Raw genomic sequence first — 144,179 nt, forward strand, 5'->3', positions numbered from 1 at the left:
AAAGATGCTCTAGCAATGATGGGTTAAAGAAAGTTGAACCCAAGTACAAGTCCCTAAAGCCCAACAATGGAAGAAGGGGACTTGGGTTCAACTCATCCAAGGAAAACCCTAGCATAGTGCATAAGGGGTGGAGATCCCCCAAGTTCATAGAGGGAACCACCCTATATGATGCCTTTGGGAGGATTCACTCCTCAAATGACAAGTCAACTCAAGTAAAGGTAAACTTGAGTTCCACAAAGAGTAAGATGAACGAAATGGGATCCTCAAGTGGAGAAAAATTTAATGCTCCCATTTCTCACTCTTATCTTTGTGATTATATGTTGACTTGGGATTTAGGGAAATTGGTTGTTAAATATGTGGGTGCCTACACTAAAAGAAAAGTCATGAAAAGAAGTGTGTGGGTACCCAAGGCTATAACTAACACTGTAGGACCCAATTCAATTTGGGTACCTAAAAGCATAGCCTAAATTTGTTTTGCAGGTCTACTCCTCTGGTGGGTCAAGTTGGGTGCTTGACAGTGGATGTACAAATCACATGACCGGGGAGGAAGACATGTTTCATTCCTTGCAACTAACTCAAGAAGCACAAGAAATTGTGTTTGGAGATAGTGGCAAGAGTAAGGTGATTGGTATTGGTAAAATTCCTATCTCTGACCAACAATCACTTTCAAATGTTTTATTGGTAGATTCTTTAAGCTACAATTTGATGTCTGTTTCACAACTTTGTGGAATGGGTTATAATTGCTTATTTTCTGTTGTGGATGTGAAAATCCTTAGAAGGGAGGATTCCTCAGTTGCCTTTACGGGTCGCTTGAAGGGCAAACTTTATCTTGTTGATTTCACAACAAGTAAAGTGACGCCTGAGACTTGTTTAGTGGCAAAGTCCGACAAGGGTTGGCTATGGCATCGCCGGCTAGCTCATGTCGGTATGAGGAATTTGGCCAAACTTCAAAAGGATAGTCACATCATTGGACTAACAAATGTTGTATTTGAGAAAGATAGGGTTTGTGGCGTATGTCAAGCAGGAAAGCAACATGGAGTCCCACATCAATCAAAGAATGTGGTCACAACAAAGAGGCCATTGGAGCTTCTTCACATGGACCTCTTCGGACCTGTGGCTTACATCAGTATTGGTGGTAGTAAGTATGGTCTAGTTATTGTTGATGATTTTTCTCGCTTCACCTGGGTTTTCTTTTTGAGTGATAAAGGTGAAACTCAAGAAACATTGAAGAAATTCATGAGAAGAGCTCAAAATGAGTTTGAGCTCAAAATCAAGAAAGTGAGGAGTGATAATGGGACGGAATTCAAGAACACAGGTGTCAAAGAGTTCTTAGACGAAGAAGGAATCAAACATGAGTTCTCGGTTCCCTACACTCCACAACAAAATGGTGTTGTGGAAAGAAAGAACCGAACTCTAATTGAAGCAGCTAGAACCATGTTGGATGAGTACAAGACATCTGACAACTTTTGGGCAGAGGCGGTCAACACCGCCTGTCATGCAATCAACCGCCTCCATCTTCACAAGATCTACAAGAAGACTGCCTATGAGCTTCTCACTGGTAACAAACCTAAAATTGATTATTTTAGAGTATTTGGTTGTAAGTGCTTTATTCTTAACAAGAAAGTCAAGAGCTCAAAGTTTGCTCCTAGAGTGGACGAGGGTTTCTTGCTTGGTTATGCATCAGATGCGCATGGATATCGTGTTTTCAATAATACCACCGGTCTTGTTGAAATAGCGATAGACGTGACATTTGATGAGTCTAATGGCTCGCAAGGGCATGTTTCTAATGGCACTGCAGGAAATGAAGAACCACCTTGTGAGGCCATAAAGAAACTTGCAATAGGTGAAGTGAGACCTCAAGAAAAAGATGATGAGGAAGGAACTTTGTGGATGACCAATGAGGTTTTTGATGTGGGTGCAAAGGTGGTGGGTGACAAATCCTCCACCCAAGCAAACCCATCAACCTCAAGTCATCCAAGTCTTGAAGAAAATCATCAACCCCAAAGGATGCCAACTGTGGTAGAAGATGAACACGAAAATGTTAATGGTGAAGTGCCTCTTGATCAAGTGAATGATGAGGAGGAGCAAATACAAAGACAACCATCAGTGCCTCATCCTAAAGTCCATCACACCATTCAAAGGGATCATCCGGTGGACAACATCCTGGGTAGCATCAGGAGAGGGGTAACAACTCGATCCCGTTTAGCTAATTTTTGTGAATTTACTCGTTTGTTTCCTCTCTTGAGCCACTTAAGGTTGAAGAAGCATTGGGTGGTCCGGATTGGATAATTGCCATGCAAGAGGAGTTGAACAACTTCACCCGGAATGAAGTTTGGTCCTTAGTCCAAAGACCCAAACAAAATGTGATTGGGACAAAATGGGTCTTTAGGAACAAACAAGATGAACATGGCGTGGTTACAAGAAACAAAGCACGGCTGGTTGCCCAAGGCTACACTCAAGTGGAAGGACTTGATTTTGGTGAAACATATGCGCCGGTAGCAAGGTTAGAGTCAATTAGAATATTAATTGCCTATGCTACTAACCATGATTTCAAGTTATATCAAATGGATGTCAAGAGCGCATTTCTAAATGGGCCACTACAAGAGAGGGTCTATGTGGAGCAACCACCAGGCTTTGAAGATCCAAAGAAGCCAAACCATGTCTATCTACTTCACAAGGCACTCTACGGGCTTAAACAAGCCCCTAGAGCTTGGTATGATTGCCTTAAAGATTTTTTAATTAAGAATGGATTTACAATAGGAAAAACTGACTCTACATTATTTACTCATAAAGTTGACAATGAATTATTTGTGTGCCAAATATATGTCGATGACATTATATTTGGTAGTACTAATGAAAAGTTTTGTGAAGAGTTTAGCAAAGTAATGACGAACAGGTTTGAGATGTCTATGATGGGCGAGCTCAAATACTTCCTGGGATTTCAAGTCAAACAACTCAAGGAAGGTACCTTTCTATGCCAAACCAAATATACACAAGATATGCTTAAGAAGTTTGGCATGGAAAAGGCAAAGCACGCCAAGACTCCAATGTCATCAAATGGACATCTCGACCTAAATGAAGAAGGTAAACTTGTAGATCAAAAGTTATATAGATCAATGATAGGGTCACTGCTTTACTTATGTGCATCTAGACCTGATATCATGTTAAGTGTTTGCATGTGTGCACGCTTTCAAGCGAACCCTAAAGATTGCCATCTTGTTGCCGTTAAGAGAATCCTAAGATACTTAGTCCACACCCAAAACCTAAGATTATGGTATCCTAAAGGCTCCCTTTTCGATTTACTTGGCTACTCTGACTCAGATTATACCGGTTGCAAAGTAGATCGAAAAAGCACTACTGGGACTTGCCAATTCCTTGGGCGGTCCTTAGTGTCATGGAGTTCCAAGAAACAAAATTGTGTTGCACTTTCCACTGCAGAAGCTGAGTACATAGCAGCTGGGGCATGTTGTGCACAATTGTTATGGATGAAGCAAACCCTGAGAGATTTTGATTGTGAGTTTAACAAGATTCCACTATTGTGTGACAATGAGAGTGCCATAAAACTTGCAAACAATCCGGTGCAACACTCTAGAACCAAACATATTGACATTAGACATCATTTCTTGAGAGACCACGAAGCCAAAGGAGATATCAAATTGTTTCATGTGAGCACCGAAAATCAACTAGCCGATATCTTCACAAAACCCCTTGATGAGACTAGGTTTTGCTTTCTTAGGAGTGAGCTAAATATCTTGGATTCTCGAAACATGTCTTAAAACTAAAATTTTGATCACAAGTTTGATGGATATAAAATGATTGTATGCACAATATGTCATGAGAAATACTGTTTTTATCATTAAAATTACTCATATCATATTTGCTAAGTGTTTTTATAGCCTTTCCGGGCAATATCTAAAAATAGGTTGAGTGAATCGGCTGAGTAGGCCACTCAACCGGTTTTCCCCTGGTGGAAACCGGTTGAACCGGTATAAAAACCGGTTGAACCGGTTTTGACCGCCTCCGCGTCCGTGCCGTCAGTCAGCGCCGCAGTCTACGCCGTCAGTCTCGCAGACTGCGCTGTCAGTCTGGCAGAAAATCCGTGCAGTCAGTCACTTTTTCTGCGCGCTTTTACTGCGCAGTCTGACGCAAAACCGGTGAAGTTGACCAGCCGACGCCTCCCCTATTTCTCTCCCTTCCTCCTTTCTCTTCTTACCAGTTCCTTTTTCCTAGCCGACGCTGCCTACACATTTTTCTCTCTCTCCTTCACACTCTCACCACTCCAAAACCCATTTGTGCCATCCACTCTTTGGAAGTTTTGTTGGAGATTCGTTCATCTCGGCTTCCTCCATCATCTCCTTCACTCTAGTTGGGATTTCTGTGGTTCAAACTTCGGATCGAGGTATTACCCTATTTCATCTCTTTTTACTCGATCTCACCCGTTCTTGGTTATCTAGTGTATCGTTTCTAGGATACATTTTAGTTTAGGTGCTTGCAACACTTAAACTATCTTCGTTTGTCTCGAACATTGTTTAAGTTTAGCGGTTTGGTATTGTTAGTTGTAGTTGAACCGCTCGCATGAACGGTTGAAGTGCATGCTCAATACCATACGCGTCTCTACTCAAACGTGTTTGTTAAGATCCTTGCTCATCATAGGTTCTATCTTTTATTTTTAAGGATGGTGCATCGGAGGAATCCATCTGTTGTTGAATTCGACTCTTCCGACGAACAAGAGATTCATGAAGAAACTCCCACGCGTTCCAGATCCAAACGTGGGCGAGGATCTGGGAACGTCACGCAAGGTGGTGAGGCCTCCGGGTCTCATGGAGCTCACGGTCGGACGGCCCGGAATCCCTCCAGTCGGTCCCAACCCGCGACAAATCCACAAGCATGGGAAGCAACAAGTGATGATGATGGTGGAAAAGATGATGAGATTGATCTTCCCCCTGCCCACGCTCCTATTATTCGAGGGTTGATCCTCCACCAGGCGGAGGCCCGTCATTCTGGCAATGAGCCAGTTACTGATTTTACTGCCAGCGGGGGTTCTGCACTTCTTCAGGACATCCGCTTTCAGAATCCTGCATTGCGCATTCGTGATGCTAGGATTGATGGGAACCGTTTCTGGACTCTCCAGCATGTGGATTTTTAGAACTCAGTAATTCTTCCCAAGAAACATCAACCCATACTACATCAGCGGTACATCAACTGGGAAGGATGCGAGGCTATTGGAGACCCGGAGATGACACAGGCGTTGAGGGCCTGTGAAAGAAAGAAGATGAAGAATATAATGACATTCCAATATGATTGGAATGATGAGGTCATTGCTTAGTTTTATTCAACTCTTTGGATCAAGCTGGCCGATGAGGAAAGTCCCTACAACTTTCCTTATCTTAATTTCTACATCGAAGGCAGCTGGTACAAGGTGAGCTACCGTCGGTTCGCTCACATTCTTGGATTCACTGACAATGACATTTCTGGTGATAAGATCAAAATCCATGATTTCCGCCAACCCACCAAAGATGAAGCCAGAGATCTTCATCTCTTTGAGTCTGGAAAATATTGGGAGTCCACAAACATGCACAAATATTACAGATATACCAACTCCCTTAGCAGAATGACCCTCATTCCCAAAGGGGGTAACCAGATGAATATTCTTGGAGAGAGCAAGGTTTTGCTCTCATTCATGAAGCCCAACAGCTCAGAGAGCATCAACGTTTTTGATATGATCTGACAGGAGATTATCCATGCTGCCTGCTTTCCACTTAAGGGATGTCTACATGCACCTTTCATCATGAAGATGATTGAAGTTGTGACGCAGTTCCGCTATGAGAAAGGTACTAGACATCAATCTTATACCCCCTTCTGGATTGATCCCAACAATCCAGCAGGGCGCTTGAGGAAAGCCCCTTCCAGCTCCCGTGCACATACTTCTGCTGGTCCTTCTGCTGCTGCCGGTGCCTCGCGTCCCTCCCTTGGCCACGGATCTCCCACGCCACGTGGTCGAGGTCGTGGCCGAGGGATGGGTGCCCGCTTGGCCCATGGGATTGCGGCATTTTTTTCTATGTGCCGGAATATTTCTGCAGATGTGCATGAGCTGGCAAGGCGTCAGCGGGAGACTGACGACAATCTTCGTCGTCAAGCTTCCACTATGGGTATGCCCTTTGCCCCTCGTTCGCCTGACGTGCCTCTCCATCCGCCTCCCCCGGAGATCAATGAGTGGCACCAGCAAGCCTACGGGGTGCATTTTATGTTCGCTGACGATGAAGAAGAAGAAGAAGCATACTTTGATGATCGCGAGCAGTTTGCTCCACCTCCCTACCAAGGGGATCCGGGTCAATCCTCCTCTCACCCTCCGCCCCAGGATCCTTCTGGAAGTGCTCCTCCCCCAGACCAGTCTGGGGAAGAACACTTTGCATCTCACCTGGCGCATCATTTCTTTGCTCCGCATCAGCCTCCTCCTAACTGGTGATCTTTAGATTGGTGGCTCTCTCCTTTTTTGGTTCTTGTTGCCAAAAAGGGGAGAAGGTTTCTTCTCTTAGCAGTTCCTTTTATTTATGTAATGAACACCGGTTTGTAATAATTATTATTAGTCTATCTCGTGATGCATGTGATGATGGCTTAGAGGCCATAAACTTCTTAAATGATGTGATGTGATATCATTATTGTAATAGCCAGTAGTAACTTTTCATATCTTATGCTATGCAATAATGAGCTTATCTTTGTAACACTACTCTTATTATCATCACATCCTATATAATTGTGTTGCATCCCTCAATTTTTGTGTATTGTGTTGTTTGTTCACTCACTCTAAATATGTTGCAAATTGACATATCAAGTCAATATTAATATCACAAAACTCATGCACATATTTAGGGGGAGCTACACATATGCAAATACTTTTATCTCGCAAGTGTTCATAATTTTTAATTTTTATCTCTACTCTAGTTTGTTTTGGCATCAATCACATAAAAGGGGGAGATTGTAAGTGCAATCAACCCTAATTGAGGGTTTTGGTGATTAAATGACAAAACAAACAGAGATTCTAACAAGTTTGCTCCTAGCATGTACACAGTAATTCTACAGACACGAGAAGCACAGATTTTACGAGCATAAAAATAGAAAGCACAGCGGATTTAAAATTTTACATCAAATGGCGTGCTCCAAGTGCTTGGAAACAACGGCAGTGCTCATTTTATAATTCTTGAGTTATAGGAATCGCGTGCAATTAAGAGGGATCCGCAATGGTTAAGTAAGTTATGCAATGAGCTAAGTTCAAAATCCTTTGAAATCATCTTCGAGAACATTTTTCCAGATCATGAATGCCCTTGAGAAAAACCATTTTTACTTCCCACAAGAGTTCCACCTTTGTTCTATTCAAAATATTCAAAAGTTGTTTTGCAGCCCTGGAAACCGGTTCGACCAGTTTCGGGACTGTTCCTCTGCCATCCCTGCTCTGACCTGTCTGACAGTCAGAGCTGTCAGAAAAGTCGTTGCAGATATTTCTGGGAAACCGGTTCAACCGGAATTTTTCTCGGCTCAACCGGTTTTGGATCCGGTCGAGTCTCCGGCTGAGTAGGTTTGTGAACCGGGATCTTCCTGGTGGAAACTGGTTCAACCGGTCTGAAAATCGGCTCAACCGGTTTTTACCTCTTTTCTCCCAACGGCTGCCAGCTTTTGGGGATCCTTTATATACCCCTTCACACTCTCTCTCTTATTTACTTCTGCCTCTCCCACGAAATCTTGGCTGACCAAACTCTCAACAAGTGCATTCATTTCACCTCTCACACCCGCAATCGCATCTCCTTCAATCGTTTGAAGGATCCTTGGTGTGAGGTGAACTCGATCTAACACGCTGTTAATTTCATCTCGATTCTCCTATTCTCTTTGTTCTTGAGCTTGTTGCAAACTTAACCTTGTGCGGATTTGTTACTCTTGGAACCTTGTGTTCCTTGACGGTTAGAGGTTGCTTGGGAGTCTCCAAATTTGTGGACGACCCTAAGAAGTTTGTATCACCCGCTCTTTGAGCTTATTTGAGAAGAGATTGCCTTGACCTCTGTGGTCGGCTTGTGAAGGATTAGGGTTGGAAAAGATCCGGCCCTTTGTGGGCTCCTCAACGAGGAGTAGGACACCTTTGTGGTGGTTGCCGAACCTCGGGTTATATTGCGTGTTCTTGTGTGTTCTTGTTAAGCGCTTTAAATTTGTTGGTTGGTTCATATTATCTATTCGAGTAGATTTTGTGTAGGGAAAGTCATTAGCAAAATTCTTCACCACTTCATATTTGTTTAACAGATTATCTAATCTAAGTTGAGCAGGTTCAAACTTGTTCAGTTGTAAATAAAATCAACTGAACCGGTTTGCACCAGTGCAACTTTTATTTAACCTATTTCGAAGTTTTTAGTGAAAAATTTCAGGTGTAGCCTATTCACCCCCCCTCTAGGCTACTTTCACCCACCTACACCCTCTGCCCTGAGACAGCCTTGTCGTGCACGCCGAGCTGCTATATTAAAGTGTCAGGTTGCAGACCTTGAAGTGATACCTTAGTACAGAAAGCAACTCCAGCAAGACCTCGTGCACCCGCCTGAGCACATGCCAATCACTTGTCACAATCACAACTAAATGAATGTCCCACCATGAGCCAAGTTACGCTGCCAACCTCGGGATGTTGCGACTGCACTGTGGTAACGTCACCACTCACAGTATGCCGGTCAAGACTCCCTCCATTATAAACTGTCATTCCTCCGCCTATAAATATTGATGCCCTTGCCGCGGAACCTCAGAGTCCAGCCACCATCTCATTGTCACCCCCACATCCGAACAACGCGTGTCTTACTCTTCAAACCAGAGAACAAGCCATCACCATCGATTTGAGCTGTAGGTGAGCATGCCATGATCTTCGACCTCTTCCTCCATCGAAGTCATTCTTAAACTATAGAAGTTATGACCTTAGCATCGATTAAGACAGCTTTCCCCATGGCCATCACTTGCCCATTGAAAATATGCAAGGAAAACTTCGCTTAAACAATTGTCATATAATAAGCATAACCAAGTTTCTAGAAGCTTCTATAATATTCATGATTAATCATAATCATAAGCAAGACAACTTTCTAGGAACAACTATGGATAACCATGATGTACATAGCCTTCTAGAACTCCCTACACTAATCATGATAAGTCATGGAGCCTAGATATTTTTAGACCTCTCTAGAACTATTGATGTGTCATGGTGAGGTGTCCCCACATGTAAGGTGAAGGTGACACATGCATGGTGAGGTGTCACTCATCCATGGCTCCTAGGTGCCTATATAAGGATGTGTCCCCTCTTGCCATGACATACCATCCCACTTCCATCCACACACATTCATTTTTGAAACCTTTCATAAGAAAATCTTTTTCGTCATTATTCTTAAATACGGTTCACATCGTTACTTGTACTATAAACATGTAGCATCAAACTCAGAAAACACCACGACATCAACCATTTATTTTGACAGTGGTACCTTATTATAAAAAAACTAGATAAGAATTGTTATGTTATTGAATCGAATACATATTGTTCATATGTAACCCTGCATGACTCAATATATTATAGGAAACACAACGATATACACAACTATTTTTTTAAAAAAAAAAGACAATTATTACATAACAAAGATATATCATTAGTTTTATAAACCAATATAATCCACTATAATACAGCCAATGAAGGGATATAACTTAAATAAAGTTTTTAAAACATAAACATAAAAATTATATACACTTTTGAAATATCTCCTGCCAGTAAATAACTCCAACCCATCATTTTACAGTTAATTTAAATTTGCTTATTAATTATATCATTATTTTTGATAGACTTCTATTGTGTTCCAGTTGTCTTTTTTTGTTTGTAAACTTATTTTGACTTTAGATGACAGTCCATCAGTAAGAACATCGAATAACAAACGATTATTTACAAAATTTGGGAGTTATTTATCCATATCGGTTAATTTCCTAATTAAAATCTTCATGTAACTCATCAATCATATGTTGCCTTTTATACTCAATCATCCAAGCGAAAAAAATTCAACAATATGATAACTACCAATAGATCAAAGATTAAGAGATCATATGTGCATTGCAGATCAGCGAGAATCAACATACTGCTAACAATCGATATAATAATAGCATAAATTCCTCAAATTGTTTATGACTTATTATGTTGAATACCGCAGTAACTTGACATCAACTATTAACACACGAATTATTTTTAAAAAAATGTTGTTCTTATTGAAATCACTTAAACAATCATATTTGTGTTTTATTTAACACAAACAATAAGACCTTTAACAAAAATCTTCAAAAAACATCGATATAATCATAGTAAACAATATTATGTACGGCTATTGAACTGACAGTTTTTAATGTAGAATCAGGACCTATAACGGGAACATATGTTTTCATGTACGCATGATAGCGTTCAAAGAACTCTTGACAACTGGTATTAAATCCAAGCCACTAAAAAATTTAGTTTGGAAACGGAAGCATCACACTAACAACATGATAAATAACATGTGGAACCATATATAGCTATAAATCATAATAGAACATATTACATGTCACTTAATTAAGACCATTTTTCATCTGCAAAGAAAAATGACAGTTCTTAGATATAAAAAAATACAAAACTAAACTAAATATTTTTAACAGAATGACACATATTTTTAAAAAATGTTAAAAAGAAAATATAAGACCATACATCAAACATGAACATATGAAATGCTCAATTTATACATCTTATGTCAAATTGTCATCTTAGTAATGTATCTCTAATGACTTGATAATAAATGTTGGAGAAATCTCTTCCAGCCTCATACATTCTATATTTAGAGCGGTTTGGGTGTGAAATTGCATAAAAGCTATTAGATTATATGCATTCTGTAGAAGAACTACAGGAGTTGTAGTGAAAAAATTAATACTTGGCTTAAAAACAAAAACTACAGAAACTTGTACAAAAGTCATGATGAAAACTTAGACTTAATTTAAAATAACAGTTGAATAAAATCAGGTTAGTCACTAAACTACTCATTTGTGTTGTTATGTTCTAAATTGGTACAAATAATTTGTGTTTTCATAATGGATTCTATATAAGTTTCTACCTTAGCTCTTGTAGTTTTTTGTTGTCTTGCTACAGAATGCATATAATTTAATTATTTTTATATATTTTCACACCTAACCCGCTCAAGATATGAAAAATGAGGCTAGAAGAGGTTTCTCCAACATTTATTTTCAAACCATTAGAGATACTTTATCAAGATGACAACTTGACAGAAGATGTATCAATTGAACATTTCATCGATGAAGAAATGTTGATATCTGATGTATGACATCGCACCTTTTTATCACTTTTTCTTTTAAAATTTGTGTTATTCTATTAAAATATTTAGGTTTGTATTACTTTTCATAACTAAGAATAGTCATTTTCTTTGCAGATGAATGCACCAAATTCTTCCATGCAGTGGCAACTAACAGATATAAGCACAATAATATTATTCTTCTCTTGAATGAACAGGGTACTATTGCTGGACATGATGAAAAAGCAACTCTTCTCTTTAATGACTTCAAACAGAGAACGGGGGTTTCCAATGACCCTCACATGCTTTTTTATTTAGCATCCCTTATCTAGATTGCTTAAAATTTGGATCATCTCATTGAACCATTCTCTAAGGAGGAAATTGATAATGTTATCAGATGTATGCCGCCTAATAAAGCACATGGACCTGATGGCTTTAATGGCAACTTTATCAAGACCTGCTGACATATTATCAAACATGATTTCTATAAGCTTTCCCGTGACTTTCATGAGGGTAACATTACTCTTGATGGAATCAACAATTCATTCATTACTCTGAACCCAAAGGTCAATACCCCCATCAAGATCTCTGATTTTAGGCTCATCTCTTTATTGAACACATCTATCAAGTTGATAACTAAATTAATGGTAGACTTCAACCGGTTATTCAACATATTGTGCATAGAGATCAATATGAGTTCATCAAAAACAAATCCATCCAAGACTATCTAGCGTGGTTGTTTGAATGCATGCATTAGTGTCATCATTTAAAGAAAGAAGTTGTGGTTCTGAAGCTTGACTTTGAGAAAGCTTTTGACACAGTGGAACACCAAGGAATTATTTCTATGCTTGTTCAGCTCAGCTTCCCTGTCAAATGAATTACGTGAGCAGTCTCATCCTTAATTCTGGCTCCTTTGCAATTCTGTTAAATGGGGCCCCTTGGAAAAAGTTTTCTGTAAAAAGGGTGTTAGACAGGGGGTCCTCTTTCTCACCTGCTTTTTGTGCTGGCAGCTAAACTTTTGCAATACGTCATCAACAAAGCCGCCCAGAGTGGAGTTATCTCTTTTTTTCTGAACCATAATTGGTGAATACAGTTTTCATTTGTCCAATATGCTGATGGCACTCCTGATTATGACAGTGTTGCAACAAGATTTGTTCTGTCTTAGGAATTCTTCATTCTTTAACTAGTTCCATTGGACTTAGGGTGAATTATACAAAATCTTGTCTTATCCCCCATTAACTTGGATGCTACTAAAACAGCTCAGCTTGCTGGGGGGTTTTGGCTGTCCAATGGTTTCTTTTCCCTTCAGTTACCTGGGCATTCCTACGGGTATCTCCAACTCCAAACCTAAAAATAGGGATTTTCTACCATTGCTGTAAAAAATTGAAAAGATGTTGAATATGTTAGGTGTTGACTTTCAATGACTAGAAGGTTGACCTTAGTGAATTCTAGGGATGGCAACGAGCACATTTTAACTCAATTGATCGGGCAAAAGAGGATTGTTTGTGGGAGGGCAGTGATACCATCGCAAGTCGTAAACCTTTGATCTCTTGGGATAAAGTCATTCACCCAAGGACACGAGTGGTCTTGGGTTATTAATCTCAAAAAAGTCAAACATTGCTTAAGAAACATCTGCACAAGTTTTATGGGAGAATTGAAACTCCTTGGGTGGACTTAATTTGGAAGACCCACTACATCTCGGGAAGGGTTCCTCACTACTCTCCCGATAAAGGGTCCTTTTGGTGGAAGGATATCCTTATGCTATCTGCCCATTTCAAGGTTATTGCTTCGCCTAATGCTAGGGATGGTCTTTCTTTTGCCATCTTGCAAGATGTGTGGAATAACATGATTCTCAAAATGGAGTTTCCATGCCTTTACTCTTTTGCCAGAAGGAAGAACTGCATGGGGGAAGAAGACTGTGGGCGCGCGTTGAGGAGCTGGGACCGAGCCAAGCAACGACGTGGAAGCAATTTCTCGTCGCACGTGAGCTAGTCACCGAGCAGGCTGTGAGATCCACAGAGGCATGTTGAGGACATCCGACCAGGTCGGTCTCCACGCCGCCATGTGAGCCGGCTGCACCACGCAGATGACGAGCACGTTTTTGAGGGCGTCGGTAGCAGCATCGACGCGATGAAGATGATGGTCTGGCGGAGGGCGGTTGACAACGCTACCCACGAGGACGCGGGGAATAAGACGGCAGGGTGGGAGGCGATCTACCTCCGTGTCACCATGGAGGCGAGGAGGGGGGCACAAGCGACGTCGCGCGGGGAGAAAGAGGGTGTGTCAGGGGGCCAGCGTTAGCCTCAACGACACGAGGAGAAAGAGGACGGGGTTGGGGCGGCTCCAACAGTTGTCGTAAGGGGAGGACGAGATCAAAGTGGTGCGGCGACACGGGAAGGAAGAAGGAATAAATATCCCATTCAATTTTGTGAGGAGGACTTGCTAGAGGTGGAGAATCTACTGCCATATGAGATATCAACCTATTTGTGTCAGTATTTGGGGATTCCTCTATCCTTGCACAAAGTAACTAGGCAGGAGTTTCAGCCATTTTTGGAACGGATTTGGTATCTCTAGTTTTCCAGAGCTATGTTGGGCTCTCCGCATGAGATGGCTATGGCTTCAAAAGGCTGACTCAAGGCGCCCCTGGTCAGGTCTCCCCATCCAGGTTCCAGGCAAGGCTCGAGATCTCTTTGTTGCGGTCTTGGTAAGCGAAATAGGGGATGAATCAAATACCATGTTTTGGATAGATAAGTGGCTCCGTGGAAAAAAGGATCCCTGACATTGGTTCTACATTATTTGAATCAATCCTGAAGAGGATTGTTGACAGAAGGACTATTCAGGAGGCCTTAACTAATAGGAGATGGATTTCAGACATCACAGGAGCTTTATCAGTCGGAGCTTTAGTAGACTATCTCCATCTTTGGGAATTAATATCCAGTTTTCGGCACCATCCTGGCATAGAAGACAAACATATTTTCAGCTTGGCATCAAATAGTAAATATTCGGCAAAAGCTGCTTATGAGGGGGTTTCATAGGATGAAGCTCTTTTGAACATTACAAAAGGGTGTGGAAATCTTGGGCACCTCTAAAGTGTCGTTTCTTCCTTTGGCTTGCAGCTCAGAACAGATGTTGGACGACTGATAGATTAGCAAAAAGAGGGTTGAATCATCCAAATAGATGCTCCTTGTGTGACCAAGAATCTGAGATAATAGATAATTTGCTAGTGTCTTGTGTCTTCACCAGAGAATTATGGTTCTTCCTTTTAAGGCAATTTGGGTTGCAGAGTTTAGCCCCACAACTAGGGTCTTCATCATTCATGATTTGGTGGCAAGAGGCTTCAGAAGCAGTGAATAATCTTATCAAGAAGGGCCTCAACTCTCTCATCATTTTAGGAGCTTGGATAATTTGGAACCACCGAAAAATGTGTTTTTGAAGGAAGGACACCCAGCTTAGCAGCAGCTCTTACACTAGCGAGGGAGGAAAGAGGCTTGTGGGAGATGGCAGGAGCCAAAGGCCTCTCCTACCTAGCAGCATCCCGGCTGGTTCTTTAGTGGTAGTGGTTAGAGAGCTTAGACTGTAGATGGGCCCTTTCATATGTGCTTGTTGGTGGCCCCCGTAAGGAGGCCTCTATATTTGTATCTGTTTTGGTCTATTTTAGACCTTTTCTCCTATCTTATTATAATGAGGCACAACTCTTCTGCGCGTTCGAGAAAAAAAAATTATGTCCATCACAGTGTGGCAAATCTGGAAGCAAACGAAGAGTGCGATCGTTAGAAATGAGAGTCCCTTCCTTTCTTCTTGCAAAATTTGCTTCAGTGGCACGCTAAAGCTGCACCTTACTAGATTGAGTCTGATTCTCAAGTCCCTTATTTCTTGCTGGCTACTAGAGTTGTAATTAGGGAGTCTTAGAGATATCTTTCCTCCTTGATTTTCGTCCCTTTCTTTTTTTATAGTTCTTACTGGTTTTCTTTCAATTTTTATTCAACATATCTAACTGTAGGGGATTTCTCTACAGTTTTCTCCTAAAATAAAGTGGTTTGAACTTTGAATTAAGTGACATGTAAACTTTTCAGAACTGTAGGGGATTTCTCTACAGTTTTCTCCTAAAAGACAACATATGGTTGACGAGTTACATGAAAACTTTTCAGAAATTGAACTAGATGTGCAAGTCAATATGACAAGGATATTGCTTGATATGAACAAATTGGTCCCAAATTTGCAAATAATTGTTTGTTGTTTAATGTCCTTACTGATAAGATGTCAGCCAAAACCAAAACAAGTTTAGAAGCACTACAACAGTGTTTAAAAAAGAGCCAAAACGCAGTGGAAAGCTATTAAAACAACGATCTACTAGATAAATTAGTATAAAATAACTATGAAGATGATGTGTTTCACCTATTTACCGACAGAAGATGTTTCTACACAATTCCAATGTTCATGTATCATAAACTCATTTAAGTTATATCCTTTCATTTGTTGTAGTATAGTAGATTATATAGGTTTATATGTGAACGATACGTCTTTGTTAAGTTATGTAACAATTGTCTCATTAGATTTTTATAAATAGTTGTATATATCGTTGTGTTTACTATAATATACTAAGTTTAATTATGTAACAATTCTTTTTATTTTATTTAGATAAATAAGCTACCGCTGCTGAAAAATGGTTGATGTCGTGGTGTCTTCTAAGTTTGCTGCTACATGTTCATCGGTAGTAACATTGCCAACCACATTTAAAAAACTGATGTAAAAAGATATTATAATGAAAGGTTCAAAATATTTTTAGCAGTGTTGAAGACAATAAATTTGAGAAAACTTATGATAATTAATTGTGTATAGGTAATTATCATACCATCTACGAAGTATATCCCATACATCTGCATATTCTTGAATTTGTAAATCTTATATCGAGTGAAATATTAGGTGGAACGCTTGTTCAAAAGTTTGGATAGAAGTGGATCTCGTCAGTCGTCACTAGGCTTCTATCTTGGCCGACATCGTCTCTTTCAACCTTGATCATAATCCTACATCCTCTATCCTTCCATTAACCAGCCATTCAATTCATTAACCAGAACTTCAATGAATAAAACAGTCGATTATTATTTTGTATTATCTGATTTTCTGCTCCTAATCATATCATTTGACACGTGAAAAAACGGTCAACGCGTTGTGGCCAATGGCGTGACCGAGGCATCCTAGCTCCGACAGCTGCTTCAGAAGCTTCACACCCGTCTCACATGTGTCAGCCCAGTCTACTGAGACAACATCAGCGCGATCTACCTCTCCACCAATCCCGTGCAGCACCAGTGCACGAAGTGCATGGAGATAGACCTCCACTTCGTCTGTGAGCGTGTTGATGTCGGCGATATCCGCGTGCTCCGCGTCCTGACCACATCCCAATTCACTGGCATCTTCACCAATAGCCTCTCTTCAACGGTGTTCTTGGAGTTTTGGTCCATTCCCAATATCTACAGTGGCTAGAGTTACGATTGTGGGGGTATTAGATATGTGTGTGTATGTGTATCCTATAATGGGTCTAGGCCCAACCAATGTACTCTTATATTACATTAATACAACAACCCACCCAATTAGGGATAGGGTTTTCAATCCAACATAGTTGTAACAAACAACGCATGGAAGGTGCCTACAAAAAGCAGAAAGTCCGATCTATTCAACTTCCTTACCAGCATCTCGTCCCGAATGCGGACAAAATCATCCATAATTGACTTTTCATAATGAACTTACAAAAAAATCATCCATTGATTAACTTGCAAAATTGTCATAGAACTGGCACTAACATGGATATGCTAAAATAGGTAGACTTACTAGTTATATTTCAATATTGATCTTCTCCCACGTGAACTAAAATGTTTAGGCAAATGCCATCCATGAAGGGCAAGAAGTACATGATATGCTCAATCAGTTATTTCTTGGCCCTGATAAATTATATTTAATCTCATAATCAATAGAACAAATGCAATAAGAAAAATGAAAGCACATGTAAACTTTCCAATTGTTTTACAAGGTCAGACCTTGTATATCCTTTTGATGTGTTCACCCTATGAAGAAAAGTATATAAAATCATCCAACAAGGCACAGAGGCATTGCCGTACATAATAACATTGGCTAAAACATTAGACAAATGGGGATCACTGTTATTCCAACTAATCAATCTTAGAGCTTCATCTTTTCCATGGAATAGTATCCATTTTCTCAGCATCCACTGCAGAGCAGAACACATATTATAGTCTAAAAATCCTAACTGCTCATGATCTTCTATGTGTTGCTTTCCTGCAAAGACTTTTAACCTAAAGGAACAAAACTGATACGCTAAACACCCCGTAGCTACAGTACTCCAAGTAACAAAGAAATTGGTTGATGTAAAGAATTTGTTCAGGTGGTAAATGTATATTGATTCTGGCTAGGAAGAACACAGAAAAATAGATATAAAAGAAGATAACTATTTCGTAGAAGTAGAGCAAACTTACAAAATGATAAGAATACATTATGAAAAGAGCACGAGATTGGGCACGATCATCACCTTCTATCTTTGGAAGAGGAAGAGAGTTTGTCTCCTGAAATATGAAGAGAAACAATGATACGACCACGCCATTAAGCAACACATTACAACCCCTAAGGCATACTACATCAACTCAAGTACAACCAACATCATCACCAACCCAAGTCTTTGATGGACCAATTACACGTAGCCGAGCTAAGAAGCTACAGCAAGAGGTGCACGCGCTACTTTATGAATTTCAATTAAACACTAATTAGAACTTTATGCTACCTAAGTCGTGTATGTTGATATTACTTAGGTTCACCAAAGAGGAAGGACAAAACATATCAAAGGCGAATCAGCAAGAAGAGCTATGTCCGAGTCAGTCCAGCGCTACAAAAACGTCCAGAAGAAACAGTCATATCTTTTGATTCCCAAAAGCTATGAGGGCCCATAAGTACTTTTTGGAAAGCTCTTGAAGTCTAGTTTCCAATGCTTCTAAGGCCGACTTAATCAAATCTACCAGAAAGGCAGCCGACCTACTTTAGTGCTGACTGGTTAGAAGGTCAACAGTCTGTTTGATGACCAAGTTTTCGTATTAAACTGCATCATTCTACGAAGTTTCATTAAGCATGCTATACATGGTGAGAAAGCTTATCATGTCAGCTTTCCAACGCATCTAGCCCCACGTCATTTGAAGATTCCTAGAAGAAGTTATTGTCAAAATACTGAAGGCTGTGCAGAAGTCAAACATCCACACGGAAATCAGCTCTGCAGATCTCCCGAAGAGGCTCCTTCACATTAGCACGTGAAAATACTTTTGTTTCGTGTTTATACCTCGCTAAGGCTGGTTGTTACTAGTATAAATACCCCCCTATGTCTTGTTGGATCTTTTATGGGCTTGGCCCATTTATTGAATAAACTCTATGGTGTGTAATGGTGGAGAATACCAATAGTACCACATTGGAAGTCCAAGGGTCTTTTGGCTTGACTTATATGGTGGGATTTATTCCACTTAACTTGAGAAGTCAAGAAATGGACAAGGGTGTGCCACACGCGCGCGCGCGCTGCCGCCGCCGCCGCCGGCCGGGCCGGGCGTGGCGTGGCGTGGCGTGGTGAGGCAGGCAGGCAGGCAGGCAGGCAGGCAGGCAGGCAGGCGAGCGGGCGTGGTGTGGTTGTGTTAATTTTTAGCACTCACTAACCGCGTTAACCTTTCAGTTGCATGTCTCTTCGTCAGCCGAGTGACCCTTCTCCTTCAGCTGACCGACTCATGGCGTGACTCGGCAAGAGTTGGCCGACTCATGGCATGACTCGGCGAGAGCTGACCGACTCTTGGCCTGACTCGGCGAGACCTTTCTCCTTCAGCTTCCCTCTGCGAGAGGTTAAATAGAGGAGCACCCCTGTCACTCGGAACACGCGAGAAAACACTTTCAGAATCACAGTCCAGCCGCCGAGTGAGGGTATTTCCATCTCGTGACTATGCGCGCACAGAGAAGCGAGAGGGCAGGTGCCTCCGGACCCTTGTCGTTCGAGACCTTGTACGAGGGATCGGCAATTAGGTTTTTGGGGAGCGTCTACGCGACTGCCCAAAACATCTTCTTCCTAGTGACATGACAAGGGAAGCTGGACAAGGATCTGGATCATCAGAGCGTATGGGAGGGTATGATCAGTTTATTTCCTTACTGTTTTGCGTTCTACAAATTACATATGTTTCATATATTCACCTCTGCTGTTTTATATGTAGTCATGTATTTATCTCTTCTGTTCTGTCATTTTATAATATGTTATATCTGTTTGTTTTAGTTTTATAGTCATGCTGTTTATATTGCTATCTACTTATTTTTAGTTGTTCCGTAATAATTCATGAACCATGTTTATACACTTATTATATTTATATGATTCACATGCTCTATGTTCTCTTGATTCATATTGGTATGGATCAATTTAAGACCACGATTTCTATGTTTAATTATTTGTTATATGTCATCATCATAATGTTAATTTATGGAATTAAAATAATACGGAAAATGCCTATATTTCTAACATGTCTATGATGTAAGGCAGCTTATGATAATCTAAAACCGAACCCTTTTGTTCAGCTGTGTGCTAACAAATATTGAGAGTGATCTCTACCCCTTTGCTCTTATGAATTCCTTCGTGTGATTGCAGAAGCGGCGGCTTCATCCGCTCCCAATTGGTGCTCCTACTCCCTTCGAGGTCTCCTCGATTGATTGTAGGCTGTGTTGGTTGGTTCTTTGAGAGTGTGGTTGGGCGAATCCTCGATTCAGGCTACCGGTTAAAGACGGTGGTTGGCTTCGAGTTTTATTTGTCAGGTTGCACTAGTTATCGCTGCTTGCAGCAAGTTATCTTGGCTTCTTTGAAGCTAGTTATCTGAAGATTGATCCTACGTCGTGAAGATCAGACATCGTGACGCATCATCTGGTATCAAAGCCTCAGTTGCCACGGTAGGATTCTTTACCCTTAGCTACATATATTTTGTGTTCGTCCTATCCACTAAAAAGCCATAAAATATTTTTGCCATAGCTCTTTGTTTCAATCTGTTGTTCCAGTCAGTTTTGTTAAGTTTCAGTCCTTAGAATCTTTGTTTAGTTGTTGGTCACTCTATCCTTTGTGTTTCCTTTGAGCCTCTTATATATATCTGAAAATATCCACAAAAAGAAAATTCTGAAAAAAAAACCCTCATCATTTCCTTCGCGTTAACTTTGATCCTATTTAAGTTATAGCTACTGGTTGAGTTCTTTGTTAATTATTATAAAGTGTGCAATATCATATCAGATCTCTGTGTTTAGTTCTATAAAAAAAGAGTATAAAAAAGTGCCACAAAGTGTTGAACAAGATTGTGAAAGAAAAGTAGAACAATCAATTTGTTTATGTGCACAAGTGCTGAAAGTTTTATCAAGTTGTTCAACCAGTTTGCTATTGTCATTTGGTGCAAAATTTTGGTTGGATCTGATTGCAACACTTGCATTCCAATCATACTCCTTGTCTGCATCAAATCTGAAATTTCTTGCGCGTGTGTTTGATCTATTTACATCACTCGTATCTTGTGGTCAGCACTAAGCAGGAAACTTCTAGTTGGATGGTTATTTAACTTTACAACAACTAGGATTCAGATTGCATCCCTTGTTAATTATTCCCCACCAAGCTCCACATATAAGCCATCGTAATCGGTACTCTGGTCTTGTATTCGCTTAACCACCACTTTCTTGTTAACACCACACATTTTCTTGCAACCCGCAGGGAACTCATAAGAGCCTTGGTTGGTAAGAGTGGTTAGGTTGTGAGATTCTATATAGCTTCATATTCCACCTATATTTGTTGCCTTGTTGCCACTAATTTCGCGGGAAGATGGATCCCAACATTGAGATTGAAGAATGTGTCACAATGATACAATTCAATGAGCTCAAACAAAGCATAGAAGCCAAGCAAGATCTGTTGGCACAAGATCTTCAGACACTTATGGCTGAAATCAGAGGTCATCGTCGACTCCCTGACGGTGTAAGAAACCATGATGAAGATGGGGAAGAAGGTGAAGGAAATTATTCTAGAAGGGCAAGTGAACATGGGAGGAGAAATCAAGGTGCTGCACGTGGTAGAGGAAGAGGCCGGAATCGAAGAAATGATGACAATGAGGAATCTGAATTTGGGAATGATGATGATCAGTCCCAACATCACTATGGTCGTCGTCATCATAGAGGCGTCAACCAAGAAGAGATATTTGGGAAACTTAAGTTTACCATGCCAAAATTTGATGGTAGATCTGATCCTAAAGATTATTTCACATGGGAATTGAAGGTGGAGAAAATCTTCCGCCTACATAATTATTCAGAGGAGAAGAAACTTGCAATTGCATCTCTTGAGTTTGAAGGATATGCCCTGAATTGGTGGGAGCAACTTCTTCGTGATCGTGAAGAAGATGGAGAGGACCCTATTATTACTTGGCAAGAGATGAAGCGAGAAATGAGAATTCATTTTGTGCCGAAGCATTATCGGCGTGATCTTTTTGATAAATTGCAGAATCTGAGGCAAGGAAGTTTCTCTGTTGAGGAATATTATAAGGAGATGGAGAAGGCCATGATTAGAGCCAATGTGTATGAAGACGAAGAGCAAACCATTGCACGTTTCATGGCTGGGTTACACCGCAACATTCAGCGTATTGTTGAGTTTCAGTCGTACCAAAGTCTTATTGATTTGGTACATCAAGCCACCAAGGCTGAACGCCAGCTGCAACAAGATGCTAAGAGCAGCAAGCCCTTGTCATATGGTGCACGAACCATGACTGGAGGAAGCAAATCGATCTCAAGGTTTACTGCTGCATCCTCAGCGACAAAAGGTTCAACTGGAGGCTTGCGATCCAATATTCAAGGCAATTCTAGTGGAAAGAACGGTGCTGCTCCAAACACGAGTTATAAACCAGCAGCATCCACTTCAACATCAGTGCGTTCAACAGCCAAGAGTAGTGGTATTCAGTGCTTCAAGTGTTGAGGTCGTGGTCATGTCATAAAGGAGTGTCCAAATAATCGTGTGATCCTTGTGACTGATGATGGAGAATATACATCAGCTAGTGAAGGGGAAGCTGAAGCAGGAAATGAAGATGACATTGATAAATCTGAAGAACATATGGAATGTGAATTTGAGCATGGTACTACTCTTGTGGTTACACAAATCTTGAGTGTTCAAATGAAAGAAGCTGAAATTGGACAACGACGTAATCTTTTTCAAACGCGAGCCAAAGTGCAAGACAAAGTAGTAAATGTGATCATTGATGGAGGGAGCTGCCATAATCTTGCAAGTCGTGAGATGGTTGAAAAGCTTGGTTTGAAGTTGCAGCGACACCCTCATCCATATCATGTCCAATGGTTGAATGAATCGGGAAATATCAAGATTGGTTATAAGGTGAAAGTTCCGTTCAAGATTGGAGAGTATGTTGACACAGTGGAGTGCGATGTTGCACCCATGTCTGTGTGTCACATGCTGCTAGGAAGACCTTGGCAATATGACCGATATTCTCAACATTGTGGAAGAACAAATCAATACACGCTAGATCTGAAAGGGAGAAAGTTTGTACTCAAGCCTATGACCCCTCAACAAATCATGGCTGAACATTTACAAAAGAAAACTGAAATTAGTGCAGCAAGTAGAGGAGGAGAAGAGCAAAAGAAATTGAGTGCCATCCACAATTCGGTGAGCGAGTGCTACAAGCCAAATTCAAGAGATAAAAGGAAGGAAGAGGGAGAACATCTAGTTATGCTAGCCACAAAATCTGAGCTGAGAGAAGTGAGGAACAACCCATATCAAGTACTCTTTGTACTTGTGCACAAAGATGTTTTGATTTCTCCTAACGACATAACATCTCTTCCTAGTATTGTGGCTGATCTTTTGCAGGACTTTGAAGACGTGTTTCCACAAGAAACACCGGCTGGACTACCTCCAATTCGAGGGATTGAGCATCAAATCGATCTTATTCCAGGGGCTGCACTTCCTAACCGTCCACCATATCGAACCAATCCTGAAGAAACTAAGGAAATACAAAGGCAAGTGCAAGAACTTCTTGATAAAGGTTTTGTTCGTGAAAGCTTAAGCCCTTGTGTTGTTCCTGTGATTTTAGTACCTAAGAAAGATGGATCTTGGAGGATGTGTGTTGATTGTAGAGCTATAAATAACATTACCGTTCGCTATCGTCATCCTATTCCACGGCTAGATGATATGCTTGATGAATTAAGTGGTTCCACAATTTTTACTAAAATTGATTTGAGAAGTGGATACCATCAAATAAGAATGAAAACTGGAGATGAATGGAAGACTGCATTTAAAACAAAATTTGGGTTGTATGAATGGTTAGTGATGCCCTTTGGGTTGACTAATGCTCCTAGTACTTTTATGAGATTAATGAACCATGTCTTAAGAACTTTCATTAGAAAATTTGTTGTTGTCTACTTCGATGAGATTCTAATTTACAACAAGTCTTTTGATGAACATGTAAAACACATTCGACAAGTTTTAGATGAGCTTAGAAAGGAGAAATTATTTGCTAATCTTGAGAAGTGCAGTTTTTGCACAGACCATGTTGTGTTTCTTGGCTTTGTTGTTTCAGCAAAAGGAATAGAGGTGGATGAATCCAAGGTGAAAGCCATCAAGGATTGGCCAGCTCCAACGAATGTAAGTCAAGTAAGAAGTTTTCATGGTCTTGCTGGTTTTTATAGAAGATTTGTGCGAGATTTCAGTACCATCGCTTCCCCTTTAAATGAATTGACAAAGAAAGGTGTTGAATTTAAATGGGGAAACTCACAAGAAGATGCTTTTCAAGAATTGAAGAAACGTTTGACTGAAGCACCTGTACTTATTCTTCCTGATTTCACTAAAACTTTTGAAGTAGAATGTGATGCTAGTGGGATTGGGATAGGAGGAGTTTTAATGCAACAAGGAAAACCTATAGCATATTTTAGTGAAAAATTGGGAGGTGCTCAATTAAATTATTCTGTGTATGACAAAGAATTGTATGCTTTGGTCCGAGCGCTTGAAACATGGCAGCACTACTTATAGCCAAAAAAGTTTGTTATTCATTCTGATCATGAAGCTTTGAAGTATTTGAAAGGGCAAGCCAAACTGAAATGTCGCCATGCCAAATGGGTTGAGTTTATCGAAACGTTTCCATACATTGTGAAATATAAGAAAGGTAAGGACAATGTGGTCGCTGATGCCTTGTCTCGAAGGAATGTGTTGTTAAATCAACTAGAGGTAAAAGTTTTGGGTCTTGAAAATTTGAAAGAAATATATAATGATGATCCTGAATTTTCAGAACCATACAATCATTGTAAAGATGGAAAAGGTTGGGAAAATATCATATACATGATGGATTTTTGTTTAGAGCTAACAAACTTTGTGTACCAAATTCTTCGGTTAGATTGCTTTTATTGCAGGAGTCACATGGAGGAGGTCTAACAGGTCATTTTGGACAAAAGAAGACTTATGAAATGCTTAGTGATCATTTATATTGGCCCAAGATGAGGAGAGACGTCATCAGATTTGTGGAGCGTTGTGTCACCTGTCACAAAGCTAAGTCAAAATTGAACCCTCATGGTTTATATACTCCTTTACCCGCTCCTAAAATTCCTTGGGAAGACATAAGCATGGATTTTGTTTTAGGACTGCCAATGACACGAAAAAAGAGAGATTCTATTTTTGTTGTGGTTGATAGATTTTCAAAAATGGCTCATTTTATCCCATGCAACAAGAGCGACGATGCTTCACATGTTGCCAATTTGTTTTTCAGATAAATCTTGAGGCTACATGGAGTGCCCAAGACCATCGTATCTGACCGTGATGTGAAGTTTGTGAGCTATTTTGGGAAAACATTGTGGGCAAAGCTTGGGACTAAACTTTTGTTCTCCACAACATGCCACCCCCAAACTGATGGACAAACTGAAGTGGTGAATCGTACATTGTCAATGCTGCTGCGAACAATGGTAAAGAAGAACTTGAAGGATTGGGAGGAATGTTTGCCAAACGTGAAGTTTGCTTATAACAGGGCAGCACATTCTACAACTAATTTATGCCCCTTCGAAATTGTATATGAGTTCAAACCTATTGCTCCGATAGATTTGTTGCCCCTTCCATTGCAGGAAAGAACTAATATGGAAGCTTCTAAGCGTGATGCATACATAAAAAAGATACATGAGAAGACTAAGGAAGCAATTGAGCTCAAAGCAGTGCGCAAGGCTACAAGCATGAACAAGCATAGGAAGAAAGTGTTATTTGAACCGGGGGACTTGGTTTGGATTCACTTGCGCAAGGAGCGTTTTCCTGAGCAGCGCAAATCCAAATTGATGCCACGAGGGAATGGTCCAGTTCGTGTTCTTGCCAAGATCAATGATAATGCATACAAGATAGATCTTCCACCAAGCTATGGCGTGAGCAACACATTCAATGTTGCTGACCTCTTACCATACACAAGTGAAAACACTTCAGAGTTGAGGACAACTTCTTTTTAAGGGGAGGAGGATGATACGACCACGCCATTAAGCAACACGTTACAACCCCTAAGGCATACTACATCAACTCAAGTACAACCAACATCATCACCAACCCAAGTCTTTGATGGACCAATTACACGTAGCCGAGCTAAGAAGCTACAGCAAGAGGTGCACGCGCTACTTTATGAATTTCAATTAAACACTAATGAGAACTTTATGCTACCTAAGTCGTGTATGTTGATATTACTTAGGTTCACCAAAGAGGAAGGATAAAACATATCAAAGGCGAATCAGCAAGAAGAGCTATGTCCGAATCAGTCTAGCGCTACAAAAACGTCCAGAAGAAACAGTCATATCTTTTGATTCCCAAAAGCTATGAGGGCCCATAAGTACTTTTTGGAAAGCTCTTGAAGTCTAGTTTCCAATGCTTCTAAGGCCGACTTAATCAAATCTACCAGAAAGGCAGCCGACCTACTTTAGTGCTGACTGGTCAGAAGATCAACAGTCTGTTTGATGACCAAGTTTTCGTATTAAACTGCATCATTCTACGAAGTTTCATTAAGCATGCTATACATGGTGAGAAAGCTTATCAAGTCAGCTTTCCAACGCATCCAGCCCCACATCATTTGAAGATTTCTAGAATAAGTTATTGTCAAAATACTGAAGGCTGCGCAGAAGTCAAACACCCACACGGAAATCAGCTCTGCAGATCTCCCGAAGAGGCTCCTTCACATTAGCACGTGAAAATACTTTTGTTTCGTGTTTATACCTCGCTAAGGCTGGTTGTTACTAGTATAAATACCCCCCTATGTCTATGATGTAAGGCAGCTTATGATAATCTAAAACAGAACCCTTTTGTTCAGTTGTGTGCTAACAAATATTGAGAGTGATCTCTACCCCTTTGCTCTTGTGAATTCCTTCGCGGGATTGCAGAAGCGGCGGCTTCATCCGCTCCCAATTGGTGCTCCTACTCCCTTCGAGGTCTCATCGATTGATTGTAGGCTGTGTTGGTTGGTTCTTTGAGAGTGTGGTTGGGCGAATCCTCGATTCAGGCTGCCGGTTAAAGACGGTGGTTGGCTTCGAGTTTTATTTGTCAGGTTGCACTAGTTATCACTGCTTGCAGCTAGTTATCTTGGCTTCTTCGAAGCTAGTTATCTGAAGATTGATCCTACGTCGTGAAGATCGGGCATTGTGACGCATCAAACAAACAATATGCCGCAAAACCGTCCTATTAATCATGCTCATTAGATCAAGTCTATTGTACATACCTTTAACAATACAAGTTCACGCAGAATTGCATTCACCACCATGTTCCCACCACCAAGCCTTAAAACTACTTTAGCAAGATTTACATTCTAAAAGGATTTCATCATAGATTGTCAAATTGATGTTTTAAAACATTGATAAACATGTATACAATGGTCTTCTTAACATTACTATTATTAGTATAGTGGCAAGTATACAATATGTATCCAAAAGGAAAGACACACAAAGTTTGAAAACCAATTGACAAGGATTGGTCGAAAATGTTAATTGATTTTAGAATACTGAAACAGGAACACCACAATCCTTTTTTTTCTTATGTTGCACATACTACGTGTGACCATAACATAAACAAATGTAAGCAATGCAAAAAAGAACCACAAACAACTTCAATATATTTCTTATATCAATGTTATCCATGAAAACACTATAGATATTTCTTACTAGGAAAAGTGAATCAACTAAAGTTGGCATTTGAGGTTTGAGTGGGCACACAAAAGGGTGTGGACAGTCGGTCAATCACATGTAGCTATTTTGTTCTGGAATACGCAAGAGAGTTGCGCATCTTTGAATTAATAAGAGAAGAAAGGGGGGCGAGAACCCCATTACACCACACACCCACAATAGAAACTAACTAATGATCACCGGCTAACACAGAAAAACATGACCAACGGAGCTGTTTTAAGCCAGCAACTCTTCTACCTGGAAGAAAGACAGGGCCTTGGCTCCAGTCAAGGACCAAAGCATTGCCTCTTCCTTAGCCACCCTAAGGGTTGTGACCAACCTAGGATTACATTCATCAAAGACAAATCTATTTTTATGTTTCCATATGGTCCAAGCACCTAGCATTACTAAAGAATTGAAGCCCTTCCTCATTTGATCAGTTGTCCGAGAGCTGCTAGTCCTCCACCATGACTCGAAGGAATCCTCGTGAGTGGGACACAGCTCCTGCATCCACACTGTCCTAAGAAAATCAAACCAGAACTTCTTGGCAAACACACATTTGACCAACAAGTGATTTATGGATTCCACCTCCTGATCGCACAAGGGACAGTGCTCTGGCCAGTCTAGCCCTCATTTTCTGAGCCTGTCAGCTGTCCAGCACCTATTATGCTCCACAAGCCAAATAAAGAACTTGCACTTCCTAGGAGCCCAAGATTTCCACACTCCTCTGCTGGTTCGAACTGAACTCGACCATGGAAGAGAGCCTTATAAGCAGAATTAGCCGTATAATACCCTGACGCACTGAATTTCCATATATATCAATCCTGCACTCCAGGCTGAAACACAACTACCTCAAGCACTTCACAGAGTTCCAAGAATTCAGCAATGACTCTGACTGAAATTGTCCCTTTCATATCGGAGATCCAATGGAGATTCAGGAGAGCATCTTTGACCAGTCTTTTGTTGGCTAGACACTTAGGCACCATTTTAAACATTGTAGGAGCTATGTCCTTAATACATCTCCCAACCGGCCACCTGTCCTTCCAAAAAAGGGTATTGGCTCCATCACCGAGTTCAGTGATAACGGCTACAACAACCAGATTTTGCACCACCTTACAGACATGAGTGGGAAGTCCGCCCAAGGCCTACTAGGGTCTGTTTTCTGCAGCCATGGTCATTGAGCTCTCAAAGCCCAACAAAGATTCTTTGTCATTGATCCCAAGACCACCCAGCTCCTTAGGACGAATGACCTTAGAGGCTTAGACTAAGCAAGAAGGCAATGACCACCATGGATCTCTTTCCTGCGTTGGCATATTATTAAATCTGATCTTACGTTAGCTCTTACTTCTCTTCAGCAAGGAAATGCCCAGAAGCTATGGTTGCTCAATTCCGCTTATTTGACGCTTATCCCCAAGAAATTGGATGCTTCTTCCTCTGGTGTTTATAGGCCCATAAGCTTGATTCATAGTTTTGCTAAGTTAGTCACCAAGGTTTTGGCCAACAAGCTTGCTCCTCACGTGACCAAGCTTATCTCGGCCAATCAATGTGCTTTTATAAAGGGACGTTTAATTCATGACAACTATATGTTGGTACACAATTCTATCATGGCCCTCAAAAAAAGATGGACAACATTTTCCTCAAGTTAGATATCTCAAAAGCTTTTTGATTCAATTTCTGGCCTTTTTACTTGAGGTTCTTGTTCATTTGGGTTTCGGCTTGGATGGTGCAATTTGATCTCAAATCTTCTAGCATCCTCCTCCACTCAGGTGCTCCTTAACGGTTCCCCAGGCCATTTAATCACACACTGTAAGGGGCTGCGTCAGGGCGACTATCGGTGTTTTGGGTCCGACTGCGCACCCGGGGTTGCCCCTCAAGGTGCTTTTTGGAGTAGGACGGTGTTACCGACTGTAGCTTGATGGTTCGTGCTAGATGCATGAGAGACAGTGGACAGTTGTGTACAGGTTCGGGCCGCTTTGAGATGCGTAACACCCTACGTCCTGGTGTGAGTACTTTATGTGGTGGATTACAAGGAGGTTCTCTAGTATTGGAAACGTAGAGAGTCGGTGTGGATGGCTAAGTAAAAATGAGGTCGATCTCTTTAAAGGGGTGCCCCCTAGGCCTTATATACTCGACCGTGGGGCATTACATGTGGATATGATAACAACGCGTGCCTAAGTAATAGTGAACTGACTGAGTCTATCTTCCTATAATTCAGCCGACCCATCTGTTGGGTCCATGCTTCGTTGCGCCGAAGGTCTTGCGTGAAGAAGCAGCTTCGGCTGAAATCGTCCCCAGGAAATGGCCGAAGGTTCCTTTTTATAGAGCTTCGGCGTTGCAAACCGACATAAAGATAGAATGACCTTTTTATCCATAGAGGTCTAAGATAATGTTGTAAACTTTTGTAAAGGGCATAATTGTAATTCGTCACAGGCTGCGTCCTGTGTCTATAAATAGATGAACAGTACCCCCGTACTGGACACACGCTGACTTGGCATTTGCTTTTGCGTCACGCTTGTACTTTTTACCTTCTCTCAGGACCGAAGGTACATTTGTAATTTGAAATCATTTCTATTTTTCCATGTTAAAAAAAATAGAAATGATTCTATGATGATGCTTATATTATATTTCATGCTTTATATGAGTCCTTCGTCATTACTTGTTATGTTTACGAAGGTATGTCTCTTATGACCTTCGTCCGAAACTCATTATTTCCCGAAGGGACATAATGCTTCGAAGGACGAAGGACTTTAACACTTAACACTTTTTATGTTGCCTTGTTCTTAACTCTTAGCATTTGAGAACAAGTCCCCAACATTGGCGCCCACCTCCGGTGAACTCACTTCCACTTTTCTGAGCTGATGGCTTCGTTCAACAATCAAGCTGGAGTTGCTTCGGACCCGAAGCTGGTGCTCCCGATCACAGGTGGCTCGTCCTCAGAGCCAGCTAACAAGAAGCAGAAGAAGGAAGCGCAGAGAAGAGTACAGCATGTTGGGGTGCAAGGACCCTTCATCAAATCAAGATGGTCTCACATTCCTATTACCTTCTCTCAAGAGGACCTTCAGCTCAAAGATTACCCACACAACGATGCCATGGTTATCTCTTGTGTTATCAAAGGATTTCTGGTTCACAATGTCTTGGTTGATACAGGCAGTGCAGCTGACATCATATTTGCTAAAGCCTTCAGACAAATGCAAGAGCCAGAAGATAAGATTCATGATGCTACACATCCTCTTTGTGGCTTCGGAGGAAGACAGATTGTAGCACTGGGCAAGATCACCATGTCAGTAACCTTCGGATTCATCAACAACACTAGAACTGAGCAAGTTGTGTTTGACATTGTTGACATGGAATATCCTTACAATGCAATTATTGGTCGTGGTACTCTTAATGCCTTCGAAGCAATCCTTCATCCTGCCTATCTTTGCATGAAGATACCTTCGGACCAAGGGCCTATTGCTATCCATGGAAGCCAGGAAGCTGCTAGAAGGGCCGAAGGAAGCTGGACCGACTCCAAGGCAATCCATAATATAGATGGAACTGAAGCTTGTGAACAGTGCAAATTCAGAAGGGAGAAGGCAGCTTCAGCAGATCAGCCGAAGCCCATGCTATTGTGTGAGGACATAGCAGAGCAGAAGGTGCTGTTGGGCTCGCAATTATCTGAAGACCAGGAGAAAACCTTGATAAGGTTTTTATTCAACAACAAAGATGTTTTTGCATGGTCGGCTAATGATCTCTGTGGAGTAAATCGGGATGTTATTGAACATTCGCTCAATGTTGACCCATCCTTCAGACCCCGAAAGCAGAGGCTTCGGAAAATGTCTGATGACAAGGCCGAAGGGGCTCGCAATGAAGTAAAAAGACTCCTCAGTGCAGGAGTTATCAGAGAAGTGAAGTATCCAGAGTGGCTAGCTAACACTGTTATGGTGAAGAAGGCCAATGGCAAGTGGAGAATGTGTATCGATTTCACAGATCTCAACAAGGCTTGTCCGAAGGACGAATTCCCGTTGCCAAGGATAGACTCTCTAGTCGATGCAGCAGCTTCTTCAGAGCTCATGAGTCTCTTGGACTGTTACTCAGGATATCATCAAATCTGGATGAAAAAGGAAGATGAGCCGAAAACTAGCTTCATAACTCCAAGTGGCACGTATTGCTATCTTCGGATGCCTGAGGGGCTCAAAAACGCTGGAGGAAGTTTCAGCAGAATGACTGCGAAGGTTCTTCAGTCTCAAATAGGCAGAAATGTGTTGACCTATGTTGATGATATTATCGTCAAAAGCACGAAGCAGGAAAATCATATTGTTGATCTGCAGGAGACCTTCGCCAGCTTCAGACAAGCTGGTTTGAAGCTGAATCCAGAGAAATGTGTCTTCGGAGTAAAGAAGGGTAAATTTCTTGGATGCTTGGTTTCAACAAAGGGAATCGAAGCTAATCCAAATAAAATCGAAGCTATACTTCGAATGGAGCCACCAACTACAAGAAAAGGGGCCCAAAGATTGACAGGAAGGCTGGCATCTCTCAACAGATTTATATCCAGATCAGCAGAAAGAAACTTACCATTTTTCGAGGTGCTGAAGTCAGCCGAAGTCTTTCAATGGGGCCCAAGTCAACAAAAAGCCTTCGAAGAGTTGAAGCAATACTTGATAGACCTCACAACATTAACTCCGCCAACGCCAGGGGCTCCTCTGTTGTTATATGTGGCAGCTTCGCACTCAGCAGTAAGTGCGGCGCTTGTCCAGGAGAAGCTTTATGGCCAGCTCAAGAAGCAAGTTCCAGTGTATTTTTGTATCTGAGGTCCTTAGTGTCTCAAAGAAAAATTATACAGAGCTGGAGAAGGTATTATATGCCGTTTTAATGGCATCCAGGAAGCTTCGGCATTATTTTCAGGCATACAATATCATTGTTCCTTCTTCGCAGCCGTTGAAGGATATAATGAGAAATAGAGAAGCTACTGGACGGATTGGGAAATGGGCTGCAGAGCTCAACGAATTTTACATTGATTATGTGCATAGATCTTCGATCCAGTCTCAAGCATTGGCAGATTTCATTGCCGACTGGACGCCAGGGGCTCAGGATGAAGAAGCAAATAAAGATGCCGAAGTGTGGACAGTGTTTTGTGATGGCTCTTGGGGAATCTTTGGAGCAGGTGCAGCTGCTGTGTTGGTTTCACCATCCAAGGTCAAAACTTGTTATGCAGCAAGACTTGATTTCAGCTGCACGAACAATATTGCTGAGTACGAAGCCCTGCTTCTGGGCCTTCGGAAATTAAAGGCAATGGGAATCAGAAGGGCAATTCTTAAAACTGATTCCCAGGTGGTTTCGGGTCATGTTGACAAAAGTTGCAAGGCTAAAGATCCGAAGCTTGAAAAATATCTAGATACGGTCCGAAGGATCGAAGCATCCTTCGAAGGATTCTCTGTCAAGAATATTCCTCGAGGACAAAATGAGCATGCTGATTTGCTAGCTAAGTCTGCGGCACAGGGGCTGCCGTTACCTTCGGATGTGTTCTTCGAAACAATAAAGGCACCTTCAGTGGAGCTCCTTGAAAGAGCAGTCCTCAACATATCTCCTGTTTACAGCGAAGATTGGAGAACTGAAATAATCTCTTACCTTCAGGGTAAGTTCCTTTCAGATGACGAAGCTTACAATAAAAGAATAGAGGCAAGAGCTCGTCCGTATGTCATGATAGAAGGGGAATTATACAAACATGGAGTTTGCGCTCCGCTGCTCAAGTGCTTATCTAGAGCCGAAGGTATAGAGTTGATGAAAGAGATACATGCAGGCCTGTGTGGATCCCACATCGGATCCAGGCCATTACTTGGGAAAGTCTTCCGCCAAGGGTTTTATTGGCCGAAGGCAGCTTCGGATGCGGCGGAGTTAGTGCAAAAGTGCGAAGGTTGTCAGAAATGTGCAAGAGATCAAAAACAACCTTCGTCTTTGACACAGCTGATACAACCCATCTGGCCATTGCAAAGGTGGGGCCTTGACTTGTTGGGTCCATTACCACCGGCTCAAGGGAATCTAAAATATGTTATAGTGGCTGTGGAGTATTTTTCCAAGTGGATTGAGGCGAAGCCATTGGCCACAATAACTTCGGCCACTGTCCAAAAGTTTTTCTGGCAGAATATTGTCTGTCGCTTCGGGGTACCGAAGGCAATCACTGTAGATAATGGAACGCAGTTTGACTCCGAAGCTTTCAGAAATTTCTGTGATCAAATTGGAACGAAGATCCATTTCGCATCAGTCAGGCATCCGGAGTCAAATGGGCTCGTTGAAAGGGCCAACGGCATTATAATGACAGGAATAATGAAGTTAATCTTCAATCAACCCAGGGGAAAGTGGCCAGATCAGTTAATCAAAGTGGTGTGGAGCCACAATACAACAACATCAAGGTCTACAGGCTTTACCCCATTCAAATTATTATTCGGTGACGAAGCAATAACTCCGGAGGAAGCAAAAGCTGGATCAATAAGAGTAGTAGCTTCGGCAGAATCAGGTCCCGAAGATGCTTGCCTTGTGGAAAAGGATGCTTTAGAAGGGATCAGGCTTCAGGCCGTGGAGAATATCAATAAATATCAGGCTGAAACAGTTAAATGGCGAGATAGAAAAGTCCGGCTAAAAAATATTGAGCCGGGACACTTGGTGCTTCGGAGAGTGGCTAACCCAGATACAGTGGGTAAGCTACAGTTGAAATGGGAAGGACCATTCTTAGTAGTATCTTCGTCAAGGCCTGGATCATACAGATTGAAGGACATGGATGGCAACGAAATTCCAAGGTCTTGGAATGCGGATGAGCTTCGGCGATACTATGTATAACATGATGTAATTTTTTATGTTTTTTCTTTTCTTTTTCATGGCACCCTTTTCCTTTCCGAAGGGGGAGAAAGGTTTTTAATGGGGCCATCATGTGTAATTTCCTTTTTTAGTCTTATAAGAGCAAAATCCCCCAAAAAATGTAAATGTAACAGCTGAGAACGCACCATCGAGTGCAGAAACTGAAAAAGAAAAAAGAGAAGAAGCTCCAAAGACGTTCCTAAGGGAATGCAGAGCTTATACCGCCTAAGTAAAAGGCGAAGAAACTCCAAAGACGTTCCTAAGGGAATGCAGAGTTTATACCGTCTAAGTAAAAGACGAAGAAGCTCCAAAGACGTTCCTAAGGGAATGCAGAGCTTATACCGCCTAAGTAAAAGGCGAAGAAACTCCAAAGACGTTCCTAAGGGAATGCAGAGTTTATACCGTCTAAGTAAAAGACGAGGAAGCTCCAAAGTCGTTCCTAAGGGAATGCAGAGCTGATGTGTGGTTGATTCCAAGGAAATAATGGTTGAGTGTGGCTTCGGTTATATGCTTTGGACATTCATTCGCACATTACATCATAGCATTTGCATTCATAAGCATTCATTCATAGCATTTGTGTTCCTAAGTGGTTGCTTCGGCAAAAGGAAGAAGTGGTCTTTTATGTTCCGTTATGTACAAAAAAGAAAAAGCTTCGGCAAGAGGAAGAAGCGGTCTTTTATGTTTCGTCATGTACAAAAAAGAAAAAGCTTCGGCAAGAGGAAGAAGCGGTCTTTTATGTTTCGTCATGTACAAAAAAGAAAAGCTTTGGCAAAAAGAAGAAATGGTCTTTTATGCTTCGTTGTGTCCGAAAAGAAGGGAAGGTGTTTTTTCGCCTTCGGCTCAAAATACTGATTTCGTCCACATCAAAGCGTCTCAATAAAAGGGTAAGAATATATTACAAGGTATGAACAAAGTTCCTTGAGAATAGATTAATTGTATTTACAAAAAGTTGTTACAAATTCTCTTGAGTTTTTTCTAGTCTACTCCTAATAATCTTCGTCAGGTTTCTGCTTCGGCGGCATATCCTTTAAGTATCACCTTCAGCTTCGTCATCCTACATGAATCAAGGTATCCCGAGTAAAAATCAAGTGTGAAGGAGGAGGTAAGTACAAAGTATGATTTCTTACTGGTTCAAGATGACTTCGAGCTTCGTCCCCAGCCTTCTCTCGCCCGCCTTTTGTCCATATCATTTTTATGAATCTATTTGAGATGCTCCGGGCGAGGTCAGGAATGTCGTCGAGAATTGATGGAGACAGGGCGAAGTTGGGCCTGTTGACAATCTTTCCATGCTCGCAGCCAGCCTTCAGGAATGCTGCAGCAGTACCCCGAGAAGCTACCCAGGCACAGAAGTCACCGTGCCCAGCTATAACTTCGTCAAGTTCTTCAATTTCAGCTTCGATATGATCGAAGGCTTTTGGTAAATCTTCATCCGAAGGGGTAAATTTCCCGCTGCTGGCTCCAACTGAGTAAAAGATCTTCTTTAGTTGTTGGATACAATTGTTGCTAAAATTCAAACATTTATCCTGAAGGCTTGTTAATGATTTCTTCAAATTTGAGTTGGCTTGGACTTCGGCTTCAAGTTTCGAGTCAAGTTTTAGCTTCTCTTGTTCAAATTGTTTTGATTGGCAGAGAAGCTTCGAATTCAATTCTGCTACTTTGGCTTCAGTCTCTGCCAGCAAGCCTTCGGTTGATTGAAGTTCGAAGTCTTTCTTTTCAATAATAGCTGATTGTTCTTTTATCTTGCTCTCTAAATTTTCAATTATAGCTTCGTGCTTCTTATCTTCTAGATCTTGCTGCATCCTCAAAGCTTTGCTTAGAAGCATGCTCTGCAAATAAACAACCTTCGTTAAAGAATATTGCCATTATTAAAAAACAATAGAAGTTAGAGAGAAGGATGTTTACCCTGAAATTTGAATAAAATAAGCTGCCGACGATATGTTGTCGTCGGTAGCGGCTGATGTCTGTCTCTAGTTTCGGAAAACCGATACTCTTTGATAGAGTACCGATGACCTTAGCCCCAGCTGAGTCCCGGATGCAGCCCAGTTTTTCATCATCAATGCCTCCAAATAGAAGAGCTCCTGGCTTGTATCCGCAAGATTTGGCGTATTCCTTAAGCTCTTCTTTTTCGGCCTTCGACAGTTTTTGCCCGACTAAATTTTGAAATGAGTAGGCTTCGTCGTCCGAAGTGTCTTCGGCTATTTCTTTCCCTTTCCCAGGCACTGTGGCCATGGTTTCTTCAGCAGTGGTGGCAGTTTCTTCTGCAGCCATGTCTGTTAAAATTTTGTTGATGTCTTCAATAGTAGATTCTAAGTTTACATCTTCGGCTGTAGCGGCTTCGGTAGCCGCGACCTCCGAAGGTGCGACTTCGACATTTTCTGTGCCCTCAACAGCTGGTGTTTTCTGAATTGACGCCCTCGGTGGCGTCTTGTCAATAACTTCTGTTACGGCAATAATTCTTTGCCTTTTCGCTTTGGCTATCTTCGTTTTTTCCGGCTCCGCCACCTTTTGAAAAAGCTTCGTCAGTCGAGGCCCTAATGGACTTAGCTTCGTGGGCATGGGTTCAGTCATTACCTTTAGAATTTCCTCCACGTCGCTAGTAGAAGGTGGTGTGGGGGTCCCCTCTTCTTCGGATAGTTTTCGCTTTGGAGTTGATATTTTTCTCTTGACAATTTTCTTCTTTTTTGGTGGTTGTTCTTCATCCTTGTTTAAAGCTTCGGCCGCTCTTTTTCTTCTCTGGCCCTCAGCACCCTTGTTCAGCTGCGCATAATCAGGATATTCGAAACCCAGTGCATCAAGCACTCGGTTCAGCCTTCGCTTCGGACGGGTGCCGAAGGCTGCTGTCATCAGTTGATCTTCTTTTTTCGAATAATTTCCAAGAATTTCGTTACACATCACCTCAACTGTATCCAGCCACTCTTGGCAGGGCTTCTTAAAATATTTCTTGAATTTGAAGTGGTAAGGAAGCCGGACAAGATCCCCTTCCTTCTTCTCCCCCTTTAACTGTGGCATTTCCCATTTTTTCAGAGTAGGGAAGACTTTGAATGCTAAGAATTCTTGAACCAGATCCCTGGTACCAATATGCTCTGCAATGATTCTGAATTCATCCATTGCCCGTTGAGTTTGACCCTCTGGTGTCATGTTGCAGTGGGGTCGGGTTTCTCCGAAAGTTAGCTCGAGTGGACTTTGCACAAGCTTCTCCTTGTCCTCATCAACCTTGACATAGAACCATTCTGATTTCCAGCCTGCCGGCCATTTGCTTCGGTAGCTGATTACAGGAAACTTTGCGGTTTTCCGGTAGGCAAAATTGTAGCAACCAAAGTTTTCATGAAGCCCATCTTTTCTGGCCTTTGTTTGATAATGCAATTCATGAACTCGACAGAAACTGTCAGCAAAAGGCTCCACTGCTTGGCTTCGGAGGGCCCAAATATAAACGCTAAGCCTAACGATAGCGTTAGGAGTTAACTGGTGAAGGTAGATGCCAAACCTCTTCAATATCTCCGCAACAATCTCGTGAACAGGGAATCTTAGCCCAGCCTTTAAAAAGCTTTTGAAGATGACAACCTCGTCCTTCTCTGGCTTCGGGGTGGTCTCTTCTCCCCCGAAGCGAAGTAGCTTCTTCTGATCTTCACTGAAAAAACCTGCTTTCACCATCTTGGCGAGATCAACCTTTGAAACAGTCGATTTTCCGAAGTCTAGGTGGCTGGGTTTGCTGGGCATGGCAATACGGTAGTCATCTTCGGAGTCGGTTTCTTCAATGTTCCCTTCTCCTTCGGCAGCTGTCGGGTTTGCTTCGGCAGCAGGCATTTCTTCCGCAGTCACCAGTCCGGAGCGCTGCATCGCTTCGGAGATGGGCACAGTCTCCGAAGCTTCAGTTTCGTCCCCCTCACGCTCAACCCTAGCTGTAGAGCGAACTCTGGCCATTTAATTATGAACTTGTGAAACTTTGATACTTTTTTCTCCGAAGCAGGCTTCAAGATAGAGCTTCGTTCAAATCTGACAAACAAGCTTCGGTGATGGTTAAAAATTTTGGCAGCAAAACAGTGCAAATAGCAGTAAATGCTGTGGTAACTTCACACCTACTCGTCTGTTTATATAGTGCTGCAGGTAAGAAGGCGAAGCGGCAGGGTTTTTACACCAGGCGGGCAGTAACTTGTACTCGCTGCGCAGTGGACCGCAAAGACCAAACAGTGACTCTGCAAGGTGGGACCGACACGATCTCGGGAAATGGATCGTTTCTCGGCAACGAGCTCAGGGAAGGTGTTTTTTGGACCTTCGGCTTCCCGAAGCTTGAGAGGATTTTTTCACGGTTCAAGCTCGTTACGAAAAACGATCTAGCGCCGCGAAAGGGGCTACTGTTGGGTCCATGCTTCGTTGCGCCGAAGGTCTTGCGTGAAGAAGCAGCTTCGGCTGAAATCGTCCCCAGGAAATGGCCGAAGGTTCCTTTTTATAGAGCTTCGGCGTTGCAAACCGACATAAAGATAGAATGACCTTTTTATCCATAGAGGTCTAAGATAATGTTGTAAACTTTTGTAAAGGGCATAATTGTAATTCGTCACAGGCTGCGTCCTGTGTCTATAAATAGATGAACAGTACCCCCGTACTGGACACACGCTGACTTGGCATTTGCTTTTGCGTCACGCTTGTACTTTTTACCTTCTCTCAGGACCGAAGGTACATTTGTAATTTGAAATCATTTCTATTTTTCCATGTTAAAAAAAATAGAAATGATTCTATGATGATGCTTATATTATATTTCATGCTTTATATGAGTCCTTCGTCATTACTTGTTATGTTTACGAAGGTATGTCTCTTATGACCTTCGTCCGAAACTCATTATTTCCCGAAGGGACATAATGCTTCGAAGGACGAAGGACTTTAACACTTAACACTTTTTATGTTGCCTTGTTCTTAACTCTTAGCATTTGAGAACAAGTCCCCAACACCATCCTCGCTCAGTTCTGATGTACGGGGCTCTTGTGCGGGAAGGTCGGGTCACTGTTGTGATCACTGCTCAAATTCGTCGGGCCGTCTGGGCTTGCGCCGATCTGTTCTTGTTTCGATCCACTTCACTAGGCGTTCTTTCCCAGGCCCACGAAGGGATGACATCGCGAATTTATTGGGCCCACGGGCCTTTCGTGAGGTCTTTTATCCTTCTGGTGGACCCGGGGGATATCCGCCCCCCACAAGCCCCCGATCTTTGGGTTGATTTTGAAATAACCGGCCCAAAGATCCAAGGTCCAGCTTGCAGTTTTTTAATTTTGATAAGGAATAATTCGAAAGTAAGTCCGTTGGGTCATTGCTCCTGAACTCTGAGTGACCCAGTAAAAACGATCTTTTACTGTCTTCTTCCGTTATTACTCTTCAAAACTTGGTGTTCTGCCTTGAGTTTATGCTTTAAAGGTCAGCATTTTGATTTTTTAGGACTCGAATTTCATTGGGTGCACCAAAGGTGCACCCAATGGGTGTAGCCCCCGAGCTTCGAGTGGATTTTTGTAAATAATCCACTCGAAGGTCTTCATTTTTAGTCTTCAAAAATCACTTTTATCTTCCCTTTGTGCTTTTTCAGAAGTCAGCTTTGTCTTAGTTTCACCATATGCTTTAGATGTTAGCATTCTGCCTCTCGGGGTAGATGATTCATTGGGTGCACCTAAGGTGCACCCAATGGGTGTAGCCCCTGAGCTTTGAGTGGTTTTTTGAAAATAATCCGCTCAAAGGTCTTCACTGTCACATTGGAATCCACATAATGCTTTAGAGATCAGCATTATATTATCGACATTATGCTTTAGAGGTCAGCATTCGTTTTTGTCTTCAGAATCGAGCACGAGATCTGTCCATATATTGCTAGGTCTTGCAATATATTTGGTCTGCGACTGATTGGACGTTCGATAGATGGCCTTTGGCTAGTCTTCATATCACTTCGTGCTTCAATGCTTCTGTTGATTAGACTTGTACCTCATCAGCTATATTTGGCCTTCCTTTGATCCATGTTGATATCTTCCTTCTGTCTTGCGGTATTCATTGTGTATAGTGTATGGATGTGACTGCTTGGGAAAATCTATTGAAAATTCCTGGACGTCCTCCCCAATGGGTGTAGGCAAGGGACGGCTTGGTGCGTTGAGCGTTTAGCAAACTGCTTCTGAGTAGTAACTTGATGTGACCGTGGGTGTAATCATATCGCCCAAGAAGTTGACTGAAGTCCCAATGGGTGTCTTGTTACATGGAACGACGTCAGCCGCCTGACGTGTCTCCAGATGGTTTGAATTGCATATTGAATTTTTGCGACTGTTCGGTGGTCGTGGTAGGAGGTGAGCAGTTCCCTTCTTCTTCTATAAATAGTGTTCTTGCTTCTCTGGCATTTTCACATCTCTTACCGCTGCTCGCTGTTTACTTTCTTCTCTTTCCTTCTACTCCACCATGGGCAAGAGCAAGAAGGGTGGTAGTTCTTCGCATCACTCCAGTGATAAGCGGAAGCGTGAGCCGACTCCTCCCTCGAAGGACTTCGGCGACTCGAAGTACTTGGAGGAGGAGTTCTCCTCTGAGTCCGAGGGCTCACCGGTCCATTCCTCTCCCCCGGCGTCGTCTGATGACTCAGACGACTCCCAGGGGATCACCGCAGAGGTGTGGACCTACATCCGGGCTGTCGAGCACGCCGGGCTCGAGGGCTCGGATGAGTCGGAGTACTCCTCGGACGAGGAGAACTCCTCGGACTCGTCCGAGGAGGGCGGCGGCGGCGATGGCGGTGATGGAGACGATGACGGAGGCGATGGTGACGGTGGCAAAGGCGATGGCAAGGGCGGTGGCGGCGACGGCAAAGGTGGCAGCGGCGACGGCGGCGCTGGCAGCAAGGGCAGCAGCAGGGGCAGCAACAAGGGCAGCAGCAAGGCCAGTGGCTAGACGCCACTGGTTTTAAATGTTAGTATGGATTAGTAGTAGAAGTAGTATTAGTGAAATAATGTAGTAGTAGTTAGTAGTATAGTGTAGTGAAATATGATGTAGTAGTGGGGAGGACATCAGCTCATAATGAGTTGATTTGTAAGTTCGGTAATGCTTCCCTCTATAATGAAGAAGAATTTCGCCCCATTCTGTGTGCACCATTTTGCCTTTCTGTCAATCGTCGCTCGTATTTATGCTTATTGCAGATGTTGTTTTTGGATGTAACGCTTGAGTAGCAACTTAGAACCGTCGAGTTGCATTTCAGACTGCCTTCTTCGCGATGTCAGCGCTTTAGTGGTAGCGGCCGAGTCCTTTGGAGTCACGTTACTGCTTTAGGAATAATAGTCGAGTGACTACTGGCGAGGTCGGCGTTTTAGAAGTAACAGCCGAGTGATAACGGGCCACGTCGGTGTTTTAGAAGTAACAGCCGAGTGATAACGGGCCACGTCGGTGTTTTAGAAATAACGACCGAGCGGTTACTGGTGATGTCGGCGTTTTAGAGGTAACAACCAAGTCCTTTGGAGCCACGTCACCGCTTTAGAAATAACAGCCGAGTGACTACTAGCGAGGTCGGCGTTTTAGAAGTAACAGCCGAGTGATAACGAGCCACGTCGGCCGCTTTGGAAATAGTGGCCGAGTGAAGTCTGGTAACGCCAACGTTTTTAGAAATAACAGCTGAGTTAAATTGGGCCGCATCGGCCGTTTTGGAAATAATGGTCGAGTGATGACATGGCACTCCAGCGTTTTAGAAATAACAGATGGGTGATGACTGGGCGCTTTTTAGAAATGGTGTCTGGCCCAGGAAAACCCCATATGTATTGCACTGTCGCACGCCTCTGCATTCTGTGCCCTAGTTTTGCTTTTCTGCATCCAGGCCTTCTCTGCTTTTTTGCAATACTGCCTCTGCTCCGCTCACCAGCAAGGTTGAGATGGCGCCCAAGTGGAAAGCCCAGAGTTCGTCCGTCGCAATCATTCCTCCTATCGATCCCAACAGTCAGTTGCCTTTTGCAGGTAACCACATGTCTGTTGTCTCTGAATCCGACCTTCTCCATCTCGTATCCATCAGAGTTCTTCCTCCGAAGGAACTCTGTTCTTGGCGGATCTGCCGTGGGGTCACTATTCCGATAGAGGACACCCATGAATCCGTCAAGTACATTCCTTTTCTCATCCACGGCCTTGCTCTTCCCATTTCTCCTTTCTTCCGCGGTCTCCTTGATTTCTATCACTTGAATCTAACCCATCTGAATCCCAACTCCATTCTACAAGTCTCCGTTTTTGTTCATTTGTGTGAAGCCTTCCTCGGTATTCTGCCACACTTTGGCCTGTGGAAGTATTTGTACCACTGTCGGCCTGGGATGGCCGGGGGCAGCACCAGCTTGTGTGGGGCGCGAGTTTGGAGATGTGCCGTGGGAGGAAGACCGGCTACCTCGAGATCCCACTCAAGGAGAGCATCAAAGGATGGCGCCTGGAATGGTTTATCATGGAGAATCACGGGAATTCTCTCCCCCCACGGTCAGGGAGACAGTCAGATGTTCGCACTCCAATTTGGACCGAATCCCCCACAGACCTAGAGGTGGCTGAGGCAGGGGCTCTGCTTGCTAAGATTGGGTTATTGAAAGAGAGGGGTCTGACTGCAAAAGCTATGGTCGCCGATTTCATTTTCAAGAACATTCAGCCACTAAAAGACAGAGCATACCCGGCTTATCTGTATCGAGGCCTCGCTGATTCAACCCGGGTTACCAACAGAAGGATTCCTGATGTGGATTTGGTGAGCCGGCTCGAGATGATACTCAGAGGCAAGGTGTCGAACATCGGCGCTCCTGTTGCATACTCAGCCTGGAATCTGCCTCCTTCCAAGGCCTTTACCAGTTTTGTGTCAAATCCTCCTGCTGGTGATAGCGGTTTGGGCCTTAGAGTGCGACCCTCTCCCGAAGAGGTTAGTGCTTTGGTTGCCTCACTTGGAGAAATCCCTAACGACGAGATGCAGGTTCATTTCGAGGTACCTTTGAATCCAAGTGATGCAGAGATAAGTGCCATGCTGGATATGTTGGCTGAAGATTCCTCTGATGCAGCCCCTACCGAAACACTGGTTGTAGCACCCATCCCAGAGACTGGCAAAGCTTTGGATACTCAGAGGTCTGATAGTGCTCACCCGAAGAGTCCTCGCCGAGCCAATCATCCAACTTCTCCTGCTGAGGGGAAGAAAAAGAAAAAAGAGACGTCTTCACCGAGTGTCATGCTTGGATCAGGATGTCGGTCCTTCTGCTCCTGCTGTTGAGGAAGTGCCAGTGCCAGTTTTTGCTGAAGTTGATCCCAATGGGTGTGACCCGACTGATGCTGATCCCAATGGGTGTGACCTTGATGATGCTGAACCCAATGGGTGTAATCTGGCCACAGCTGATCCCAATGGGTGTACCGTCCGCATTGTTGATGAAGATGAGGAAGAGGAGGATGAAATCCCTCTAATTCAGAAGAACAGCCGGCGCTACATAGCCAGAGGGGAAAGTAGTGGTGTTCCTTCTCCAGCTTTGTCTGTCCTCATTGGTCTGCAAGAATTGTTTCTGGCAAACTTTGATCATACTCTTGAAGACATGGTTCCAGAGGATCTATTGTCAGAGCCGGCAGATGGTGGAATGATGGAAGTTTGCGCTGATGTGCCTGATGCTGGGTTGGAGCTATCCCGAGTGGCGTCCCGTGCCTCATCGACCTTGGAGCGTGGTCTTAAGGGTCAGGAGGCTGGTTTGGATTGCTCTGCTCCCATGGAAGTGGTTGAAGGTCCTTCAGCCTTAGAGGTGGCTGTTACAGAGAGCTCGGCCTTCAAGGATGGCGCTAGCGCTTACCCAGCCTCCAAGGGTGTTGCCGGAGATGATCCGGCTCGGATGGGTAGCGCGAGCTATGACCCAGCCCCCGAGGGTGTCCAAGTTGGTTCTCCCTCTCATACTTCCATGGATGTTCACGTAGGGTCTTCTCCTCCGCATTCTGGTTGCGTGGCAACAGCTCAAGCTTCGGGTCAGGGAGTCGCTTTAGAGGCCAGCGCTCCTGATGACAGAGTTTTGATTTCTGCTGATGACACTGACTTGGTCCCCACTGATGTATTGCGGGTTGTTCCGGTTGGTGATCCTTCATCGAGCCATCAATTGACTTCACATGACTTGGGAGTTCCTTCATTTTTCTCCAACCTCCAGGTAATTTGGTTTTTCCTGATCTGGCTATACCCCGGGTGTGATATCGTTCTTACACTCATTTGTTTTTAATGTTAGGCATTGGTTGATGAAATGGCTGGTCAGCTGAGGTCGCAGGGTGCTTCTGTCCCGGAAAGAGCTCTATCTCTGACGCATTGGAATCTAGTGTTGCTTCAGCGGCGGGTATCTGATTTGGAGATGGCAAATGCTGGTTAGTGCCCTTTGTTTCTTTTTTGGCTGCTTGGCTAATCTGCTTCTTAGCTGAACACCCTTGCTTGACTGTTTCTTGATAGATATGGCTCGGCGGTATTCTGATCTTGAAGAAAAATATTCTCAAGGTCAGACTGAATTGGCCCGGGTTTCTGCTTCTCTGAATGATGCCAACACGCTGAACTCCACTCTCCATGCTTAGCTCGACTCTGAAAAGGTGACCAATAAATTAAGCTTTACTTGGCTTTATCTGTTGTGTTCTTAATGTTTGCTTAGCGTCGGAGAACTGATTCTTGTCTGCAGGAGGAGAGACGTGCCCTTGTAACTTCTCGCGACAACCTTGACAAGCTATACCACGACGCCAGCAACTCGTTGACCATCTTGGAGACGAGCCATCGCTTCACCATGGAAGATTTGGATAATCATCGTTATAAGCTGCAAGAGTCCTTGGATGATATGATTCGCCTCAGGCAATTGGTGTCGAACAAGGATACTATCATCTAGGATTTGCGTGCTTCCAAGAAATCAGTCGTCCAGGAGCTAGAAACTGCTCGGTTGGCTGTCAAGGCTGCTGAAGAGACTTCTGCTACTCTGAGGGCCCAGCGCGACAAAGCTATGGACAAAGCTATTCGCGCGGGGCGGATCCGGATGAGGAGACCCTACGTGGTTGTTCCTGACGACATAGTGGCTGACGTGAATGCCGCTCCAGATTCTTCGAGTCGCCCTTCTTCGTCGGTCGCTCCTGAGAAGAACATTACCAAATAGAAACACTGAATGTTTTGTATGCGTGGTTAGTGTGCTCGGATATTCCGTTAGAAAACATTTTTCAGTACTGAATGTCGTTATTGTTTTTCCGTTGTTAGAATCCAACGGTATCTACAATTGCAGAAGTAAATTCAGTGTGATGGTTTTGAAGTCTCTTCGTATTTTTGCGAGGCTTAGAGGTCGCCCTAGGATGAGTGATTGCAAACATGTTTGTGTTGGATCGAGTAGGCACGAGTGTACTGTGCCAATTCAAGTCATTGCCAACTTAAACCGACTGCTCTGTTAGTAGGTATAGTGGTCACCCCGAGTTAAGTAAGCGTGAGCATGTCACACCGCCTTAAGCCGTTGCCGACTTAAGTCGATTGCTCCATTAGTAGGGTATAGTGGTCACCCCGAGTTAAGTAAGCAAGCAGGTTGACAGTGAACAATTTGAGTGCCTTTGAAGTCTTTTTATTGATGATATATCTCCCAGTTTACAGAATACATTGTCGTCCCAATAGCTTTTGAGGTATAGCTAGGGGTAAAACTTCCTGAGATGTTCTATGTTCCATGAGTTCCCAATTTCTGTGCCGTCCATTTGATTGAGACGATACGATCCAGGCCGAGTGACTTCTGCTACTATGAATGGTCCTTCCCATAGTGGTGACAGTTTGTGCCGCCCTTCCCCCGTAAGAATTCACCGGAGGACGAGGTCTCCCACCGTGAAGGATCGATGTCGTATGGCCTTATCGTGATAGCGCCTCAGAGTTTGCTGGTACCGTGCTGACTGAATCACCGTGTTCAATCGTTCTTCTTCTAGTATATCAACATCCTCCAGTCTGGTAGCCTCAGCTTCTGCTATGTTTTCGAAGATCAACCTCGGTGCCCCAAACTTGAGATCAGCAGGTAGCACTGCCTTCGAGCCGTAGACCATGAAGAAAGGAGTATTTCTATGCAGAGCTCGGCTAGGTTGAGTTCTCAGGCTCCAAACTGAAAGGGAAATGTGCCCTTGGGCCATTTCTAAGTATTTTGGTGATTGAGTGCCAACACAAGTGGTCATGTGTTAATCTATGCCAAATGATGGACAAAGTGCAAATCAAGAGTAAAGGTATGTTTCTAAGACTTAGTACAATGTTTTGGAGACTAATGTATTGTGTCTAAGTGCTAGAAACAGGAAAAGACCAATTTGGAAAAGACTTGGCTGAGCAGCCAAGACTCTACGTAGTCTGGGTGCACCGGACTGTCCGGTGGTGCACCGGACAGTGTCCGGTGCGCCAGGCTGGCTCTAGCGAACTGGCTGCTCTCAGGTTTCGTCGGCGGTGTACGGCTATAAATCACCGGACTGTCCGGTGGTGCACCGGACTATCCGGTGAGCCAATAGTCTGCTGGGCCAACGGTCGGCCGCGTAATCCGCGCGCGACGCGTGGCAGAGCCAACGGTCAGAAGGGGGCACCGGACTGTCCGGTGTGCACCGGACAGTGTCCGGTGCGACTGTCCGGTGCGCCAACGGCTCTGAATCTCCAACGGTCGGCTTTGCCAAAGAAGGAAAGAAATCCGCACCGGACAGTGTCCGGTGGTGCACCAGACTGTCCGGTGCGCCAGGCGACAGAAGGCAAGAATTGCCTTCCTGGAATGCTCTCAACGGCTCCTAGCTGCCTTAGGGCTATAAAAGGGACCCCTAGGCGCATGGAGGAGTATACCAAGCATTTCTCTAAGCATTCCTAAGCACCAAGACTCCAATTCCGCGCATTCGATTCTTTGTGATAGCAACTAGAGCTCCATTTGAGTAGAGATCTCTTTGGGTTGTGTTGTGAGCTCGAGTTGTGACTTGTGTGCGTGTTGTGCTCTGATTTTGTGTCTTGTGTGTGTTGCTCATCCCATCCTTACTTCCGTGCTTCTTTGTGAACATCAAATTGTAAGGGCGAGAGGCTTCAAGTTGTGGAGATTCCTCGCAAGCGGGATATAGTAAAGTAAAGCAAAACATCGTGGTATTCAAGTGGGTCTTTGGACCGCTTGAGAGGGGTTGACTGCAACCCTCATCCGTTGGGACGCCACAACATAGAGTAGGCAAGTGTTGGACTTGGCCGAACCACGGGATAAACCACTGTGTCTATCTGTGTTGATCTTCTTTGTGGTTATCGTGTCTTGCAATAACTTCTCTCTAGCCACTTGGCTTTATTGTGCTAACTCCTAATCAAGCTTTGTGGCATTAAGTTTCAAGTTTTTATAGGATCACCTATTCACCCCCCCCCCCTCTAGGTGCTCTCAATTGGTATCAGAGCCGTTCTCTTCACGTAAGGGACTAATCGCCCGAAGAGATGGATCCTAAAGGCAAGGGGATGGTGGTCAATGATAAGGAGAAGGAGTCCTTTGTCAATGATCCAAAAGATGACAAGCCTACTGACTCGGGCTCGAGCCACAAAAGAAAAGACGGGAAGAAGAAGAAAACAAGGCGCATCAAGGAGATCATCTACTACGACGACAGCGACGAGTCCTCTTCTTCCCAAAAGGACGACGACAACTACGAGAAAAAGAAAACGGTCAATTCAAACTTTTCTTTTGATTATTCTCGTATTCCGCAAAGTACAAATGCTCATTTACTCTCCATTCCACTTGGTAAACCTCCTCACTTTGATGGAGAGGACTACGGATTTTGGAGTCACAAAATGCGTAGTCACTTGTTCTCTCTCCATCCAAGCATATGGGAGATAGTAGAGAGTGGAATGCAATTTGATAGTACTGATAGTCCCATATTTATCAAAGAGCAAATTCACAAAAATGCACAAGCTACTACTGTTCTTCTAGCATCATTGTGCAGGGATGAATACCATAAGGTGAGCGGCTTGGATAACGCTAAGCAGATCTGGGACACCCTCAAGATCTCGCATGAGGGGAACAACATCACCATGCTCACCAAGATGGAGTTGGTGGAGGGCGAACTTGGAGATTCGCAATGATCAGGGGCGAGGAGCCAACCCAAACATACAACCGGCTCAAAACCCTCGTCAACAAAATAAGGAGCTATGGAAGCACACGATGGACGGACCACGACGTCGTCCGCCTAATGTTAAGGTCCTTCACTGTCCTTGATCCACATCTTGTAAACAATATTCGTGAAAATCCTAGGTATACCAAGATGTCGCCCGAAGAAATACTTGGCAAGTTCGTAAGCGGGCGGATGATGATCAAGGAGGCAAGATACGTTGATGATGCGTTGAATGGTCCAATCCACGAGCCTCAAACCGTTGCTCTCAAAGCAACGAGGAGCAAGGAAGTGCTACCGAGCAAGGTGGCACAAGTTGAGGCGGCGGGGCTCAATGAGGAAGAGATGGCCCTCATCATCAAGCGTTTCAAGACGGCGCTAAGGGGTCGCAAGGAGCATCCCAACAAGAACAAGACAAAGGGGAAGCGCTCATGCTTCAAATGTGGTAAGTTTGGTCATTTTATCGCTAATTGTCCCGATAATGGTAGTGACCAGGAACAAGAGAAGAAGAGGGAAAAGAAGAAGGCTTACAAGAAGGCTAAGGGCGAGGCACACCTTGGCAAGGAGTGGGACTCGGATTGTTCGTTGTCCGACTCCGACAACGAAGGACTCGCCACCTCGGCCTTCAACAAATCGTCCCTTTTCCCCAACAAGCATCACACTTGCCTCATGGCAAAAGAGAAGAAGGTAAACACTCGAAAGACTACTTATGCTTCTTCTAGTGATGATGAATCTAGCGATGATGAAATAGATTATTCTAGTTTGTTCAAGGGCTTAGAAAGAACTAAGATTGATAAGATTAATGAATTAATCGATGCCTTTAATGATAAGAATAGATTGTTAGAAAAGCAAGAGGATCTTTTGTATGAAGAACATGATAAATTTGTAGAAGCACAAAAATCTCTTGCTTTAGAAGTTAAAAGAAATGAAATGCTTTCTTGTGAACTATCTACTTGCCATGAGACCATTTCTAGTTTAAAAGGTGTTAATGATGATTTAAATGCTAAACTAGAAGTAGCAAATAGATCTAACTCTTGTGTAGAAAATGTTGTGATTTGCAATAGGTGTAAAGACTTTAATGTTGATGCTTGTAGTGAACACCTAGTTTCTATTGCAAAGTTAAATGATGAAGTGGCTAGTCTTAATGCTCAACTTAAGACTAGCAAAAATGATTTTGATAAACTAAAATTTGCAAGGGATGCCTACACGGTTGGTAGACACCCCTCAAATAAGGATGGGCTTGGCTTCAAGAGGGAAGCCAAGAACTTGACAAGTCATAAGGCTCCCATCTCCGCCAAGGAGAAAGGGAAGGCCCCTATGATAGTTAAAAGAATCATGCTTTCATTTATGGCGATAAGAGATATTCTAGAAATGTTCATAGGAATTGTAATGATTCAAATGCCATGTTTGCTTCAAGTTCTTCCTATGTGCATGGTAGAGATATACCTAGGAGAAATGTCATTCATCATGTGCCTAGGAGAAATGTTCATGTTCCTAGGAAAATTAATGAACCTTCTACTATTTATCATGCTTGCAATGCTTCCTTTGCTATTTGTAGAAAAGATAAGAAGGTGATTGCTAGGAAATTAGGGGCAAAATGCAAGGGAGATAAAACTTGCATTTGGGTCCCTAAGGATATTGTCACTAACCTTGTAGGACCCAACAAGAGTTGGGTACCTAAGACCCAAGCCTAAATTTGCCTTGGAGGTTTATGCATTCGGGGGATCAAGCTGGATTATCGACAGCGGATGCACAAACCACATGACGGGGGAGAAAAAGATGTTCACCTCCTACGTCAAGAACAAAGATTCCCAAGACTCAATCATATTCGGTGACGGGAATCAAGGCAAGGTTAAAGGACTAGGGAAGATTGCCATTTCATCCGAGCACTCTATCTCTAATGTGTTTTTAGTTGAGTCGCTTGGATATAACCTATTGTCTGTGAGTCAGCTTTGTAATATGGGATATAATTGCTTATTCACAAATGTAGATGTGTCTGTCTTTAGAAGGAGTGATGGTTCATTAGCTTTTAAGGGTGTATTAGACAGCAAACTCTATTTAGTTGATTTTGCAAAAGAGGAGGCCGGTCTAGATGCATGCTTAATTGCTAAGACTAGCATGGGCTGGCTGTGGCATCGCCGTTTAGCACATGTGGGGATGAAGAACCTTCACAAACTTCTAAAGGGAGAACACGTGATAGGTCTAACAAATGTAACCTTCAAAAAAGATAGACCTTGTGCAGCTTGTCAAGCAGGTAAACAGGTGGGAAGCTCTCATCATACCAAAAATGTAATGACCACATCAAGACCTTTGGAGTTGCTTCATATGGACCTCTTCGGACCCGTCGCCTATTTAAGCATAGGAGAAAGTAAGTATGGTCTTGTTATAGTTGATGATTTTTCCCGCTTCACTTGGGTATTCTTTTTGCAGGATAAATCTGAAACCCAAGGGACCCTCAAGCGCTTCCTAAGGAGAGCTCAAAATGAGTTTGAGCTCAAGGTGAAGAAGATAAGGAGCGACAACGGGTCCGAGTTCAAGAACCTTCAAGTGGAGGAGTACCTTGAGGAGGAAGGAATCAAGCACGAGTTCTCCGCTCCCTACACACCACAACAAAATGGTGTGGTAGAGAGGAAGAACAGGACGCTCATTGACATGGCAAGGACGATGCTTGGAGAGTTCAAGACACCCGAGCGGTTTTGGTCGGAAGCCGTGAACACGGCTTGCCACGCCATAAACCGGGAGTACCTTCATCGCCTCCTCAAGAAGACTTCGTATGAGCTTCTAACCGGTAACAAACCCAATGTGTCTTACTTTCGTGTATTTGGGAGCAAATGTTATATTCTAGTGAAGAAAGGTAGAAATTCTAAGTTTGCTCCCAAAGCTGTAGAAGGGTTTTTGTTAGGGACTCAAATACAAAGGCGTATAGGGTCTTCAACAAATCATCGGGTTTGGTTGAAGTCTCTAGCGACGTTGTATTTGATGAGACTAATGGCTCTCCAAGAGAGCAAGTTGTTGATATTGATGATATAGATGAAGAAGACGTTCCAACGGCCGCAATACGCACCATGGCGATTGGAGATGTGCGGCCACAGGAACAAAAGGAGCAAGATCAACCTTCTTCCTCAACAATGGTGCATCCCCCAACTCAAGACGATGAACAGGTTCATCAAGAGGAGGCATGTGATCAAGGGGGAGCACAAGATGATCATGTAATGGAGGAAGAAGCACAACCGGCACCTCCAACTCTAGTTCGAGCGACGATTCAAAGGAATCATCCCGTCGACCAAATTTTGGGTGATATTAGCAAGGGAGTAACTACTCACTCTAGATTAGTTAATTTTTGTGAGCATTACTCTTTTGTCTCTTCTATTGAGCCTTTCAGGGTAGAAGAGGCCTTGCTAGATCCGGACTGGGTGTTGGCCATGCAGGAAGAGCTCAACAACTTCAAGAGAAATGAAGTTTGGACACTGGTGCCTCGTCCCAAGCAAAACATTGTGGGAACCAAGTGGGTGTTCCACAACAAACAAGACGAGCACGGGGTGGTGACAAGGAACAAAGCTAGACTTGTGGCAAAAGGTTATGCCCAAGTCGCAGGTTTGGACTTTGAGGAGACCTTTGCTCCTGTGGCTAGGCTAGAGTCAATTCGCATATTGTTAGCCTATGCTGCTCACCATTCTTTTAGGTTGTTCCAAATGGATGTGAAGAGCGCTTTCCTCAACGGACCAATCAAGGAGGAGGTGTACGTAGAGCAACCCCCTGGCTTCGAAGATGAACGGTACCCCGACCACGTGTGTAAGCTCTCTAAGGCGCTCTATGGACTTAAGCAAGCCCCAAGAGCATGGTATGAATGCCTTAGAGACTTTTTAATTGCTAATGCTTTCAAGGTTGGGAAAGCCGATCCAACTTTATTCAATAAGACTTGTGATGGTGATCTCTTTGTGTGCCAAATTTATGTCGATGACATAATATTTGGTTCTACTAACCAAAAGTATTGTGAAGAATTTAGCAGGGTGATGACTCAGAAATTCGAAATGTCGATGATGGGCGAGTTGAACTACTTCCTTGGGTTCCAAGTGAAGCAACTCAAGGATGGCACCTTCATCTCACAAATGAAGTATACACAAGACTTGCTCAAGAGGTTTGGGATGAAGGATGCCAAGACCGCAAAGACTCCAATGGGAACCGACGGACACGTCGACCTCAACAAAGGAGGTAAGCCCGTTGATCAAAAGGCATACCGGTCTATGATAGGGTCTTTACTTTATTTATGTGCTAGCAGACCGGATATTATGCTTAGTGTATGCATGTGTGCTAGACCGAATTTTTTGCATTTTGGTCCTTTCTCAGAAAAAAATTCACGTTTAGACCCTAAAAAATTTTAATGTCATTTTTGAACCCTTTGCTCGGCGCCGTAGCCTATGGCGCCGAGGTAACACAGCTCGGCGCCATAGGCTATGGCGCCGAGGTACGTGCTGCGCTGGCACAAACGGACGTCGTGGTGCCGACGTGGCACCGAGCTCGGTGCCATAGATCTTGGCGCCGAGCTCAATTGTGTACACGAAACTTGTCTAGCTCAGTTGGTAAAGCACAAGGCTCTTAACCTTGTGGTTGTGGGTTCGAGCTACATGATGGGTGTTTTTTTAATACTTTTTGTCTTTGCCACTAATTTGTTTTTTTTTTGTTGTCAAGATTTTTCGTTTATGTCGCTGATTTGTCCGTCCAGATTTATTTCTCATCCAGATTTTTTTTGTTTTTGTGACTGATTTGTTTATTCGTCCAGATATTTTTTTGTTTATCCGGCGAGCACATCGGCTGTGTGCCACAGTGACCGCGAGCCGTCAACTTTCCCCCCTGTTTGCTCAGCCAACCTACACCTAGAAAAATCAAACTGAACCGCAAATAGACTATAATGTTTAAAACTTCTTTTGGAAATGCAATTTGAAGATTAGCATAAGAATAACAATTATGTTTCTCTTTATCAATCAAAAAGTGACCTACAAAATAATAGCATGGTTAGATCTATGCATCGTTCCCTTGATGGGAACTCAGCATTGAATGGAAAGGTTAATTAAATCCGTGGATTAACTATACTATTTAGTTTAGTAGTATGTAAATTAAATATAAAAGTGAGGGACTGTACAGTCCCCCTACACACAGACACAAGCTCACAAAGTATTTTTTCCACTTGAAAAACTTAAATTTGTTTGAAAAACGTCATGGTAAATGGAGGGAATGGAATTAGGTATCACCTAGTGGAGTAATTTATGCAGTAAATTCTAAAATATATCATCCATGAGACAAGTATATAATGGAGTATACTTTTATTTAGTGCAGAGGAAAAAAAGATGAATATGTGTGCTTCTTTTACTAGGAATATGTTATTATGTATTTAGAATTTATGTTCAAAAGAACTCAATGAAAATATAATATTTTTATTTGGTCACGATTAAAGTAAGAGTGTTCTCATTTGATTTTTATTGTGGTTAGCTGAGCAAACAAGGGGAAAAGTTGACGGCTTGTGAGCACTGTGGCACACAGCCGTTGTGCTCGCCGGATAAAAAAAATCTGGACAGATAAACAAATCAGTCACAAAAAAACTGGATGAGAAATAAATCTGGACGGACAAATCAGCGACATAAACGAAAAATCTGGACAACAAAAAAAAACAAATAAGTGACAAAAACAAAAAGTATTTAAAAACACCCATCGTGGGGCTCCAACCCTCGACCACAAGGTTAAGAGCCTTGTATTTTACCAACTGAGCTAGACAAGCTTTCTATACAAAATAGAGCTCGGCGCTAAAATCTATGGCGCCGAGTTCGGTACCACGTCAGCGCCACGACGTCCGTTTATGCCAGCGCAGCACGTACCTCGGCGCCATAGCCTATGGCGCCGAGCTGTGTTACCTCGGCGCCACAGGCTACGGCGCCGAGTAAAGAGTCCAAAAATGACATTAAAATTTTCTATGGTCCAAACATGAATTTTTTTCCGATGAAGAACCAAAATGCAAAAAATTCGGTGTGCTAGATTTCAATCCGATCCAAAGGAGTGTCACTTAGTGGCTGTGAAGCGAATTCTTAGATATTTAGTCGCTACGCCTTGCTTCGGGATCTGGTATCCAAAGGGGTCTACCTTTGACTTGATTGGATATTCAAACTCTGATTATGCTGGATGTAAGGTCGATAGGAAAAGTACATCGGGGACGTGCCAATTCTTAGGATGGTCCCTGGTGTCATGGAGCTCTAAGAAACAAACTTCTGTCGCCCTATCCACCGCTGAGGCCGAGTACGTTGCCGCAGGACAGTGTTGCGCGCAACTACTTTGGATGAGGCAAACCCTCAGGGACTTTGGCTACAATCTAAGCAAAGTCCTACTCCTATGTGATAATGAGAGTGCTATCCGCATGGCGGATAATCCTGTTGAACACAGCCGCACAAAGCACATAGACATCCGGCATCACTTTTTGAGAGACCACCAGCAAAAGGGAGATATCGAAGTGTTTTAAGTTAGCACTGAGAACCAGCTAGCCGATATCTTTACCAAGCCTCTAGATGAGAAGACCTTTTGCAGGCTGCGTAGTGAGCTAAATGTCTTAGATTCGCGGAACTTGGATTGATTTATAGCATACATGTGTTTTATGCCTTGATCATGTTCCTTATGCATATTGTTGTTTATGTATGGTGCTCAAGTTGTACAAGCACTCCCCGGACCTCACAAGTCCATTTGCAAGTGATGCACATATTTCGGGGGAGTTGTGCTACAACTTGACCCTTTGAGACTAACCATGTGCTTGAGTTTTCTTAATTTAGTCTCAAAGGAGGGAAAAGGTGGACTTGGACCATGAAAGACTTCCACTGCACTCCGATGAGAGGGTAACTTATTCCAAGTTCATCTCCATACTCTTATTGCCTTTTTACTCTTAATTGAAGATTTTGGTGAGGCAATGGGGTTCTAGGGCCAAGATTGATCCCGTTTTGGTGCTTGATGCCAAAGGAGGAGAAAATAAGGCCAAAGCAACAAATGGATCAGCTATCACTTGAGAATTTTGAAAATAGTAGAATAGCACTTGGGAATTTTGAAAATAGTAAAATAGAGCTTTTGGTTTGTCAAAAATCTCTTGTCTCTTTTGTCAAAAGTTGGCCTCTTGTGGGGAGAATGGTTGATTATGGGAAAAATGGGGAGTTTTTTGAAATCTTTGGTCAATTTCTCTTGGAACAACTCTCTTGATGTCTCAACAAGTGTGTTTGACTTACAGATAGGAAATTGAGGTTGATTTGCAAAATCAAAACCAAGTAGTGGCAAAGAATGATCCAAATATGCCAAATTTCAATCAAAAAATTTGTGTTCTCATTTGCATTGATGTTGCACTTCTTTTAGTTGCTTTTTGTTGTGTTGGCATAAATCACCAAAAAGGGGGAGATTGAAAGGGAAATGTGCCCTTGGGCCATTTCTAAGTATTTTGGTGATTGAGTGCCAACACAAGTGGTCATGTGTTAATCTATGCCAAATGATGGACAAAGTGCAAATCAAGAGTAAAGGTATGTTTCTAAGACTTAGTACAATGTTTTGGAGACTAATGTATTGTGTCTAAGTGCTAGAAACAGGAAAAGACCAATTTGGAAAAGACTTGGCTGAGCAGCCAAGACTCTGGGCAGTCTGGGTGCACCGGACTGTCCGGTGGTGCACTGGACAGTGTCCGGTGCGCCAGGCTAGCTCTGGTGAACTGGCTGCTCTTGGGTTTCGTCGGCGGCGTACGGCTATAAATCACCGGACTGTCCGGTGGTGCACCAGACTGTCCGGTGAGCCAAAAGTCTGTCGGGCCAACGGTCGGCCACGTAATCCGCGCGCGACGCGTGGCAGAGCCAACGGTCAGAAGGGGCACCGGACTGTCTGGTATGCACCGGACAGTGTCCGGTGCACCAACGGCTCTGAATCTCCAACGGTCGGCTTCGCCAAAGAAGGAAAGAAATCCGCACCAGACAGTGTTCGGTGGTGCACCGGACTGTCCGGTGCGCCAGGCGACAGAAGGCAAGAATTGCCTTCCTGGAATGCTCTCAACGGCTCCTAGCTGCCTTGGGGCTATAAAAGGGACACCTAGGCGCATGGAGGAGTATACCAAGCATTCTCTAAGCATTCCTAAGCACCAAGACTCCAATTCCGCGCATTCGATTCTTTGTGATAGCAACTAGAGCTCCATTTGAGTAGAGATCTCTTTGGGTTGTGTTGTGAGCTCGAGTTGTGACTTGTGTGCGTGTTGTGCTCTGATTTTGTGTCTTGTGTGTGTTGCTCATCCCAGCCTTACTTCCGTGCTTCTTTGTGAACATCAAATTGTAAGGGCGAGAGGCTCCAAGTTGTGGAGATTCATCGCAAGCGGGATATAGTAAAGTAAAGCAAAACACCGTGGTATTCAAGTGGGTCTTTGGACCGCTTGAGAGGGGTTGACTGCAACCCTCATTCGTTGGGACGCCACAACGTGGAGTAGGCAAGTGTTGGACTTGGCCGAACTACGGGATAAACCACCGTGCCTATCTGTGTTGATCTTCTTGTGGTTATCGTGTCTTGCAAGAACTTCTCTCTAGCCACTTGGCTTTATTGTGCTAACTCCTAATCAAGCTTTGTGGCATTAAGTTTCAAGTTTTTACAGGATCACCTATTCACCCCCCCCCCTCTAGGTGCTCTCACAAACAACATAAGGCAATTCTCTAATCCACTTTCCTATGAACTTCTCATTCTTGTCGAAAACTTTCTTTCTGAGTGCTTCCAATATCATCCCGTTGGCTCTTTCTACCTGCCCGTTGGCTCTTGGATGCGCCACCGAGGCATATTTGATCTAAATGCTTTTTTGTTCGCAGAATTCGAGGAACTCTGAACTTGTGAAATTGGATCCCAGGTCGGTTATGATGCTATTCGGTATTCCGAACCTGAATATTATGTCTTGTATGAATTCCACTGCCTTAGCCAAAGTTAGAGAAGCAATGGGTTTGAACTCTATCCATTTAGTGAATTTGTCAATAGCAACCAGTACATGAGTGTATCCTCCTTGAGCTTTCTTGAAAGGTCCAATCATATCCAGTCCCCAGCATGCGAACGGCTAGGTTACAGGTATGGTTTGCAGTTGCTGCGCTGGTAGATGTTGCTGTTTTAACAAGTACTGGCAGGCTTCGCACCTCTGGACTAACTCGGCTGCATCATTCTTTGCTGTTGGCCAGTAGAAACCCGACCGGAAGACCTTCCCAACCAGGGTTCTGGATGCTGCGTATATCCCACATTGTCCGGCATGGACCTCTTCTAGTAGCTGCTTCTCTGTATCTGAGAGAATGCATTTCATGAGGACTCCTGATGCGCCCCTTCTATATAGCGTTTCATCGATGAGAGTATAATGAGCTGACTGCCTTGCAATTCATTCTGCTACATTTTTGTCATCTGGTTCCTCCTCATTTTTTATGTACCTGATGATCGGCTCCCTCCAGTCATCAGAATTTGACTCTGGTTGGCTCAGAGTATTGCATTCCTCTACCCGATCCAGTGAAATGCTCGGGTGCGGTATTTCTTGAACAAAAACTCCAGGCGGGACCTAAGTCCGACTGGATCCTAGCTTGGATAATATATCAGCTGCCATGTTTCGATCTCTCTCCACATGATGAAATTCCAGACCTTCAAATTTGTCTTCTAGTTTCCGGACAGCAGTGCAGTATTTTCCCATGGAATCATTCGAGCAATCCCATTCTTTGTTTATCTGACTTATGACCACCAATGAATCTCCATATACCATCAGTCTCTTGATGCCCAGTGATATGGCAATGTTTAGTCCATGAATCAGAGCTTCGTATTCTGCTGCATTGTTGGATGCCGGAAATAACAATTGAAGAGCATATTTGAGTTGTTCACCTCCAGGCACAATAAAGAGGATCACTGCGCCTGCTCCTCGCAGCTTTAACGAGCCATCAAAATACATTTGCCATACTTCTGCGGTTTCCGGGTTATCTGACACCTGTTGCTCGGTCCACTCTGATACGAAGTCCACCAGTGCTTGAGTTTTGATGGCACTGCGAGGTCGAAATTCAATGTCATGATATCCCAGTTCACAGGCCCACTTGGCTATTCTTCCGATGGCTTCTTTATTGTGGAGAATATCCCCTATCGGAAATCCAGTGACTACTATGATTTTGTGGTCGTCGAAGTAGTGACGGAGCTTGCGTGCAGTTAGAAATACTGCATATAATAGCTTCTGAACTTGAGGGTATTTCTTCTTCGAGGGACCCAGAACTTCACTGATGAAATAGACGGGATGTTGTACTGGGTATGCATGTCCCTCTTCTGCTCGCTCGACTACCAACGTGGTGCTTACCACGTGAGTCGTGCAAGAGATGTATAATAGCAGATCTTCAGCCGGTTGAGTCGGCGTGGCTCGGCAAAGTGGTTTTAGCACTGGTGGTGTTGTCAAGAATTTCTTCAATGCATCTAGAGCTTCCTGTGCTTCTGAAGTCCACTGGAATTTGTCTACCTTCTTGAGCAACTTATAGAACGGTAAGCCTTTTTCTCCTAGCCTTGATATGAATCTTCTTAGAGCTGCCATGCATCCGGTAAGTCTTTGTACTTTCTTCTGTGATCGTGGTGCTTCCATTCTCATGATAGCCTCGATATTTTCCGGATTGGCCTCAAATCCCCGGTGGCTGACAATAAACCCGAGCAACTTTCCTATCGGTACTCGGAAGACACATTTTTCGGGATTAAGCTTCCACCGAAATCGCCGTAGAGTGTTGAAGACTAGCTGTAAATCTTCAATGAAGTTTTCTGAATTCTCTATCTTGATCACCACATCATCCACATAAGCTTCCACATGTTTGCCCCAGTGGTCGGCTAAGCATGTCTAAATAGCTCTCTGATAAGTCGCTCCAGCGTTTTTGAGGCCGAACGGCATGGAGGTATAGCAGAAAGCTCCGAACGGGGTGATGAATGCTGTTTTTTCCTCGTCTTCTTTTGCCAAGCTAATCTGATGGTACCCGGAGTAGCAATCCAAGAAAGACAGCATAGAACACCTGGTGGTCGAGTCCACCACCTGGTCTATCCTAGGAAGTCCGAAGGGATCCTTCGGACAGTATTTGTTGAGATCCGTATAGTCGACGCACATGCGCCAATCCACTTTATTCTTTTTGAGTACAAGAACAGGATTAGCTAACCACTCAGGATGTAACACCTCTCTAATGAATCCGGCCGTGACCAAGCGAGCCAGCTCAGCATGGATGGCTTCTCTCTTGTCGGGCGTGAAGCGACGTAATTTTTGTCGGATCAGCCTCGCCTGGGGGTAGACCTTCAATTTGTGCTCGGCCAGTTCTCTCGGGACTCCCGACATATCCACAAGTTGCCATGCGAATACGTCTCGGTTATCTTGCAAAAACTGGACGAGTGTGCCTTCCTATTTGTCATCCAGACTGGAACTGATGATAGCAGTTTTGCGCTCGTCGGCGAACCCAAGATTGATTCTCTTGGTTTCTTCAGTCGGCCGTATAGAGGTCACGGCTTAAGCTTCATTCGCGGGTACCGCGAGGTTTTCCTCAGGCTTTGAGTTCGCCTGCGTAGAGGAAGTCGCCGATGGTTTGGCAGTAAGGGCCGCCTGAATGGCCACTCGGAAACATTCTGCGGCGCCTTGGAAGTCAGCGCGCACAGTTATGATTCCTTGTGGTCCTGGCATCTTCAATATCATATATGTATAATGCGGAATGGCCATGAACTTTGCCAATCCAGGCCTCCCGATGATGGTGTTGTATCCGCAGTCGAAGTTTGCCACCTCGAACCTCAGGAACTCGGTTCTGTAGTTCTCCGGAGTTCCGAAGGTGACCGGCATGTAGATGTGGCCCAGCGGATATTCTCCTTCAGTCGGCACGATGCCAAAGAAGGGTGTGTCCGACTCGTGGAGCTCTTTGAGGGGAACTCCCAAGCCTTAGAGCGTTCGGGGGAAGGTGACGTTGATGCTACTTCCCCCGTCCACTAATACCTTCTTTACCCTACTCTCTCGGATCACCGGATCGACGAGGAGCGGGTACTTGCCTGGGTGGTCGAAGTTGAGCCACTGATCTGCCCGGGTGAAGGTGATCGGGTGCTTAGACCATCGGTACGGGGCGGGAGGACCGGTAGCCGCCACCAGTATCTGACGATCGTTGAGCTTTTGTTGTCTCTTGCTTTCTTGTGACCCGTGTCCCCTGAAGATGACGTTGACTTCTCTGTCAACGCGCGGGAAGGCTCCACCTCCTCCCTCCTCCTCCTGCTGGGGTTGTCGCGGTTCTCCTGGTCCTCCTCGCTGCGGGGGAGGAGGTAGAGGTTGGAAGGGTCGGTCGTTCCCCATGGAATGCTTGAAGTCTCTGCAGTTCCAGAGGGTGTGGCGCATGTCTTTGTGGTACGGGCACTGGGCGTCGAGGATGTCGTCTAGCGTGCGTTCGCCTCCATGAGGTCCTCCTCGGGCGCGAGAGGCGGGCGGTCTGGCGGCATGGACCTCTTCACGAGGCCTCTTCTCCCAGTGTTTGTCGGGTTGCTGGTTCGTGTCGCGTCGCGGTGCTGTCGGTGCAGGCTTTGCTCCTCCGATGAGGTCTAGAGCTCGTTCATCGGCGGTGATGTAGAGGTCGGCTTCCCGGAATAACTGCTCCGAAGTGGTCGGCGCCTTTTGTAGTATGGCTCGGACGAAGGCCGAGTCATTGGATCCCCGGTAGAAGTCCTCGATCACTGCTGCTTCCGCGACCTCAGGGATACGATTTCTCATGGTCTGGAATATTTTGAGGTATGACTGGAGAGTTTTGTCCCCCCGGCGCTTGATGGATTTGAGGTCCCATGGTTGCGTCGGTTTGTCGGAGAGAGATTGGAAGTTGGCGGTGAAGCGTCGACTGAAGTCACTCCAGTCGATGCAGTGTCGGGGTAGGTGTCGCAGCCATTGCAGCGCGTCTTGCCCAAGGACGATAGGCAAGTACGCGGTCATCACGTCCTCGGTTGCCCCAGCGGCTCGGGCAGCAGTGGTGTAGACGGTCAGCCAGCCTCCTGGATTCTGCTTAGGTTCATATTTGTCGACGTTGGAGACCTTGAAGTTAGGGGGGCCATTGAATGGCCCTGAGACGTGGAGTAAGTGCCGATACTCCACAGATGTCTTCTTGTCATCGGTGATGATGTCTTTCCCGGGGAGGGGAGTAGTTGTCATGGTGCCTCGATCGTCCCCGGGTGGTGCCACTAGTTGAAGCCGTGGCGGACTCGGTCCTGGTGGCCTGACTCCGTGCTGGGATGTCGTGATCCCGGCCGTACTCTTCCCGACGACGGATCTTGTTCTCGTGTCATCGTTCGCGCTAAGCATTGATGGAGCTTCGTGCGTCCCGCCGACTGTTAATGGCGTGTCGTAGATCGTTCGGCGGATGGGCGAGGGGTAGAAGGTGGTTGGCTGCTTGAGTGAACAGCCGCCGATAGCCCTCGGTGTCGGGAGTCCGTAGGAGGCCATCAGCTATCCGAGCTAACACTCCACCGACTTCACTCGACGTGTTCATGGCTCGGGTGAAGTCGGGGTTCAAGTTGCGTCCGAAGAGTGGATTTTCTCGACGTTGCCTCGTTTCCTGCTCGACCTGTTCTTGAGCCTGCCGACGGTCATGTCGTCGAGAGTTCCTTCTTTCTCTGAGGACCCGTTCTTCCGGAGTTTCTCCCACTTTTGAGACCTTGTCTCGCGATACGAGCTGCGCCGGATCCCGCTCTCCGGCCTCGTGATGTCGCCGAATATTTCGGCGTCGGTTCCTCCGCCGGCGAGACTCCCGATGAAAAGGTTCTTCTCCTGGTGCAGTTGGTTCATCGTTGGAGATAGGATTCAATTCCACTCTTCCCCCGATGAAGAGGACGTCAGGGTAGAATGGAGCAGTTGTCGCGACGATCTTCTTTCTGTCCTCCTTTGAGGATGGAGGTATAGAAAGAGCAGCTTGACGACCCTTGGCTTCATTCGCTTCTTTCCTCCTTGTGATCTGTGTCCATTTTTCCGTCGGGGAGGTGGACAGCGGGGTTCTCCGGGTAGATGGACCCTCGGCTCCTAGCTTGCTGAAGGTGATCTTTTCTCGGAGCGCTGGAGGTTGCGCTTTTCCCTGCTTTGCTCTGATTTTCTCGGAGATCTTTTAGGAAGACTTATTCTCCGGTGGATCCACGATGCGATGCAGAGTTCCCTCCTCATCCGCTACAGATGAGATAGTTCCAAAGCAGAACACGGACCCGGGACGGAGGATGATCTTGTGCTGGAAGGTGACGGCCATTGAGCTAGCTTGGATCGATGACACACCCCCTACCTGGCGCGCCAGCTGTCGGTGTTTTGGGTCCGACTGTGCACCCGAGGTTGCCCCTCAAGGTGCTTTTTGGAGTAGGACGGTGTTACCGACTGTAGCTCGATGGTTCGTGCTAGATGCACGAGAGACAGTGGACAGTTGTGTACAGGTTCGGGCCGCTTTGAGATGTGTAACACCCTACGTCCTGGTGTGAGTACTTTATGTGGTGGATTACAAGGAGGTTCTCTAGTATTGGACACGAAGAGAGTCGGTGTGGATGGCTAAGTAAAAATGAGGTCGATCTCTTTGAAGGGGTGCCCCCTAGGCCTTATATACTCGACCGTGGGGCATTACATGTGGATATGATAACAACGCATGCCTAAGTAATAGTGAACTGACTGAGTCTATCTTCCTATAATTCAGCCGACCCATCCTCGCTCAGTTCCGATGTACGGGGCTCTTGCGCGGGAAGGTCGGGTCACTGTTGTGATCACTGCTCGAATTCGTCGGGCCGTCTGGGCTTGCGCCGATCTATTCTTGTTTCGATCCACTTCACTAGGTGTTCTTTCCCAGGCCCACGAAGGGATGACCTCGCGAATTTATTAGGCCCACGGGCCTTTCATGAGGTCTTTTATCCTTCTGGTGGACCCGGGGGATATTCGTCCCCCACAACGACCCCCTCTCGCCTTTGCTTTTCATCTTAGTTATTGATGTTCTAAGAAGTCTCTTTGGTAAGGCTGAAAGTATGGGTTTCCTACATGCTCTGGATAGCAGCAATGTTAAGAATAGAATCTCTATTGATGTCGATGATGTGGTGCTATTTATTAAACCTGAGGTGGAATATTTGAGTTGTACCATGACCATTTTAGATTGTTTTGGTGAAGCTTCGGAATTAAGGGTCAATATGCAAAAGAGTTCTGCTATTCCTATAAGTTGTAATGCTGATGTGCAGCAAGTCATCTCTCATTCCCTTCAGTGCACAATTGGGTCATTCCCTTGCAAATATCTTGGACTCCCCATCTCCAACCGAAAGCTGAGAAGATCTGACCTCTTGGACTGGGTGGAAAAGATTGCTGATAGGCTTCCCAACTGGAAGGCTAATCTCCTTAACCTTGCTAGAAGAACAACCCTGGTCAAATTTGTTTTATCTGCCATTCCGGTTTACCTGTTAATTGCTCTGAATGTTCTAAATTGGGTGATTAAAGTCGTTGATAAAGTCCGGAGGGCTTTCCTTTGGAAAGGGAGGAAGGAGGTTAATGGAGGTAGATGTTTGGTGGCTTGGGATAAGGTGACTAGGCCTCTCAGCCTTGGAGGCCTTGGTGTCCTGAATCTTCGCTATATGGGATGGGCTTTACAGCTTAGATGGCTTTGGTTTCAAAAAAACAGACCCCTCTAGACCCTGGAACGGATTGAAGTTTCGATGCAAGTTTGTGGCTTCTTTTCAATCTCAGTGGTGACCTTGGTTGATAATTGAAGCGTCCCGATCCTTTGGGACTCAAATGTGATACAATTACTAGTCCCAGGAGGCTAGTAACCACATTCATTACTTCAAATAGTTACAGAGTCTGAATAATGTTATTACAATACTGGGGGATACAAGCTCGAGAGTGAGCCGAAAATCATAAAGCGCAGTGGAAGGTAAAATAGCCCAGGCCACAGGCAGAACTGGGTGAAGACATAGCCCCATCAATCAAGCATAGCAGAAAAGAAGTCTTCAGCTGCTGAAAAACATAAATAAATCTGGGTGAATACACTAGGTATTCCGCAAGCCCACCCGGCTCCCGTAAAGAGAAAGTGACCAATATTATACATGCTTTGTATGGTGGAGTTGAAGTCACTCATACCTTTTTCTGAGAAAGGAAGTACTCGTTGTTTAAGGTTTTCCCAAGACAATAGAAATAACACTTGCTTGACCACCACTGAGCTTCCTGCTCCCGTGGCACCACTTTCTTTCCAGAACATACACACACATTTCCCTGTTCCCGGTTGTAGTAGAAACACTAATTGTCATACCATACCAGACTCGTCCATACCAGTGGACACAGACTATTCGAATAGGTTTAGACTCTGCGCAGAGGGGTACACTTTACCCACTAGTCCGGCTCTGCGATCTCATGGCCAATGAGATCCGAATCTGAAACTCTTTCCTTCCTTGCACGTCCTAACCTTAACGGTTATACCGGAAGGAGTCAGGCCGCCGCCATGTCCAAACCGGACAAAACATTCCCCCTCCTTATCCTCCCGGTGCTCCCCAGCCTTCATAACCTTGGGGCTGGATCGTACGAGTTCAGATCGAGTGGCTGCCCACATAGCCTCGAGTGGTTGTACTTTTTATGAGTACAGGTAATGAAAGATGACAAACCGGTCCTTATACGAGAGGACAATCCTTCTGGTCACGCCTAAACCAGCTGAGCCAACACCTTAGGCCCTCCCCTAAACCAGGGAGTCCCTGATCATCCTACTCACCAGGTGATGAGGGTGAATACCCTTCATCGCACACTTTTGGAAAACATGTTACTTGCACCCTTGTATTTATCCCATATATTGTAATCAAGGGTAATAGTTAATGCGGGCTCTCTCATGCTCACCATGCAATTCGATTCCCATCCCACATTCCAGGCTTAGGCAGTGGTAGAGAGAAATAGGTAAATAATGCATCAACAGAAGGATGGACTTGCCTTCGTCGAAGCTTTCCTGGCACAAGAGGTTTATCTCGGAGGGGTCGGGTTCTTGCCCTTCTTCCGGAGCTATAAGTTCCGGAGGATTGGATCCCTCTTCCGCTAATCAAACACAGGTAATAACAATACATCAAACATGGTGACTTTAGGGGGGTGTCATTTCTTACATCTCATTATTTTGGTGCCCTATAATTTATTTAGACTATTTTTGGTGCATAAAATATCAGCATCTAAATATATATATGAAAATGGGAAAAAGAAAAGGGAAAAGAAAAAGAAGAAGGGATTTCCAGCTAGCTGGGCCGGGGGGATTTCGGCCCACCAGGCGCGAGCGCGCGCGCGCGTGGGCGTGCTTGCGGCCCAGTTGGCCCAGCCGCGAGGGAGCGATGGCGGGGGACGGCGCCGTGGCGCGAGGCCCACACGCCAGGGAGAGGGGGTGGTTAACGGCGTTGATGGCAACGGAAGGAGGGGGTTCGACCGGAGCCCGGCCGGCAGCAAAATCCCGCGGCGGTTCTCCGCCGCTGGTCCGGTTCTACGGCGGGGAGGTGGTGGCGAGGCACGGGTGGGTGCAGGGGATCACGGGAGTGGGGTTAATTTAGCCTGCGGGGGCCTATGGCGGCCGGTCCGCGGCACGGTGGCGGGTGCCCGCGGCGGTGATGCCGCCGGTGCGGTTGCCGGCCACAATAGAGGGGGAAAAGTGGCGCCCTGTGACCGTGAGAGTGTGGCGGAGCTTCGAGCATAGTTTAATTGGACAGAGGATCGCTAGAGAGGGGGAAGGGAGCTCACCAGAGCGACGAAGGGAGCACGGCGGCGCTAGCTCGAATGGCTCGGGGGAAAACAGTGGAGATGGCCGGAGCTGGTGTGGTGAGGACGGGGTCCGGGCGGGTGCTTTTATAGGCACTTGGGGGAGGGAGAGGGGATGGAGGAGACGGCGAGCACCGGCGAGCTCGCCATGATGGCGGGAATGGCGCTAACGCCGATTGAGATGGCTCGGGTAGGCGGGGGTGAGGGGACAGCTCAAGTACAGTGGCGGGGTTGTCGCGGAGGTTGGGCGAGCCTTAATGGCGAGGCGACGGGGCGAGGGGGGCTCGGCGGCGGATGCGCCGGTGAGGGATGGGCGAGAAAGACGAAGCTGACAGGCGGGCCTTGTTGCCAGAGAGAGGGAGCGGTGCGAGAGGGAGGGAGGCGGGTCGCTGACGGGCGGGGCCAGGCTATCAGCGAGAGGGAGCGGCACGCGGAGCTGGGCCGCCTAGGCCGGGGAGAGGGGAAGGGGAGCGCAGGCGCGCGGGGCTGGTTGGGCCGGATTCAGCCCAGCCGAGGGAGGGGAGAGAGTTTCTCTTTTTTCTTTTCTTTTTCTAATTCTTTTCTTTTCCTTTTTCTATTTTTGTTTCTTTTTCCTTTGAATCAAAAATTATCTAAATGATCTTGAGTGATAAATATAGTCTAGGTGAGGTGCTCTTGTCATTTCAAGTGTATGCACATGATGGGGTGATCTAGGGGTAGAGTTAAAGGAGAGAATAAATTAAAGAGGGGGGTTTAGGAGGTTAGGGTTTCAAACCTTGGTTGGGATTTTTGGGATGTTACAAACCTACCCCACTTAAAGGAATCTCGCCCTCGAGATTTAGGCTGGATTTGAGAAAAGATAAGGGTATTCCCTCCTCATGGAGTCCTCACTCTCCCAGGTAGCTTCCTCTTCTCCTTCTCTGCTCCACTGAACTTTACAGAGCTTCACCTCTGAGGTGCGGGTCTTTCTGACTGCTGAATCAAGAATCTTCACTAGCTTCTCACGGTACTGAAGGTATTTCTGAATCTGCACTGTCTCTTCTTCGATGTGACTTTCTGGTGCTTGCAGGCATTTGCGGAGCTGGGATACGTGAAACACATTATGGATGTGGGACATGGATTCCGGTAATTCCAGACGGTATGCTGCGGGTCCTACCCTGCCAATGATGGGATAGGGACCTATGAATCGCGGTGCTAGCTTTCCTTTTACTTGGAACCTCCTGACACCACGCATTGGAGAAACCTTGAGGTAGACGAAGTCTCCTTCCTCAAATCTGAGTTCCCTCCGCCTGTTGTCTGCATAACTCTTCTGCCGACTCTGAGCTTCGAGTAACCTTCTGCGGATCAGTGCAACTTTCTCTTCCACCTCTTTGACAAAGGCAGGTCCTTCTAGTGCTTTTTCCCCTACGTTGTACCACATGAGAGGGGTCCGGCATTTCCGTCCATACAGTGCTTCGAATGGCGACATCTTGATGCTGGCCTGATAGCTATTGTTGTATGAGAACTCTGCGTAGGGTAGACTGGATTCCCAACTTCTATCAAATGCTAGCACACATGCTCTTAATAGATCTTTGAGGACTTTGTTGACTCTTTCTGTCTGCCCATCTGTCTGAGGCTGATAAGCGGTGCTGAAATCTAGCTTGGTGCCCATAGCCTTCTGAAGGCTTGTCCAAAATTTGGAGGTGAACTGGGTTCCCCTGTCTGACACTATCTTTCTTGGGATGCCATGGAGTCTGACTATCTCCTTGAGATAAATCCGGGCAAGGGTGGCTCCTCCAAAGGTAGTTTTCACTGGAATGAAATGGGCTACCTTGGTGAGGCGATCTATTATTACCCAGATGGAATCATTCCCTTTTTGCGTCCGGGGCAGTCCGGTTACGAAGTCCATGCCTATTTCTTCCCACTTCCATTCAGGTATCGGGAGGGGTTGCAATAGGCCTGCAGGTTTTTGGTGCTCGGCCTTCGTTCGTTGGCAGATGTCACATCGAGCCACATACTGAGCTATTTCTTTCTTCATCCCTCTCCACCAGTATCTGATTTTGAGGTCTACGTACATCTTGGTAGTTCCTGGGTGGATGGAGTAGGCTGAGTTGTGAGCTTCCTTGAGCAGGACTTCTCGGGCCTCCCCTTTTGGTACACACAGACGATTTTTGAACCAAAGGACTCCTTGTTCATCTGTCCTGAAGTCCGGAAGTTGTTTCTTGCGGGCTTTCTCCACAAGTCTTGCTGTCTCTGAGTCTAGACGTTGAGCTTTGCAAATGAGGTCTTCTAGCATTGGTTCGACTTCTAGATTGTCGCTGTTTCCCAGACATGTATTCAGTTGAGCTGATTCTTAATTCCAATCTTCTAAAAAGTTGGTCCCCTTTATGCCGAATGGTTTTCGACTGAGGGCGTCTGCTACCACGTTGGCCTTCCCGGGTGATAATGAATTTCCAGGTCATAATCCTTGATCAGCTCTAACCATCTTCGCTGACGGAGGTTGAGATCTAGTTGAGTGAATATATACCTCAGACTCTTGTGATCGGTGAAAATGTGGCATTTGTTCCCAATTAGGTAATGCCTCCATATCTTCAAAGCATGCACTATGGCTGCCAATTCCAAATCATGGGTGGGGTAATTCTGTTCGTGCGGCTTGAGTAGGCGCGATGCGTAAGCAATGACTTTCTCGTTTTGCATCAGCACACATCCTAAGCCTTGCCTCGAGGCATCACAGAAGACGACAAAATCTTGATGAATATCTGGTAGTGATAGAACGGGTGTTGTTGTGAGTTTCTCCTTTATGATCTGGAAACTTCCTTCACATTTTGGGGTCCACACAAATTTATGGTCTTTCTTGAGAAGTTCTGTCATCGGTCTTGCTATGCTGGAGAATCCTTTGATGAAGCGGCGGTAATACCCTGCCATTCCCAGGAAGCTCCGAACTTCGCTTACGTTGGTCGGCCGCCTCCATTTTGATACTGCTTCCACCTTGGAAGGGTCCACTTCTATTCCTTCTGCGGTTAAGATATGCCCAAGGAAGGCTATCTTTTCCAACCAGAATTCACATTTACTGAGTTTGGCATAAAGTTGGTGTGCTCTCTGTTTTCCGAGGACGATCCGAAGGTGACGCTTATGGTCTTCGCGGTTCCTGGAGTAGATAAGGATGTCGTCAATGAAGACTACGACAAACTTATCTAGCTCTTCCATAAATACTTTGTTCATGAGGTTCATGAAAAAGGCGGGTGCGTTTGTCAGTCCGAATGGCATCACTGTGAATTCATATTGCCCGTACCGGGTGACAAATGCAGTCTTCTGGATGTCTGCTTCCTTGATCCTCAATTGGTGGTAACCAGACCTTAGGTCTAACTTTGAGAAGTACTTGGCTCCTTGAAGCTGATCGAAGAGGTCGTCAATCCGAGGAAGTGGATACTTGTTCTTGATGGTGACTTCATTTAACGATCGGTAATCAATACACATTCTCATGCTTCCATCTTTCTTAGAGACGAACAGGACTGGTGCTCCCCAAGGGAATGAGCTGGGACGAATGTATCCCTTTTGCTGAAGATCTGCAATTTGAAGCTTTAGTTCTGCTAACTCGGTCGGAGCCATGCGGTATGGTTTCTTCGTGATGGGTGCCGTTCCAGGGATCAGATCTATGTAGAACTCCACTTCTCTTTCTGGTGGCATTCCTGGTAACTCTTCTGGAAACACATCCATGAATTCTTCTACCACTGATATACTTTCTGTTGCTAGATTGAACATCATTGGGTCACTGGCGGGTGGCTGTGCCTGACAAGAGACTGACTTTCCCTGCTGGTCGGTGAGGAGGACTGTCTTGTCTACGCAACTGATGATGCCTTTGTGTTTGGTTAACCAATCCATCCCTAAGATCACATCAATTCCTTTGGATGGCAAGACGGTTAAGTCTGCCAGGAATACTACCCCGCTTAAAAGGATTCTGACTTGGGAGCATTTGAGCTGGCATAGAAGGTCGGACCCTAGGGTTCGGGTGACCAAGGGAATCTCTAGAGGAGTAGAGGGAATGCCATGCTTTTCCACAAAACTTGTGGCTATGATGGAGTGGGATGCTCCAGAATCGAAAAGTGCGGTAGCGGGAGTAAATTCAACAAGGAACTCACCGAGCACTACTCCCGGAGCTTGCTGAGCCTCCTGGGCATCGACGTGATTCACTCGTGCCCTTCCTTGGTACGGGCCTTGTTCTGCTGGCTGACGGAAGAGGGAGCCTTGGGGGCGGATGCCAAGGTATTCTTGGGGCCATTCATCGAGTTGGAGTAGGCGGGTCCTGGTGGCTTCAGCTGCGGACAGTTGTTCTTGAAGTGACTAGGATCACCGCAGTGCCAACATGCATTCGCCAGGGGTTGGTTGCTTGCGACTGAGGGGGCATGGAAACAGCTCTGACTCTGCTGGCTGAACCGTGACGGGGTGGGTCCAGCTGGTCTACTGAAGTTTGGCCCCTTGGGTGGAAATCCAAATGATCGAGTCTTCTGGTGCCGGTCCTGCTGTTGTGCCCGGAGAACCTAGAACTTTCTTTTGAGATGCCCTTTTTCTTCCTCCTTTGCCCTTTCAACTTGCATGGCTTTGTTGGAAAGGTGAGAGAAACTGAGGAAGTCTTGGCTAGCCAGAATTGTCTTGAGTTCTGGCCTGAGTCCCTTTAGGAAACAGGCCATCTTCCTGCCCTCGGTACTGACGTCATCTGGCGCGTAGCGGGCTAACTCTGTGAACTTGTGCACATACTCGCTGACAGATCTTCCGTCTTGAGTCAGTTCTCGGAACTCGTCCTCCTTAAGCTGAACGAGCCCTTGAGGCACATGGTGCTCCCGGAAAGCTGCCTCAAATTCCGCCCAGGTAGCATCTCTGATGGTGACGTTGAAGGTGTCCCACCAGGCTAAGGCCATCCTAGAAAGTTGGTGGGCAGCCAGTTGAACACGCTGATTTTCTGGGCAACCAATGGCTTCCAGCTTTCTTTTGATCGTGTGCATCCAATCGTCTGCATCGAGGGGGTTGCTTGATCCGGCGAACGTGGGAGGTTTGAGTCTCAGGAAATCCCCCATTCTGTCTTGCGGTCTTCCACCATTTGGCCGTTGATTTTCCAGACTTCGAGTGAGGACCTCGATGAGTCGGGTTTGATTGGCTAGAACTTGGGCTAGGTCTAAGGGTAGTTGTGGAGGTGCGGGGAGGTGGGTTTCACTTTCCTCTCTAATGGCTTACCCTTCAGCTCTCAGGGGAAACCCTGCTCCAATCCCGGAGGCGGTAGGCGTGGTTTTATCCGAAGCCATCTGCCAGGGAAGAGAGTCACTATTATGCACATGCAAATTGTTTTCAACCAAGTTATTTTATTCATTACACCAGCATATTACAAGCATATGACTACTACAGGTGGAACTACACGAGAGCGTTCGTTGAGGTACTACCGAACTCTTTCTCTAAGGTATCCCCAAATTCCTTGAGAAGATCATCAAGGCTTGCTAGGGATATATCCTCGACGTCGGACCAATCATCTATTCTGGGGGGGAGGTGGGGCTGGAGGGGTCTTCTTCTTCTTCTCTGTTTGGCATCCTTGGTTGGTGGTCTTCTTCTGGATTTTCTTCTTGGGGGCGAGCTTCCTTAGCTTCTTGTCATAGTCCATCTTTAAGGTTCGATAGGCCTCACGGGTGTTGGCTTCCTCGCCTTCTGCTATGTCGAGACACTCCTGGAGAGATGCCTTCTCTTGCTTAAGCTCTTTGACTTGCTGCTCTAGGCTTTCCACTCGGGAGTTTAGGTGGGTGCAGTGGGAGGAGAGATCATCGTAGTGGTTGTCGAGGGTGTGGAGGTATCCGACCATGAAGACGATGGTGGGGTCATCTTCTGTGGGGTCTCTTCCTGACAGAGCCTGGAGTCTTTTCCTCCAGGTGGGGGTATTTTTGTTGCTGGGTGGAAAATATCGAAGGGGGGTCTCAGAGATCTCTCGGCTGTAGTTTTGGCACAGTTGTTTAAGGGCTTTTCGGGCAACACTCTGTCAAGTGTCTGGGAAGCGGTGCCCGATGAAGGTGACTTGAAAGGGAGGGTGGTTTGGGTAGTTTCGGCTTTCTCCCAGGTAGACTGCCATAGAGCACTTTTCTATTCCATTTTCGCGGTATTCCTTACAGACATATTCGGGCTTCTTGCGGATCCCCATGCGTAGCGTGCAACTTCGTAGAAGGTGAGGAAAGCCTTCCTCCTCTGAGCAATAGGATGTCCTAATAACCCAGGGGCCTTCCATCTGGTAGAAGAAAACAAGGGTCTGTTAATATCGGGGAAGGAGGGAGCGTGTTTCTTGGGGGTAAGAGGTGTTTTCTTGTTAAGGCAACTTTTAAGGTCAGGGCTGCGGTCTACGGCCAGTCCTATAGGCTTTGATACCACCTGAAGTGTCCCGATCCTTTGGGACTCAAATGTGATACAATTACTAGTCCCAGGAGGCTAGTAACCACATTCATTACTTCAAATAGTTACAGAGTCTGAATAATGTTATTACAATACCAGGGGATACAAGCTCGAGAGTGAGCCGAAAATCATAAAGCGCAGTGGAAGGTAAAATAGCCCAGGCCACAGGCAGAACTGGGTGAAGACACAGCCCCATCAATCAAGCATAGCAGAAAAGAAGACTTCAGCTGCTGAAAAACATAAATAAATCTGGGTGAATACACTAGGTATTCCGCAAGCCCACCCGGCTCCCGTAAAGAGAAAGTGACCTATATTATACATGCTTTGTATGGTGGAGTTGAAGTCACTCATACCTTTTTCTGAGAAAGGCAGTACTCGTTGTTTAAGGTTTTCCCAAGACAATAGAAATAACACTTGCTTGACCACCACTGAGCTTCCTGCTCCCGTGGCACCACTTTCTTTCCAGAACATACACACACATTTCCCTATTCCCGGTTTTAGTAGAAACACTAATTGTCATACCATACCAGACTCGTCCATACCAGTGGACACGGACTATTCGAATAGGTTTAGACTCTGCGCAAAGGGGTACACTTTACCCACTAGTCCGGCTCTGCGATCTCATGGCCAATGAGATCCGAATCCGAAACTCTTTCCTTCCTTGCACGTCCTAACCTTAACGGTTATACCGGAAGGAGTCAGGCCGTCGCCATGTCCAAACCGGACAAAACATTCCCCCTCCTTATCCTCTCGGTGCTCCCCAGCCTTCATAACCCTGGGGTTGGATCGTACGAGTTCAGAACGAGTGGCTGCCCACACAGCCTCGAGTGGTTGTACTTTTTATGAGTACAGGTAATGAAAGATGACAAACCGGTCCTTATACGAGAGGACAATCCTTCTGCTCACGCCTAAACCAGCTGAGCCAACACCTTAGGCCCTCCCCTAAACCAGGGAGTCCCTGATCATCCTACTCACTAGGTGATGAGGGTGAATGCCCTTCATCGCACACTTTTGGAAAACATGTTACTTGCACCCTTGTATTTATCCCATATCTTGTAATCAAGGGTAATAGTTAATGCGGGCTCTCTCATGCTCACCATGCAATTCGATTCCCATCCCACATTCCAGGCTTAGGCAGTGGTAGAGAGAAATAGGTAAATAATGCATCAAGGGAAGGATGGACTTGCATTCGTCGAAGCTTTCCTGGCACAAGAGGTTTATCTTGGAGGGGTCGGGTTCTTGCCCTTCTTCCGGAGCTATAAGTTCCGGAGGATCGGATCCCTCTTTCGCTAATCAAACACAGGTAATAACAATACATCAAACATGGTGACTTTAGGGGGGTGTGTCATTTCTTACATCTCATTATTTTGGTGCCCTATAATTTATTTAGACTATTTTTGGTGCATAAAATATCAGCATCAAAATATATATATGAAAATGGGAAAAAGAAAAGGGAAAAGAAAAAGAAGAAGGGATTTCCAGCTAGCTGGGCCGGGGGGGATTTCGGCCCACCAGGCGTGGGCGTGCTTGCGGCCCAGTTGGCCCAGCCGCGAGGGAGCGACGGCGAGGGACGGCGCCGTGGCGCGGGGCCCACACGCCAGGGAGAGGGGGTGGTTAACGGCGTTGATGGCAATAGAAGGAGGGGGGTTCGACCGGAGCCCGGCCGGCGGCGAAATCCCGCGGCGGTTCTCCGCCGCTGGTCCGGTTCTACAGCGGGGAGGTGGTGGCGAGGCACGGGTGGGTGCAGGGGATCACGAGAGTGGGGTTAATTTGACCTACGGGGGCCTATGGCGGCCGGTCCGCGGCACGGTGGCGGGTGCCCGCAGCGGTGATGCCGCCGGTGCGGTTGCTGGCCACAATAAAGGGGGAAGTGGCGCCCTGTGACCGTGAGAGTGTGGCGGAGCTTCGAGCATAGTTTAATTGGACAGAGGATCGCTAGAGAGGGACCGGAGCGACGAAGGGAGCACGGCGGCGCTAGCTCGAATGGCTCGGGGGAAAGCAGTGGATATGGTCGGAGCTGGTGTGGTGAGGACGGGGTCCGGACAGGTGCTTTTATAGGCGCTCGGGGGAGGGAGGGGGATGGAGGAGACGGCGAGCACCGGCGAGCTCGCCATGATGGTGGGAATGGCACTAACACCGATTGAGATGGCTCGGGCAGGCGGGGGGTGAGGGGACGGCTCAAGTACAGTGGCGGGGTTGTCGCGGAGGTTGGGCGAGCCTTAATGGCGAGGCGACGGAGCGAGGGGGGGCTCGGCGGTGGATGCGACGGTGAGGGATGGGCGAGAAAGACGAAGCTGACAGGCGGGCCCTGTTGCCAGAGAGAGGGAGCGGTGCGAGAGGGAGGGAGGCGGGTCGCTGACGGGCGGGGCCAGGCTGTCAGCGAGAGGGAGCGGCGCACGGAGCTGGGCCGCCTGGGCCGGGGAGAGGGGAAGGGGAGCGCGGGCGCGCGGGGCTGGTTGGGCCGGATTCGGCCCAGCTGAGAGAGGGGAGAGAGTTTCTCTTTTTTCTTTTCTTTTTCTAATTCTTTTCTTTTCCTTTTTCTATTTTTGTTTCTTTTTCCTTTGAATCAAAAATTCTCTAAATGATCTTGAGTGATAAATATAGTCTAGGTGAGGTGCTCTTGTCATTTCAAGTGTATGCACATGATGGGGTGATCTAGGGGTAGAGTTAAAGGAGAGAATAAATTAAAGAGGGGGGTTTAGGAGGTTAGGGTTTCAAACCTTGGTTGGGATTTTTGGGATGTTATAGTAATGGGCAGAACACGATTTTCTAGATGGATCGATGGCTCAATGGGGGCACTATTGCTGATATGGCTTTGGAGGTGGTTGATGTGGTTGCTCCTAAGGTGGCGTGCAATAAAACAGTTGATGAATGCCTCCCTAACAGAGGCTGGGTCAGTGACATCAAGCCTGTGCTTTCCATATCTGGTATCCAACAGTATCTTTTTTGGGATTTTTTGAGAATGTGTTCCTCATTGATGAAGACGATCAGCATCTTTGGAGGCATACTTGAAATGGGACTTTTTCTTCCAATTCTTGTTATCGGGCCTTTTTCAGGGGGGCTATCACTTTTGAACCCTGGAAAAGACTATGGAAGTCTTGGGCTCCCCAGAAATGCAACTTTTTTCCTTTTGTTAGCATTGAGAAACAAATGCTGGACTGCTGATAATCTGCGGAAAAGGGGACTGCCGCACCCGAGTAGTTGTCCCTTGTGCGACCAGGAAAGTGAAACAGTGCAGCACATCCTCAGTAGCTATGTCTTCGCCCAGCAATTCTGGTTTCATCTCTTTTCTTCTCTTGGGATGGGTCACCTCTCCCCTAGGGCTGATGATGATTTGTTTGAAGCATGGTTTTAAAGGTGGCTAGGCGGAACTAGGCGCCTAGCCACCGCCTGAACGCCTAGGCTACTTAGGCGGGCGCCTAGGCGATGCCTTACTAGCCTCATTTTTGGATGTTGACACCTGAGAGAAAGCAGGGGAGTAGGACCTACCAGTCTACCACTCTACAAGTGAGGGGCACCCAGGGAGGGGGAGCAGCCGACCAGCCGCGCGCCTAGCGAGCAGCAGCCGCGAGCGACGAGCAGCAGCCGCGAGCGGCGAGGAGCTTTGGCGTGTGGCGAGCAGCAGCCGCGTGCAGGGCACACGCAGGGAGGAGCAGCCGCGTGCAGGGCATGCGCAGGGAGGAAGAGTAACGCACACAGGAAGAGCCGCGAACGCAAGGGGAGAGAATCAGAGAACAGCCGCCAGCCACGCGCGCAAGGGGAGGAGCAGTCGCGCGCGCAAGGGGAACGCGCGCCAATTTACAGGGGAAACGCCCGCCAAGCTAGTGCATCGGGCGCCAAAATCCAGCGCCAACAAACCCTAGGTTAGGCGTCGCACGGGGGGAGAAAGGCATTGCCCAGACACCTACCGCGCCTATGCGGACGCCATACTCAATTTTACCTGGGCGGCGCGGACGCCTAGCAAAAAATGTCGCCTGGACGCCTAGGCGACGCCTTTTAAACAATGGTTTGAGGATTGGTGGAGGAGGACCAGCAATCGCATAAGGAAAGAAAAGCGAAAAGGGATCAATAGTGCCATCATTTTGGGTGTCTGGTGCCTATGACTGCAGAGGAATAGAACTGTTGTAACAAAAATATAGAATTTCATCCGCAAGTGATGACATATTTATGATTCTATTTCTTACTCCCGTCGTTCCAAATTACAGTTCACTTCAGTTTTCCCTATATCAAACCTATGTAACTCTTACCATGTTTTTTATTTGTAGTAAAATATACAAAAGTCTACATGTTTAGTTACAATTAAATTAATTTGATGTTGTATGTTGATGCCTTTTTCTATAAACTTGGTCAAAGTTTTTGACTCAGGAATTAGGACAAAGCTGAAGTGTATGGAAATGAGAGAGCAAGTATTAACTTCAACAAATTTAATATGCTTTTACTGATTTGTTGAGATAGCTAGAGATAAAATCAATAAGAGTAAGAGTCACATATAGAGGATAAAAGTTCTTTTTTTCTCTTGCCACCATTAGTTGTTATAACACCTACCAGAATTTCTGTACATACCCTTTTCATGAGGCTCATAATTCCAAACAAATTACAAATAACTGTCACACCCGGTTTTAGAAGGCAAACCGAATGCGAACCATGTACGTGCCAGGATCAGTTATTCACGTACACAGCAGTTACATAATATGGACATCATCACACAGTGCTCAAAATAGTATTAATAAGGGAAATAGTCGATTACATCATACGTCTGAGACGTCCATATAGTTCTTACAATAAATCAAAGTGCGGAAAAGAAACGTAGATAACACGGCCTTCACAGGCAGCCGACTGGGGGTTGCCGCTAACCCACACCTAGAACTCGTCGTAATCTTGGAACTCCTGGAAGTCTCCTTCCACAGCTTCATCTTCGCCTGAGCAGTGGTTGCAATGCTGACAACCTGGGGGGGGGTTTGGTGTGTAGAGCAAGGGTGAGTACACATCAACATACTCAGCAAGTATCCTGTTTGGCTGTAGTGGACTAGCTTTATGTGGGGATAAGTCAAGCAGTTGCTTTTAGTTGGTCAGATTATTATTTACTAGTAGAAAGCCAAGTTTTAGCATTAACCCAAGTTATTAACCCGATGTACCCTTTCCAAACGGAAAGAATACCACTTACCAGCACCATAATCATAACCAGAACCATCAATCTCATAACCACCTGTACCACAATGTCTCTGATCAAGTACCACTAATCACTGGAGCTCCCTTGGCCGCTCATAACCGCGAGCACGGCTGATATATCAGTTTCATAACACTCTGCAGAGGTTGTGCACTTTACCCACAAGCCGTGATTCCCTCTTGCCTCGGGCCGATCAAACCCTTAAACACTACCAAGGTGAATAGGCAGGGTTTCACTACGTAGCCTTTACAAAGATTCCCCGGGGCTGTAGCCACCCGTTAGGTTTCCTAAATGCACCGCACTCCTCCCCAAGGGGCGAACCCAAACTTGGCAGAGCGAGCCGCATACACCGAGCCCCATTGACGGCACGACGGCTAAGTGAACTACATCCCGGATCCTCTAATTATTCAGCTAAGGGCACCCCATTCCACCCTCATGGTTGCACTGTTTTCCCGGGCGGTCATCCATAGAACAGGTCCTTACGGAGAGGCACTCGAGAAACCGCTCGAGTCCCCTTGAAAACCACAAGTACAACATCATAATAAGAGAAGGGAAAACAGCGTATCATAGATAATCACATCATGTTCATTGATTAGAGTTGAGCAATAGCATCAGACTAAGTAGTAATAATCCGACCCAAATAGGTAAACAAGGACATGGATAACAAAAGCTAGTCAATCCTTAGGTATAAACGTGTAATGCGGGAGGTGAATTAAAGAATGAATAGGACATAGATAGGTCAAAGGACACTTGCCTCCACCAAACGACTGCTGCTCAGGGGCTTCTCCTGCGAATTCCTCGGGCTCTTCGACCGGATCGTTCTCTATGCGAGCGCAAACATACATACATACATCCACATATTTAATACAAAAGAACAGTACACCATACAAGATAACAAATAAAGCGAATATGCATCAAGTATGACATTCGATATCGCATTTGTTATGGTTAGAGAGAAACGGGGAAAGGTCTCGCAGGGGGTTAAATCTTATGCACTAATGACACAATTGGTTTTTAACAAAATAATTCTGTTATATATATTTATATATACTGATGGAAACCTAATCACTTTTAGTTGATCAACATTGCACAGGGTAAACAATTAACTACGTGAATCAATAACATAACGGAATTTTAAATTAAACTTCCTACTTTCCCATAGCATGAACAGTGATTAGCCTACTTAAAATACAGTAATTATGATCACAGAAAGTAAATAAAATAAAATAAAAAAAATAAAAAAAACAGAAGGGGGAGGGGCGGTTGAACCGGCCCTAGGGGCGGTTGAACCGGCCCTAGGCGGGGCGCGCAGGGGCGGCCGAGCCGAGGCGGCTGAGCCGGCGGCGGGCGGCCGGGCTGGCGAGGGCGGGCGGCGCAGGGGGCGGTCGAGCCGGCCGAGCAGGGGGGGGGGCGGGGCGGCCGAACCGGCCATGGGCGCGCAGGAGCGCGGGGCAGGGCGCGGGGCGGCCGAGCGGCCGAGCCGGCGGGGTGGGGCGGGCGGCCGAACCGGCCATGGGGCCGAGCGGCGAGGGGAAGGGGAGGGAGGAGAGGGGGAGGGGGAGGGGGCTCACCGGCGACGGGGACGGGGCGGGGCGGCCGATCGGCGACGGGGAGGGGCGGCGCTAGGGCAGGGGCGGGTAGGGGCGGCGCTAGGGGAGAGAGAGGGAAAATGAGGGAGAGGGAGTGGGATTGGGGGGGTTTTGGGAAAAATAAAGGGAGGGGGGGCGGCATGGGCCAATTGGGCCCAAGGGGGGGCGCCAGGGGCGGCTGGGCCGGCCGGGGTCGGCCCACGGCGCGGGAGAGAGAGAAAAAGAGGAGAGAGAAAGAGAGAGAAAAAGAAAGAAAAGATCTTCTCCTCATTTTCGAAATCCGATCTTTCTACATGAATGCATTTGCAATTTCAAAGCAATCAAAAGAAATGCAAGGTTCGGCATGGTGCATCAAACAACATAAAGTATTTAGGGTTTTTCTTACACGGGAAATCCAAACCGAATCCCGCTAGAACTTTGGAAAAGGTCAAGGTGTAGCGAGGGCAAAAAGAAAAAGAAAAGGTAACGCCCGAATTTTGGCGAGTAAAGAAAAGAAAAAATTCAACTGCAAAATTCGGGGCGTTACAAACCTATCCCCCTTAAAAGAATCTCGCCCTCGAGATTCAGGGCTGGCTAGCAAAGAGCTCCGGGTACTTAGCCATCAGATCATCTTCACGCTCCCAGGTTGCTTCTTCCTCAGAGTGGTGACTCCATCTGACTTTGCACATTCTGACGGTCTTCCTTCGGGTGACTCTATCTGCAACCTCAAGGATCTGAGCTGGCTTCTCAACATAGGTCAAGTCCTCCTGGACTTCCAGACCTTCCACTGGCAACTGCTCTTCCGGCACACGCAAGCACTTCTTCAACTGAGACACATGAAAGACATTATGCACAGCAGACAAATTCTCTGGCAAACTGAGCTGATAAGCCACTTCTCCTCGTCTTGCAAGAATCTGATACGGACCAATGTAGCGGGGTGCTAGCTTGCTTTTCACTCCGAATCTTCTGACTCCTCTGATCGGTGACACTTTCAGATAAACAAAGTCTCCGACTTCGAAACTCAGCTCTCTTCTTCTTGTGTCTGCATAGCTTCGCTGCCTTGATTGCGCTATCTTCAGATTCTCTCGGACCATCTTGATGTTCTCTTCGGCTTCAAGCAAAATGTCTGGCCCAAACACTTGCTTTTCTCCAGGCTGATCCCATTGCAACGGAGTTCTGCAACTCCTTCCATACAGCGCTTGAAACGGTGACATCTTCAAACTGGCCTGATAACTGTTGTTATAGGAAAACTCTGCATAAGGCAATCGCTTGTCCCATCCGGACTGATCTTGCAACGCACAGGCTCTCAACATATCTTCAAGAATTTGATTGGTTCTTTCAGTCTGACCATCTGTCTGCGGGTGATAAGCTGAACTGAAATTCAGATGCGTGCCCAAGGCTTCATGCAACTGCTGCCAGAAATGAGAGGTGAACTGCGTTCCTCTGTCTGACACTATCTTCTTTGGCACACCATGAAGACAAACGATCCGAGACATATACAATTCTGCCAATACTGCACTGTTGTAGTTGGTCTTGACAGGTATGAAGTGGGCTGACTTGGTCAAGCGGTCCACTACTACCCAAATGGAATCGTAGCCGGCTCGAGTGCGAGGCAATCCGACTATGAAATCCATACCAATTTCGTCCCATTTCCACTGAGGGATCTGCAACGGTTGCAACAATCCAGCAGGTCTCTGGTGTTCTGCCTTAATTCTTCGACAACTATCGCACATGGCCACATGCTCTGCGATTTCTCTTTTCATTCCGTACCACCAGAATTTCTTCTTCAGATCCTGATACATCTTCTCACTACCAGGGTGAATCGAATAAGCTGTCTCATGAGCTTCCTTAAGAATCAACTCCCGAATAGACTGGACATTGGGAACACACAAGCGGTCTTTGAACCATATCACGCCTTCTGCATCTTCTCGAAAATCTTTGCCTCTGCCATCTAGAATCAGTCGCCGAATCTCACTGATCTTTTCATCATTCTTCTGCGCTTCTTTGATTTCGCGCTCCAAGGTAGGTTCCAATTCAACTGTGACTCCTCGCGAATTGTTCAGAAACCCGAGACTCAACCTGTCAAACTCCTTGGCCAACTCATAAGGCATCGGACGAGCGACCATCAGATTGACTTGACTCTTTCTGCTCAGAGCATCTGCCACTACGTTTGCTTTGCCTGGATGGTAATGAATCTCCAACTCATAGTCTTTGATCAATTCTAACCATCTTCGTTGCCTCATGTTCAATTCTGACTGAGTGAATATGTACTTCAGACTCTTATGGTCTGTGTAAACATCACATTTCTGTCCATACAGATAGTGCCTCCATGTCTTCAGTGCGTGAACCACTGCTGCCAACTCTAGATCATGGATTGGGTAGTTCTTCTCATGAACCTTCAGCTGTCGGGACGAGTAAGCCACAACTCTTCCCTCTTGCATCAACACACATCCCAAACCTGTGTAACAAGCATCGCAATACACCGAGAAGGGCTTGTGCACATCAGGCAAGACTAGGACAGGCGCTGTTGTCAACTTCTCTTTCAGCGCTTCAAAGGCCTCTTGGCATTTCTGGGTCCACTTGAACTCAACCTTGTTGCCTAGCAACGCTGTCATTGGTTTCGCAATCTTCGAAAACCCTTCAATGAATCGCCGATAGTATCCGGCCATTCCAATGAAGCTCTTGATCCCTCTAGCATCTGTTGGCGCTTTCCAGTTCAGAATGTCTGCCACTTTCTTCGGATCCACAGTCAATCCTTCTTTGTTGATTATGTGACCCAAGAACAGGACTTCACTGATCCAGAACTCACACTTGCTCAGCTTTGCATACAACTGGTGCTCTCGCAATCTCTGCAACACCATCTTCAAATGATCTGCATGCTCTTCTTCGCTTTGAGAATAAACCAGAATGTCATCAATGAATACCACCACAAACTTATCAAGGTAATCCATGAATACACTGTTCATCAAGTTCATGAAGAACGCTGGCGCATTGGTCAAACCAAAAGACATCACTGTGAACTCATATAAACCATACTTGGTAATGAATGCCGTCTTCGGAATGTCCGAAGGTCGGATCCTGAGCTGATGATAACCTGACCTCAGATCGATCTTGGAGAACACACTGGCTCCTCTCAACTGGTCGAACAGATCTTCTATTCTGGGCAAAGGATACTTGTTCTTGATCGTGACCTCATTCAAAGCTCGGTAATCGATGCACATCCTCTTAGTACCATCTTTCTTTTCTACGAACAAGACAGGGGCGGCCCAAGGCGAGGTGCTTGGCCGGATGTAACCTTTCTCTGACAGCTCATCAATTTGCTTCTTAAGTTCATCCAACTCTGGTCCAGATATTCTGTAAGCTCTCTTAAAGATGGGGGCGGTTCCAGGAAGAAGCTCTATAGCAAATTCAACTTTCTGCTCTGGTGGCATACCCGGTAAATCCTTTGGAAACACATCTGGGAATTCAGACACAACCTTGATACTCTCAATTGGGTCTGCTTCACTGCTATCGACAGCCATCTGATAACAACTTCCTTTCTTTGGCTCAGGCGGGACTAACCCGGTCACCACTTCCTCTCCTAGTGGGGACACCAACTTGATTGTCCTTTTATCACAACTGATAACTGCCTGATACTTATCTAGCCAATTCATCCCTAGGATGACATCTATTCCCTGAGTACCCATTACTATAAGGTTGGCGGGAAACGCTATCCCCCTTATTTCCACACTTACATTTAAACAAATGCTATCAGCTCGAATTCTACCACCGGCTGAGTCAATTTGAATGGGGGTTGACATGGTAGTAATTGGAAGATTATGTGCTTCTACCCATGATGCAGTAATGAAAGAATGTGTTGCTCCAGTATCAAATAACACTTCTGCAATATGGGAGTCGACTGGGAACATACCTACTATCATGTCGGGGGTCTCCTGAACTGCTTCAGCCTCCAAGTGGTTCAGCCTTCCATGATTATAGCGCGGTTGAGGGCGATTGCCTGCTCCAGGCTGAGACACATTCTGCTTTGCTGGGGCATTGGGGCCTGACTGCTGCTGGGCTGCCTTCTTCGGACATTGCATCACCCAGTGGCCTTGCTCTCCACAGTGGAAACATGCTCCGTTTCCAACCTGAGCTGGTGCTGCTTGACTGTTCTGCTGATTTGCTGGGGCAGGAAGACGAGGTGCTTGCTGATTCTGCTTCTGAAACTGACCTCCTGACTGATTGCTCTGACGGTTCTGGTACTGATGCTGAGAATACTGCCTTTGAAACTGCTGATGCTGCTGAGGTGGACGCTGGTTCTGCCTGAACTGCTGGGGTTGATTGCTTGAAAAACGAGGACGACTGCTGCTTCCAGGCTGGGGTCCACTGATCTTGCGCTTACGATCTTCCATCTCCTTACGCTTCCTTTCTGTCATGATTGCTCTGTCAATCAGGTGCTGGAATGTCGGGAAGGTGTGGTTCATCAGCTGATACTGCAGAGGGTCAACCAAGCCTCTCAGGAAACGGTACTGTCGCTTGGCGTCGGTGTTGACATCTTCAGGAGCATAGCGAGACAATTGCAGAAACCTGTCTCGATACTCACTGACAGACGATGACCCTTGCTTAAGGGCCAGGAACTCCTCCTTCTTCACTGTCATCAGACCTGCAGGCACATGGTACTGACGAAAGCTACCTCTGAATTCTTCCCAGGTGATGGTGTCGGGGTTGGCATGGGTGGCGAGGTAAGACTCCCACCATGACTGGGCTGCTCCTCTCAACAGACGGGGACCATATAAGACTTTCTCCCGGTCATCGCATTGAGCGGTATGCAACTCCCGCTCCACAGTGCGCAGCCAATCTTCAGCATCCATGGGGTCAGAAGAGTGAGCGAACGTTGGTGGATGACCTCTCATGAATTCAGCACGCTTGTCTCTAGGCATCTGAGGCATCTGAGGCTGGGGTGGTGCTTGCTGCTGTTGCTGCTGCTGCTGCTGCTGAATGGCGGCCAGAGTCTGACCGATGGCTTGAACTGCCTGAGTCTGCATCAGAAACATCTGCTCAATCGACATCGGGGGCGGGGGCGGCAGGTGCTGCTGCTGGGGCACCTCATCCTGCGGAGCGGCTCGCTCCTGCTGAGCACGCCTTCCTCCTCTACGCCTGTTCTCTGACATCTGCAGAACGCAACCACACATCAGAACTGATCTGGCAAAGCTTGCAGCATAAGAAAAGAGTATAGAATTCTCCAACCGCACTGAACAGATGAGCATCTTCACTGATCTCCAACACAGACCACACAGCTTCTCAGATAAAGAGGAAAGGAGAATAATGGGTTTCCCAACTATATAACTAACTTTATTGACATAGTATGTAAACCAAAATGCAGGGGATACCCACACTCTGGTGACAATCATTACAAAGATCCAAACCAAACATAGTTCATCATGACAAACATAAATGCACAGGATATAGCAAACTACCCTGTCTAACTAAAACTAACTAAGACCGAGACTAACGCTAAGACTGAAGCTTCCATGTATATATTTATTTCGTATTAATTACAAGATCCAACTCTAACGATCTATGGTTCTAGGTTTATCTTGGTCTTGCAGTCGGGATTGCCATAAGACTGGTGTCCACGCTGAGGTGAGCGGTACGGGTGCTGAGTCCCAACGGGAGCGGGGGAACCACCGTCCAGATAACGACGTTCCGCGCGCTCAGCCCGCAGCAGGGCGATCTCAGCACGAGCCCTACTCAGCTCGTCTAATGCATGGTCCAGCTCCGTGTTTAGCACGGCGGCTAGGTTGACTGTGCTGCTCAACCTAGGATTGCCCTCACCGACAGGTGAGACAATCACGCCTCCTGTGCTGCCAGATGAACGGCGGGGGTAATACTTCAGGTCAAGACCGTCAGCTGCCCCACCGAAAACCGAGCAGTAGTGCGAAAGCGCACGCCGTGCAGCATCTTGCATGGCTGCCTCAGCTGAGTCCCGCTCAGAGATAGAATAGTGCTCTGAACAGGCCTCTGCACCCTGGAGACTGTCCTCCGGGCAGCGCACCAAGCAAGTCGCCTCCCAGCGGTCCGGGTAGACCCCGCGACTATGCTGGTAGACCACACAGCGATACTCGACGGACCAAGTATGCCGGTCAAATGCCCGACGTAGCAGGGTGTCGAGCGCATCATGGAAGTGACACCCGCGAGCAGCGTCGCGAGTGATGGGTCGAGCAACCCATCCTTCCGGCTCAGGGTTAGCAGAGAAGTCGGTGTCGTGGCTCGAGCTGTCGTCGCCTCCTCCGTCGTCTGGGTCTCCTCCAGCAGCTACTCCAGAGGCTGGGGCGCCCAGTGGTGGTGCAGGGGGCGGCTCCAGAGGAAGCACAGGGGAGCAGCTCCTCACAGACTCTATCTCCTGGTGGAGCGAGAGGGAAGAGCTCTGCTGCTCCTGTCGTCGACGCTCCTGCTCCTCACGCAGGCGGTGGTGTAGTCTCTCCAAGTGGCTGGACTGTCCGGCCACGGGACGGCGAAGCGGACGCTCAGCAAGGCGGGAGGGTAAGAAGGGGATGACTGACTTTCGTGCAGTGTGTCTAAGTCGAGCCATCTACAAAAGACATCGCAAGCAAAAGGGTGAGAACAGAATTAATATGACCAGCAGGTAATGAATCATAAGTAAATGAAGGATCAGAATAAAACATAATTTTCAGCAAGGTATAATATGTAGTAGAACATAGGTTTGGTCAGTAGGACCAACTTTTGAAGGGATATCAAAGTCAAGGCAGAGACAGAGGTCTATAATCCTTAGAACGACCATTCTACTCTAGGTTAGCGGTCCTACAGTCAGCACGGCTTTGATACCACTTATGTCACACCCGGTTTTAGAAGGCAAACCGAATGCGAACCATGTACGTGCCAGGATCAGTTATTCACGTACACAGCAGTTACATAATATGGACATCATCACACAGTGCTCAAAATAGTATTAATAAGGGAAATAGTCGATTACATCATACGTCTGAGACGTCCATATAGTTCTTACAATAAATCAAAGTGCGGAAAAGAAACGTAGATAACACGGCCTTCACAGGCAGCCGACTGGGGGTTGCCGCTAACCCACACCTAGAACTCGTCGTAATCTTGGAACTCCTGGAAGTCTCCTTCCACAGCTTCATCTTCGCCTGAGCAGTGGTTGCAATGCTGACAACCTGGGGGGGGTTTGGTGTGTAGAGCAAGGGTGAGTACACATCAACATACTCAGCAAGTATCCTGTTTGGCTGTAGTGGACTAGCTTTATGTGGGGATAAGTCAAGCAGTTGCTTTTAGTTGGTCAGATTATTATTTACTAGTAGAAAGCCAAGTTTTAGCATTAACCCAAGTTATTAACCCGATGTACCCTTTCCAAACGGAAAGAATACCACTTACCAGCACCATAATCATAACCAGAACCATCAATCTCATAACCACCTGTACCACAATGTCTCTGATCAAGTACCACTAATCACTGGAGCTCCCTTGGCCGCTCATAACCGCGAGCACGGCTGATATATCAGTTTCATAACACTCTGCAGAGGTTGTGCACTTTACCCACAAGCCGTGATTCCCTCTTGCCTCGGGCCGATCAAACCCTTAAACACTACCAAGGTGAATAGGCAGGGTTTCACTACGTAGCCTTTACAAAGATTCCCCGGGGCTGTAGCCACCCGTTAGGTTTCCTAAATGCACCGCACTCCTCCCCAAGGGGCGAACCCAAACTTGGCAGAGCGAGCCGCATACACCGAGCCCCATTGACGGCACGACGGCTAAGTGAACTACATCCCGGATCCTCTAATTATTCAGCTAAGGGCACCCCATTCCACCCTCATGGTTGCACTGTTTTCCCGGGCGGTCATCCATAGAACAGGTCCTTACGGAGAGGCACTCGAGAAACCGCTCGAGTCCCCTTGAAAACCACAAGTACAACATCATAATAAGAGAAGGGAAAACAGCGTATCATAGATAATCACATCATGTTCATTGATTAGAGTTGAGCAATAGCATCAGACTAAGTAGTAATAATCCGACCCAAATAGGTAAACAAGGACATGGATAACAAAAGCTAGTCAATCCTTAGGTATAAACGTGTAATGCGGGAGGTGAATTAAAGAATGAATAGGACATAGATAGGTCAAAGGACACTTGCCTCCACCAAACGACTGCTGCTCAGGGGCTTCTCCTGCGAATTCCTCGGGCTCTTCGACCGGATCGTTCTCTATGCGAGCGCAAACATACATACATACATCCACATATTTAATACAAAAGAACAGTACACCATACAAGATAACAAATAAAGCGAATATGCATCAAGTATGACATTCGATATCGCATTTGTTATGGTTAGAGAGAAACGGGGAAAGGTCTCGCAGGGGGTTAAATCTTATGCACTAATGACACAATTGGTTTTTAACAAAATAATTCTGTTATATATATTTATATATACTGATGGAAACCTAATCACTTTTAGTTGATCAACATTGCACAGGGTAAACAATTAACTACGTGAATCAATAACATAACGGAATTTTAAATTAAACTTCCTACTTTCCCATAGCATGAACAGTGATTAGCCTACTTAAAATACAGTAATTATGATCACAGAAAGTAAATAAAATAAAATAAAAAAAATAAAAAAACAGAAGGGGGAGGGGCGGTTGAACCGGCCCTAGGGGCGGTTGAACCGGCCCTAGGCGGGGCGCGCAGGGGCGGCCGAGCCGAGGCGGCTGAGCCGGCGGCGGGCGGCCGGGCTGGCGAGGGCGGGCGGCGCAGGGGGCGGCCGAGCCGGCCGAGCAGGGGGGGGGGCGGGGCGGCCGAACCGGCCATGGGCGCGCAGGAGCGCGGGGCAGGGCGCGGGGCGGCCGAGCGGCCGAGCCGGCGGGGTGGGGCGGGCGGCCGAACCGGCCATGGGGCCGAGCGGCGAGGGGAAGGGGAGGGAGGAGAGGGGGAGGGGGAGGGGCTCACCGGCGACGGGGACGGGGCGGGGCGGCCGATCGGCGACGGGGAGGGGCGGCGCTAGGGCAGGGGCGGGTAGGGGCGGCGCTAGGGGAGAGAGAGGGAAAATGAGGGAGAGGGAGTGGGATTGGGGGGGTTTTGGGAAAAATAAAGGGAGGGGGGGGCGGCATGGGCCAATTGGGCCCAAGGGGGGGCGCCAGGGGCGGCTGGGCCGGCCGGGGTCGGCCCACGGCGCGGGAGAGAGAGAAAAAGAGGAGAGAGAAAGAGAGAGAAAAAGAAAGAAAAGATCTTCTCCTCATTTTCGAAATCCGATCTTTCTACATGAATGCATTTGCAATTTCAAAGCAATCAAAAGAAATGCAAGGTTCGGCATGGTGCATCAAACAACATAAAGTATTTAGGGTTTTTCTTACACGGGAAATCCAAACCGAATCCCGCTAGAACTTTGGAAAAGGTCAAGGTGTAGCGAGGGCAAAAAGAAAAAGAAAAGGTAACGCCCGAATTTTGGCGAGTAAAGAAAAGAAAAAATTCAACTGCAAAATTCGGGGCGTTACAATAACTGGGCTATAGAGACAACAATAGCATGCAAGAACTGATTGAAGACAACATCGTGAAATTACCTGCTCAAAGTTGCTCCAAACATTGCAATTGGGGCAACGTCCATCCCGTACAACCCTTATATTGAAATATGCACCCTGAAAAGTATTTATCAGAAAGACATAGAGACTAAAAAAATTAAAGAGTACTAGTAACTTATTAAGTTAAAACACGTTTATTTATATCTATAAGTAATAACATAATTGTTTGGGTGAGTGATAGAAGTTGATTCGATATATATTTATATGTTTAATGTTATCAAATGTTCTTTCTAAATAAAGATGGAGAGGAACTTTAAAGACAATTTTGTCGGGTGTTACTTCATCTTGAGGCACGTCATCCTATAATAGATTTGTAGGACATGTATGCTGAAAAGGGAAAATCATACATGTAGGCATAAACTATCGATGTTACAAATATAGAGGTACCTGTATGAGGGATATGTGTTGTTATTTGCTAAAACAACATGGTTTGTACCTATATCATATGAATCAACGATTTTAAAGAAGGATCTATAGGATACTTGTAAAATTTTTAACTGAAATGTACAATACTTTAAAAATCTATAGGTTACAATACTTGTAACAAAATGGTTTATGTACAATACTTGTAAAATTTTTAACTGAAATGTTTACTATTTGAAGTACTACACGGCTTCTTCAAAATTTATTAGTAGAAGGAAACATATTACCTTTCTATGTAACATATGACGAATATAGCCAGTAGCATATATGAAAGGTTGAGATGAGGCAAGTAGAGTAAATTAAAGAGGGAAATAAGTTAACTAATAACTATAGAAACAATTATGATGGCTCTATAATATGAGTCGGTGCATTGAGCAGCATGCAGCGAGATTGGAGTCAGTCGGAAATATGTAAGAATACCTGGACCTTTGGACCATAGTTGGTTGTGGCACAAAATTTAGAGGTTGTCTCTTGGCCGTTGAGAACGATTCGTGTGGATGAAATACGAAGCAACGATGTGAGGATCTCAGCGATATGCAGGAGACCAGTGTAAGGCCTGTTTGAGCAAGTCAAAATATTGTTTTTCATTCTGGCTAGCAAACAAAAATGAACTCAAATATGACTGACACAACCAGACATTCAAATCATGTAAACACGATCCTGCTATAAAAAAAGACACAATCAGACAGTTGAACTCAAATTTGACCGACACAATTATATAGTTAATGGACAATCAAACGACATAAAAAAGAAATGGTGTGGATGGCCTAGAGTTAGATTTGCTCCTGCTCTTTATATATATAAAGTAGTAGCGCTAAGGTTTAGAAGAGACAACATCTGCCATTTGGCTGGAATAACAAACCAAAAAAAGTGGGTAAGCTTGAGTGGGGCTGTAGTAGAGTTCATACTAAAATAGAGACTGGAATTACTTGGATCTGTTACCAAATGGCAATCTGCTCCCCATTCGGTCTGTTCTAAGTAGAATCAATCGGATCAAATAAGGAGGCAATGGCAGAAGAGCCGATGAAGGGGTGCGTGCGAGGAACCATGAACTATTCCGGCACCCGAGCAGAGCAAGCATGGTGGAAGTTGGTGGTCACTACCTCTAGGAAGTGGCGCAACGGGCACACGCGCAACATGCAGCGAGGGAAGCGACCGAGACCACAGGCGTCGATCGTCGCTCTCGTCGGATTCGATAGAGTGGTGTATTCTCTCTTTGCTATTTCCAACCGGTTCTTTGGGTAGAGATCGGGTAAGTTCTCGAATGTCCGGTGTCACAGCAGGTGGAGCGGTCGTATACGAAAGACTTCGCGTAGAGGTCGCCCGTGTTCGTTGATACGGAATCTGACGCTTGAGATAATTTACGCTGATGTGGTTGCACGAGGAGCGACTTTTGCGCTGGGCTTTAATATATAGGAATATCTATTCGCAGAAACACAAACCATCATCATAGCTCCAAAACGCGCGGCTGCAACCAAAATGTTACCGGTCCCAAGAAAAGGGTCATAGGCAAGCTTCCCGGGCGGGGGGCAGACCCTGGTTGGCCATGAGGGAAGTCATTTCAGCATGAGCTGGTATGTTGGCAGCAGATGCCTATCCGCTGCTCCAACCTAGGCCAAATAATATCAACCTCTTCACAACCGGTGGGAGACCATTGTTCTACCCATAGTCATCGGTTTCCATGAAAAAGAACATATGATCAGGCTTCTTGAAATTAACACGCCCCTGAAACGGAACAGATAGGTCAAGTCTGGTTAGGCGACTGATACCATTCAGCATCCAAGAGATTAGCACCAATAGAAATTGAGGAAATTACGTCATGTATGATCTCGTTCTGCTCTTGGGAGCTAATCACCTTGCTGAAGTTGTCGATAACGATCTTGAAGCTGCTTTCTAGGGCCCGGAACGGTAGCTTCCTCTTGTTGGGGTACTCCTGACCGACTTCTCTAGCTCCTCGTAGGTGGTGCCATGGCCCTAGAGCTCGTAGATCCCCTTAACCAACAAGCCTACCACGCACGACGCCAGAGAATCACAAAGAGGAATCAATAAATGAGAATGAAAGAGAGAGAAGAATGGAAAGCATAAAGGACTTGAGCTCGTGCTTACTGCGGTTGGCGACATGAGCGGAGAGGCGCTCGTCTCCAGGGAGGCGAACGAGATGAAAGGGGGAGTCTACGTGGTGGTTCTGCGGCATGCGCCACTCTACAGATTCACTGACGCCTGGGCCGGCGAAGAGCTCGGCAAGGGACTCCACCTCCGGTCGCTGGTAGTCCAGCAGCATGTGGTAGAAGACGCATAGCAGAAGTCATTGCTCTCCATCAGGGCTAGGGCATGCTGGGAGGTGGCGGCGGCTTTCTTATCGTCTGCCCTGGTCGATGTCCACGGTTTTGTGCGGAGTGGGCGCGGTTGTTGCGGGTGGCGCGGGGGTGGTTACGACGCGGCCTCCTCTATCTCCCTCGGCGACGGGAGGGGGCGCACACCTGGTAGAAGGCGCCGACGGCAGGACTGATGGTGAGAGGCGGCGGGGTGGGGAGGGAGTTACGCGTCTGTGCTGCTGCGGCTGGAGGCGGCTGGCGCAGTGGCGCTAGGGTTTGGCGTGAGTGCTTAGAGCAGTGGCCGCGTGTGTGGGGGCGGTCGATTCGTTCATGTGGCGCAGTGGGAGGCGAACGAGATGAAAGGGGAGCCAACAGCTCCCAATATATTCTCATCTCAAATACCTAATCAATTTGTTGATGAGAGGCCATAAAAGTTCCTGACTGAATTGTATTTGCGACCGTACCTACCTGCACCGGCACTTTTCTATCGGCGACTCGGCTTTCACCTTTGTGCGCCGCCATTTGTTGTTGCCTAGAGCATGTGCCTATCGCTAGGGCAGCAGGGCTCCAACGACGTTGCGATTGGGAAGCAGTTGCCCGCGCAGGAAAGGCAGGGATTTGGGTTTTGGGAGGAGCAGATGGCGGCAAATTTTTGCGTTGCGCGGTCTGCTGTTTTCGGCGGCGGAGAAATAGGGAGGCTAGATGAGGAACGGTTGGAGTGAGTTTTTTGACTTTTCCCTAAAATAGGAATTGGGACGAGGTGTTTTGGTTACCTTTGAAGATGCTTTGATATTTAAATACTCACTTATACATAATTTTAACTTATTTTTATATAAACTCTCTTATTATAGTAGTAGGAATATGGAAGAGATTATACTGTTGAAACTGGCACTTTAATATAGTAAAAAAGTGTGGGTTGATTCTTAAAAAATGTAAGGATTTTTTTTAAAAAAATATTAGTGTAATATAGTAAAGATAAAGATAAATATATGACCCGTCAAAAAAAACAATATTTTTAATATAGTAGAGATAAAAAAACAATTACGAATTGACATTGAAGGTAAACTCAATATTTTTAAAATACAACAATAATACAGATCATTGTTGGAGATGCTCATAGGCGGGTTGAAATAAACAAGACAGATGGAATTAATAGTCAACCAAAAACAAGCAGCAACTCGGCATCCCCTTTACCTTTACTTGCTCCATTCAGAGACATCTCAGAGCTACGCCTCGAAACACTGCTCCTCCCTTTCATAAAAAAAACGTTCCACTAGTCAAGCTACATGAGCGCTTGCAGTTAACCAAACAACGCAATTCGTGGAAATTAAGAATTATCAACTGGGGCTCCAGAATCCACGACGAGGATGATAGGCAGGCGTGCGAAAGCAGGCGGAACTGCGAGACGGCGGGCACTACCCCTCCATTTAGAAAAAAAAATTGAACTACAAAAAAAATTGCAATGACAAAAAAAACTTGACAGCATGCATCCACTGCTCCAACATTCATCAAGAACATGACAGCACACGAAACAACCTTTGGGGCAAGTGATGGTAATTGGACAAGGACTACCCATATCATATCTCAAGTTATGCACGCTTTACAAATGGTGTAAACCGAGCAATGAGTTCCAAAACAAGCCACTACGATATACCGCACGAAGACACTGCGGAATCGTATGAACGCCGACGTATTCACAAGCACCTCTCTGTCTTTCACGAAATGCACATCATATCTGAAAAGGACAATGTTCTTCGCCGCACTCTTCACTCCATGTCAAACTCTCTCATGGACCTAGGGCTGCAAATGATGTCGAACGGCTTGTCGATGCTATCCTGCAGTATTGTTATCTGCCCTTCCTTGAGGAGTATGTCTTCGTCCAAGGCTTCAATCTTCTTCTTCAGTGACACGACCTCGTTCTGCATGATGTTGATGTTTCGTCTGAGCTGCTTGGATTCCTGCCAGGAAAGGTCCCTCTCCTCAGTCACTGTTTTCAGTGTTCCGCGTAGAGACGCAAGCTCCTTGGCAGATTCCTGCAAGTCCTGTTGGAGCTCATTGATCGCTTCATCCTTCTTGGATACCTGTTAAGTGCAGCGCAACAAATTTGTAACAACAGACCATATAGCCTATCGAAGCTGGAATCTAAAATATTTAGCATCCAACATGGAACACCATCCTTACACCAAACAAGTTATTAGATTTCCAGCTTCAAGAATCATGCCTTTTCGGAAGGTACAAGAATAACCACAACAATATGTTTAGTGATCAATTGCTGCCTCTCTAGGAAACTTGATCTGAACACACTGCATGATTTGGACCTTTTGTGAAGTTGTGCGCCCCACTTAGTGTGCAAACATTAATGCAATACAATATTCTTTTTAGCTACTTATGTTAGATTCTCCCAGGTATTCAAAAAGTGATGATCCCTGGAACCATCGGATACACCCATCATTTCAATTTTACACCTGGTTCCAGAAACATTCAAAAAGAAATCTAACTGAATATCCCAAACAAGAAAACTTATTGGAAGGACTTCCACAATTCGACGTGTGCACATTATATCCTAGATTCTTAGCAAGATGTCAAAACTTGAAAAATGATGACTAGCAAAGGCTAAACAAGCACACTAACTTGATTGGAAAACTTAAATGGATTTGTCCAGGTTAACAATATTTTTTAGACCAATGATATGGCAGTTGCATCACCCGTCCTCCAAACAGTCTGGAAACCAAGCCATTCAGCAACAAGACCTACCTGCTTACAAGTATTTTGAGATACACTGAAACTTGAACATTACAACTGGCTAACACCAGGGACAAGACAAATCAAAAGTAATACATGATGGAAATGGAAGGGAAACCATCCTCAGAATCCTACTTTGATCAGAGGAAAAAAATGAACTATTGGTTTCTGGGGAGGGGGAGGGGGTTAAGGGTATGATATTACCTGAAGCTCTAACTGCTTAGCCTTGTGGGTGATGCAAGAAAGTTCATCCTGAACTCTCTGGGTCTCATTTCTCATAACATCTTGGATACGAAGTGAAGATGACAGATCAGACTCCAATTGCCCATTGTCAAGTTCCTTTGACAAGAGTGCCTCCTTTAATACTCTACTGAGCATAGCCTCTTCTTTCAGCTTGAGTCCAAAATCATCCTACACAAGAATGAAAGTTATTTGGTGATGAAATGCTTAAGTTGCTAAAGTAATTCATGTTTCCGTAGTAGTTAATCAGTACTAATTGGACTAGATTTCACCAAGCATCCTATGAAAATTCTTATCATAGAATTTTCATGAAAACACATTTTGTAGAACATGTAACTATCCAGAAACATACATATAGAAAAACTTTACTGTCAAAGTACTCCATCTATTCCAAATTGTAGGTTGTTTTGGCTTTTCTAGGTTCATAGATGATGTTTGTATGCATCTAGACATACACTATATTTAGGTGCATAGAAAAAATATGCACCTAGAAAAGCCAAAATGTAACATCCCAATTTTCAACTATGGAATAAAGCTTATTTAATATTATTGATTGCTATGTTAGCTTAATCCAAACTATGCAAACCAAGGCCTTTATCGATTATTCCTCGATATTCTTCTAAATTATAGCCTAAGCTTGTCTTTCACCGTGATAAATTCTTAAAAACATCTGATGCCCGCCCGCCATAACGCACGCTAGACAAAGGGAGCCCACAACCACCTGTGGTAAAACACATGCGTAAAGGAATCATAAGCCTGCCTCTAGCCGCCTTGGCATTTGTGCATTCTGGCAAGCCCCACCTACACCCTCTGCCCTGAGACAGCCTTGTCGTGCACGCCGAACTGCTATATTAAAGTGTCAGGTTGCAGACCTTGAAGTGATACCTCAGTACAGAAAGCAACTCCGGCAAGACCTCGTGCACCCGCCTGAGCACACGCCAATCACTTGTCACAATCACAACTAAATGAATGCCCCACCATGAGCCAAGTTACGCTGCCAACCTCGGGATGTTGCGACTGCACTGTGGTAACGTCGCCACTCACAGTACGCCGGTCAAGACTCCCTCCATTATAAACCGTCGTTCCTCCGCCTATAAATATTGATGCCCTTGCCACGGAACCTCAGAGTCCAGCCACCATCTCATTGTCACCCCCACATCCGAACAACGCGTGTCTTACTCTTCAAACCAGAGAACAAGCCATCACCGTCGATTTGAGCCGTAGGTGAGCATGCCATGATCTTCGACCTCTTCCTCCATCGAAGTCATTCTTAAACTATAGAAGTTATGACCTTAGCATCGATTAAGACAGCTTTCCCCATGGCCATCACTTGCCCATTGAAAATATGCAAGGAAAACTTCGCTTAAACAATTGTCATATAATAAGCATAACCAAGTTTCTAGAAGCTTCTACAATATTCATGATAAATTATAATCATAAGCAAGACAACTTTCTAGGAACAACTATGGATAACCATGATGTACATAGCCTTCTAGAACTCCCTACACTAATCATGATAAGTCATGGAGCCTAGTTATTTTTAGACCTCTCTAGAACTATTGATGTGTCATGGTGAGGTGTCCCCCCATGTAAGGTGAAGGTGACACATGCATGGTGAGGTGTCACTCATCCATGGCTCCTAGGTGCCTTTATAAGGATGTGCCCCCTCTTGCCATGACATACCATCCGACTCCCATCCACACACATTCAAAGGCAAGGTAGTGTTGAAGCATAGGAACCCTTGCATGTGTCCTTGTTGTAAGTATTTTGTTATGTTGTAAAATTTGTATTTGCTTAGTGCATAAGTTGTGATCCATCTGAAGGAGTGCTCTGCCTCCCGGGATCACAAGGCTTCATCTGTAGGAGTGCTCTGCCTCTCGGAAGCAAATATGGCTGGCTCTGCCACCTACCATGCATTAAGTAATTAGAGATTAAATATGAACTATTGTAATGTATTGATGTATGTTATTTTGATTGTTGTCTATCCACCCACGATGTCCCATAAGTAGAACCAGTTCTAGAAGAGAACCCGGAGGAGCCAGAAGACGAAGAACGTGACGTCGCGGACGCGCAACTGAACAAAGGCAAGTCTCATCGACCTCCTACTTTGATCATGGTTGCTCCTAAGTGAGAAAATATATAAAACTTGCTAGACATAGTTGTTGTATAAGATGACACACCTGATATTGAGTGAACGAGAGAAACTATGCATTGATGCCATGATGCATGTTGATAATCTTATACCTCGATACTTGATGAAACCAGATGGAGATGAGACCAGAGCAGCATGGTAAGTGTTGGAGCATGCGCTATCGTGGTGGTAGACTTGCGACCGAGTTGTCGTGGTGGCATCTCGGGTTTGCTAGTTTTGGTTGGTGACTGCTCTGGTGAACCATAAGGACTGTGTGTTGTGGTGTCATCTCACCTAACTTATTTCCATTATGACCACATGGGCTTGTATGGGAAAGCCTTAGCCTAATCCCACTGGCTGGCCTGGTAGTCGTCCGAGGTGGATATGTTTTGGGTTGGAGACCTGAGTGGTCAGGACCCGGGGTTTGTGGGCTGCTAGGCGAGGTTGAGCCATGTTTGGGTGTCGGCTATGACAGAGCCGTCTTGGGACGGTGATGTGTGTGTGGGTACAGCGTACAACCACTGCAGAGTGTATAATCCATTCGAATGGTCTGTGTCTTCGGTATAGGACAGGTTATGGTGTGGACACTTCAACTAGTTGAGCTACCTAACTTATAAGATGGATAACAAGCATGGATATAGTTCCAATAATGCATTTGTTAATCATGTTTATTGATCATTGCATACTAATCTGTAACTCCCTCCTTGTAAGGGCGAGGTGGGACTTGCTGAGTACCTTTGTGCTCACCCGTTATTTTTACAGAGGATCTTGATTTCGTGCCCGAGGAATTTTGAGTAGTTCGTGCCCTATACCTATGTTTGGCGTGGTGCCGTTGCTGTAGAAGCCACCATGTAGGAAGAAGATACTACCCTCGTGTTTATCTTATCGACTATAGTTCTTCTAGTTGGTGTTATTATTGTAACCGAATGTACTAAATAAAGCTATGTATGACTGTGGCACCACTTGTGTAATGTATTTCACCAGAGACTGTTTCCTGATGCTTAAATACATGTTTAGCTTCGGTTGTTTAGACCGGGGCGTTACACAAAACGACCTATGATTTAGGATGGAGGGAGTATTTTTTTATTGGTAGGGTCGTCTCCTCTACACTTGACAAATACTGCATAAACGACAAGGTGGAAATTAATTTACTTCAAACAACAAAGATTTATTGTTAAAGATTATTTTTTACTGGTAGGGTCCTCCTGTTAACTTTTTTACAACTAAATGACAAGATCGAAATTAATTTACTTCAAACAGCATAGGTCCTTTTGTACCAGAAATAACTCACCGTTTGCTCCCTGGAAGAACTACCTCTAGCTGCAGTCTCACCAGATTTTTCTTTTACACTTTGCTTTTCATTCAGTACAGAATTTATTGTCTTCAAACTTCGCTTCAAACTTTCAATTCCTCCTTTGATGCTTTGGTACTCAAAAGTGTAATTACTGACTATCAACACATCATTGCCACTGAAAGACTCATTTTCAAGTTTCTTGTGTTTCATCAAATCCAACAATTTGGTGCAAAGTTGGCTGGTCTTATTAAGCAATGACAAGCCTTGCACCTGCAGGTTGTCCACTCTAGCCTGAAGCTCTTGGTCAAGGCGAATTGAGAAGGGTGCTCCATTTCCAACAACTTGTAAACGATTTAAGAGTGCAATGTTCTCTTGTCTGAGGGACCCAACTTCAAGATGACAAGAACGAATTTCACATCTCAACTTTTGCTCCACCCCTGTCAGTCTAATCAGTTCCATTCGCAATTTCCTCATTTTATCACTGTCACACTCAACAAATTTCTTGTCTAATTGAGCTTTGCATCCCTGTCTTAGACTTGTGATTGCTCTTTCCTGTTCATTACATGTTGTTTGTAGTCTGGCAATCACTTTGTGCAATGCTTTGTTCTCTCCCTCCTTGTCCTTCAAGTATTCCCTGGTGTGGTCCCTTTCCTCAACAACCTCAGCAAAACGAGCATCCTTATCTACTGAGGAATTATGGAGCTTCTCATGCTCGTTTCTAAGTTTCTCTAGATCGTCATTTAATTTGTTGTTTTGCAATTCCAAACTAGCAACTTTGGTTGAAGCTTCAGCCTTATTTGCTTCAAGAAAGGCAACTTCTCTTTGAAATGACACATTCTGCTCTGCAAGTTCTCTCACCCGTTCATGTAGTCTCTCTTCTTCAGATTGAAATCTTGATAGTTTGACAGACCAATCATGTGACCTTCTGTCCATCTCTCTCTCCAGTGTAGTTTGTCTTTCACTCTTCTCCTTCTCCAACCTCCTAGTTCTGGTATCTAGTTCTTTCTTTGATTGTTTGTATTGCTGTTTGGCAGCAGATCTTTCTGCAACGTGTGCTCTTATATGTGAAGACAGTTCATGCGTTAACTGTTTCCTATCTTCTGTCAACTGCTGGATCAACTGAAACATGTCATTTGAGCTCATTCGCTTATCTCTGATAATGTTGAATTCATATTCATCTCCACAATGAACAATGAACCTTGACTCAACTTCTTTAGCTCTTTGCAGCAACATGTCATTGGTTTCTTGCTCCCCTGATGCAAGTACAAGTCATCGTTATGAAAATGTTGAGAAGCATCACAAAAGCAAGAGCCTACAAAGAATGGAGCACTTTGAGGTCATACCTGAAATAGGACAAGCGGAGGGGCAAATAACATTTGGAGGTCTCACTTCTTGCAAATCTTCACAAATATCTACAACAGATGTAGCACTGTCTCTCTCAAAAGCATCTGGCATGCTTACGTGGTTTCTACCTGCATCGCACATAGTTGTAATCTTGCAGTTATCTCTTGTACCCTCTTGAGCAACTTGCCAAAGGCAGTCTTCTTTTATGTCTACATCTGGGTAGCACTCTGTATTCCCTTTCATTGATTTTGGTATGGATGGTACTGTTGATTGGGGTCGAGGTGGCCTTCCCAAAGTAGAAACCATAGATGCGGCGGAGGGATACTGCCTCTGTTTCTCATTTACCATTGCATCTTCATGCCCTCTATCAATGTATCGATCTAGTACTTCATTCTTGCTTAATAGATTGCTTAGTCTTGTTGACCTGCATCGAAGAGCAATGGGAGAGCTAACAGGAGAGTGCCCTGCCGAGCATGAACAACATCTTGAACGAGGAGAATCGTTTTCCATGGAAGAATGATCTTTTGGGATATTTATTGCATATTCTCTCAAAACTGGATTTCCTTCTGGTGACCATATGTTGGGGCTGCAAGTTAAGAATAATGTTAAAACAATTTATCAGATGACTTGCTGAATAAAATGAGCTACGACACACAAGGCCTTAATACCAAAATAAGATCTGCCAAAAAAGTGCTAGTCTTAAAGTGGAACTCAATGACAAGAATACATATTTAGGTGAAAAGTTGAAGGACGTAATGTTTATGCAATCACATCTAGTACAGAGAAAACTTGCATGTGAACTGAAAGTGAACAATCATAAAGAGGACCCCTTTGTCAAAAGGAATAAGCATCTAATAGCTTAAATTAGTAGAATCTGCAGACTTACACAAGGAATGTATCCTGATCTATTTGCCATTTTCTTGATTTGATAACATTACCGACACAGCAAATAGGTAACACTGGCTTATATGCATACATGTTAAATTACAAGGGAGTACCCGATAGAAAATCATCAAGCAAGGGAACCACTTACGCAACATCTTTGACATTCTGAGGTGCATCAAATCCATCATACAAAGTGCATGGAACATCACCAGAGAAACTAAAGCATCGTTCGTCTAAGCAAGTGTTTGTGGCCGGAGACGAGAATGACATGGACCTCCTGAGCTGCTTCGGATTGGCTGGTTCCTCCTTATTCCGCTTTTGACCACGGCTTCTGGATCTTGACAACCTTGTGCTGCAGGAACCAGAACTTTCGTTGCCCACATCTGCCACCAGTGTCTTTTTATGCGTAGTCCCGCTATCACTGCCCGGTGTCCCGTTTTCGTCGCCAGCATTTGCAGCGGAGGACCCAAAGAAAAAGAATCTTCTCATATTTCAGGAATTAGAAGTACGGAAGATTCACCAGAAATTGGATCCCTGCATGGATCGGGTCTTGGTAAGCAAAGCATTAACTATATGAAATATTATGTAGCAAGCTGTACTGTACATCTGAAGTAACAAGACAACAAGTGCTTTCTTTACGAATTAGCCGAGAACTAACAAAAATATTAACAAGAGACTTGGGAAACAAAATCATCCCAGAAAATGAAAATCTACAAGGATTTTTTTTGTAAAGATCGCAAGGAAATGTTCAGTAATTTCCACATAACATTGGAAATAACTAGCTGTCATCTCCCAACTGAAGTTGCACATGTCCTCCACGCCAGCATCTCACTACCTCGAGTAGGAAATCAATCGAACATGTTACACGCACAGCCACCGGCACCAAGTAAAAGCGAACAGTACTTGTTTGGTCCTCGATCGTAGGGCACCGAACCGAACCGCGCAAAATTCAATCAGAAGGGCAACTGAACCAAAAAATCGAAACAGAACCAGACATTCGCCTAGCGAGCCGTGTCCCGTCGATCCTCGATCCCAGAACCACCGGCGATTCAAGGACGCCCCACCGATCCTCGACCCAGCGCACCAATTCAGCCAAAACCCGACGCGGAATCCAGAACCACCCGCACCGACTACACCCGGAACTAAAACCCAACGAGAACCTGGAGCCCGAAGGCCATTGCGGCGGAGTAGAGAAGAAGCAGGAGGCAAACCTGCGGGAATCCCAAGCGTGGCGAGGTGAGGCGAAGTCGGGCTGCGGTGTGGTGTGGTATGGAATATGGATGTGAGGGCAAAGTAACGGTCGGGCGGGGGGTTTTGATTAGCGCCTGCTAATTGCGATTAACAGCTGGCTTTCCTTTTTCGCAGCGGTAAGAAAAAGATACGGGTTTTGAATTGGGGAGCGGCGAGGGGGAGCGGGTTGGTAGGTAGGAATGGAGGACGGCATTTTTTATTTTTATATTTTAAATATTTTTTTTGCAAAAAATAGTACGTGGCGGCGCCAGGGGGGCTGGCACAAAAATGAATGATGACAAGGACTAAAATATAAATACGTGGCGGCGTCAAATGGTTGTCCCAGGATAAAACCATTTGGTGTCAGACCCTGGAGCGCTACATGTTCGTTCACTGGTTCCATCCTCTTACAGCTAGCATCAGACGTGGAAAACCCAATCACACAAATATTGTTACTTGCAATCGTCAGTGGGTGGCCTCAAATTGACATGCCCTTGTATTGTCCATGACACTCTGAGTGCTGTTGCTCTTCAAAATGGGCGTGGCACCTTCTAAGCTTGAAGATAACAAGGTCCTTGTGTTGTGCTGCCGGGAGAGGAAGCGTCTAGCGTCTTGTTAGAGAAGCACTAGATGGAAGATGTGCACTTGCAGCTTCTCACTGTGCTTATATTCTGTCTTTGAGAGAAATAGGTTCTCTTCTAAGGAAATGTTTTGGAGAGTCAATAACAAATGCGTCACCATCTATTTTGTACGTCAATCATATGATGAGTGCAGGGAGGAACTCGGTGAAAACTACTGAGGAAGTGTTAGTTCCTGCTCAATCTTCATCTCCAGGTGCTAGAGAGGGCAGTCAGGACATTGAAAATGCTGATGGCGTTAGGGCCACTTAGGCATCTTCGAGAAATGGGGATTTTTTTTTCAGAGTCAGAAGATGATTTCGACCATCCATCCACTGAAACTCTGGTGCAGGTGTTCAAGAACCAGAATGATGTGCTTGTTGCTAGTACTGACTCAGACCAATTCTCGCAATGGCAACAGCGAAAATGAGATGGCAATGACTGGCAGATCTTCACTGGATGTTCTTCTTGTGGATGGGGAATTGAAGAAACCTTACAATGATGTGAGTAATGTGGCAAGAGATATAAATTCATGCATGAAAAATGTTGAGATATCTATTCTTTCGGGCATGTGATTCTGGAAAAGAAGTCCCATTTGTTCTTGAGGAAGATTAAGTCCAGTTCCGTCCTGTACTACCTGAAGAAATAGGTTAGACAGCAACCAAATAACTTCTGTCCACGACCATTTTTCCTAGTTTCTCTTACAATTCGACATAATATTAAAATAGAAAATGATTTCCTGCAGCACATGGATCAAAGACATCAAGTTCTCTGGCAGCATTGTTTGCTTGCCGCTACGAGGACACCACTGTTCCTGAATGTGAGTTAATTTTGTATGATTGCCTCTTTTTCTTTTTACTCCTTTGGCGCAGTGCTTGCTGTATCTGTGTTACAAATACAATTACAAGGCTTCTTGTTGTGAGTAACCATAATGTGATATACTCAGATAAATTGTTTGAATTTGTCGTACTATAGGTTGCATTCCTCAACGATGGCACCGGGCACCAGCTGCCCCTGTTCGACGTCGCCGGGTACCGGAGCCCTAGCGGCGCAAGGGGAGACGTCTGCTTCTTCCGGTACGGCCTCAAGGCACCTGGGCCAACGACGACAACGGCATAGGCTACCGCAGGTGCTCGTCGATCAGCGAGCTCTACCTTGGCGACACTAACCGAAAACGATCAGCGAGCTTTGCCTCTGCTACACCAGCGGCTACTGCAAGAACGTTAGCGCCTGCAGGTTCGTGCGTGGCGTGACGACCGACAGGCTCCCTGACGACGCTAGCGCCAAGATGGACCCCGCCTCCGTGGAGCAGTACCAAGACATCCTGCTTCGCTTCAACAAGCCCCAGCGCCTTGACGCCAGTCGCCACCGCCCGCAGCCAAACAGCAAAATTATAATTCCCAATTCTAGACTTCAATATCTACGTCCAAACAGAATGCTAGGGATTTACTTAGCTTCTTCTTTTTTTTTCTTTTTTTGGCCTCGCATCAACACCGAGTACAACTCACATTGGACACCACTGTAGAACATCCACGCTTGAAGCCATAAAAAGGAAACGAGAAATAACTCTGGTACGAAAAGAAAAAAACTGTCTAGAGTGGAGCTAGGCACCGAGAGCCATGGGTAAGGGTAATAATGGATCGTGATCCAAATACTTCTTTACAATTCGTTAGAACCCTAAATTATTTCTAGTTTAAAAATGAATAGAAATACAGTTTTGTCCTAATCCGATCCTTAAATTTTATACCGTAAAATATAGAACCCATTGTCACCCTTGTGCCCGCCCCACCACTGACATCGACTCGCGTTACGTATAGACTCTTGGGTATATGTAGATTGCCTTAACTTTCTTTCCCCAGTTATGAATATTGTCTTCTATGGAAGGCTCCGTGAAGTCATTCTGACCAAAAACAAACGGTGCCTAGGAATCTCGTACGCAAATAAAAAAAAGTTCAAAAGTGCTTCATTCATCCAATACGATATTCTATACAACATGAGCAATGCTACCTTGTGTTATGGGTGTGGCTAGGACAATGAGACCTGGGACAAAAACAAAACCCTTGTCCTGTTGCCTTGATCGAGCGAATACGAAAAACGAATTATGCCTTACCAATATGAGTTACTGTATTTTTTTAGTATCAGTATAGTAAATTCTGAGCAATCCCGGTCTTCAGGTTCCCAATGGTGGCTAACCTGCCAGTCTCAAGATTCTGTTCACCACAAATCTGCAGAAACTGAAACCACATCAGTGACGGGGGCCACATTGCTAGTTGCAATTGATGATAATGAGGCCATGAGAGATAGAGGTGTGAATAAAATGAATGTAAATAACTTGGTATACATCTTTATGTTTCAACTAAATGCACTACTAAGGAAGTTCTCATATTTTAATCGTCTCGTTGTTCCTCGTCTGCTCTCAGGCTACGACTCAGTTGTGCGCCACTCTCGGGCCTGGGTGGGCCTTTGCAGAGTAGGCAGCTTGAATCGGCCTGTTAGTGATGGGAGGATACAGGATAGGGCTCGGGGGTTTCTCGGTTGTGACCGTTGCCGCGGCCTTCTATTAATGAAATATCATGAGGATGGTCTTACCCTCCCTGTCCAGTTTTTTATATGTCGTTACACACTTACAAGAAATACTCGATCACTTATCCATTTTTAGTTATTTATCATACAATAAGGTAAGCTCATTTACTCAGTGTCAAAGAAAGAAATACGTGCCTGCCAAAGCTGGCAGTCGTAAAGAAGTAGATTCTGGGTGGGGAACAATGAAAGAAAAATCAAACAGACCCACATCATACATCAAAATGCATTTTGATGCTAGAGGAGTTGCTTATGCAAGAGATATGGACAGGTCAACCCGTAATTATGATATATAGAAAAGCAGTCAGTACTGACCTGTGTTTTGGAAGGAAGCTATTGTATAGTTAAGGAGTCAAATGAATGCTTGACCCTGGTTTGTGTTTGATCATGCCAAGTAATAGTAAAGTTCATGAATAGAACAAAGCGCAAAGGGCTTTTTAATTGCAAAGCACCTCTATCCACTTACGTTATTGGACAAAATTCTCTGGGACCACCGCTCATGCTTCAGTTATGACATCAGCTGAAACAACAGAAAGTTAAATAAATTAGAACTACTGGATAAAAAGAAACAGAACACAAAAAACAAAGCATATGACAATAGGTTATTAGGTTGTAATCAATTATATGGCCAGCTTTCAAATCAGAATTTGCCATATCCATAGGTTTAAAAATCACTCCCTCCGATTTCAAATGTAGATCATCATAGGATTCCGGCCATTCCAACTTCAACTTCCCCATAAGTAAATTCAAAATTATATGCTCATATTCCAGTTGTTGAGCTAATCACTCTAAAGATGTTCAATTTCTTTCTGAGGTTTATGTCGCCTATTGGATTCTTCATTGTAACCATATTAACATCTAAGCACATGTGTACCACACGTGCATGGTAAATAAAGGATTGCAACACATGGTTGATGTCACTACATTAATGACGGAAAGAATTTCATAACTATAATTTCTTTACTTCAAATAATACTCCCTCCTTTTCAAATTGTAAGTCATTTTGGCTTTTCTAAATACATAGTTTTTACTATGTATATAGGCACCGCCGAATAGGTCCATAGCAAAAACAATGTATGTAAAAAAACCAAAACAACCTACAATTTGAAATAGAGAGAGTATAGTTTCCAAGAAGTTGGAAGTAGAAGTTCTTGGTTATACATGCGTGTCCTAATTCCTTTACCTCAAAACCGGCTAAATCATGCGGACTTATATTTGACCCTTGCAATTCCTTTCCCTTTTTCTTTTCTGTAACTACTAATGACTTGTGTTCCCACGTTTCGTTTTGTAAGGCATTAACCCTTATACAATTCATTTTCTTGATTATTTTTCAGACAACTAATGAATTGTACTCCCACATTTCTTTTTGTTAGGCATGAATGCATTCAGATCCAAACCTCGTAATTTTCAACTAACAATAAGCCTTACAAGAGAGTTTGTTATACAAAAGTGACATTATTAATTCATATTCGTAAGCACTGTCTTATGATTATGATTTTGTTGCCAGAAACATTATCATATAAGAGAAATTACAGGTAAATATACCTTTGGAGATCGCTTTTGAGTCAAACAATGCCTTATATTCTGAAACAGAGGGAGCATAAAAAAATATATAATGTAGAACCCAAAACAGAACAATGTCCTTTCCTACTGTTTTGTGTCTGATAGAACTAGTCCTGAACTAGGCCTAGCTGTGAAATGAATTGTGACTCCTCAATGCTTTGGTATGGCAAAATAGCAGTCATTTATCTGCTTCTGTGCATTGTTTCTACCAACATAAATGGAATCAAAACTCGAGTAGCCCAGCAAGTGACCAAACAGTAACAGAAATATGACCCATAAAGTCTTATGTTTTTGTAAATTCCTAGTGTATGACTGATCTCAACCTTATCAGTACTAATGGACATCAGATGCATAGTTTTCCCTTAAGACACAGGCAACTAGGCACAGAAATTCAACAGCAAGATAAGATTACCTACTCATGCTTTGTGTAAAAACTAAAAAAGAGAACTGAAAGGCAGAATGGCATACGTCAATTAGTACATACCATATTGAGGATTTTTGCAATTCTGTTGCGCTTCTACCTGGCAGTCCTGCTCTAACCATGGACGGTCATAACCGTAATCTTCAATTGTTAGAGGGTCCACTTGAAAGTCTTGCTCTGTCTGTTGAAGGATGTGCTCTAGTCCGCCACCAAATATATCCATGTCATCCCATTCACATAGAGCAGAGGTGTCAGTAAAATCATTCCCAGTTGAATCAAGTGTACCAACATTGTTTGAAGCCATTTCTACATCCATGGGCATCTCAAGTGCATGGCTTGAAACTGATTGTACAGGGCTTGAACAGAAAGCTTCATTTGCTGGTGTTGGTTGATTGGAAGTTTCAGGAACAGGAGGACAATATTGAATAATTTGCGCGCCTCCACCAGAAGTCTCAGAATCATCTACAGGGCCATGTTCCAAAGCTTGGAACCTTCTTTTCCTGTTCCCATCATCATTCCACCAGTTACTCCTGCACTGCTGCTGCACGAGCTGGTTGAGGAAATCCGGATTGTGGACAACTATTGCCAAAAGTGCCATCATCTGCTGCTGGTTCTGTTCCATCACACGGAGGCGTTGAATTAAACTCTGCACTTCAAGACTAGATGTTTGCTGGTACTGCCTTAAATCTACAAGCTGCTGCATTAGAAGGGCCTTGTCCCTCTTAAGTGTCTCAACCTCCTTTTCAAGGCCTCCATATTTTCCTATCTCGATATTCTCAGTGCCAGGTGCAGTTTTGACAGGCACCGACTGCAGATCACTAGGTACATCCTGAGAGGATTTCTTCTTTCTCTTGATGGTCTTCAGAAGATGTTTTTGGCCCTTAATAAAACCTTCATTGGCCCATTCCCATCTATCTGGATCAACTTTATGAAATCCCTAATTATGAAGAAGAACACTAGTGAATTCATGAAACAATAGAAGTTAACATTCAACATGAACTTACAGCACAGAAACATGCGGACAAAATAATAGCTAGTTTGACGCGGATGATTTTCAACATAATCTAACAGCTAAGCAGCTCTTCTATTTCAATATACACAGTTACAGTCTAGTTACATGTTTCATGCACAAGTTTTGGGGGGGAAAAAAGCCTGAAGAGAAAAAAGCATGGGACTGATACCATAGGTCACTATTTCAGTACAAGCATAAAGTTTCATGCAAACAATTAGCAGTAGCTTCATCCAATAAAGCATCAGGCTAGGCGTAATCCTCACGTAGGTGTTGAGCTGGCGTATGAAGCTGGTGAAGTGGTTGTGCTTGAAGTGTCGCGGAAGCAGGTCGCGCTCAAAAACGTGCGAGTCCCAGATCACGAAGCTGCCGCCGCCGGCGCTCCAGGAGATGACCGCGTCGGTGGCCGGGTCGGAGACCATGTCGTAGACCTTGGTCAGGAATGGCGCCACGTCGGGAGGCTTCGGCACCACCGCCACGGGCGCCGTTTCCGGCGCCGCCGTCACCGGCGTGGCCTTCCCCGCCGCCTGAGCACCGACCTCTCCGCCGGCTGGGGACGCGGGATGCTGGGGCGACCGCTTCTTGGAGCCCATCGCGACGGACGAAGCGAAAACCCTAGATGAATTTTGGTCGGAGAGGCCTTGGAGTCGAGATTGCGGCGGCTGCGCCGGAGAGGCTTCGAGATTGAGGCGACGTCGGGACGCGAGAAGTCGAGCAGGGACGGGACGGAACGGAACACGGGAACAGGAAGGGGAGATGCGGCGAGGGGATTTTGGTTGGGCTGCTTTCGTTCAATTTTCCTTTGATTTGACGACGAGCAGTACAGTACGGTTCTGTGATAAAGAAATGGGAAAATGTGGGAGAGGATATTTGTTTTGGTTTAGATCACGGAAGGCGCGTGGCCGGGCAACAACGTATACCGTAGCTATTGTACGTGTTTCTTTTGCCGACACAATGACCAGTGGGGACGGAATTTGGTGGGTCCCAGGTACCAGTGATAATGCTTTGTGTACGCCGATTTCTCGTTGAGTCAGGGAGGTTCCTGTGTCGCGCTCGAGGGTAGGGATGAAAACGGTCGGAAACGGTCGGTAAACACTAAAACCATTACTGTTTTCATATTTTTTATCGGAAACAAAATCGAAAACGGTAACTCCGGAAACGGAAACGATATCGGTATTTCGGAAACATCGGAAACGAAAGTTCGGTGCGGAAAATACACCGGTAACGGTCGAAATCTAAAATACGATCGGTAAACATATCAAACTTCACAATAAAACAAAATTGACAAAACATCACAAATACCACAAGTTCACAATTCATGATATAACAAGTTCACAAGGATCACAAATTTATAATATAAAAAGTTTACAAAGATCACAAGTTCACAATATAACAAGTTCACAGTATAACAAGTTCATAAAGATCACAAGTTAACATACTCAAAGTTCACAATTCACAATATCCACTCGATTTAGTTGACGCGGCATGCTTACTCATGAAATATTTTTTCCTTACATAAAGGGTTTTTTCACAGCCTCACAGGAAAACCCTAAAATCTAGTGTGTGGAAAAGACAGACTGTCGGCTCTCTATTATTATATATTACTAATACATAACATGTGCATAGAAAATGGTGGATTCGTTCGAGAGACCAAATCGTTAATCTCAACTGTCTTCCAACACCATCTAACCCAAAAAAATTTTAAAGCGTCCAAAAAATACAAAAATAAGTAATCCTTATCCAGAGATGTACAGGCGATGCGAAAAAATCACATGCTGGAAAATTCCGAAAAAAATTCCGAAAAAATTCCGAGACACAATTCCGAAAATTTCCGAGACATAAATCCGGTAATTTCCGACAAAAACCGGTAACCGATGGAAACGGTCGGTAAAACACCACGCCGATTCCGATACCGATTCCGATAGAAAATTCCGAAAACCGATTCCGTTTTCGAAAAATACTGTTACCGATGAATCCGATCGAAAAATTTCGAAATCGGTTTCTGGAATTCCGAAAAATTCCGAAACCGTTTTCATCCCTACTCGAGGGTGCGGCACGATTCTTTGCTTCGCTCTGCGTCCCATGACAGTGACACGTTGGCCAAAGTCGATATGGGTCCCACGAGGCAAGTTGAGAAACCGCCACAGGCATTTATAGATGGCCAAAAAGCACGAGGCCCGTGAGCTCGACACGAAGCCCGCTTTTTGGGCCCGGTCCGAGCCCGGCACGGTAGAATAAGCGGGCGGGCTTGGACAGGAAACTAGGCACGGCGGGCTGGCACGGCCCGTTTACCTCTAAACCCGTTAAGCCCGTTTTTTTTACACTAAAACGTGCTTACCGGCCTGTTTAGCCCGCTTTTCGGCCCGTTTTTTCGTGCTAAACGGGCCGACCCGCTGCGGGCCGGGCTTAACAGAAAATTAAGTCCGCTGGCTCAGCAGGCCCGGCCCGGTTTTTGGCCGGGCTTCACCGGGCCTGGGCCGGGCCGGGCGGCCCGTTTGGCCATCTCTACAGGCATTGGGTCACTGACTTCTGGGCTCCTGGCCCATACAAGAATAGTCCTCTGTACCTTCAACTGTGACCGTCGCTGCCGACGTCATCGAGCGAAAGTCGACTGGAGAGTAGAGACCTGGACCCAACGAGGCCCATCAGCTACGCGCTTTCTCGTCTTCTTCGACTCTTTCCTGAAGCCTGCTGGCCGTGGCCGCCATATCAACCGCCGAGGTGACGGTCACTACCGACGACCGAATCCATTCAACCTCCTCGCGTTCTCCCAAGTCACGACTCACGAGCGATCTGCCCAATTCCAACTTGGACTCCGTTTTTTACCGGACGAGTAGATGACGATGACGCCAATGACGGTCTGGCACTTGCAGTCACCGTTGTGGCCTGTGAGCTTGTCCGAAGATTGGAAAAGGTGTGCCAAGTTTCTTCGCTAGTCCGGTCCATTTCTAGTTTCTATTGCGGCGCCCCATTTTCCCGTGAAACTCCAGGTACTGCAATGCAATCGCAGTGCTTAGCGTCTTTTTTTACTAAAAACTAACCAATGATCCTCTTAACTCTTATTTATGCCCGCTGCATAAGTAGACCACATTGTTCTTGTCTCAGCACAAACTGTTCAGGATCCGAACAGATTCGGTGGTGCGGCTCTTGTTAATCGCATGTGGCATCGGCGTGCAATCAAAGAGCAGAATTATCCGTGTCTTGGCTCTCCAGTATGCCAAAAGAATGTTCTCGAAGTTGAAGAAAAGCTTCCTAAGGTCTGGTCGAGCGAGACCACACTGAACCCCAGGCCAAACCGCCGAAAACAATGCCCCAGCAGCCCTTCTGAGAACGATCTTTGCAGGTCCTCTAAGCTGTTTGCGCAGTACCCGACGTCGTGGGTGCTCATGTAGCGAAAGTGATTATCGTGACCCGACCACAAGTCTATTTGAGACAGTTTATTTCGTTTAGCTCATAATCTAGATTACTGGATAATCCAATTATCACAAGAATCTAGATATGGTGGAACTTAAGATGAATGACATAGTTTATATTTAGGAAGCGACGAATTTCTCACGTTATGAGCTATGACCACTCGAAGAATTCTGCAATTACGAATGATTTTTACAAAAAATAATTATTATAAAAGTGGGCTCAGAAGCAAAATATTTGGCTGCCAGAAGCCGATTCTAACAGCCAAAAGCAGAAATAAAGAGGGTCCACTTCTCATTCTCAGACGGCATAAGGGCAATCTCCATGGCCTCAGCCACGCTTTCGATATTCACGGGTTCACCCTGATGGTGCCGCTCAGAGACGGCGAGCATCGGATGAACTCGGACACCACTAGCATACTCTTCTTCTCCTCTAGCTTCCCCTGCCACAGCATACTGTCCAGCTTCTCGTTGCCTTGTCGGGAGTGTCAGGGGCCGATAGTCAGTGTCCCGGCTTTAGTTCCACATTGGCTAGTCAAGGGGGCCATGGGCAGCTTAAAAGGGAGAGTCTCCCTCCTCTCATCAGCCTGGCTTTTGGGACGTGAGTGGTGGGTTCTCTTGGCTGAGCCGGCCCACGAGCGCATGAACGCTCGAAGTTGTCGAGTGTGGGCTGGGCCGGGGTTGGACGCTGACATCTGGTATCGGAGTCCGGTTGGCCCATGCCTGCCTTGGGGGTGGGTGGGATGTCAGGGGCCGGTAGTCAGTGCCCCGGCTTTAGTCCCACATCGGCTAGCCAACCGGGCTCTGATACCAGATGTCAGCGTCCAACCCCCAGTCCAGCCCACACTCGACAGCTTCGGGCGTTCATGCGCTCGTGAGCTGGCCCAGCCAAGAGAGCCCACCACTCACATCCCAAAAGCCAGGCTGATGAGAGGAAGGGGACTCTCCCTTTTAAGCTGCTCACGACCCCCTTGGCTAGTCGATGTGGGACTAAAGCCGAGGCACTGACTACCGGCCCCTAACATCCCACCCCCCTTGGGAAGCCCCCCAAGGCAGACATGGGCCAACCGGGTTCTGATACCAGATGTCAGCGTCCAACCCCTGGCCCAGCCCACACTCAATAGCTTCGGGCGTTGATGCGCTCGTGGGCTAGCCTAGCCAAGAGAGCCCACCACTCACATCCCAAAAGCCAGGCTGATGGAAGGAGGGGGACTCTCCCTTTTAAGCTGCCTACGGCCCCCTTGGCTAGCCGATGTGGGACTAAAGCCGGGGCACTGACTACCGGCCCCTAACATCCCACCCCCTTGGGAAGCCCCGCGAGGCAGGCATGGGCCAACCGGGCTCTGATACCAGATGTCAGCGTCCAACCCCCGGCCCAGCCCACACTCGACAGCTTCAGGTGTTCATGCGCTCGTGGGCTGGCTCAGCCAAGAGAGTCCACCACTCACATCCCAAAAGCCAGGCTGATGAGAAGATGAGGACTCTCCCTTTTAAGCTGCCCACGGCCCCCTTGGCTAGCCGATGTGGGACTAAAGCCGGGGCACTGACTACCGGCCCCTGACAGGGAGGCAGTGTATTCAAGAGGAATAAGGTTCATGTTGTCCCTGACCACAATCACCACACACACATCAACAGCTTGCGGGGACTCGCTAGCTAGCGTGCAAGGCGGAGGTGTTCGTGTGCACCGTCAGTCGCCAGCTCAGCAAGGTCAGGTTTGACGACGCGACGCAGGTGGTGAGGCTGATGCTGGGACTTTCCTATGTCTTCAAAGAGTGAAATAATTAGAATTTCGCCACTTGAAATGAAGTTGGGATTCACAGGCTCTAGCCGTGTCGTTATCCCTATCCCCAGCAACCCCTATGGCCTTATATCATCTCTTATCTTATCCTCCTATTTCAAACTTCACTCTAATTTGTAGTGTCAACTACAATGTAAATTCCCATTTTTCCACGGTTCACTAGAGACAACCTAATGTTTGTTTGTATTGGCTTAGATGGAGTTGTCGTCGAGATGCCTAGTAGTGAGGAACGACGGTTGTGCAAACCTGCATGTGGACCTTAGGTGCTCATGGGCCTTTAGATCATAATCTAACTATAGGTCACATTTAACATTTAAAAGATGTACAACCTATTGGCGCCGATTTGGTCACCAAACACTAGAGTAAACCGTCTGGCGGTACTTGACACATTTAGATAACGTAGGATTGAATAAAGTTAAAGATCTTTAGGGCACTGAGACACCTCTATGATGACCACCATCTATTTGGAGCCAAATAGAAACAATAGGGTATTCTTGTGATGAGCAATACCTGGGGTTTGGCTCTCCGAGGTGGACGGTGACGACGGTCTGTGATGGGTCACCGTGTCAGCCTGGCGGTGTGCCCTGCGGCTGCGTGGATGGTCCACGACACAGGCTGGACGGTCTGCGACGGCGCATGGTCGTCTTCTTCCTCGTGGGAACCTAGATCCCACCCCTTGGGAGAGATCTTAGGGTGCTCTGGATCGGTAGTGAAAGGGAATTAGGCTTACACCTAGTCCCTAATTAATTTTGGTGGTTGAATTGCCCAACACAAATATTTGGACTACCTAGTTTGCTCTAGTGCTCAAGTTTTACAGGTGCTTAAGGTTCACACTTAGCCAAAAAAAAGACAAAGTATTGGGTTCAACCAAAGAGCAAAGGGACAACCGAAGGCACCTCTGGTCTGGCGCACCGGACTGTCCGGTGTGCCACCGGACATGTCCGGTGCACTAGAGGACTCAGACTTCAAACTCGTCACCTTCGGGAAATTCTAGAGGCAACTCCGCTATAATTCACCGGACTGTCCGGTGTACACCGGACATGTCCGGTGCTTCAAGGAAGAGCGGCCTCCGGAACTCGCCAGCCTCGGGAATTCATTGGAGCTGCTCCGCTATAATTCACCGGACTATCCGGTGTACTCCGGACTGTCCGGTGTAACAGCGGGGCAACGGCTATTTTGGAGCCAACGGCTACCTGCGACGCATTAAATGCGCGCGCTGCGCGCGCAGAGGTCAGGCACGCCCATATTGGCGCACCGGACAATCTACAGTACATGTCCGGTGCGCCACCGGACATCTAGGCGGGCCCAGAAGTCAGAACTCCAACGTCGAACCCAACGGCTTTTGGTGACGTGGCTGTCGCACCGGACTGTCCGGTGCGCCATCGAACAGACAGCCTCCTCCAACGGTCAAGTTTGGTGGTTGGGGCTATAAATACCCCAACCACCCCCACATTCAAGTCATCCAAGTTTTCCACTTCTCAACTACTTACAAGAGCTCTAACATTCAATTCTAGACACACCAAAGAGATCAAATCCTCTCCAAACTCCACACAACGCCCTAGTGACTAGTGAGAGAGATTTGCTTGTGTTCTTTCGAGCTCTTGCGCTTGGATTGCTTTCTTCTTTCTTTGATTCTTCATTGCGATCATACTCACTTGTAATTGAGGCAAGAGACACCAATCTTGTGGTGGTCCTTGTGGGAACTTTGTGTTCCAAGTGATTAAGAAGAGAAAGCTCACTCGATCCGCGGGATCGTTTGAGAGAGGGTAAGGGTTGAAAGAGACCCGGCCTTTGTGGCCTCCTCAACGGGGAGTAGGTTTGCGAGAACCGAACCTCGGTAAAACAAATCCACGTGTCTCACTCTTTATTCGCTTGCGATTTGTTTTGCACCCTCTCTCGCGGACTCGATTATATTTCTAACGCTAACCCGGTTTGTAGTTGTGATTATTTTTGAGAATTTCAGTTTCGCCCTATTCACCCCCCCTCTAGGCGACTTTCAATTGGTATCAGAGCCCGGTGCTTCATTAGAGCCTAACCGCTCGAAGTGATGTCGGGAGATCACACCAAGAGGGAGATGGAGACCGGCGACAAGCCCACTACGAGCCAAGGGAGCACTTCATCGGAAGAGTCCCGCACCAAGAGGAAGGAGAAGAAGAAGGACTCCTCCAAACGGAAGGAGAAAAGATCTTCCTCTTCTCACCACAAAGAGAAGAAGGAAAAATCTTCTTCTCACAAGTCGCATCGGAAAGGCGACAAGCATAAGAGGATGAGGAAAGTGGTCTACTACGAGACCGACACTTCATCAACATCGACCTCCGACTTTGATGCGCCGTCCGTAACTTCTAAGCGCCAAGAGCGCAAGAAGTTTAGTAAGATCCCCCTACACTATCCTCGTACATCTAGATCTACTCCATTACTTTCCGTTCCATTAGGCAAACCGCCAACCTTTGATGGCGAAGACTATGCTAGGTGGAGTGATTTAATGAAATTTCATCTAACCTCACTCCACAAAAGTATATGGAATGTTGTTGAGTTTGGAGCACAGGTACCATCCGTAGGGGATGAAGACTATGATACGGACGAAGTGGCCCAAATCGAGCACTTCAACTCCCAAGCCACAACCATACTCCTTGCCTCTCTAAGCAAGGAGGAATACAACAAGGTGCAAGGGTTGAAGAATGCAAAGGAGATTTGGGACCTTCTCAAGACCGCGCACGAGGGTGATGAACTCACCAAGATCACCAAGCGGGAAACGATCGAGGGGGAGCTCGGTCGTTTTCGTCTTCGCCAAGGGGAGGAGCCACAAGATATGTACAACCGGCTCAAAACCTTGTGAAAGGATCACGGTGCCCAAGAGGGAGGGTGAATTGGGCTTTTCTAAAAATCAACACTAATTAAAACCTAAGTAAGAGCTAAACAAGAGCCCAACTTCACCCCAACAACTAGCACTAAGAATATAATACTAGAAATGTAACAAAGCTAAGATAATACTTCAAATACTTGCTAAACAAATACACAATGTAAAGTGCTTGAATTAAGTGCGGAATGTAAAGCAAGGTTTAGAAGACTCCTCCAATTTTTCCCGAGGTATCGAAGAGTCGGCACTCTCCACTAGTCCTCGTTGGAGCACCCGCGCAAGGGTATCGCTCCCCCTTGGTCCTCGCAAGAACCAAGTGCTCACTACGAGATGATCCTTTGCCACTCCGGCGCGGTGGATCCCTCGAGACCGCTTACAAACTTGAGTCGGGTCACCAACAAGATCTTCACGGTGATCACCGAGCTCCCAACGCCACCAAGCCGTCTAGGTGATGCCGATCACCAAGAGTAACAAGCCGTAGACTTTCGCTTGACCAAGAGAAGCCTAATGCAAGTGGTGTGCGCTCTAGGTGGCTCTCACTAGCGCTAATGAGGAACAAGCGCGGATTATGATTCTCTAATCTCCTCACTAGGCTTTTGGTGCTTGCAATGTTCTAGCAATGTGCTGGAATAAATGTGGAGTGCAAGACATTGAATATGGTGGGTGGAGGGGGTATAAATAGCCCTCATCCACCAACTAGCCGTTACAGTCAATTTACTGCGCGATGGCGCACCGGACAGTCCGGTGCGCCAACGGTTGTTTCCAACGGCTAGTTCTGACAGAGAGCCGTTGGACTCATGGCGCACCGGACAGTGAACAGTCCACTGTCCGGTGCACACCGGACAGTCCGGTGCGGTGTCCGGTGTGCCACTAAAATTCAACTCTGAACGGTGCGCTCTCGGGTTTCTGCGAAGGGAAAACACTCTGCCGTGGACCAGCCTGGCCCCACCTGGCAGAGGGTGCACCGGACAGTCCGGTGCACACCTGTCGGCGTTTCGAGACAGGGGGTCCCAAAGCCGACGAGTGAGTGTGCTGCGTGCCCCAGCCCAGATGGGTCGAGCGCGTGGGCGAGCGCGAAGGGGGGAGAGGCGAGGTGGCCGGAGTCGAGCGTGAGAGAGGTGGAAGTCCCGCGGCCTTCGTGTTCGTCCCGCGCCCAGGTCGGGTGCGCTTGCAGTAGGGGGGTTACAAGCGTCCACGCGGGTGAGGGAAGCGAGCGGCCCCAAGAGAGTGCCTGTCCCGTCCTCGGTCCCGCGCGGCCAACCCTCTCTAAGAAGGCCCTGGTCCTCCCTTTTATAGTCGTAAGGAGAGGATCCAGGTGTACAATGGGGGGTGTAGCAGAGTGCTACGTGTCTAGCGGAGAGAGAGCTAGCGCCCTAGGTACATGCCAATGTGGCAGCCGGAGAGGTCTTGGCACCTTGCTGGCGTGATGTCGTGGCTGTCGGAGGTGCGACGGAGCCTGGCGGAGGGACAGCTGTTGGAGCGGTCGAGTCCTTGCTGACGTCGCCCTGCTTCCGTAAGAGAGCTGGGGGCCGCCGTCGTCACAGAGCTTGTGGAGCGCCATCATTGCCCATCCGGCGGAGCTGGCCGGATGGGACGCCGGTCTTGTTCTCCGTGACCCGAGTCGATTCGGGGTAGGACGATGATGACGCTTCCTGTTGACGTGGCGGGTCTGTGCCCTAGGCGGGGTGACATGGGGGCTCCTCCGAAGCCGAGGTTGAGTCTGTCTTCTGTTGCCGAGGCCGAGTCCGAGCCATGGGGTCGGGCGAGGCGGAGGCCGTTTGGCCGAGGCCGGGGCGGAGTCCGAGCCCTGGGGTCGGGCGAGGCGGAGGCCGTTTGGCCGAGGCCAGGGCGGAGTCCGAGCCCTGGGGTCGGGCGAGGCGGAGTTTCGTCGTCTTCCGGGTCTTAGCCCGAGTCCGAGCCCTGGGGTCGGGCGGAGCGGAGTTCGCCGTCTTCCGGGTCTTAGCCCGAGTCCGAGCCCTGGGGTCGGGCGGAGCGGAGTTCGCCGTCTTCCGGGTCTTAGCCCGAGTCCGAGCCCTGGGGTCGGGCGGAGCGGAGTTCGCCGTCTTCCGGGTCTTAGCCCGAGTCCGAGCCCTGGGGTCGGGCGGAGCGGAGTTCGCCGTCTTCCGGGTCTTAGCCCGAGTCCGAGCCCTGGGGTCGGGCGGAGCGGAGTTCGCCGTGGCGCCTTTGGCAAGGCCTGACTGTCTGTCTGACTCACTCTTTGCGTTAAATGCTCCTGCAACTCGGTCAGTCGGTGTGGCGATTTAGTCAGGGTCGCTTCTGAGCGAAGCCAAGGCCTCGGGCGAGCCGGTGATGTGTCCGCCGTAAAAAGGGGGGCCTCGGGCGAGACGGAAGTCTCTCGAGGTCGGCTGCCCTTGGCCGAGGCTAGGCTCGGGTGAAGTGCGATCGAGTCACTCGTGTGGACTGATCCCTGACTTAATCGTACCCATCAGGCCTTTGCAGCTTTATGCTGATGGGGGTTACCAGCTGAGAATTAGGCGTCTTGAGGGTACCCCTAATTATGGTCCCCGACAGTAGCCCCCGAGCCTCGAAGGGAGTGTTAGCACTCGCTTGGAGGCTTTCGTCGCACTTTTTTGCAAGGGGACCAACCTTTCTCGGTTGCATTTTGTTCCGGTGGGTGCGCGCGAGCGCACCCGCCGGGTGTAGCCCCCGAGGCCTCGGAGGAGTGGTTACACTCCTTCGAGGTCTTAATACCTTGCGTAATGCTTTGGCTGGTCTGGTCGTTCCCTCATGCGAACTGGCCGTAGCCCGGGTGCACGGTCGGGGCCCAAGCTCTCGGGCTGGTATGTTGACGCTGTCAACGGTTTGGCCGGAGCCGGTTTTTGCGAGAGCAGCCCCCGAGCCTCTGCACAGGGCAAGAGGACGATCAGGGACAGACTCGACTTTTTACATACGCCCCTACGTCGCCTTTCCGCAAGGAGGAGGGGGGAGTGCACCATGTTACCCTCGATGGGCACCGAACATGGTGTCTCCGGTGAGCTGCAAGCGGGTAATCCGAGTGGACGTCCGTGCCCCGTTCGTTGGGGGTCGGCTAGGGGCCCAGAGGCACACCCAAAAGTACCTGCGGGTGATTTGCCGGACCCGGTCCCCTGGCGACGGGGTCCGAGGGCTCGATGCCTCCCTCCGATGGGATTCCGTTGCAAGATCGTTCCCGCTGGTCTCGGAAATGTCCTAGGGTACCTCGGGAGCGCAGCCCGAGCCTCGGTTATGTATCGAACGTACCCCTGGTCATCCCTCGCTCGGTGTCTGAGGCGACTGTGAACCCTTCGGGGGCCAGCCTTCGAACCCCTGATCAGTAATGGGCGCGGAGCCCGAGTAGCCTGAGGCGGCCATGGAACCCTTCGGGGGGCTGGCCTTCGAACCCCTGACCAGTAGTGGGTGTCGGGCCCACGCGATCTGAGGCGACTGTTGAACCCTTCGGAGGGCCAGTCTTCGAACCCCTGATCAGTAGGGGGGGGGCTCGGAGCCCGGTTCCTTCGCGGAAAAGGATCCTTTTCGGGGTATCCCCCTTTCCCGGTCCCTGTTGCAAGAGATAGAGAAAGAGGAAAAAGGAAAAGGATACGAAATCGAACGACGTGGCGTACCTTTTCTGACGCGGTTATTACGGCGAAGGTGAAGCGTCGCGCGCTCCTCCCGTCAGAGGTGCCGTGTGTCCCGCCGCGGAGTTAATGCGATGGGGCGAGTGGTTGGCGGGGCGGCCGTTGCGTGTGCGCGATCCGTTCGAGGAACGGGTCACGGGTGCACCGTCTTCACACCGTGGGAGGAGGCTCTCTTGCTGTCCCAGGATGAGACGTGAGCCTGGCTGACGACGTGACTGCTGCGCCCGCCCGCCTGCCACCGCCATTACTGCCGGCCCACTTTCGGTCGCTTTGACCAACACGCCAGGCTGGCGCTACTGGGTCGCCTCGAGTCGCGGCATAGGCTCCGCAACCGAAGAGGCGCGACGGTGGCCCAAGTGGCGGTGCGGTTGCCTGCATGCGGCAACTGGCGCACTGGTTGCTTGACGCGTGGGCCTGGGTTTCCAAGCTGTCGTGTCAGAAGTCGGAGAAGCGCGTCCATCTGGCGCGGTTGCATGCCGCCTGCATGGCCGCCCGCCCCTTCCGCCCTTTGGTCTGGGCAAAAGTGGGGGGTCGCTCGTAACCGCTGGGCGGTCGTGCGCACCACGCGCGGCGGTTTGGCTTCTTCCGCCCTGAGCCGGTTTGCATGGCATGCGGGACCCAGCCCCCGAGTCGCAGGGGAGGGTCTTGGAGCGTGTTGGAGAAGACTCAGCCTGCGGCGTCTGGGGGTGCACGTAGGGGGAGTTGCCTTTAAAAGGAGGGAGACTCCCTTCAGAAGGCAACCATGTCTTCTTCCTCCCTTATGCGTCGTGTCTTTCCATCTTCCAAGCCCCCGGATGGGGGGTATCCGCCGCCTTTCCGCCTCCTCGTTGGAGGAACGCAACTCCATGGGAGTTGGTACCTCTCAGCCATCGTTCGGCTTCAAGGATTTTCATCATGCAGCCCGGCTGCACCCCTCCACCGGCGGTCACCCGAGATGGTGACCTCCGGCTTGATGGTGGGGGAAAGCGAGCCGGGCTGCGGCCTCTGCCCCTCCCTCAGCCTCAAGGATTTTCATCACCAGGGCTGGGGAGGGGAGTGCGCCGAGTTGAGGTCGGCCCCCGCGTGGGCGGTGGCCCGCTCCTTCACTCAGTGATGGGGGGAGGAGCGGTTGTTGTCCGTGGCGCTGGCAGCTGCAGCGTGTCCGGTCTTCAGACGCGAGTGGCTTCAGAGCCGCTCGTGGCGCCGGCGTCCGCCACGGCAGCTGGAAGAGGTTCTTCCGTCGGCGCGATAGCCGGGGCCGGCCACGGACTGACCTCCAACTCTACGGCCTTATGCCCGTCCTTGCCTCACGAGTTTTGTCGTGGGCGGGGGCCTTCTGGCAGCAGCATCCGCCCTAGGGTCAGTGCTGCCGCTGTTCGACCCCCCGGAGCAGAAGTCGTCGTCGTCGCTGCTGCTGGGGCAGGTGACGGCGCGCCATTCGTCGGCCTTCCGTTTCTCCGCAGGCCTTCCCCCTCGGAGTGGGGTTGTTCGTACCTGCGGAGGGGGAACCGGAGTTCCGTTTGTAATGGCACTTCGAATGCCAATGTTTTTTGTTCATTGTGGCTGTCGGGGCCTGAACATGTATGTAATTTCGGCACGGAGCCGTGTTTTTTCCTCATTTTCGAGCGCTAAGTCTCGCCTGTTGATTATCTGAACCGCTTTACCAAGCATGAGTCGCCCCGTGTCAAGGTGACGAGTGAGGTATCCGTATCCCGGAGGCGTAGGAATCCCTCGGCCCGATCGGCCTTGTTGTCTGGGGCTCCCCTAGCTTAGTTAAAGAGACCCCTCGGCCGCCCTTCGATGAGCCGAGGCCAGGGGTAGCGATATCAGTATGAACAGAGGCGGAGTTGGCTTGAGAATGGGAACCTGGTTGGCCGAAGCCTAGTCGTGTTGTCCGTCAGCGGAGCCGACGCCAAAGTCGATCCGCCGAGGCCTCGGGTCGGGCTGGCGCCCTTGGAAGTCGGTTGGCCGAGGCCCCAGGGGTAACCGGCCGAGCCGCCTGCTCGGGCCGGATTCCCGGAGGGGTCCCTGGACCGCGCCGCTGTACGAGGCTGGGTCGGACATAGCTGAAGACGCCGTCGATGCCGAGGGTGCTACGACTCCCTTCAGCGTGAAGACCCGAGCCTGCAGGATCAGATCGTCTTGTGGCGTGTGCCTTCTGCGGCCGCCGAGGCCAGAAAACACACCCTCGCCGTGCTTGCGAAGCTGCGTCTTTTTTCCTCTTGTTTCGAGCATCTGGACTCCGTCGGTAACAGGGATGTTTGTGTGAGCGAGAGTTACTTCTCGCGGAAGGGACGAGTGAGGTATCCGTATCCCAGAGGCGTGGGAATCCCTCGGCTCGGTCGGCCTTGCCGCTTACACGTACTTTCACCCGTCCATGAGGCCCTGTCCCCGACTTAGTCAAGAAAGCTTGAAGGACTGCTTCGGCAGGAGAGCTTCCGAGCGTGAAGACTTGTTTGGTCCACGGAGTCGCTTTATCCGAGCGTGAGTTACTTATCGCAGAAGGTGATGAGTGAGGTATCCGTATCCCGGAGGCGTAGGAGTCCCTCGGCTCGGTCAGCCTTGGCTGCTTACGTGTACTCCGTCGTTTCCAGGATCCGCTTTCCGAAGTAGTCAAGAAGCACGAGAGTAATCCTGCTAGAAAGAGATCCTTTTTCGAGGAAAAATTCGACGCAGAGGGGGTCTCCCCCCTTTTAGCCCCCGAGGGAGGGTCGGGCTTTGCCGAGGCTAGGCCGACCCTTCCTTGATGACTAAACTTTGCGCAGGTGCGAGGTATATGAACAACTTGGAAACATCTTAAGGGTAGAAGCGACGTAGCTGTTTGATGTTCCAGGCGTTGCCGTAGATCTCGCCTTGATTGTTGGCCAGCTTGTATGTTCCGGGCTTCAGAACTTTGGCGATGACGAATGGCCCTTCCCAGGGGGGCGTGAGCTTGTGCCTCCCTCGGGCGTCTTGCCGCAGCCGAAGCACCAGATCGCCCACCTGGAGGTCTCGGGACCGGACCCCTCGGGCGTGGTAGCGTCGCAGGGACTGCTGGTACCGCGCCGAGTGTAGTAAGGCCCTGTCCCGAGCCTCCTCCAGCTGGTCCAGCGATTCTTCTCGGCTAGCTTGGTTGCTTTGATCGGTGTAGGCCCTCGTCCTCGGGGAGCCGTATTCCAGGTCAGTGGGCAAGATAGCTTCAGCCCCGTAGACCAGGAAAAACGGCGTGAAACCCGTGGCGCGACTCGGCGTCGTCCTTAGGCTCCAGACCACCGAGGGGAGTTCCTTCATCCACCGCTTGCCGAACTTGTTGAGGTCGTTGTAGATCCGAGGCTTGAGCCCTTGTAGAATCATGTCGTTGGCACGCTCTACTTGCCCATTCGACATGGGATGAGCCACGGCGGCCCAGTCCACCCGGATATGGTGATCCTCGCAAAAATCCAAGAATTTTTTGCCGGTGAACTGGGTGCCGTTGTCGGTGATGATGGAGTTCGGGACCCCGAAGCGATGGATGATGTTGGTGAAGAACGCCACCGCCTGCTCGGACCTGATGCTGTCCAGAGGTCGGACCTCGATCCACTTGGAGAATTTGTCGATGGCGACCAGCAGGTGCGTGTAGCCCCCGGGCGCCTTCTGCAAGGGACCGACGAGGTCCAGACCCCATACGGCGAAGGGCCAGGTGATGGGTATCGTCTGCAGAGCCTGAGCGGGCAGGTGGGTCTGCTTCGCATAGAATTGGCACCCTTCGCAGGTGCGGACGATTCTAGTGGCGTCAGCCACCGCCGTTGGCCAGTAGAAGCCTTGCCGGAAAGCATTCCCGACAAGGGCTCGGGGCGCCGCGTGGTGGCCACAAGCCCCCGAGTGTATTTCTTGCAGCAGTTCCCGACCTTCGGCATGGAGATGCATCGCTGGAGGATGCCCGAGGGGCTGCGATGGTAGAGCTCCTCTTCATCGCCCAGCAAGACGAACGACTTGGCGCGTCGCGCTACCCGCCGAGCCTCGACTTGGTCGGGGGGTAGCTCTCCTCGACGGGGATATTGCAGGTACGGGGCCTGCCAATCTCGATCAGGCGTGGCCCCGCTCTGCTCTTCCTCGACGTCCAGTGCCTCGCCTTCGGGGGCCGTGGGTACCTCGGGCTGAGCCGAGGGTGCCTCGGGCCGAGCTGAGGGCGCCTCGGCTTGAGCCGAGGGTGCCTCGGGCTCGGGCACGTCGTCGATCTTGACAGAGGGTCGATGCAGATCCCGGGAGAAGACGTCCGGAGGGACCGTCGTTCGCCCCGAGGCTATTTTAGCCAGCTCGTCTGCGGTTTCGTTGTAGCGCCGAGCGATGTGGTTGAGCTCGAGCCCGAAGAACTTGTCTTCCAGGCGCTGAACCTCGTCGCAGTAGGCCTCCATCTTCGGGTCGCGGCAGTGGGAGTTCTTCATGACTTGGTCGATGATGAGCTGCGAATCACCACGGGCGTCGAGGCGTCTGGCCCCTAGCTCGATGGCGATCCGCAACCCGTTGACCAGAGCTTCGTACTCGGCCACATTGTTGGACGCCGGGAAATGGAGGCGCAGCACGTAGCGCAGGTGCTTTCCAAGGGGCGAGATGAAGAGCAGGCCCGCGCCGGCTCCTGTCTTCATCAACGACCCGTCGAAAAACATGGTCCAGAGCTCCGGTTAGATCGGAGCCGTCAGCAACTGGGTGTCAACCCATTCGGCCACGAAGTCCGCCAACACCTGGGACTTGATGGCCTTCCGAGGGGCGAACGAGATCGTTTCGCCCATGATTTCCACCGCCCACTTTGCGATCCTGCCCGAGGCCTCTCGGCACTGGATGATCTCCCCCAGGGGGAAGGATGACACCACAGTTACCGGATGAGACTCGAAGTAGTGTCGCAGCTTCCGCCTTGTCAGGATCACAGCATATAGCAGCTTTTGAACTTGTGGGTAGCGGATCTTGGTCTCGGACAGCACTTCGCTGACGAAGTAGACCGGCCTCTGAACGGGCAATGCATGCCCTTCCTCTTGCCTCTCGACCACAATCGCGGCGCTAACCACCTGAGTGGTCGCGGCGACGTAGACCAAGAGGGCTTCTCCATCCGCCGGGGGCACCAAGACAGGCGCCTTCGTAAGGAGCGCCTTCAGGTTGCCGAGGGTTTCCTCGGCCTCAGGGGTCCAAGCGAAACACTCGGCCTTCCTTAAGAGGCGGTACAGAGGCAGACCTCTTTCGCCGAGGCGTGAGATGAAGCGGCTCAGGGCCGCGAGGCATCCCATGACCCTCTGTACACCTTTTAAGTCCTTGATGGGCCCCATGCTGGTGATGGCCGCGATCTTCTCCGGGTTGGCTTCAATGCCTCGCTCGGAGACGATGAACCCTAGGAGCATGCCTCGGGGCACCCCGAAGACACACTTCTCAGGGTTGAGCTTGACTCCTTTCGCCTTGAGACATCGGAATGTCACTTCAAGGTCGGAGAGGAGGTCGGAAGCCTTCCTTGTCTTGACTACGATGTCATCGACGTAGGCCTCGACTGTGCGACCGATGTGTTCGCCGAACACATGGTTCATGCACCGCTGGTACGTCGCGCCCGCATTCCTCAAACCGAACGGCATGGTGACATAGCAGTACATGCCGAACGGCGTGATGAAAGAAGTCGCGAGCTGGTCGGACTCTTTCATCCGGATCTGGTGATACCCTGAGTAGGCATCGAGGAAGGACAGGGTTTCGCACCCAGCGGTGGAATCCACGATTTGATTGATGCGGGGCAGAGGGTAGGGAACCTTCGGACATGCTTTGTTGAGACCAGTGTAGTCTACACACATCCGCCATTTCCCCCCTTTCTTCCTCACAAGCACAGGGTTGGCGAGCCATTCGGGATGGAATACCTCTTTGATGAACCCTACTGCCATTAGCTTGTGGATCTCTTCGCCAATCACTCTGCGCTTCTCCTCGTCGAATCGGCGCAGAGACTGCCTGACGGGTTGGGCTCCGGCCCGAATATCCAGCGAGTGCTCGGCGACATCCCTCGGTATGCCGGGCATGTCCGAGGGACTCCACGCAAAGACGTCGGCGTTTGCGCGGAGAAAGTCGACGAGCACTGCTTCCTATTTGGGGTCGAGCCCGGAACCGATCCGGACCTGCTTGGTGGTGTCGCCACTGGGGTCAAGAGGGACGGCCTTAACCGTCTCTGCTGGCTCGAAGTTGCCGGCATGGCGCTTCACGTCTGGCACCTCCTTGGAGAGGTTCTCCAGGTCGGCGATGAGGGCCTCGGACTCGGCGAGGGCCTCGGCGTACTCCACGCACTCCACGTCGCATTCGAACGCGTGTTTGTACGTGGGGCCGACGGTGATGACCCCGTTGGGGCCCGGCATCTTGAGCTTCAGGTAGGTGTAGTTGGGGACGGCCATGAACTTCGCGTAACATGGCCTCCCTAGTACGGCGTGGTAGGTTCCTCGGAACCCGACCACCTCGAACGTCAGGGTCTCCCTTCGGAAGTTGGAGGGCGTCCCGAAGCAGACGGGGAGGTCGAGTCGCCCGAGGGGCTGGACGCGCTTCCCAGGGATGATCCCGTGGAAGGGCGCAGCGCCTGCTCGGACGGAGGACAGATCGATGCGCAGGAGCTTGAGGGTCTCGGCGTAGATGATGTTGAGGCAGCTGCCCCCATCCATCAGGACCTTGGTGAGCCTGACATCACCGACAACGGGGTCGACGACGAGCGGGTATTTCCCCGGGCTCGGCACATGGTCGGGGTGGTCGGCCTGGTCGAAGGTTATGGGCTTGTCGGACCAGTCTAGGTAGACTGGCGCCGCCACCTTCACCGAGCAGACCTCCCGGCGCTCTTGCTTGCGATGCCGAGCCGAGGCGTTCGCCGCATGCCCTCCATAGATCATGAAGCAGTCGCGGACCTCGGGGAACTCTCCTGCTTGGTGATCTTCGTTCTTGTCGTCGTCGCGGGCCCTGCCACCCTCGGCGGGTGGCCCGGCCCTGTGGAAGTGACGCCGAAGCATAATGCGCTCCTCGAGGGTGTGCTTGACGGGCCCCTGATGGTAGGGGCACGGCTCCTTGAGCATCTGGTCGAAGAGGTTCGCACCTCCAGGGGGCTTCCGAGGGTTCTTGTACTCGGCGGCGGCGACAAGGTCCGCGTCAGCGGCGTCGCATTTCGATTGCGACTTCTTCTTGCCTTTCTTCTTGGCGCCGCGCGGAGTAGACGCCTCGGGAGCCTCTTCCGATGGGCGGCCCTGGGGCTGCTTGTCCTTTCGGAAGATAGCCTCGACCGCCTCCTGGCCAGAGGCGAACTTGGTGGCGATGTCCATCAGCTCGCTCGCCCTGGTGGGGGTCTTGCGACCCAGCTTGCTCACCAGGTCGCGGCAAGTGGTGCCGGCGAGGAACGCGCCGATGACATCCGAGTCGGTGATGTTGGGCAGCTCGGTGCGCTGCTTCGAGAATCGCCGGATGTAGTCCCGGAGCGACTCCCCCGGCTGTTGCCGGCAGCTTCGAAGGTCCCAGGAATTCCCGGGGCGCACGTACGTGCCCTGGAAATTCCCAGCGAAGGCTTGGACCAAGTCGTCTTAATTGGAGATCTGCCCCGGAGGCAGGTGCTCCAACCAGGCGCGAGCAGTGTCGGAGAGGAACAGGGGGAGGTTACGGATGATGAGGTTGTCGTCGTCCGTCCCACCCAGTTGGCAGGCAAGGCGGTAGTCCGCGAGCCACAGTTCCGGTCTCGTTTCCCCCGAGTACTTCGTGATAGTAGTCGGGGGTCGGAACCGGGTCGGGAATGGCGCCCGTCGGATGGCCCGACTGAAGGCCTGCGGACCGGGTGGTTCGGGCGAGGGACTCCGATCCTCCCCGCTGTCGTAGCGCCCCCCACGCCTGGGGTGGTAGCCTCGGCGCACCCTTTCGTCGAGGTGGGCCCGACGGTCGCGTCGATGGTGCTCGCTGCCGAGGTGGCCCAGGGCCGCAGGCGCGGTGTTGCGCGTGCGCCCGGTGTAGACCGAGGCTTCCCGCATGAATCGGGAAGTCGCGGCATGAGGTTCCGAGGGATATCCTTGCCTTCAGGAGGCAGTGCTCTCGGCCCGTCGGGCCGCAGCGCCTTCCAGGAGATTCTTGAGCTCTGCCTGGATTCGCCGACCCTCGGTGGTTGATGGCTCCGGCATCGAGCGGAGGAGCATCGCTGCGGCTGCCAGGTTCTGACCAACCCCGCTGGATGCGGGCGGCGGCCTGACCTGACATCATTGGCGACGCGGTGCTGGAGACCTTGGGGCAGGTGACGTATTTCTCCGACCAGGGGTTGGTCCGCCCATACCTGCCCGACGTCCCGACGGATCGGCTCAAGCGCTCCTGTTCCCTCGTCGAGCCTGGCCTGCGCCTCGCGGACTTGCTCGAGTTGTGGGTCGTAACCCCCCGCCGGAGCGGGGACCACAGCTAGCTCCCGTGGGATGTCAGCGCGAGGCACCGACCTAGGAAGATCACCGTCCTCCGGCATGCCGAGACGGTTGCCTTCGGAGGGATCCCCTAGCTCGATGTGGAAACATTCGCGGCTTGGGCCGCAGCTCTCGTCGCCAAGGCTGCGGCTTCCGTCGGAACCGTCGGATATGCAGTAGTCACATGCGGTCATGAAGGCCCGCATGGCACTGGGGTTGCCAAGTCCGGAGAAATCCCAACAGACGCTGGGGTCGTCATCTTCCTCGGACCCAGAGGGCCCGTAGGTTGAGACGTCCGTCAGCCGGTCCCAAGGCGACCGTATACGAAACCCCAGTGGGGTTGCACTCGCCTCAATGAGAGCGCCCGCCAAAGCGAGGTCGTTTGGCGGGTTGAGGCCGAGTCGAAATGACGTAAGATGGGAGTTAGTCGGTACCTTTTGGTCGACGAGGAGCGACGTAGTCGCATCGGGGACTGGTTGCACCGTCATCTCAGGTACGAGGGCGACGTCCTGCAGGCTTTCCGCGAGCGCGCCGGCGTCGTCTTCTTGCTCGGGGTCAGCGTGTCGCGGGGGGACGGCGCTTGCCTTCGTCTTGAACGCGAGGTCGACGTCCGGCGTGCCTTCCGTCGGGGCGTCGGGGGCGTCGATTCGCTCGACGGCCAACGAAGCGCGGCCTCCCGCTTGGCCTTGATGGCCCCGCCTCCTCCTCCGTTGGCGGGGGAGAGAACGGAGCGAGCTCGAATGTTGTTCTTCCACCACGCGGGGAAGGTGTCGTCGATTCCGCCGCCGGCGAGCGGGTTGTCGGCCGCCATTGTCGTTGTCGCGCGGCGGTGGAAGAAGTATCATGTCATAGCTGCCGTCGAAGGACATGAACTCAAGAGTCCCGAAACGAAGCACCGCCCCGGGCCGGAGAGGTTGCTGGAGATTGCCCATCTGGAGCTTGACGGGGAGCTGTTCGTCAGCACGCAGCAGGCCCCTACCTGGCGCGCCAACTGTCGGCGTTTCGAGACAGGGGGTCCCAAAGCCGACGAGTGAGTGTGCTGCGTGCCCCAGCCCAGATGGGTCGAGCGCGTGGGCGAGCGCGAAGGGGGGAGAGGCGAGGTGGCCGGAGTCGAGCGTGAGAGAGGTGGAAGTCCCGCGGCCTTCGTGTTCGTCCCGCGCCCAGGTCGGGTGCGCTTGCAGTAGGGGGTTACAAGCGTCCACGCGGGTGAGGGAAGCGAGCGGCCCCAAGAGAGTGCCTGTCCCGTCCTCGGTCCCGCGCGGCCAACCCTCTCTAAGAAGGCCCTGGTCCTCCCTTTTATAGTCGTAAGGAGAGGATCCAGGTGTACAATGGGGGGTGTAGCAGAGTGCTACGTGTCTAGCGGAGAGAGAGCTAGCGCCCTAGGTACATGCCAATGTGGCAGCCGGAGAGGTCTTGGCACCTTGCTGGCGTGATGTCGTGGCTGTCGGAGGTGCGACGGAGCCTGGCGGAGGGACAGCTGTTGGAGCGGTCGAGTCCTTGCTGACGTCGCCCTGCTTCCGTAAGAGAGCTGGGGGCCGCCGTCGTCACAGAGCTTGTGGAGCGCCATCATTGCCCATCCGGCGGAGCTGGCCGGATGGGACGCCGGTCTTGTTCTCCGTGACCCGAGTCGATTCGGGGTAGGACGATGATGACGCTTCCTGTTGACGTGGCGGGTCTGTGCCCTAGGCGGGGTGACGTGGGGGCTCCTCCGAAGCCGAGGTTGAGTCTGTCTTCTGTTGCCGAGGCCGAGTCCGAGCCATGGGGTCGGGCGAGGCGGAGGCCGTTTGGCCGAGGCCGGGGCGGAGTCCGAGCCCTGGGGTCGGGCGAGGCGGAGGCCGTTTGGCCGAGGCCAGGGCGGAGTCCGAGCCCTGGGGTCGGGCGAGGCGGAGTTTCGTCGTCTTCCGGGTCTTAGCCCGAGTCCGAGCCCTGGGGTCGGGCGGAGCGGAGTTCGCCGTCTTCCGGGTCTTAGCCCGAGTCCGAGCCCTGGGGTCGGGCGGAGCGGAGTTCGCCGTCTTCCGGGTCTTAGCCCAAGTCCGAGCCCTGGGGTCGGGCGGAGCGGAGTTCGCCGTCTTCCGGGTCTTAGCCCGAGTCCGAGCCCTGGGGTCGGGCGGAGCGGAGTTCGCCGTGGCGCCTTTGGCAAGGCCTGACTGTCTGTCTGACTCACTCTTTGCGTTAAATGCTCCTGCAACTCGGTCAGTCGGTGTGGCGATTTAGTCAGGGTCGCTTCTGAGCGAAGCCAAGGCCTCAGGCGAGCCGGTGATGTGTCCGCCGTAAAAAGGGGGGCCTCGGGCGAGACGGAAGTCTCTCGAGGTCGGCTGCCCTTGGCCGAGGCTAGGCTCGGGTGAAGCGCGATCGAGTCACTCGTGTGGACTGATCCCTGACTTAATCGTACCCATCAGGCCTTTGCAGCTTTATGCTGATGGGGGTTACCAGCTGAGAATTAGGCGTCTTGAGGGTACCCCTAATTATGGTCCCCGACAACACCGGACAGTCCGGTGCCCCAAAGCCAGAAACACTAACTCTTGTTTTTCAGCTGATTTTCAAATCGGTTTTCGCTCTAACTTGTGTGTGAGTTCTAGAGTGACACCTAGCACTGTATGTGAGTGTGATTGTGCACCAACACTACACTAGAACTCTCTTGGTCAAACTACTCATCGACAACCCCTCTTTATAGTACGGCTAAAAGAGAATAAAAGACCTAACTAAATCGCGAGTGTCCACATCTCCTTGACACTCGGACTCCGTAGACCTTCACCTTTTGTTCCGTCGTTTTAGCCGTCGCTTCGAGTTCTTATCTCCGGGATTGTTTTCACCGTTGTAGTACTTCTACCTGTCATGCGACCTAACTTACCATTTGTCTCTGCAAAACACACGTTAGTCACATATAATATTACGTTGTCATTAATCACTAAAACCAACCAGGGGCCTAGATGCTTTCAATCTCCCCCTTTTTGGTGATTGATGACAACCCTACAAGTTTTGTGAGAGTAGTTTGTTTTGAAGATTCTGTCAATAGAAAGAATGGTTAGTTATACTCAGTAATCTTTGACAGAAAGAATGTGTACCATAATAATAATAGTGAGCGCATACACATCATTAGATTCTTGTTCATATAAAAGTGAAGTTAAATTGATGAAACAAGAGCTAGAAGACTGGTGATAAAATATAAGGTGAAAACATAATACACACAGTCAATCATACGCAACGAGAGTATATGACGAGTTTGTGAGCCAAAAACATCAAGCTAGTACAGAGAGTAGCAAGCACATATATTACATCAAAATGACTCTGACTCTCTACTAACTCTCTAACTCCCCCTAGCTCTCACAGCACATATCTCTCCCCCTTTGGCGTCAAACACCAAAAGGGACCTGAACCTAAACGCCTGAAGCAGGAGGAGGCGGCGGGGGCGCATCCGGTCGAGGTCAAGGTAGCAGAGCGAACGCCGACGGAGGGTCAGAGTCAGTCTCGGATCCAGGATCTGCGGTAGAAGCTGGAGCTGGTACTGACTCGAACTGAGGCTGCGCTGCAGGAGCTACCGGAACAGAAGCGGTCACAGATACTGCCACAGCGGTAGTGGTAACAGCAGATGCTGGTGGCACTGGCGGCTGCGGACAGACAGGGCTGAGAACCGGAGAGGTGAACGCCAAAGTGACCGGCCGGAGCGGAGAGGTACCAACAGGGGGTCCTGACAAAATCGATGGCACCACTGGAGCATGAAGCGGAGGAGGTGGAGCAGACTGAACCGGAGGTACTGAGACACCAGACTGCTGTAGCATGAGAGCCATGAATGCCCTACTCTCAGCCCGATCCTGAAGTAGCTGCTGCTGAAGCGCATCCTGCCTGTCCTGCATGTTCTGAAACATCGAGAGCATCCTGTCGCATAAACGGGCCTGCTCGGCTGCCAGGTGAGCCTGCTGCTGGGTGAGAGTCTGGAGAATCGAAGCAAGAGCAGGGTCCATAGCCTGAGGATGAGGAGGGGCAGCACTAGAACTCCCAGCCTCATGATCATGTGAGCGTGGAGGCATAGGAGGCGGAGGCGGAGGAGGAACCCCAAAATCATCATCATCATCAGCTGATGTACCCTGAGTGTCAAACTGTCGAAGAGCTGCATCCTCGGCCTGAGAGTCAAACACAGAAGCAGTAGCTGGCACAGGAATCTCAGGAGCAGGACGGTAAGATCCAAATACAAGGCGTGAGGCCTCAAGGGTGCTCTGAAATCGAGGTGGCTGAATCAGCTGCGCAAAGATGTGGCACAAGTAGTGAGCATAAGGCAACTGCCGACGAGCACGAATCCCATCCAGAACGGTGTCCTCGATCTCACAAATCAGGAAGTCCACAACATCAAACTCAGAGTGGGAGACCAGGGCACCAAGGAGCCAAAGCTGAATATGAGTGGTAGCCTCCCTGTATCCCATCCTCGGCAGAAGTGTCCGTCTGATGAGCTCATATAAGTACTTCGCTGCTGTAGTAAAGTCTGCCGGTGAACGTCGCGACCCATCTGTGAAAGGCGGGCGGAACAGAGCCGTGACGTGAGCTGTCCCTGGAGCCACACCGTCGTGAGGGCGACGAGGAGGGTCAGAAGAGCCGTAGCAGAGACTGTGAAGGCGAGTCGTCGACTCTGGGAATCCAAAGAGCTGACGGATCTGACTGGCAGTGATTGTGACATCCTCTCGCTCAAAGCGGAACCTCATCCAGTGATGATCCGGGTCAATCCAAACAGAGGCATAGAAGACACGGACCCACTCCTCAACATATCTGCCGCTGATAGTCAGAAGGGTCAGAAGGCCAGGCAGATAGGTGAGATGCGCCTCAGAGTCAGCACCGGCTGCAAGCAGAAAAGCTGGAAGATCCAAAAGGCGGTGCACTCGCAGAGCTATCTGAGCAGACATCTGAGCTCTGAAGAATGACTCCTGAATCCGTGTGCTGAAAAGAACACCTGCTGCTGGGTCTCTCTGAGCTGGTAGCCAAGACTCCACGGGTACGTACCTGAACCGACGTACCCGTGCTGCAGTAGCACGCTGAAGATCAAACAGACGAGGATCCGAAACCAGAGGACGGACCTCAGTCTCATCACGCTCCCGGAAGCGAGGTGGAGGGACAGGAGGAGCTGAAGCGGGAGCGGGAGCAGGGGAAGCAGTGGAAGCGGGCGTAGTGGAGGTAGTGGGTATGGCTGTGGAGGTGGATGGAGCAATAGGAGTGACGGGAGCAGGCAGAGTGGGTGGCAGAGTGGAAGCGGAGGTGTGAGAGGAGGAGCGAGGCCGGGAGGTGAGACGACGAGCACGGAATGCAATCTGATCGGATGGAGTCTGCGGCTGATCTCCAAGAGCGGCCTGCGCAGCGGCTGCTGCAGCTGCTGCCGCTGCACGGGCTTCTCTGTCTGTACGCCGCTTCTTGCGGCCTTCCTGCTGCTCCAAATACACAGTCTTGCCCTTGACCTGCCTGAAGGGGCGACGAGGCTCCTCATCATCCCCACCCCCTGGCACCGACGCATTCTTCGTGCGCGGCATCCTGATCTGATGTCTGGAAAGCTCACACGAGAGGTGACGATCCAGGCAGGACGGGAGACGGCACACGGTCAAACAAGGTCACAGAGAGGGAAGGGGAAGGGCGCAGGAGCAGGTTCGCCGGATGATCGCCGGAGGGAAGGGAGATCGCCGGCGAGGAGGAGCAGCGCAGAGGGCAGAGAGCGCAGAGGTAGAAATGAGCCTCTGGCTCGGTCGCGGGCTGGAGGCCTTTTTTTTAAAACGCGATATGGGCGCACCGGACAGTCTACAGTGCCTGTTCGATGCACACCGGACAGCGCACAGTAACTGTCCGGTGAACCACCGGACAGCGCACAGGAAAAATGAATTTTAGCGCGCGGCTGCCGGTGCACCGGACATTGCACAGTGCAGTGTCCGGTGCACACCGGACTGTCCGGTGAGCCCAGACAGAGGAGAGTTTGGAAAAATTTGAAATTTTCTATCTAACTCCCAACCAAACCAAATCCCAACTTATAATCACACAAAATAACACCTGTTGGGACAGGTATTGGCACCCTCATATACTTTTCAAAATATTTCGCCATAGGCTAGATAATTTTTAGAGAAAATAGGCAAATGGTGAAATTTGCATTTTGGTTTGCACTAGGGGTTTTCATGAGAGATTTGAGTTTTGAATACTCCCCCTAAGTGCAGTACCTCATGCATATTTCAAGAACCAATAATTGCATAAAAAGTAAGAATTTAAGTGCTAAAAGCTTAAAAACTAAGACTTGTCAGGTTTGACCCGAGTTAAGCTTTTTCACTCGCTTTGTTGGCGGTTATCTCAACTAGGTTAGACAAGTCCTAGATGCAATACAAGGAATTTAAATATGCAATGCAAGCTTGACAACACCATTTGACATTTCACATAAAATTTCTGAGATCAAGAATATTTAGTTCATTCCTCAACATGCAAAAGCGGGTCTTATCAAGTGGCTTAGTGAAAATATCCGCTAATTGATCTTCCGACCTCACTCCTTCTAAAATGATATCTCCTTTAGCAACATGATCTCTAAGGAAGTGATGACGGATATCAATGTGCTTGGTGCGAGAGTGTTGTACAGGATTATTAGCAATTTTAACAGCACTCTCATTATCACACAACAAAGGTACCTTTTCTAGAACTACGCCATAGTCTAGAAGAGTTTGTTTCATATATAAAATCTGTGTGCAACAAGCACCTGCGGCAATGTATTCCGCTTCGGCAGTTGACAAGGCAACACTATTTTGCTTTTTGGATGTCCATGAAACTAGTGATCTACCAAGTAGATGGCATCCCCCAGAAGTACTTTTCCTATCAATTTTGCAACCGACATAATCCGAATCGGAATAGCCAATTAAATCAAAAGTAGCTCCTTTGGGATACCACAGACCAACGCTTGTGGTGTGCCTGAGATACCTAAGAATTCTCTTAACAGCGCGAAGATGAGCTTTCTTAGGATTAGATTGAAATCTAGCACACATGCAGACACTGAACATAATATCAGGCCTAGATGCGGTAAGGTACAATAAACTACCAATCATAGAACGGTAGAGAGTTTGATTAACCGGGTTACCTCCCTCATCTAAGTCGAGATGTCCATTTGTAGGCATGGGAGTCTTGATTGGTTTGCACTTCTCCATGTTGAATCTTTTCAACAAGTCTTTGGTATACTTCTCTTGTGAGAGAAAGTTACCATCTTTCATTTGCTTGACTTGAAAGCCGAGGAAGTATGTTAGCTCACCAATCATTGACATCTCGAACTCCTTCGACATCAACTCACCAAATTCCTTGCAATGATAGTCATTTGTCGAGCCAAAGATTATATCATCAACATATACTTGATAAATGAAAATATCACCGTTATGTTTCTTTGTGAAGAGAGTTGTGTCGACGGTCCCGATCTTGAAGCCCTTTTCGATGAGGAAGTCGCGAAGACGCTCATACCAAGCCCTTGGAGCTTGCTTTAGCCCATAAAGCGCCTTGGACAACCTGTAAGCATGGTTAGGATATCTAGGGTCTTCAAATCCAGGCGGTTGCTCAACATATACAAGTTCATTTATGAAGCCATTTAAAAATGCACTTTTTACATCCATTTGATAAAGTTTTATATCATAGCATGATGCATATGCAAGTAGGATACGGATGGCTTCCAGTCGAGCAACCGGTGCAAAGGTCTCTCCAAAATCTAAGCCTTCAACTTGAGAGAATCCCTTTGCGACAAGTCTTGCCTTGTTTCTTACAATCACACCTTGATCATCTTGTTTGTTTCTGAACACCCACTTTGTTCCAATGATTCTTGCATCTTGTGGGGGCTTCTCCAGGGTCCAGACTTTGTTACGAGTGACGTTGTTAAGTTCTTCATGCATGGCATTCACCCAGTCCGGATCCTGTAGCGCCTCATCTATACAAGTAGGCTCAACACAAGAAACAAAAGAGTGATGTTCAATAAAATTAGCATGTCTATGTGATCGAGTAATAACCCCTTGTGAAGGACTCCCGATGATTTGGTTTCGAGGATGAGCTTGAAGTAATGATGAATTTCTCCTGTCAACCACTTGGGAAGAAGATCCTGGAGCATCAACATCTTCGGCTTGTACCCTTGCTTGTTCATGAGAGACAAATGTATCTTCATTTGCATGCCTCTCATCTTTTTCATCATCTTGTGGTACATTTGATGAAGAAGGCCTGTCAATGATTTGCACTTCTTCTTCATCTTCTTTTGGTTTGATAGCTCCAATAGGCATGTTCTTCATTGCTTCCCTAAGTGGCTCATCACCTACATCATCAAGATTTTCAAGTGCTCCTTGGGAGCCATTAGTCTCATCAAATTCCACATCATATGTTTCTTCTACCACGCCAGTGGCATGGTTGAATACTCGATATGCTTTGGACTTTAATGAATAACCCAAAAGAAAACCAATATCACAACGTCTTTGAAACTTCCCTAGGTGATGGCGTTTCTTGTAAATGTAGCATTTGCACCCAAATACCCGGAAGAATGAGACGTCTGGCTTTTTCCCATTTAGCAGTTCATAAGGAGTCTTCGCAAGTAGCCGGTGAGGAAATAGCCTGTTTGATGCATAACAAGCAGTGTTGACAGCTTCGGCCCAAAACCTCTCCGGTGTGTTATACTCATCAATCATTGTTCTTGCAAGAGTGATCAAGGTCCTATTTTTCCTTTCAACAACTCCATTTTGTTGAGGTGTATATGTGGCAGATACTTCATGCTTGATCCCAATTTCATCACAGTACTCATGAATGTTGGTGTTGTCAAATTCTTTGCCATTGTCACTTCTAATCTTCTTAATCTTGCAATCAAATTCATTTTGTGCTTTCTTGGCAAATTTCTTGAATATCGATGCAACTTCAAATTTGTCATGGAGAAAGAACACCCAAGTGTATCTTGAGAAGTCATCAACAATCACTAGACAGTAGAGGTTGCCACCGGCACTGACATAATTTGTAGGTCCAAATAAATCCATATGAAGTAGTTCCAGTTGCCTTGATGTTGACATGAAAGCTTTAGTAGGATGTGTATTAGCAACTTGCTTTCCAGCTTGACATGCACTGCATGGCTTGTCTTTTTCAAACACCACATCCTTTAATCCTCTAACCATATCTTTCTTTAATACCTTCTTGAGTGTGCTCATCTCAACATGTGCAAGCCTCCTATGCCAAAGCCATCCAAGAGAAGCTTTGGTGAAGAGGCAAGTTCTTAAGTCTGCATCTTCTGAAGTGAAATCCACTAAGTAGAGGTTGTTGTATCTAAATCCCTTGAATACCATTGATTCATCATCCATTTTTGTTACAATAACCTCTGATGGAGTAAATAAGCATTGAAGTCCAAGATCACAGAGTTGTCCCACTGATAATAAATTGAAGCTCAAAGGTGCAACTAAGAGAACATTTGATATTGATAAATCATTTGAGATTGCCACCTTGCCAAGTCCTTGCACTTTTCCTTTTGAATTGTCTCCAAATGTGATTTTATCTTGACCATCAACATTCTCATCTAGTGAGGTGAACATCTGTGGGTTGCCTGTCATATGTTGTGTGCATCCACTGTCAATAACCCAATGGCTCCCACCGGTCTTGTAGTTCACCTACATTCACAGACAATTCAAGCTTGAGTTTTGAGGGCCCTATATTGCATAGGACCAGTGACTCTCTCAATTAAGGACTTTGCCACCCAGATTTGTCTAGGTCTACTCTTATTTGGTGGACCTAGGAATGTAACCTTAATCTTTCCATTTGCAACCTTTCTTAGAACATAGTGAGCATTGAAAGCAAATGGTCTTGAGTGCTTAGGCAAGGGAGTTGGTGGTTTAGCTTTGCAGTTGTGGGCAAAATGACCTTCATTTCCACACTCAAAGCATTTGATAGGCTTGTGAGTCTGCTTTGGCTTGTATTGAGTGATAGCTTTCTTTTGCACAAAAGCATTGTATCCAATACCACTCTTGTTATTTTTCATAACAGTGTTCATAAGCAGCTCATTTTGGAGGTATTGACCCTTGTTGAACTTTTGCACACTTGTTGCAAGATGTTCATTTTCACTTTTTAGTTTCTTGACCTCATTCTTAAGCCTTTGATTATCCACTGCCAACTCATTGTTGAAATCATTGTTCTCAATAGCAACTTTTCCTCTAGTAGTTGCATCAGTCAAGTAATTCTTCAATTTTTGGTTGTCTAAAGTCAGGACTTCAACTTTTTCAGTCAATTCAGCATGTAGACTAGTTTGCTCTTCTTGAATCAAATCATCACATGAGGTTGCTACATCAAGCTTAACAACAGGGTTAATAGCCTCATGTGTTTTGCAAGATAAAAGTTCATTTTCAACAAGAAGATTGTCATGATCAAATTTAATTTGAGTATAGTCTTCCTTGATCTTTACTAGTCTACTTTGCAACTCCCTATTAGCTTCATTTAATTTGTCATATTTTTCCTTAGCATCTTTTAGGGAGTTTGTGAGCTCATTTACAGTTGATGACATAGTTTTATTTTCTTCTTTTATTTCATCACTAGCCTTTATAACTATGTCATACTTGGCATTTAAAGATTCATTTTCATTTTTCAACCTATCACATTTAGCTTTTGACTTTCTAATGATTTGAGTATATTCTTTAAGTAAGTCAGCTAACTCATCATATGAAGGTGAAGCAAATTCTTCATCACTATCACTATCACTATCATCATCAATATTAATATCATTTTGTACCTTTCGTTCACCCCTAGCCATGAGGCATAGGTGAGAAGTGGATGATGGCGATGGTGGTGGTGAAGAGAAGTCCCCGGCGATGGCCGCAACTTTTTCATCATTCTCTTCTTCACTTGAAGAAGACCCACTTGATGATTCGATGTCGGTGAGCCAGTCGCCAACAATATATGCCTTTCCATTCTTCTTCTTGTGGAACCTCTTTTGCTTCCCATCCTTAATCTTGAAGAATTTCTTTTCCTTCTTTTCATCATCGCTGTCATCTTCTTTCTTGCCCTTGAACTTATTCTTCTTGGGCTTGTTACATTGATGAGCAAGATGACCAAGCTCACCACAGTTGTAGCAGTCCATCTCAGAAATGGGCTTTCTTTTGTTGGAAAAGAACTTCTTCTTTCTTGAATCAAATTTGATGCCTTCTCTATTTAGCTTCTTCAACATCTTGGTGGTCTTCCTTACCATCAAGGCAATGTTCGCATCAAGGTCATCATCACTTGAGGATTCTTCCTCAACTTGTATTTTTGCTTTTCCTTTTCTTTCATGATTTGCTTTGAGAGCCAAATCCTTTCTTTTGGAAGATGATTCTTCTTTGTCGTTGATGTGCATGTACATTTCATGGGCATTGATCTTTCCCAAAATTTGTGTAGGTGTGGTAACTGAAAGATCCATTTGATGTAGCACAGTGACAATGTGTCCATATTTGTCTATTGGGAGGACACTGAGAATCTTCCTCACAACATCCGGTTGTGAGATTTGAGTAAGCCCCAATCCATTGACTTCCTCTACAAGAATATTAAGTCGTGAGTACATAGCATTTGCATTTTCATTAGTAAGCATTTCAAAGGAATTTAACTTTCGCATGGCTATGTGATATCTTTCCTCACGTTCACTTCTAGTTCCTTCATGTAGAGCACAAATGTCCATCCACAAATCATGAGCATTTTTATGATTCCTTACTCTATTGAACACATCTTTGCAAAGGCCTCTAAAAAGGGTGTTTTTGGCCTTAGCATTCCATTTCTCATAATTGAACTCATCACCTACAAGATTTGTGGGATCTCTAGGTTCGGGGAACCCTTGTGTGGCGGCTTTATAGACACCAATGTCTATAGCCTCTAAGTATGCTTCCATACGAATTTTCCAATAAGGAAAATCGTCACCATCAAAAACGGGAGGAGGTCCATCCCCACCGGACATCGTAACTCTAGCGGTTAAGCTAATCTATGAGCAACAAGGTTCTGATACCAATTGAAAGGATCACGATGCCCAAGAGGGGGGGGGGGTGAATTGGGCTTTTCTAAAAATCAACACTAATTAAAACCTAAGTAAGAGCTAAACAAGAGCCCAACTTCACCCCAACAACTAGCACTAAGAATATAATACTAGAAATGTAACAAAGCTAAGATAATACTTCAAATACTTGCTAAACAAATACACAATGTAAAGTGCTTGAATTAAGTGCGGAATGTAAAGCAAGGTTTAGAAGACTCCTCCAATTTTTCCTGAGGTATCGAAGAGTCGGCACTCTCCACTAGTCCTCGTTGGAGCACCCGCGCAAGGGTATCGCTCCCCCTTGGTCCTCGCAAGAACCAAGTGCTCACTACGAGATGATCCTTTGCCACTCCGGCGCGGTGGATCCCTCGAGACCGCTTACAAACTTGAGTCGGGTCACCAACAAGATCTTCACGGTGATCACCGAGCTCCCAACGCCACCAAGCCGTCTAGGTGATGCCGATCACCAAGAGTAACAAGCCGTAGACTTTCGCTTGACCAAGAGAAGCCTAATGCAAGTGGTGTGCGCTCTAGGTGGCTCTCACTAGCGCTAATGAGGAACAAGCGCGGATTATGATTCTCTAATCTCCTCACTAGGCTTTTGGTGCTTGCAATGTTCTAGCAATGTGCTGGAATAAATGTGGAGTGCAAGACATTGAATATGGTGGGTGGAGGGGGTATAAATAGCCCTCATCCACCAACTAGCCGTTACAGTCAATTTACTGCGCGATGGCGCACCGGACAGTCTGGTGCGCCACCGGTGCGCCAACGGTCGTTTCCAACGGCTAGTTCTGACAGAGAGCCGTTGGACTCATGGCGCACCGGACAGTGAACAGTCCACTGTCCGGTGCACACCGGACAGTCCGGTGCGGTGTCCGGTGTGCCACTAAAATTCAACTCTGAACGGTGCGCTCTCGGGTTTCTGCGAAGGGAAAACACTCTGTCGTGGACCAGCCTGGCCCCACCTGGCAGAGGGTGCACCGGACAGTCCGGTGCACACCGGACAGTCCGGTGCCCCAAAGCCAGAAACACTAACTCTTGTTTTTCAGCTGATTTTCAAATCGGTTTTCGCTCTAACTTGTGTGTGAGTTCTAGAGTGACACCTAGCACTGTATGTGAGTGTGATTGTGCACCAACACTACACTAGAACTCTCTTGGTCAAACTACTCATCGACAACCCCTCTTTATAGTACGGCTAAAAGAGAATAAAAGACCTAACTAAATCGCGAGTGTCCACATCTCCTTGACACTCGGACTCCGTAGACCTTCACCTTTTGTTCCGTCGTTTTAGCCGTCGCTTCGAGTTCTTATCTCCGGGATTGTTTTCACCGTTGTAGTACTTCTACCTGTCATGCGACCTAACTTACCATTTGTCTCTGCAAAACACACGTTAGTCACATATAATATTACGTTGTCATTAATCACTAAAACCAACCAGGGGCCTAGATGCTTTCACCTTGGTGAACCAAGTGCGCAACCTCGGGAGCAAGAAGTGGGATGACCACGAGGTGGTTAAGGTTATTCTAAGATCTCTCATTTTCCTTAACCCCACTCAAGTTCAATTAATTCGTGGTAATCCTAGATACACACTAATGACCCCCGAGGAAGTTATCAGGAATTTTGTGAGCTTTGAATGTAGGATCAAGGGCTCAAAGAAGATCAACGAGCTTGACGAACCCTCCACGTCCGAAGCACAACCGGTGGCATTTAAGGCAACGGAGGAGAAGAAGGAGGAGTCTACACCGAGTAGACAACCAATTGACGCCTCCAAGCTCGACAATGAGGAAATGGCTTTAATCATCAAAAGCTTTCGCCAAATCCTCAAGCAACGGAGGGGGAAGGACTACAAACCCCGCTCCAAGAAAGTGTGCTACAAATGTGGTAAGCCCAGTCATTTTATTGCAAAATGTCCTATATCTAGTGACAGTGACAGGGGCGACGACAAGAAGGGAAAGAGGAGAGAAAAGAAGAAGTACTACAAGAAGAAGGGCGGCGATGCCCATGTTTGCCGGGAGTGGGACTCCGACGAGACCTCCACCGAGTCCTCCTCCGACGAGGACGCCGCCAACATCGCCGTCACCAAGGGACTCCTCTTCCCCAACGTCGACCACAAGTGCCTCATGGCAAAGGACGGCAAAAGGAAGAAGGTTAAATCTAAATCCTCCACTAAATATGAATCCTCTAGTGATGATGATGCTAGTGATGAGGAAAATAATTTGCGTACCCTTTTTGCCGACCTAAACATGCAACAAAAAGAAAAATTAAATGAATTGATTAGTGCTATTCATGAGAAGGATGATCTCTTGGACTCTCAAGAGGACTTCCTTATTAAGGAAAACAAAAGGCATGTTAAGGTCAAAAATGCTTATGCTCTACAAGTTGAAAAATGTGAAAAATTGTCTAGTGAGCTAAGCACCTGCCGTGAGACTATTGACAACCTTAGAAATGAAAATGCTAGATTAATTGCTAAGGTTGATTCTCATGTTTGTGATGCTTCAATTCCCAATCTTAGAAATGATAATGATGATTTGCTTGCTAAGATTAAGGAATTGAATGATTCTCTTGCTAGCCTTAGAATAGAAAATGAAAATTTGATTGCTAAGGCTAAGGATTTTGATGTTTGCAATACTACTATTTCCGACCTTAGAACTAAGAATGATATGTTGCATGCTAAGGTTGTAGAACTAAAATCTTGCAAACCCTCTACATCTAATGTTGAGCATGTTTCTATTTGTACTAGATGTAGAGATGTTGATATCAATGCTATTCATGATCACATGGTATTAATTAAACAACAAAATGATCATATAGCAAAATTAGATGCTAAAATTGTCGAGCATAATTTAGAAAATGAAAAGTTTAAATTTGCTAGAAGTATGCTCTATAATAAGAGACGCCCTGGCATCAAGGATGGCATTGGCTTCCAAAGGGGAGACAATGTCAAACTTAATGCCCCTACTAAGAACTTGTCTAACTTTGTTAAGGGCAAGGCTTCCATGCCTCAGGATAACGAGGGTTACATTTTGTACCCTGCCGGCTATCCTGAGAGCAAAATTAGGAGAACTCATTCTAGGAAGTCTCACTCTGGCCCTAACTATGCTTTTATGTATAAGGGTGAGACATCTAGTTCTAGGCAACCAACCCGTGCTAAGTTGCCTAAAAGGAAAACTCCTAATGCATCAAATGAGCATGACATTTCATTTAAGACTTTTGATGCATCTTATGTTTTAACTAACAAATTCGGCAAGGTAGTTGCCAAGTTTGTTGGGGGCAAACACAAGGGCTCTAGGACTTGTGTTTGGGTACCCAAAGTTCTTATTTCTAATGCCAAAGGACCCAAAACCGTTTGGGTACCTAAAGTCAAGAACTAAAATTATTTTGTAGGATTATGCATCCGGGGGCTCAAGTTGGATACTCGACAACGGGTGCACAAACCACATGACAGGGGAGAAGAAGATGTTCTCCTCATATGAGAAAAACCAAGATCCCCAACGAGCTATCACATTCGGGGATGGAAATCAAGGTTTGGTCAAAGGATTGGGTAAAATTGCTATATCACCTGACCATACTATTTCCAATGTTTTTCTTGTAGATTCCTTAGATTACAATTTGCTTTCCGTATCCCAGTTATGTCAAATGGGCTACAACTGTCTATTTACTGATGTAGGTGTTACTGTCTTTAGAAGAAGTGATGATTCAATAGCATTCAAGGGAGTGTTAGAGGGTCAGCTATACTTGGTAGATTTTGATAGAGCTGAACTCGACACTTGCTTGGTTGCTAAGACTAACTTGAGTTGGCTCTGGCATCGCCGACTAGCCCATGTTGGAATGAAGAATCTTCATAAGCTTCTAAAGGGAGAGCACATTTTAGGACTAACAAATGTTCATTTTGAGAAAGACAGGATTTGTAGCGCATGCCAAGCCGGGAAGCAAGTTGGGACTCATCATCCACACAAGAACATCATGACTAGTGACAGGCCACTGGAGCTCCTACACATGGACCTATTCGGCCCGATCGCTTACATAAGCATCGGCGGGAGTAAGTACTGTCTAGTTATTGTGGATGATTATTCTCGCTTCACTTGGGTGTTCTTTTTGCAGGAAAAATCTCATACCCAAGAGACCTTAAAGGGATTCTTGAGACGAGCTCAAAATGAGTTCGGCTTAAGGATCAAGAAAATTAGAAGCGACAACGGGACGGAGTTCAAGAACTCTCAAATTGAAGGCTTCCTTGAGGAGGAGGGCATCAAGCATGAGTTCTCTTCTCCCTACACTCCACAACAAAATGGTGTAGTGGAGAGGAAAAATCGAACTCTATTGGACATGGCAAGAACCATGCTTGATGAATACAAGACACCGGATCGGTTTTGGGCCGAGGCGGTCAACACCGCCTGCTACGCCATCAACCGGTTATATCTACACCGAATCCTCAAGAAGACATCCTATGAACTCCTAACCGGTAAAAAGCCCAATATTTCATATTTTAGAG

At 47.1% G+C, this 144,179-nt stretch overlaps 2 protein-coding genes and 2 pseudogenes across 2 annotated transcripts; all 4 read right to left on the bottom strand.

The window, feature by feature from the left end:
- Positions 1–16,460: 16,460 nt before the first annotated feature.
- Positions 16,461–91,584, bottom strand: LOC103640401 (tRNA (guanine(10)-N2)-methyltransferase homolog; annotated as a pseudogene).
- A 1,567-nt stretch (positions 91,585–93,151) lies between these two features.
- LOC103639418 (myosin-11) lies at positions 93,152–102,561 on the bottom strand. The gene is made up of 6 exons (XM_008662164.4): positions 101,451–102,561; positions 100,388–100,773; positions 99,354–99,940; positions 98,008–99,263; positions 94,550–94,756; positions 93,152–93,684 (listed from the first exon to the last, which is right to left on the bottom strand). The coding sequence occupies exons 2-6, from the start codon at positions 100,726–100,728 to the stop codon at positions 93,370–93,372; spliced, it is 2,706 nt and encodes a 901-aa protein (XP_008660386.1). The 5' UTR covers positions 100,729–100,773; positions 101,451–102,561; the 3' UTR covers positions 93,152–93,369.
- Positions 102,562–104,033: 1,472 nt separating this feature from the next.
- Positions 104,034–108,411, bottom strand: LOC100193428 (Heat stress transcription factor A-8). The gene is made up of 4 exons (NM_001138550.1): positions 107,926–108,411; positions 106,714–107,587; positions 105,133–105,186; positions 104,034–104,311 (listed from the first exon to the last, which is right to left on the bottom strand). The coding sequence occupies exons 1-3, from the start codon at positions 108,250–108,252 to the stop codon at positions 105,164–105,166; spliced, it is 1,224 nt and encodes a 407-aa protein (NP_001132022.1). The 5' UTR covers positions 108,253–108,411; the 3' UTR covers positions 104,034–104,311; positions 105,133–105,163.
- A 2,307-nt stretch (positions 108,412–110,718) lies between these two features.
- On the bottom strand, positions 110,719–113,257 carry LOC109942661 (alpha,alpha-trehalose-phosphate synthase [UDP-forming] 6-like; annotated as a pseudogene).
- Between the last annotated feature and the right edge of the window lie 30,922 nt (positions 113,258–144,179).

This window comes from Zea mays, chromosome 9 (genome assembly GCF_902167145.1).
Source record: "Zea mays cultivar B73 chromosome 9, Zm-B73-REFERENCE-NAM-5.0, whole genome shotgun sequence".
Lineage (NCBI taxonomy): Eukaryota > Viridiplantae > Streptophyta > Magnoliopsida > Poales > Poaceae > Zea > Zea mays.

Bases quoted from the DNA above. Each gene is read 5' to 3' on its own strand.
- LOC103639418 (XM_008662164.4), bottom strand. From the start codon at position 100,728: ATGAGAAGATTCTTTTTCTTTGGGTCCTCCGCTGCAAATGCTGGCGAC. The intron at 99,264-99,353 runs GTATGACCTCAA...TACTTGCATCAG, and splicing joins CTCCGCTTGTCCTATTTCAG to GGGAGCAAGAAACCAATGAC. The intron at 93,685-94,549 runs GTAATATCATAC...TGCACTTAACAG, and splicing joins CTAAGCAGTTAGAGCTTCAG to GTATCCAAGAAGGATGAAGC.
- LOC100193428 (NM_001138550.1), bottom strand. From the start codon at position 108,252: ATGGGCTCCAAGAAGCGGTCGCCCCAGCATCCCGCGTCCCCAGCCGGC. The intron at 107,588-107,925 runs GTGAGGATTACG...CTTCATAATTAG, and splicing joins TACGCCAGCTCAACACCTAC to GGATTTCATAAAGTTGATCC. The intron at 105,187-106,713 runs GTATGTACTAAT...CTGTTGTTTCAG, and splicing joins TTGCAAAAATCCTCAATATG to CTGATGTCATAACTGAAGCA.